General features: G+C 48.3%; 6 protein-coding genes, 2 long non-coding RNA genes, 3 other non-coding genes and 1 pseudogene across 26 annotated transcripts; 6 read left to right on the forward strand and 6 right to left on the reverse strand.

Moving 5' to 3' along the window:
• Positions 1 to 13,546: 13,546 nt before the first annotated feature.
• Positions 13,547 to 20,743, reverse strand: LOC146402427 (uncharacterized; annotated as a pseudogene).
• Positions 14,355 to 19,686, reverse strand: LOC146402428 (uncharacterized). Its single transcript, XR_014806620.1, has 3 exons — positions 19,546 to 19,686; positions 16,767 to 16,833; positions 14,355 to 14,495 (listed from the first exon to the last, which is right to left on the reverse strand). It is a non-coding gene; the product is annotated as an uncharacterized LOC146402428 (long non-coding RNA).
• MIR99B (microRNA mir-99b) lies at positions 20,236 to 20,305 on the forward strand. The gene has a single exon (NR_038512.1). It is a non-coding gene; the product is annotated as a microRNA mir-99b (primary transcript).
• Positions 20,395 to 20,474, forward strand: MIRLET7E (microRNA let-7e). The gene has a single exon (NR_038521.1). It is a non-coding gene; the product is annotated as a microRNA let-7e (primary transcript).
• A 127-nt stretch (positions 20,744 to 20,870) lies between the features above and the next one.
• MIR125A (microRNA mir-125a) lies at positions 20,871 to 20,950 on the forward strand. The gene has a single exon (NR_038541.1). It is a non-coding gene; the product is annotated as a microRNA mir-125a (primary transcript).
• A 46-nt stretch (positions 20,951 to 20,996) lies between these two features.
• On the forward strand, positions 20,997 to 73,372 carry LOC110261042 (sperm acrosome membrane-associated protein 6). Of its 3 annotated transcripts, XM_084961822.1 has the most exons (23): positions 20,997 to 21,355; positions 21,514 to 21,591; positions 27,969 to 28,037; positions 28,750 to 28,773; positions 29,140 to 29,217; positions 29,327 to 29,433; positions 29,868 to 30,024; positions 30,112 to 30,322; positions 30,575 to 30,613; positions 34,895 to 34,984; positions 39,198 to 40,299; positions 43,106 to 43,334; positions 46,368 to 46,515; positions 52,094 to 52,323; positions 53,750 to 53,849; positions 54,211 to 54,351; positions 56,567 to 56,672; positions 57,352 to 57,467; positions 64,956 to 65,086; positions 66,213 to 66,275; positions 69,377 to 69,580; positions 71,457 to 71,614; positions 73,098 to 73,372. In XM_084961822.1, the coding sequence occupies exons 1-9, from the start codon at positions 21,142 to 21,144 to the stop codon at positions 30,606 to 30,608; spliced, it is 972 nt and encodes a 323-aa protein (XP_084817948.1). In that variant the 5' UTR covers positions 20,997 to 21,141; the 3' UTR covers positions 30,609 to 30,613; positions 34,895 to 34,984; positions 39,198 to 40,299; positions 43,106 to 43,334; positions 46,368 to 46,515; positions 52,094 to 52,323; positions 53,750 to 53,849; positions 54,211 to 54,351; positions 56,567 to 56,672; positions 57,352 to 57,467; positions 64,956 to 65,086; positions 66,213 to 66,275; positions 69,377 to 69,580; positions 71,457 to 71,614; positions 73,098 to 73,372. The 3 variants fall into 3 exon arrangements, 1 of the variants encoding a protein (XP_084817948.1); XR_014806592.1 differs by lacking the exons at positions 20,997 to 21,355; positions 21,514 to 21,591; positions 27,969 to 28,037; ... (9 more) ...; positions 46,368 to 46,515; positions 66,213 to 66,275 and adding exons at positions 58,721 to 58,873; positions 59,016 to 59,206 and having other exon boundaries at positions 51,064 to 52,323; XR_014806593.1 differs by lacking the exons at positions 20,997 to 21,355; positions 21,514 to 21,591; positions 27,969 to 28,037; ... (10 more) ...; positions 52,094 to 52,323; positions 66,213 to 66,275 and having other exon boundaries at positions 53,640 to 53,849.
• LOC146402429 (uncharacterized) lies at positions 35,324 to 37,060 on the forward strand. Its single transcript, XR_014806632.1, has 2 exons — positions 35,324 to 35,977; positions 36,353 to 37,060. It is a non-coding gene; the product is annotated as an uncharacterized LOC146402429 (long non-coding RNA).
• Positions 39,034 to 49,319, reverse strand: HAS1 (hyaluronan synthase 1). 2 transcript variants are annotated; one of them, XM_084958112.1, is made up of 5 exons: positions 49,240 to 49,319; positions 44,711 to 45,409; positions 43,102 to 43,327; positions 42,402 to 42,534; positions 39,034 to 40,070 (listed from the first exon to the last, which is right to left on the reverse strand). In XM_084958112.1, the coding sequence occupies exons 1-5, from the start codon at positions 49,246 to 49,248 to the stop codon at positions 39,395 to 39,397; spliced, it is 1,743 nt and encodes a 580-aa protein (XP_084814238.1). In that variant the 5' UTR covers positions 49,249 to 49,319; the 3' UTR covers positions 39,034 to 39,394.
• Positions 69,371 to 75,925, reverse strand: LOC110255260 (uncharacterized). The gene is given in 6 exon segments (XM_021094935.2): positions 69,371 to 69,600; positions 69,603 to 71,483; positions 71,486 to 71,509; positions 72,686 to 72,781; positions 73,067 to 73,193; positions 75,776 to 75,925. Coding segments are annotated over 6 exon segments (2,373 nt in total). The 5' UTR covers positions 75,791 to 75,925.
• A 3,566-nt stretch (positions 75,926 to 79,491) lies between these two features.
• LOC100625598 (uncharacterized) lies at positions 79,492 to 115,166 on the forward strand. Of its 13 annotated transcripts, XR_014806604.1 has the most exons (7): positions 79,707 to 79,993; positions 88,820 to 90,049; positions 92,943 to 93,000; positions 99,885 to 99,963; positions 100,549 to 100,654; positions 100,739 to 100,770; positions 104,070 to 106,479. XR_014806604.1 is itself a non-coding variant. In XM_013995279.3 (4 exons), the coding sequence occupies exons 1-4, from the start codon at positions 79,625 to 79,627 to the stop codon at positions 104,097 to 104,099; spliced, it is 489 nt and encodes a 162-aa protein (XP_013850733.2). In that variant the 5' UTR covers positions 79,492 to 79,624; the 3' UTR covers positions 104,100 to 106,947. The 13 variants fall into 13 exon arrangements, 1 of the variants encoding a protein (XP_013850733.2); XR_014806606.1 differs by lacking the exon at positions 88,820 to 90,049 and having other exon boundaries at positions 104,070 to 106,947; XR_014806595.1 differs by lacking the exons at positions 88,820 to 90,049; positions 99,885 to 99,963; positions 100,549 to 100,654; positions 104,070 to 106,479 and adding exons at positions 112,995 to 113,252; positions 114,085 to 115,166 and having other exon boundaries at positions 79,500 to 79,993.
• On the reverse strand, positions 88,925 to 90,369 carry LOC146402430 (uncharacterized). Its single transcript, XM_084961754.1, has one exon. It carries the CDS (start codon positions 90,230 to 90,232, stop codon positions 88,925 to 88,927), a length of 1,308 nt encoding a protein of 435 aa, XP_084817880.1. The 5' UTR covers positions 90,233 to 90,369.
• ZNF577 (zinc finger protein 577) lies at positions 98,814 to 110,174 on the reverse strand. The gene is given in 6 exon segments (XM_013995217.3): positions 98,814 to 99,013; positions 99,016 to 100,322; positions 104,784 to 104,879; positions 105,593 to 105,719; positions 107,940 to 108,084; positions 109,993 to 110,174. Coding segments are annotated over 5 exon segments (1,587 nt in total). The 5' UTR covers positions 107,955 to 108,084; positions 109,993 to 110,174; the 3' UTR covers positions 98,814 to 98,971.
• Positions 115,167 to 119,579: the final 4,413 nt, after the last annotated feature.

The following is a 119,579-nucleotide window of genomic DNA, read 5'->3' on the forward strand; positions in this document are numbered from 1 at the left end:
CAACCTACACCACAGCTCACGGCAATGCCGGATTGTTAACCCACTGAGCAAGGGCAGGGACCGAACCCACAACCCCATGGTTCCTAGTCGGATTCGTTAACCACTGTGCCACGACGGGAACTCCGGGAACTGGTAGTTTTTATCCAGCCAGAGGCCCTTTGAGTTTATGTCCTTGGAGAGGGCACAACCACCATCACTCATGTTTTGGTGGAGACTGAAAAGCAGGCAGAGGTGTGGGAAAGATTCACAGAGAAGAGAAGGCCACAGGTGTGCCCTGCTTGGGGGCTGCTGGCTTGGGGAAGCTGGAGGTAGGCAGGGAAGAAGTGGGGCATCCTATGTGATTAGTTGGTGTGTATGTTTGGCTTCTTCTGATTGGTCCTAACTTGGGAACAGGGCCAAAAACTAGGGAAGCTGTGAGTTCTTAATCAAGTCCTGTCCTTTGAGGGCTGACTGATACGGAGTTATTGTTTAACTCCCCAAACAGGTTGCCAGAGAGATGGTCTGACCTCCTGCAAGTCTCAGTTGTCAATAATAGGTTGGCATCCTGGGCTTGTGGCTGCAGATTGTGGGTTAAAGTTCTATTTTTAAATACGGTCTGAGATCATCTATTTGCATATTGCCTTTCATGGTGTCGTAGAATAATCTCCATATTCAAGAAGAGCTACAAAAATTGTCTCAGGAGAAGACCTATACACTTATCTTTCAAAGTAAATCAGTTACCTTCTTGAATGTCTGAACAGAACAAGGAGTTCCCCTTGTGGAACAACGGAAACAAATCCAACTAGCATCCATGAGGACCTGGGTTTGATCCCTGGCCTCGCTCAGTGAGTTAAGGATCCAGTGTTGCCATGAGCTGTGGTGTAGGTCGCAGGTGCAGCTTGGATCTGGCGTTGCCGTGGCTGTGGTGTAGGCCAGCAGCTGCAGCTCTGATTTGACCCCTAGCCTGGGAACTTCCATGTGGCATGGGTTTGGCAGTAAAAGGAAAAACAAAAAACAAAAAAACAAAACAAAAACAACAAATAAGCAGAAGACCCAGGACTAGTGTAGAGGTTGAACTAAAGGATAGTCTAAAATTTCTGATTCAAATGAACATTATTTTTTTTTGACTGCACCTGTGGCATGCAGAAGTTCCCAGGCTAGAGACTGAACCCATGCCACAGCAGGGACCAGAGTCACTGTAGTGACAATCAGATCCTTAACCCACTGAGCCACCAGGGAACTCCTACCAGTGAATTTATTTACAAAATGGAAACAGACTCACAGACTTACAAAACACCCTCCCATGGTGGGTCAGCAGGTTAAGAACCGGACAGTGTCTGTGAGGTTGTGGGTTTGATCCCTGGCCTTGCTCAGTGGGTTAAGGATCCAGCATTGCCACAAGCTTCAGCATAGCTTGCAAATGCAGCACAGATCCCGAGTTGCTGTGGCTGTGGTGTAGGCCAGCTCTGATTTGACCCGTAGCTCAGGAAGTTCCATATGACACACGGGTGGCCTTAAAAGAGAGGAAACAAACCTGTGGTTACCAAAGGGGACAGGTAGCGGTGGGGAAGGGTTAAATTTAGGAGTTTGGGTTAACAGATACACACTACTATGTATAAAGTAGATAAACAACAAGCACAGGGAATTCCACTCAATATTTGGTAATAACCTACATGGGAAAAGAATTGGGAAAATTTTTTATATATATATATATATACTGAATCACTTTGCTGTCACCTGAAACTAACACAACATTGTAAATCAACTCTACTCCTCTATAAAATAAAAATTAGTTTAAAAAAGAAAAAGAAGGAGTTCCCACTTGGCTCAGTGGTAATGAACCCAACTAGTATCCCTGAGGATGCAGATTCAATCCCTGGCCTCACTCAATGGGTTAAGGATCCAGTGTTGTCATGAGCTGTGTAGGTCGCAGACATGGCTCATATCCCGTGCTGCTGCGGCGTGGAACGGCAGTTACAGCTCTGATTGGACCCCTAACCTGGGACTTCCGTATGCTATGGATGGGGCCATAAAAAGACAAAAAAAAAGAAAGGAAGGAAAGAAAGAATAGGCTAAAATTTCTGTGCATAATACAATCATGCAAATCCTAAGGTTGTGGCTTAGGGAAAAAAGACGGGACAATGCTGCAGCACGGTAACAGGAGACACACAGCTGGTGTCAAGAGTTCCCATTGTGGCTCAGTGGTTAATGAATCCGACTAGGAACCGTGAGGTTGCAGGTTCGATCCCTGGCCTTGCTCAGTGGGTTAACGATCTGGCGTTGCCGGGAGCTGTGATGTAGGTCGAAGAATCGGCTCAGATCTGTTGCTGTGGCCGTGGTGTATTAGACCCTAGTGTGGGAACACTCCACATGCCATGGGTGCAATTCTAGAAAAGACAAAAAAAACCAACACACAAACACACCTGCTGTGAGGTTCCATGGAGTAGAGCTGGACAACAAGGATTAATATCCCTTTTCAGTTGCTCCTTTTTTTTGCGGTGGTCCTTTCCCTCTCCTGTCCCCAAACTTTTACCAAGTTACACTTAATCCCACTGGACTCACAGTCCCGGAGAACGCAAGAAAGAAGTTTTATTCCCACGTTGGGAGGAAGGACATGAGGGCATATGACCGTGTGGAGAATGGCATCATGGGTAAAAATCCTCCCAGAGAGAAGGCAGGCGTGGCAGTTTTGCATTTCCTGTACTTGTCCGGCGTGGGAACGTCAGGGATCGTCTCCAGAGAGCAAAATCCCCGAAGGCCACAGCATTCGAGGAACCTTGTTTTCTACCAAGCGTTGTGCGAACATACCTGAAGATATCAATCAGTACCGGACAATTGGGACATGATTGAAGGTAGACAGAAGGGGAGGAGAATAAAGGCATAAAACCACTGACAGAGGCTGTGATATGAGGTCGTGAAATTGAAGCGTGGGAGGAAGTTATGCAGGGCTCTGTCTAGCGTGGGTGTCAGGAAAGATAGTGTCGGCGCTTGACCAGCAGAGTCTCCAGGGCTGGGAAAAAACAAGGCACCTGTGAAGATCTGGCTCTCCCTTGATTTGGTTTCTAGCGAGCAGGCCAGGTCCAGGGCCGATTTGTGTTTTGTTTGGCTGAAACACTTTAGAAATATTTTATTTTATTTTGTCTTTTTGCCATGTCTTGGGCTGCACCCGAGGCATATGGAGGTTCCCGGGCTAAGGGTCTATTCAGAGCTGTAGCTGCCGGCCTACACCAGAGCCATAGCAATGCAGGATCTGAGCCACGTCTGCGACCTACACCGCAGCTCACGGCAACGCCAGATCCTTAACCCACTGAGCGAGGCCAGGGATCGAACCCGCAACCTCATGGTTCCTAGTCGGATTCATTAACCACTGAGCCACGACGGGAACTCCTTTGGAAATATTTTAAATGATAAACTTACAATATTGAAGCATGGGAAAATATCTTGCAATAACACGAAAGCCTTGTTGAAAAGACTGGCAGGTCTAGTATTCTCACAGGGTAGCAGCCAGCTGAGGCTGCACAAGAGCTGACTCCTTTGGCTTTGCCATACTCCCCACCATGTACTGTTGTCTGCCCACCGCTAACACAGAATCCAGGTACCATTTGCTCAAAAGCTTGCCCAGCTGTCTGCCTTGTACTAGTCCACTCTCCTCATGTACCATAACTGCCTTGTCCATGTAGAAATTTGATCTGGGAGGCCTTGAAACTACCAAACAAAAATCCTGCAAGCTGGAGTCTCTCTGTGTCTAGACAGAGCAGAGGTCTGCGAACCTTGACAAAGGGGATGAAACAAGGTCAAGGACTCCCCCTGCTGGATTTGGTGAACTTAGCTTTTTTTTTTTTTTTTGGTCTTTTTGTCTTTTTAGGGCCGCACTTGGGGCATATGGAGGTTCCCAGGCTAGGGGTCCAATCAGAGCTACAGCTGCTGGCCTACACCAGAGCCACAGCAACGTGGGATCCGAGCCGCATCTGTGACCTACACCACAACTCACGGCAACTCTGGATCCTTAACCCCCTGAGTGGGGCCAGGGATCGAATCTGCGTCCTCATGGATACTAGTCAGGTTCGTTAACCACTGAACCACGATGGAACTCCAACTTCGCATCTTAAACGTACTTCGGAGGTTAGGCTTAGGGAAACCAAATTCCCAATGTGCAGTGTGTAAGGCCCAGCCTCGAACAAAATTAAGTCAAAATAATATAGCAAGAGGCTTCATGCAAATTCCTTGCACGTTGTCACTCTCATTCTTTTTTTTTCCCCGTCTTTTTGCTATTTCTTTGGGCCACTCCCGCGGCATATGGAGCTTCCCAGGCTAGGGGTCGAATCAGAGCTGTAGCCACCAGCCTACGCCAGAGCCACAGCAACACAGGAGCCGAGCCGTGTCTGCAATCTACACCACAGCTCATGGCAACGCCAGATCCTCAACCCACTGAGCAAGGCCAGGGATCGAACCCACAACCTCATGGTTCCTAGTCGGATTCGTTAACCACTGCGCCACGACGGGAACTCCATCACTCTCATTCTTACAACAAGAAAAAGCGGAACAAACTGAGAGTCAATGCCTTTTCTTAGATTCATGAGAGAATTGGCATCACAGAGCCAGTCACCACCGCAAAATCTAGAGAGCCTGGCAAATCCAGACAGTTACAACTTATATCTCTGCACTTTCTGCCTAATTTTGCTGAGAACCTAGAAATGCCCTTTGAAAAATTGTCTATTAAAACAACAACAACAACACTATTATTACAGCCTGAAGAGACGGACCAAGCATCAGAACAAGACTTGGGGAGTTCCTGTTGTGGCTCAGTGGGTTAGGAACTCCATGCTGACTCTCTGAGGATGCAGGTTCAATCCCTGGCCTTGCTCAGTGGGCTCCGGATGCGATGTTGCCACAAGTTATGGCATAGGTCACACACGTGGCTCAGATCCCATGTTGCTATGGCTGTGGCACAGGCCTAGGGCTGAAGCTCAGATTTGACCCCTAGCCTGGGAACGTCCATATGTTGCAGGTGTAGCCATCAAAAGAAAAAGAAAAAGACTCGGATATGACACAGATGTTGCAATTCTGACACAGGGAATTTAAAATAGCCATGATTATGATGCTAAATGTTCCAAGAGAAAAAGTAGATGACATGCAAAAACAGATTGTAATGTACCAGGGAGCTGGAAGCTCTAAGGTAGAATCAAAATGAAATACCAGAAATCAACAACACTGCCACAGAAATGAAGAACACCTGGTCTGTTTGACTGACAGCAAACTAACTCCTTCTCTGCAACACAGAGATGGGTCCAGGAGACAAAAGCCCTCGGCACCTAGGAAGTCCTGATTTTTTATTCTTATTTTTCAAATTTTTTATTTATTTGGTCTTTTTTTTTTTGCCTTTTCTAGGGCCGCACCCGAGGCATATGGAGGTTCCCAGGCTAGGGGTCTAATCCGAGCTGTAGCCACTGGCCTATGCCACAGCCACAGCAATGTGGGATCCAAGCCGAGTCTGTGACCTACACCACAGCTCACAGCAATGCTGGATCCTTAACCCACTGAGCGAGGCCAGGGATGGAACCTGCAACCTCATGGTTCCTAGTCGGATTCTTTAACTACTGAGCCACGACGGGAACTCTCTGACTTTTTAAAAAATATTGAACGTTTTAATTCATGAGCGTGATATATCTCTTATTGAGGGTTTCTTTAATTTTTCTCAGCAATATTTTCCAGTTTTCAGTGTGGAGGTCTTGCAACTATTTTGATAGTTTTACTTTTAGAAATATTGGGAGGTTTGATGCTTTCTGAAAGATATTGTGGGAGTTCCCATTGTTGGTCAGCAGAAATGAACCTGACTAGTATCCATGAGGATGTGGGTTTGATCCTTGGCCCCGATCAGCGGGTTAAAAGATCCAGCTTTGCCGTAAGCTGTGGCGTAAGCAGATACAGTGCAAATCTGGTGTTGCTGTGTCTGTGGCGTAGGCCAGCAGCTGCATCTCCAATTCACCTCCTAGCCTGGGAACCTCACAGGTCACGAGAACAGTCCTAAAAAGCAACACCCCCCCATATTGTGGCCTTTGCACTGTGGCAGAGTAGATGAAAAATCTGACAGCAGCAGCTCAGGTCTCTGTAGAGGTACAGGTTCGATCTTCAGTCCCCATGCAATGGGCTAAAGGATCTGCTGTTGCCGCAGCTGTGGTGTAAGTCACAGCTGCAGCTCGGATTCAATCCCAGGAACTCCCATATGCCTCAGGTATGGCCACACACACACACACACACACACACAAAGATACTGTATTTTTAATTTAATTTTCTAAAGTTGCTAATGGATATAGATGTTATAGCTGTATGTTGATTTTGGTTTTTTGTCTGTTTATGGCTGCACCTTCAGCATATGGAAGTTCCCAGGCTAGGGGTCAAATCAGAGCTGCACCTACAGGCCTACATCAAATCCACAGCAACCAAAAAAAAATTGATAGGTAAGAAGTGGATTGATTCAAAGGGACAGACAGAATGTGGGCCATCTCAAAAAGCAAGAGGACCTTAAAAAAGCCTTTTTTTTTTTCTTGGCTGTGGTTTGCAGCAGCTTGATATGGGATATCAGTTCCCAGAACCCAGGCCACAGCAGTGAAAGCACTGAGTCCTAAGCATTAGACCACCAGGGAACTCCCCATTAAAAAAAAATATTTTTTCTTTAGGGCCGCACGTGCAGCATGTGGAAGTTCCCAGGCTGGGGGTCAAAATGGAGCTACCGCTGCCAGCCTACACTGCAGCCAGAGCAACACCAGATCCGAGCTGCATCTGCAACCTACACCACAGCTCACGGCAACGCCAGATCCTTAACCGACTGAGCAAGGCCGGGGATGGAACCCACATCCTCATGGATACTAGTCGGGTTTGTTACTGATGAGAAACTATGGGAACACCCCTAAAAATATTTTTAATTCTTCGGTTACAGTTTAACATATGGAAATATCTTGCAACAATCTGAATAGCTAACTTTTGAAAATTTTGGACATCTGGCATTCCCATGTGACAAGAATCAGCTGGGGCTGGGCAGGGGTGGCCCAGCTTTATTTTGCCACATTCTCCCACTAAGTGCTATGGTCTCCGATGCACTCAGGCCAAAGCTTGGGTACCATTTATCAGTATACTTGCCCCATTTTTTTTTCTTACCCAGGCCTCGTACTCATTTTTATACCTGTTTTACTCCTGTGGGGGCTTAATTTTATATTTCCTGGGAAAAGAGATGCCTTGACCCATCAAACAAAAATTCCTCCCCCTAGAGACTTACTCTCTGACTTAATTTCTCAAGAGAGGGATTTGCTCAATCTGAGGCTGGAAGACAGTCAAAGCCCAAGACCGCCCCCTGCTGGACAAGGTGCGCCTAGCAAGCTTGGCTGCTAAATCAAAGAGAGACCAAGTCTCCAATTGCTTCCAACACTCTTTTGACATAATATTTTTTTTTTTTAAATAATAAACTAGGAGTTCCCGTCGTGGCACAGTGGTTAACGAATCCGACTAGGAACCATGAGGTGGCGGGTTCAGTCCCTGGCCTTGCTCAGTGGGTTAAGGATCTGGTGTTGCCGTTGAGCTGTGGTGTAGGTTGCAGACGCGGCTCGGATCCTGCGTTGCTGTGGCTCTGGCATAGGCTGGCGGCTACAGCTCAGATTAGATCCCTAGTCTGGGAACCTCCGTATGCCGCTGAAGTGGCCCCAGAAAAGGCAAAAAGACAAAATAATAATAATAATAATAATAATAATAATAATAAACTAGGAGTTCCCATTGTGACTCAGTGGTTAACGAACCCGACTAGCATCCATGAGGACATGGGTTCAATCCCTGGCCTCGCTCAGTGGGTTAAGGATCTGGCGTTGCTGTGAGCCATGGTGTGGGTTGCAGATGTGGCTTGGATCCTGTGTTGCTGTGGCTGTGGTTTGGACCAGCAACTGTAGCTCCAATTCAACCCCTAGCCTGGAAGTCTCCATATGCCACAGGTGCAGCCTTAAAAGACAAAATAATAATAATAATAATAAACTAGAAAAGGAATATCGGAGCTTCCATTGTGGCTCAGTGGCTTAAGAACCCGTCTAGTCTCTGTGAGGATGCAGGTTCAATCCCCGGCCTCGCTCAGTGGATTAAGAATCCCTCATTGCCTCAAGCTGTGGCTCAGGTCACAGATGCGGCTCAGATCTGGTGTTGCTGTGGCTGTGGTGTAGGCCAGCAGCTGCAGTTCCCATTAGACCCCTAGCCAGGGACCTTCCATATGCCGCAGGTGTGGCCCTGAAAAAAAGAGAAAAGAAGAGGAATATAGCACGAAAAATTATGAAGAGTATTTTAAATGATTGACCGTATCAAATGAAAAATGATAGACTGTAGCAGCTTCCCACTTACTGGAAATTAAAGAAAATTTTCTTTTTAGAAATAAGCAATGATAGGAGTTCCCATCGTGGCTCAGTGGTTAACGAATCCGACTAGGAACCATGAGATTGCGGGTTTGATCCCTGGCCTTGCTCAGTGAAGGATCGGGCCTTGCCATGAGCTGTGGTGTAGGTCACAGATGCGGCTCGGATCCCGCGTTGCTGTGGCTGTGGTGTAGCTCCGATTCGACCCCTAGCCTGGGAACCTCCATATGTTGCGGGTTTGGGCCTAAAAAGACAAAGAACAAAAAAATCCCATAACACTGTGTACGCATATGTGTCTCCAGAACTCTGCCTCTCTGCCCTCCCTCCCCCCCCTTCCCCTCCTGATCCATAGAGCCGGGTGTGGCAGAGGACGACGGATGCCTGGGCAGAGAGGTGACCTGCAGTGGGATGTCTCAAACGGGGTGAGGAGAGTGTCCACCCAAGGACGTCAGGAACGAATGTCAGACCCTCCATGGGGGGGGCATCCCCGCAGGGGAGGGGGGACCAAGCCCCGTGAGGCCCACCACACTGGGGAGGAGTGGTGGCTGAGATGCAGAACCAATTACACTGAGAGGAGCGAATCCAATCAGTCATCACATCATAGATGCCAGGGACCAGGTTCCCCTTTCTCGGTGAAAGGATTTGCACTTGCCGGAAGGCAGAAAATCAGGATGTCCCAGGTGGTCCTGGCTTGGAGCTGGAGGGGAAGGAGCGAACTCAGGAAGGTCCATATGTGGCTTAGGAACGAATTGAGAGACTCTTTTCCAACTAAGTCAGGAAGGAGACAATGGCTTTCACAATTATCATTTAGCATTCTAACAGTGGGGTTCCTGGTTGCGAAGGAAACCAATGTGGGTTAACTTAAGCAAAAAAAAAAAAAAGGAATTTATTCAGAGGACTTTGGGCAGCTGACAGATTGGATGAGCAAGCTAAAGTTCTAAGTGCAGAAAATGGGTCAGAACCCAGGGAAACAATGAAAGGAGATGCCTCGCCAAGTTTGCTGAGGGGACAGCCTGGTTCTGTGCCAAGGCCATCAAAGGGAGCACTGGACTCTTCCTGATGTCTTTATAAAGTCTCAGTGTGAGTTCAGGCTGACACCTGCACACTAGCCACGAGGTTTCGGGGAAGGCAAGCATGTAAATTTTAGGTCCTTGGCGGTCGGAAGTGGAACCTCACTGGATAGAATTCCCAGAAAAATATTAACAGTTCAGCTACTCAGTGCAAACATGGTTCTGAGAGTGCTAGGTAACTGCAATTATGAAACAGAACTAAATAAGAGATATAAATATCATTATTTGCGATTCCTGTGATTATATACCTGGGACCTTCAAAAAGTAACTGGAAATAGGGAGTTCTCATTGTGGATCGGCAGAAATGAATCTGACTAGCATCCATGAGGACACAGGTTCGATCCCTGGCCTTGCTCAGTGGGTTAAGAATCTGGCGTTGCCGTGAGCTGTGGTGTAGGTTGTCGAGGTGGCTCAGATCTGGTGTTGCCGTGGCTCTGGTGTAGACCTGGCAGCTGTAGCTCTGATTCAACCCCTAGCCTGGGAACCTCCATATGCCGAGAGTGTGGCCCTAAAACGACCAAAAAAAAAAAAAAAAAAGTCACTGGAAATCTGTTAGAGGGAATAGGATAACTCATTAAGGTGTTGAGTTATAGCACAGTTTTTCAACTTGAACACTATTGTCATTTGAACGATCCTTTGTTGTGGACGGAGAGGGAAGACGTCCTGGAGATGTTTTGCAGGATTTCTGTCCGCCCCTCACTAGGTACCAGTAGCACCCTTCTCCCCAACTCTGTTGGGAGAAACAAAAATGTCTCCAGACCTTCCAAATGTCCCCTGGAGGGAGAACAAAATCGCTCCCACTTGCATCAGATTTAATTAATTTATAAAAATCAATAACCATAAAAAATCAAAATCAATAACTTCCATTTAAAAAGGTCCAGTTGAAAATGACAATGGGAGTTCCCATTGTGGCTCTGCAGTAACGATGGCAGCTAGGATCCGTGAGGACTCGGGTTTGATCCCTGGCCTCACTCAGTTGGTTAAGGATCTGGCATTGCCATGAACTGTGGTGTAGGTCAGAGATGCTGCTGGGATCTGGCACCGCTTTGGCTGCGGCATAGGCCGGCAACTGTAGCTCTGATTCGACCTCTAGCCTTGGAACCTCCATATGCCTCGGGTGTGGCCCTAAAAAGACAAAAAAGAAAAAGGAAAGAAAAGAAAAGAAAATTATAATGGAAAATTACTTGTGTTCCAGCAGGAATGACATTGCATGGGGTGTGTGACAAGGATCTGATTGTACTTGTTCATTCTTTATCAGATCTTGATTATTGTATATAGGTTATATTTTGCCAAGTCAAAGAACTTGATAATGAGTTCTGTTTTTTGGTAAATTCCCTTGGGTTTTCTAGGTAGGAGATCCTGTCAGGGCAAAAGATGGCAGTCCTGTCTTTGCATTTCATATTTATACTGCTTGTTTCAGTTTCCTAACTACCTTTCTTAGCACCTCAAGAGCAGTTATAATTGTGTTAATAGCGTGACTCTGCCCCTATGTTCATAGCAACACTAGTTACACTAGCCAAGACATGGAAGCAACCTAAGTGGGCTTTTTGGTTTTTTTTTGTTTTTTTTGTTTTTTTTTTTTTTGTCTTTTTGCCTTATCTAGGGCCTCTCCCGCTGCATATGGAGGTTCCCAGGCTAGGGGTCTAATTGGAACTGTAGCCACCGGCCTACACCACAGCCACAGCAATGTGGGATCTGAGCCGTATCTTCGACCTACACCACAGCTCACAGCAACGCTGGATCCTTCACCCACTAAGCAAGGCCAGGGATCGAACCCACAAACTTATGGTTCCTAGTCGGATTCGTTAACCACTGAGCCACGACACGAACTCCAACTTAAGTGTTGTTATACATACATATATATACATGTGCATGTGTGTGTGATACATACATATGTATGTATAATGAAATATTACTCAGCCTTAAAAAAAATGAAATAATGCTATTTGCAGTAACAATGATGGACTTAGAAATTATCACAGTAAGTGAAATAAGCCAGTCAGAGAAAGACAAATATCATATGATGTCAATTATATGTGGAATTAAAAAAAAAAAAGATACAGGAGTTCCCGTCCTGGCACAGTGGAAACGAATCCAACTAGGAACCATGAGGTTGTGGGTTCATTCCCTGCCCTTTTTGGTAAATTCCCTTGGGTTAAGGATCCAGCATTGCTGTGAGCTGTGGTGTAGGTCACAGACGCAGCTCTGATCTGGTGTTGCTGTGGCTGTGGTGTAGGCTGGCAGCTGTAGCTCTGATTCGACCCCTAGCCTGGGAACCTCCATATGCCGCGGGTGTGGCCCTAAAGTGACAAAAGACCAAGAAAAAAAAGATACAAATGAATTTATTTATAAAACAAAAATAGACCCACAGACAGAAAATAAAAATAAGTGATCTGTGGCCTCTCTCAGTGGGTTAAAGATCTGGTGTTGTCATGAGTTGTGGTGTAGGTCGCAGATGTGGCTCGGATCTGGTGTTGCTGTGGCTGTGGCGGGCAGCTGTAGCTCGGATTCGACCCCTAGCCTGGGAACTTCCATATGCCATGGGGGTGGCCCTAAAAAGACAAAAAAAAAAAAAAGAATAAAATAAAATAAAATAAAATAGATAACCAACAAGGACATACTATATAGCACAGGGAATTATAGTCAATATTTCATAATAATCTTTAAGGGAAGCGATAGATAGATAGATAGATAGATAGACAGATATAAATAGATGGATGGATGGTTTGTAGATACATAACCGAATCACTGTGCTGCATACCTGAAACTAACTTGTCAGTGTAAATCAACTTATACTTCCAAAATATTTAAAGAATAAAAATATGTAAAATAGATCTGGCGTTGTTGTGTGCAGTGGTGTAGGTCACAGATGTGGCTCGGATCTGATGCTGCTGTGGCTGTGGTGTAGGCTGGCTGCTGTAGCTCCAACTGGACCCCTAGCCTGGGAACCTCCTTATGTCATAGGTGCGGCCCTAAAAAACAAAAAAGAAAGAAAGAAAGAAAGTTATTTGGAGTTCCTGTAGTGCCACAGCAATAATGAATCCAACTAGGAACCATGAGGTTGCAGGTTTGATCCCTGGCCTTGCTCAGTGGGTTAAGGATCTGGCGTTGCTATGAGCTGTGGTGTAGGTAGCAGACGTGGCTCGGATCCTGCATTGCTGTGGCTGTGGTGTAGGCTGGCAGCTGTAGCTCTGATTAGACCCCTAGCCTGGGAACCTCCATATGCTATGGGTGCGGCCCTAAAAAGCAAAATAATATATATATGTAGAATAAAATCTTAGATTCTAATCAGCTCTGTTGAGGGATGATGCATGAATGAGTGAATGATCGATTGGCCTGTTTTGGGTCACATGCCCAGGCGACATGCTTTGGGGGGTAGGGAAGAAGGGCGATTTGCCAAGACATTTTTTTTTTTTTTTTTGCCAAGGCCATGGCATGTGGCAGTTCCCCAGCCAGGGATTGAACCTGGGCCACTGGATCCTTAACCCACTGCATCACGAGGGAACTCCAAGACATTCTTGCTAAAGTCACGTGGGTTCCTCACAGGGAAGACCAGAATGGGAAGTGGGTGGCAGCTGACAGGCTTGAAAAAAAAAGAGACCTACTCCCACTCCAGTCTCCTGGAACCTGAGAATGACCTGCCCTCTCTTTTGCTGAGATTAGAAGAGCAGAGCAGTTAAGGCCCTTCCGTGTTCAGATGGCTGGAAAGCACGGCCCTAAGGGGAAGGGACAGGCTGTGGAGAAACAATCTCTCCAAAATCACACCAGCGTTCCCGCTGTGGCGCAGCAGGTTAAGGATCCAGAAGTGTCTCTGCAGCAGCTCAGGTCACTACCAAGGCACGGGTTCCATCTTTGGCCCTGCGCAGTGGGTCAGGGATCCCCAGTGTGGCCGCAGCTGTGGCCAAGGTCTGAGGTGTGGCTCAAATTTGATGCCTGCCTGGGAACTTCCAAATGCCATGGGTGTGGCCAAAAAAAAAAAAAAAAAAAAAAAATCACACCAGGAAAGGCTTCATAGTGCGAGTAAGGTTTGTCACCTTCTTCCCACCCACACCCACCATACACACAGAAAAGGTTCCTCCACCCCCAATCCCTACAAGTCCACCAGGGGCACAATGCCACTTTGGATTATTTAATGGCTCAGTGGGAACACCTGCTGCAGCTGGATCATCTGGTATTTTGGGGGCTCAGCCAGTCTGAGGATTATCACACCTGTGGGGATTAAGTGATGATGTAGGACAGTCTTGAATTTGGAGTTTAACCCCCACATGGACACATTCTCTGATGGTGCGATGGGATTATCTCAGGTTTGGGGTTGATCCTGCCCATGCAAGGAGTCTCTGCAACTTGGATGTTTTTCCTAACTGTGCCCCCTTTTCTACAGCGTTAACAAGCAAGTCCTCAAGTCAGACCAACTTCAGGGCAGGTGGAGTGTCTTCCTGGCTCACAGCTCCTGTTCCAGGAACATGGGGATGGCCTTGCGAAGGGCGGGGTTTCAATTTTCCATTGGCACCACCGCTGCTCCAAGGGATAATGAGAAAGGCGGAGTTTTTCTTTCTTTCTTTCTTTCTTTTTTTTTACTTTTTAGGGTCTCACCCGTGGCACATGGAGATTCCCAGGCTAGAGGTTCAATCAGAGCTGCAGCTGATGGCCTACACCACAGTCCCGCAACGCCAGATCAGAGCTACGTCTGCGATCTACACGGCAGTAATGGGTCTTAGCCCACTGAGTGGAGACAGGGATCAAACCCACATCCTCATGGATACTAGTTGGGCTCTTAACCCCTGGAGCCACTGCAGGAACTTCCAGAAAGGTGGAACTTGATAATAAGAAAGGTGTCGCAGGTCTGACAAGAACGGTGGTCCTTGTATGCCAGCGTCTGATGGGAGTGATGGATCCAGCATCTCAGGTCATGGGAATGGTGGACCCTGAGTCTCAGGGGCCGATGGAAAGGGATGGCGGGGATCCTGAGTCCCGGGGGCCGATGAGAGTGGTGGAGCCTGAGTCTCAGGGATTTGTGGAAATCGCAATAGCTAAGTTGTAGGTGCCAAGGGATTTTTCAACCCTGTATATCAAAAAATGATGGAAACAGTGGTTCCCGTGAGTCACTAAATGGAAGTCTTAACGTTTCAGGAACTAACAAGAATTGTTCTTTTATCCCAGAGGCAAGGCCCAGCCCAGCCCATAAACCGTTTGTTATTCATCCGTCCCTCCATTCATTCATTTGTCTCCCTGAGCCCTGGCTCTGGGCCACACCCTATGCTGAGTGATACTGAGGACCTAGAGGTGACTCAGACCCGGATGGTGCCCTTGGTGAATTCCCAGAGACAGACCCAGACATGGAGACTCACAACACGGAGAGATCAGGGCCAGGACGAAGAGGCAGCAGGGTGGTGTGCTTACCACCCCGCCCTGACAGCAGGGCATCTGCGGTGAGTGTAGCCTGAACCAAGTCAAGGTGCAGGGCCTGACAAAAAGTCCTTAATCAAATTCGACTCTGCACACATGTCAAGTCTACCCCGGGGCCGCAGAGTATCCCAGGGAGGTTGCATATTTCCTCAGTGGCAGCCCATCTTCAAAGACAGGGCATGGATCTTGGCGCCAGAGAGGCCTGGGTTTAAATCCTGGCTTTGCCATTCACTCTGTGAACTTAGGCAACTCACTATTGAGTTCCCTGATCCTGACATGGAGATAAAAGAGTTCCAGAAAATAAAACTGCTGTGTGGATTGAATGGGGAGTAACAAATACCCAGCCCAGAGCCTGTCCCTAAGTAGATATTCCATAAAGGGTATGATTCATCATTATTCCTGTCATTAGTAACTAATGACAACATTTAAAGGAGCTAGAAGAGGAGTTCCTATTGTGGCTCAGCGGTAACAAACACAACTGGTATCCATGAGGATTCGGAGGAATCCCTGGCCTTGCTCAGTGGGTTAGGATCTGGCGTCTCCATGAGCTGTGGTGTAGGTCGGCAGCTACAGCTCCAATTCAACCCCTACCCCGGGAACTTCCATATGCTGCAGGTGCGGCCCTAAAAAAAAAAACAAAAAGAGTTCCCCGGTGGTGCAGCAGGTTAAGAATCTGGTGTTGTCACTGCTGTGGCTCATGTGGCTGCTACAGCATGGGTTCAATCCCTGGCCTGGGAACTTCCACATGTTTTGGGCAAAGCCAAAACCAACAAGAACCACAACAGTTATTTTCATATTCTTAAGCATTAGCTTCTTTATGTAAAAAAAAAAAAACCACCCTCCCAATTGATTGATTGATAGATGAACACATATCTACAATGGAAAACTATACAGCCACTAAAGGGAATGAGGTAGCTCTCTAAGTGTGGCTATAGGAGGATCTTCAGGATACAGTGTTAAAAAAGCAACATGTAGAATAATTTGATTCCACCTGGGAACAACAACCAAAAAAAGGTGGTAGGTATAATATCTGTGCATAAATGTATAGAATTCCTCTGGAAAGATACCCAAGAAATGGGAAAGCAGAAGCTGTGCCCAGAGAAAAGTGGGCAACCAGGGCCATGGGGAGACAAAACTGCATGTTCCGCTGTTGGAGCCCCAGGACCCTATATTCACGGCTACCTGAATGTCTTCCCTAATTGTCCCCACGCCCCTAAGGGCCACTAGTCCCAAGCGGCCCAGAGCATCTTCCCTCTCCTGTTCCCCCTTCTTCCTCCTGGTTCCCCAGCGGGAACGACTCGTGTCCCCTGTTTCGGGGTCAGGGTTCTGGCTGTTGTACCTTCCCCTCTGCCATCGCCGGCACCCCCCTCGCATCCCCGGCCCCACCCCCTCCTCTCTGGTCCCAGGGTCCTAGCCTCCTGCTCCAGCATCCTCCTCCCCAGCCCCCAGCAGCCTCTCCCGGCTCAACTCTCCCCCCACGGGCCCCAGAGGGATCTTTCTGACACCCAGATCTGACCCTGCCCCTCGCCCCGCGCGCGACCCTTGGGTGAAAGTTCCCAGCCCGGCCTTCCCCGCGCGGGGGGACCTGGCCCCGCCCACCGCCTCGGCTGCTGCTTCCAGGCTCCTTGGCTCGCGTCCTCCTGGGCTCTCGTCGGCCTTGGCTGCTGGGCTCTTCTCCCAGAATCGACCCTCGCCCCTGCTTTCCTGCCTTTGAGCCTCAGCTTAGGCTGTGCGCTCTGCCCGGAACGCCGTTACTGCTGTCTGTCTGCCTGTCTGTCTCTCAACGATTCAGATCTAACGTCTCCCGGGTCTTGGAGGTCACGCCACAACCACCGCCTTCTCCGGAGGTCCTTTCGGCTGTCTCCAGCAGAAAGGATTCCTTCCACCCCCGGGCTCCCACGGCCGCTGGTCTCTCCCTCTGTCATACCCCGGTCGCCCCGGATTGGAACTGTCTGCATCTGGGGCCGTCTCCTCCATCAGACCGAGAGCTCCGTCTGCAAGGGCAGATACGGGTCTGATTCACCTTTCAGTCCCCGGTGGGTGGGTGGGTGGAGAGACCCAAGCGGAGGGAGGAGAAGGAGGCTGGGAGAGCTGAAAAGGGGGGGGGGGGCGAGGAGCAGACCCTGATGGGGGTGGGAGCGATGTAAGGAGAAGGAGAGAGGCGCGCAGCCCGAGTCGGAGAGCGAGGCGAACGTCCGGGGCCAGGAGGAGGCAGGCGGGCAGAGAGAAGGCAAGGGAGGCGAGGTGGAGGGGACGAGAGAAAGCAGAGAGAAGAGGGAGAGACGCGGCCCCGGCCCCGGGAGGAGGAGGGGGGGAGGGAGGGAGGAGTGGGAGCGCCGCCCGGCCCTGCCGCCTCCCGGCCCCTTTTGTCCCTTCCCTCCTCCCTGCGTCACGCTCCCCGGCCCGGCCTCCCCTCCCGGCTCCCTCCCCCGCCCCGCTCCTCCTCCCCGGGGCTGGATGGAATTTTTTCCCCTGGACCGGGGCCAGCTCCGGGGCAGGGGTGGGGGGGAAGCCAGGCCGGACTGGGCCGGGCGGTGGGGAGGGGCCGGAGCGGGGGCCCCCTGGGGAGGGGGCTGGTCCGGCGGGGTCCCGGGCGGGGAAGCCGGGCCCGCGGACCCGCGAGGAGGCGCAGGCCGGAGGGAGTCGGGGTGGAGGGAAGGAGGATGGCGGGGACGCCGGGAGGAAGGGGAGAGGCCGTCGGGCGGCGGAGGCGGGGAGAGGATGGAGAGCTGGCGGCGGTGGCAGCGGCGGCGGCGGGGCCCGGCTCAGCCCGGCCCGGGGGGCTGCCCACCGAGACCCCTTCCCCTCGACGCGGGAGCGGCGGAGCCGTGAGTCTGCGGAGAGGGAGCGGGATGGGACCCGGGGCCCGGACTCCGGGGTCCCTAGGGGAGGAGGCAGCCCGGGCCCTGGATTGCTGGGTTCTCGGAGGAGGGGGTTGGGAACCCAGACTCCAGAATCCTGGGAGGAGGGGACTGTGGGCCTGGATTCCGGGGTCCAGGAGGAGGAGCGGGCAGGGAACACCTCCTGGGTTCCACTGGGAGGAGAGAGGTGGGGCTGGGGTAGCTCGGTTCGGAGCTGGCGACTAAGGCTAGATGCCCTCCTGCGCCCTCAGGGAAGGTGGAGGGAGAGAGTCTGGCTTTGGAGGTGCCGCTGGCGGCGGAAGGGTTAATGTCTGGCTAGAGGGGAGGGGGAGGGGCAGGGAAGGGGCTGCGGGGCTTTGAGGGGTCAAGGGTGAGCCGTGCAAGTGGGAGGGGGCCGCAGAGGAGGGGGGAGGTTGTCTGGGCTGCCAGACAGGCCAGGGTCAGCGGCGGGGGCAGGGGATGTCTGGCGGAGGAGAGGCCCAGCATCCAGGCTCCCTTGGGGACCCGGGATTCCAGGCCCCTGCGCCCCTCCTCCCTTAGACCTGGGAGTCCGCAACCCAGCCCCCTCCCCCAGAATTCCAGAATCTGAACCCCTAGCCCTCTAAGGTCTAGGACCCAGGAGTCCCGGCCCCCAGCCTCGTCTGCCCTCAGACCTGGGGGACTACATTCTGGCCCCCCACTCTCCACGAAACCCCGGAGTTCGGGCCCTTAGCCCCTTCCTTCCCCGAACCCAGGAGTCCCCACCTCCTCTTTAGCCCCAGCTGGAGTCTAACCCTCTGGGGGTTAAGGGGGCGGGGCCAGCTGGTTGCCATGGTGCCAGACTGTTTGGGTCTGCTCTCTGACCCTTGGGGGCTCCCCAGGGTCTGCAGTGAGGGGGAGGGGGCCCCAGACCTGGGGGAAGTCCAGCGCCAACCTTGTCCCCAAATCGGGCCTATGGGCCTATGGGTGTCTCCACCCAAGGCCTTGTCCAGTGACCTTGAACAAGTCCTGACCCTTCTCCCTGGGCCTCAGTTTCCCCGAAGAGAAATTTGCTGGCCGACTGGGGAGATGCTCAGGTCCTGCAAATCTTTGAGATTCTCCGCTTCCCCTCTCCTCTCACCCCCCTCCTCAGGCCCCAGGCAGCCCCGGGGCATGCTGGGAACCCAGCCTGGGCTCTGGGCCAGGTTGTTGGGGGGGCGGGGGCAGCCTCCTCCCTTCCCCTTCCTCCCCACCTTGGCCTGACTCTCGCCCCCGCCTGAGGGTCTGGGAGGTTGGGAAGGAGGGAAGGCGGATGAGAGCTGGGACCGTAGACCCGTCTCTGGCCCCCTCCCCCCCATTCAACCCCCCACCCCACCCCGCGCGCGCCTCCTCCGCCCCCTTCCCGCCTCTCCTCCCCCTCCTCAGCAGGTCGCTACCCCAGCCGTGGGCCCCTTCTCGAACCACCCCCACCCCACCCCCAGCTCCAGACCTGGCTCCGAGCTGCTGCGAGGGGAGGGAGAGAGGGAAGGAGAAAAAGGGAAGGGGGGGGAGGAGAGAGACCTGGGAGGGAGGGAAGGAGAGAGAAGGAGAAAAAAGGAGAGAGATCGAGAGATGGGGGGGAGAGGGAGAGCGACAGAAAAAAAAGGGCGAGTGGAGAGGGAGACGGGGAAATTGAGGGAGAGAGAGGAAAGGGACAAAGACGGAGGGAGGGGGGAGGAGAAGGCGAGGGTGCAAGACGGAAGGGAGAGGAAAAGAAGGAGAGAAGAGAGAGGAGAGGAAACCAGGAGATGGGGGAGAGGAGAGAGGGGTGGACTGGGAAAGGCAGCGCTCAGGAGGAGGCCGAGCGGAGGGCGCCGATGGGCAGGGCAGAGCCGGGGACCGGCTCACCGAGGCTGGAGGAGCTTGGAGCGGCCGCAGGAAGAGACAGCAGGCCGGGCAGAGAAGCAGAAAGATGGAGCTGGAGCGCTGGACTGAGGCGGAGGCTCTCAGGTGCATCGACCCAGCCCCGGGTGGGGTAGGGGACCGGCTGCCGCTCTGCAGGCCCGGCCCCTCCCACTCCGCGGCTGCCCCGGGGGGCTCAGCCTTCCTAGCTGCAAAATGGGGGTGCTAGCGGCCCCTGGCGCTCCTGCCTGCGAGATGCCAGAGGCCTGGGATGGGATGGTAGCCATCAGGGCTGCCACTGGTGAGAGGCCGAAAGAAGGGCGGAGAAGGAAGGGGTCATGACCCAGGAAGGCTCTAAAGGTTTTGTCTCCCCTGGGCGGCCTCCACCCAGGTCCTGGATTTCCGAACCTGACAGGTAGGTAGGGAGCCAAACTCCCAAACAAGTGAGGTTCCCTCTGACCCAGAGCCGGGGAAGCCAGGCTGGGCCTTCCCCAGGGAGGCAGGCCTGGCTGGACTCCCGGCTCTGAGGGAGGGGGCTGAGGGCTCGGCCTCCCCGGTCCCCTGTGGACCTGGACTTCTGAGTCTGAGGCAGGACGGGGCCTGGATCCCCGGGCCCCTTGGGGGAGGAAGGGCCGAGGGCCTGATTCCTGGGTTCCCTGGGGAGGAGGGGGCCGGGGGCCCGGATTCCTGGGTCCTGGCACCCACCCGTAGAACCGACCTTGCGGGGCCTTCGCCGCACACAAGCTCGTGTCTGTGGGTCCGTGTCGGGGGCTCTCCATCGCGGCTGGGGCCTCCCCGGCCCTCCCCGCCCGCCCTGGCCCCCTGTCTGTCCGTCTGTCTGTCCACCTGCCGCGCGCCCCGGGCTGAGGTAGGAGGTTGTATAGTTGAGGAGGACACCCACGGAGATCACTATACGGCCTCCTAGCTTTCCCCAGGCTGCGCCCTGCACGGGACGGCCCGGCGGGGACTCCTGGCCCCTGTCACCGCCCCACCCCGCCGGGCTCAGGGGGCTGCTGGGAAGAGAAGCCGGGCTGTCCCTCCTGGCCTCGTCCCTGCCTACCTTCTTTCCTCCCCTTCCCTCAAAAAGTTTCTCTCCCAGCTAGAAATCTGGCTTTTTTCCTGTTCTTCTCTCTGTCTCTCCATCTCTGTCCCCGCTGAGTCTCTGCACAGCGGCCGCTCAGCCCCTGACTCCACCTGACTCCATCCGTCTCTTATGATGCCTTCTGGGTCTCTGGCTCAGTTGCTGTCTTTTGGGCCCTCGCAGGGTCTCTGTCCCTTTGTGCCGCAGCCCCCCAGGACCTGGCGGGGGGTCCCCCCCACACCACACTGCCGGCCTCTGAGTCCCTGAGACCCTTTAACCTGTGAGGACATCCAGGGTCACAGGTGAGGTTCTTGGGAGCCTGGCGTCCGGCCCAACCACCAGCCTGGGGACTGCCGGCCCGATGACCCCACACACCCTTCCTCCCCTGAAAACCCTAGAGCCTGACATTTGACGGGGGACACTGAAACCTGACCTCTGACCTCTGTCTCATGGGCCCCTCCCCCTCCCCACGGTGACCTCACAAAAGTCACTAGCTTCTCTCCAGGCTGAGAGCCTCCGTGATGGCCCTGCTGGCCCCAGCGAGCACCGTCCCGTCCGCCCTGGTGGCCCTCTCTGTCTTCGGGGCCTCCGCCTGGGCCTGTCTCCTCTGCTTCACGTCATACAATGAGCGCCTCCAGATCTGCCAGATCTTCCCCGGCCTGGAGAGCCCGGCCCTGGGGAAGTGTGAGGAGGCCTTCACGGAGGCCTTTAAGGGCCTCCTGGACACTGAGATCCGTGAGGAGACCCCCCCATCCTCCAGCATCCCCCCCCCGGGGGGGCTGTGTGGAGGGAGGGACAAGAGAGGCCTGGAGAGACGGGGTCAGAGACTCAGGACACTGGGGACGTGGTGCTGGGGGGAACCGCATCCCCCAGCTCCTGCCTCCCACCCCCAGACTACGATGAGAGAAGCCACCTGCACGATGCCTTCACCCAGATGACCCACTCCCTCCAGGAGGTGGCCGCCGCCCAGGGTGAGTGGCGCGGGGTCGGCAGCACTGGGAGGCGGGGGTGCGGAGTCCCCAGGAGATGGATGCTGGTGAGGGGAAGGCTCTGAACTTGACAGTGATCTTGGAGGAGGTGATCTGGGGAGCCACGTGAGCGGGGTGACCTTGTCAGGCAGAAGAGTCGGGCAGAGGCTGGTGCGGAGGTGAAGGTAGCGTAGAAATAACTGGGAGTCTGCAGCCAGCTGGGGTCAGGGCGATGGGGCTTCTGGCCGTGGTCGTGGCCCCTACCCTGGGCCTCAGCTGACCCAGCCTGAGCGATGGGACGGCCGCCTTGCCTCGCAGGATGGGCTTGGAGCTCAGGGCGAGGGAGCCTCCCTGCCCCAGTGAGACCGGCCTCAGGAGGAGAGCTTCCTCCCGGGTAAAACGCACGTGTTCCCTGTCGATCAAGTGATGCCGCGTTTTTGCCACACGAGGCTGTGGGAGGCAGGAAGACAGGAGCAGGGAGAGGGCATCATTCAGGTGACCAGCATGGGCAAGGTGGGCCCGCGTGACAGCCTTGGGGTGGGGAGGGCACACGCTGAAGACACACAGGCACGTGACAGCGTGGAGGGGCGTCAGGGCTGGGGTGACCCTCACGGCCGAGGGGGCAGCCTGAGCAGTAGTCACGCCATGACACAGGACACCGCCCCTGCCCCCCCATGCGCTGGAGGCTGGAATTGGGAGGGAGGCCTGAGCGCTCCCTCTTTTGCGGCCTAACCTCCACCGTCCAGGGGCTCAGGCGTCATTTCTGCACCTTCGTTCTGTTACTTCTGCTCCCGGCTGTTGCCCACCGAGCTTTTTGACAAAGAGCCCCAAAGATGAGGAGTTCCCATCCATCCAGGGGACCAGCGTGGGGAAGACGTAGCTGGGGGGCCTCCCCAGAGGGAGAGGAAGTCAGCTGGTTGGGGCGGAGAAGGGGGGGCAGCTCCTGACCTCAGGAGACGCCCCTTCTTCCCCACGTAGGCCACCCTGCCACAGAAGGCTTTGAAAAGATGAGAAACAAGTCCAGCTCTGGGTGTAGGCGACCCTTGAGGGCTGTCTGTGAGACGGGGGAGGGGGAGGCTGGGAGGCCTGGGTGGAGGCTGTGGTGAAGGAGGCCTGAGCTGGGGCGGCGGGGATTAGAAAGGTGGAGAAGGGAGCTCCCCGTCGTGGCTCAGTGGTTAACGACCCCGACTAGGATCTATGAGGACATGGGTTCGATCCCTGCCCTCACTCAGTGGTTTAGGAATCTGGCATTGCCGTGAGCTGTGGTGTAGGTCACAGACGCGGCTTGGATCCCACGTTGCTGTGGCTGTGGTGTAGGCCGGCGGCTGCAGCTCTGATTGGACCCCTAGCCTGGGAACCTCCATATGCTGTGGGTGTGGCCCTAAGAAAACAAAAAAAACAAAAAAAAGGAAAGAAGGAAGAAAAGTAGAGAAGAGGGGACCGGGTGGAGAGAGTCAAGGGCAGGAGGGCCTTGGGTTGGATAAGCTGTTCAGGGAGAAGGAAGAGGGTTGGGGACAGCGTTCAGGGTCTGGGTCCAGGCCTGCGTGGGCAGTGGCTCGTCCTGAGATGGGGATCTGAGAAGGAGGAGTAGGCGTGGGGGGGGCAGATGGCCAGCTGGCCTCCGAAATGGTGACTGCAAGGGGCCCGGGAATATCCAGGGGGCAGCCCGAGCCACAGGTCCAGGGCTCAGCTGGTCTGTCCCGAAGGAGCAGGGCTGTGAGCCGGGGAAGGGCAGGGTCAGCTCTCGGTGTGGGAAGCGCCTCTGGGGCCGTAAGGAGGCCGGCCAGGAGGGAGAGGCTGGAAGCTGGGAGAAGCTGGTGCAATGCATTCCGTGGATATTTATTGAATGTGGCAAATTCAGGGAAACCTGTCCCAAACATGGAAGATACTCGGTCTGCAGAGAGCTGTTTATGTTCATTATCTGTCTGAAAGATATCTTTATACCAAACGCCAAGCTATCTGCCCTCAGATTGCTTCTCCGGGGGTGGGGGAGGACAGACAATAGACAAATCAGCGAAATGCTGGAGTGTGTCAGTTGGTGAGCCCCGCTGTGGAGGGAAACGGAAGGAGAAGGGAACGGGGCAGCCAGTGGGGCGATCATTTTAAATAGGTTGATCAGGGGAGGCGCAAATGAGAAGCTCCGATGGAGCAAAGACCTGAACCAGGGGAGAGTGAGAGCCTTGCAGATAATCCAGGGAGAGCCCTTCCAGGCAGAGGGAAGAGCCAGTGCAAAGGCCCTGGGGCCAGTGGGGCTGGAGTGGACCTGGTAGGCCAGTGCTTCTCCAGCCCCACAGTGTATGTCAGAATCTGCTGGGAGCCTATGAAAATGCAGACCCCTGGGCCCCACTCTCCGTTCCTGACCAGTAAGTCTGAGGTGGGGCCCAGCACCTGACACTTCCAGGTTCCCAGGGGCCAGGGCTGCTGTTGCAGGAACATACTTTTGAACCCCTGTGGGGGGCCCTCAGACCATCTTTAGCCATGGTGCCCCCTCTTTCCAGCTTCTACCCAGGGATCATCGCTTCGGCCAGTCTCTTTGGCTTTTGCCCGTGATATGGGGAAGCCATTGGAGGATTTTAAAGGAAGGGGGTGGTCGTGGATCTTACTAAGGCCTTATGGGTTAAGGGCAGAAGCAGAGAGACCAACAAGGAGGTATCAGTGGTGGCTGGGACCAGTGGCAGTGGTTCAAGTGAGCCAAGATGAACCTGTCCCAAACATGGAAGATGCTCGGTCTGCAGAGAGCTGTTTATGTTCATTATCTGCCTGAAAGATATCTTTATACCAACCCTATAAAATGTGTGTGTGTGGCGGGGGGGGGGTGGTGGTGGTTATAGCCCCATTTTCCAGATGGGCAAGTTGGGACTCAGCTGGACAGGGAGAACAGGCCAGGAGATAATCTGGATCAGATGTATGTGGCGTGAGGATGCCTGGGTCCCTCCTGATTGGAGAACCCAAGAAATGGACATGCTGACTCAGAGCAGCTCTCGGTGGTGGCAGCAGATACTGTGAGTGTATCTTAACCATGGAGTGGATGGTGTGGTTTACAGGGAAGTGTGTGTACCACAGGTGGTGATCTCTCGTGGAGGCTCTGGAGTTTGGCCGCCTGGGTTCAAGTCTAGCTGTTTGACCTCGGGCCACCTTCTTACACTTGCGGATGGTTAACGCTCGTAGTTGACCCTTTTGTAACCCTGTGTGCCAGGCACTGTTCAAAGGCATTACCCCAGCGATCGCTAAGTGGTACCCGGCGCACAGTTTAGGAGGGGATGCTTTTCTGTCGTATGACAGTAAATCCTCCCTCTTATCCCCGCGAGGCAGACCCTGATATTGTTCCCATTTTATGAATGAGGAAACTGAGGATCAGGAAGGTGAAATACGTGGCCTGGGTCCCATGGGGAGGAGGACGTGGGATGGCTGGCTCAGGTATGTGCTCAGAGCTGGAAGAGCCAGAGCTGAAACCCAGCTGATCAGAAACAGTTCAAAGTCCTAATGGAGCATGTTTGGGGGGAGACTTTATAACATCCGCCCGCGCCCCCTTGTGGTTCACTTGATATAACCCCTGCCCCTTGGCCTCGCTGGACGTTTCACTCCATCCCTATTCCACTCTGTGGTTTCCTAGTTATGTGACATTCTCCCCCTGCCCCGTGGCTGACTTGGTATATCCCACAGCCACCGTCTCCTCCATGAGTCGTTTGGTTTGGCCCATGGATATCCCTTGGATACCTCTTCCAACATCCTGGTCCTTCATTTGAGCATCCCACTCTGACCACATCCTCCTGACCCATCCTGCCATCTCCAGACCACATGCCTGCCTTGTGGCCAGGGAGATGCCTCTAAGTCCTTGACCCCTCATTTTGAACCCACTTCCTGGCTTCAGTGTCCCCTCTCTCCAGCGTCTACCCAGTGATCATCACTTTAGCCAGCCTCTTCGATGCCCTCCTGTTTTGTATGGTTTTAAATTGCAGAGGAACCTACCATGGCTTAAGCAAGCTAGGAGTTAGAAGTTAATTTCATCCATATCAAATAAGGCTAGTATGGCAGCTCCGTTTTCCTGGGGGCCCAAGCCCCTTCCAGCTTTCTGCCTTACCATCCCAGGGTAACCTCCTTATCCTCATGGCCCTATATAACTGCTAGAGCACCAGCCATCAAATCTAAGTTTCAAGCAATAGGATGTAAGAAGGGGAAAGGGATCAATAAATGGCACCATTTCTCTTGTGAGGCTACTTTCTGTAGCTCACACATGACCCTTGTGCTTACATCTCCTTGATCAGAAATTGGTCGTATGAGCAGAGCCAGCTGCAAAGGAGGCTGGGAAATGTAGTCTTTTAGTTGGGGCGGGGCGGGGGGCTATTGCTTTTCCAGCTGAAATGCAGGGTTATGTTACTAAAGAGAAAAGAGATTATTTTGAGGCAACTAGAAATCCTTGTGTATGTTTGCTAGGACTGCTGTAACAAAATACCATAGACCGGGTTGCTTAAATAACAGCAATTTCTTTGTTCACAATTCTGGAGGCTGGAAGTCCGAGATGAAGGTGTCACTGTTTGCAGGGCTGGTTTCTTTTGAGGCCTCTCTCCTTGGCTGTTGACCATCTTCCCTCTGTGTGTGCCTCTGTCTAAATTTTCTCCTCTTGTGAGGAAGTCAGTTATGTTCGATTTAGGCCCACCCTAATGACCTCATTTTAACTTAACTACCACCTTGACACTCTATGTCCAGGGAGTTCCCCTTGCAGCTCAGTGGTTAATGAATCCGACTAGGAACATGAGGTTGCAGGTTCGATCCCTGGCCTCGCTCAGTGGGTTAAGGATCTGGCGTTGCCGTGAGCTGTGGTGTAGGTTGCAGACACAACTCGGATCCCGCGTTGCAGTGGCTGTGGTGTAGGCCAGTGGCTACAGCTCCGATTCAACCCCTAGCCTGGGAACCTCCATGTGCCGCAGGAGCAGCCCTAGAAAAGGCAAAAGGACAAAAAAAAAAAAAAAAAAAAGACTCTATATCCAAGTACAGTTATTTTCGGAAGGACTAGGGGTTAGGACTTCAACATATGAACTTGGGAAGGACGCAGTTCAGCCCATCGCACCCTGCCACATTCCTGCTTTCCAAAACCAACTCTACCTGTAAATCATTCGAGCCACCCGCTTTGAAAAGGCCACAAAACCTTATAGTTTGGAGGCCATTACAATGGTCAAAACTCAAACATCCATAAGGACAGAGAACATCAAAACAATGAAAGGGGGATAGAAATGAAGAGGCTGGAGACTGGAAAATTTGTGGGTGTGTGCCCTGTCTAAAAGGAACTGTGGAGTTCCCTGGTGGCTCAGTGGGTTGAGGATCCAGTGTTGTCACTGCTCTGGCACAGGTTCAGTTCCTGGCCTGGGAACCTCCACATGCCGCGGGTGCTGCCAAAAAATAAAAAAATATGAATAGGTAGACAGCTAAATGAAAGGGGTGGCTGCTATTCAGCTCCAGCTAATTGCTGCCTTGTGGACATACAGTCTCTGTAAGTTTCTTAAAGGGATGCCAAACATTTTATGTGATTTTCCCCAGTTTTACATGGTGGCAACTGATTCCTTTTTCAAAATACTTTCCAGGCCAAATGTAACACATTCAAAGGACGTGAACTGGGGCCACAGGCCTCCAGTTGTGATCTGCATTCCAGCTGGATCCTGGAATTCATTCTACACATACTTACTGAGCACTTTCTAAGACTCAGAGCCCTACCGCTAAAGCAAGACATGTTTGCTTACTTAAGAGGCAGCCGTAAATGATGACGACGTATATTTAAATTATGTAATTGCAGACTGGCGAGAGCTATGAATGGGCTGAATGGGGCACAGATTAGAGACAAACATGGACTGGATTAAATTAGATTTGCGGTCAGAGAAAAACCTCTAAGGAGGTGGCTCGAACTATGACGTGAAGGATGAGTAGGATTAGGGGGAAAGATGAACTTGAGACAGAAACCAGCATGTGCAAAGGCCCTGAGATGCTAGCGAATATGGTTCTTTTCCTGTTGGGGGAAGTGAAAGGTGGGTAACAGGGATGGAAGAGAGAGGAAGAGGAAACTAGGCCAGACCGCGTAGGGGCCTCGAGGGCCTTGGGAGAAATTTGGTCTTTATCCTCCCCTTCCCCCTCAACAAGATAACACAGATGATGCCGAGGGGTTCTATCAGAGACAGGCCAGAGGCAGTGGAAGGAAGGAGACTTGGGGTTGTGTCAACCTTGGGGTGGACAGGGTAGGAGGAGGTGAGAAGCTGGGGTGGGTAGTATATACCAGGGACATGGGGGTGGAGAGGGGCTGGGGAAGGGGCGCAGACACGTGGCGGCGAGTCCTGCCAGGCTCCGCCCACCTTGGGGAAGGGTCTTTACTCCAAGAACTGCCTCCACTCTAGGGTCCTTTCGGGTTGCCTTCCCTCTTGCCGCCAGGAAAATGCGCAAGGTTATATCGCAGCTTAAAGAAGGTAAAACAGACCGTCTCCTTCCCTGGGGCCCAGACGGAAAAACGCCACTCCTGAGACCCCCTTCCGCTCCCTGCAGCTCAATCCCCTGGCCAGATCTCTGAGCGGAGCTTCCCTAGGTGGGTCGCTCCTGACCCAAACTCTTAACTGTTCCCACCACTCTCCCGCGCCTCGGACGGAAGGTTTCTTCTAGCTAGGACCGCCGCTTAGCACGGTCCTGACCCAGATGAGCCTGGGCCTCTTCCTGGATCTCTGTGTCTAGCCTTGCGCCCTCTGTTCCTGCTTTCCAGCCGGGACCCCTTAGTGGGCTACTTCTCCCTGACAACACCTCTACCTGGGCTTCCCAATTAGGCCCTGTCTTCTCCGAGGATCGCCCGATCTAGGCCACCAGAGCTGGCTCGGTCTCCTGCTCTTGCGAGCCGCGGGCCTGCCGCCCTTCCCCACCACCCGCCTTAGATGCTAGCTGCAGACCTGTGGCTGACCTCTTAAAGGAATGCTGCAGGCCTGGCTGGGTCCCCAGGTGGAAGCAGGCAAGCCTGGCCCCGCCTACAGGTGGAATGCTGCGGGCTTGGCCCCGCCTCCTAGGTGGGCTGCGGCGGCGGGACGCCGTCCCCTCGAAGGAATGCATCCGGGGCAGTAGCAGTTCCTCGAAGGGAGCTTCAGGTGGGCGCCTGCCGCGACTTACAGGGTAGTAACGCTTCCTCTCTCTCCACAGTCCCGGCCTGCGTCCCTCCCTGCGGTAAGCACTTTATTCAAAGCTCAGAATTGCGGGGGAAGGGAGGTGGTGGGGCCGAAACCTGGGACTTGGAGTAGGAGAGCAGGAGTGAGCCTCTGATCGGAGGGGGCCAAGAAGAGCCCGGGGGAAAAGTAAGTACATCAGGTATTATTCACACACCTGATAAAAGGCGGGTCCGAAAATCAATGCAAGCCAATGGGAATCCTAGAGGCCTGGAGAGTGGTGAGAGCCAGCCAATGAACGCAGGGAAGGCGGGACCCAGATTTTGTCTGGATGTTAGAACTCAGCTTAAACAGACCTTCAGATGACCGAAGGGTTGCGGACAGGGGGAAACGGATGGAGCCCAGGTCCAGCATTCCCGTCCCATAGGACTCCAGGAGGTCGCCCGGCGTTTCCACTGTCGCGGGTGCTACTCCACCGTCTGCGACCTCCCGCTGGACTGCCCAGGTGAGGGGCGTGGCCTTGAAGGGCTTGAAACCTGAAATACGAGTTGACCGACGAGGGGGCGGGGCCGGACGTGTGCGGGCCCAGGTGGTAAGGTGGACCTGTCTTTTAGTTCAGGACGTGACGGTGACTCGGGGTCATCAGGCTATGTTCTCCTGTACTGTGAACTTCCAGCTGCCCAAGGAAGAGATCACCTATTCCTGGAAGTTCGCTGGAGGTGTGAGTCGGGGCGGAGCCAGCGTGAAGGGTCTGGGAGGCGGCTTTTGCTTCTCTAGAGGATGCGGAGTCGGGACGCAGAAAGTGGGACTCGGGGAGCTCGGTCTAGATTCTTGATTCACAAAGCAAGGGGAGGGTCCAGGTATTTAGGGGAAAGGGTCAAAACACTGCAGGGCCAGAGCTCAGGGGCTGGTTAACCCGTAGGCGTTTTGGGCGGGAGAACAAACGCTAGGCCCACGGGGCGGAGTCAAGACTTAGGAGGCGGGGCTATAGGTGGAGGATCGGCGAATAAGGGCTAAGGGTGGGGCCAGGCTCGAGAAGGCGTGGTCTAGCTCGGGGGTGGGGCTTGCACTCGGAGGTTGGGCGAGTCAGGCGGAGAGTCTGACTTGGGCAAGGGCGAGGCCCCCTCCTGCCGCTTCAGTCCGGGCGTCCCGCAGCTCCGGACTCAGGACGTGTCCTACTTCCGAGACATTCCGCGGGCCGAAGGATACCTGGCGCGCATCCGGCCGGTGCAGCCCAAGCACCGCGGGACCTTCTCCTGCGTGATCACACACGACCAGCGCCCCCTGGCGCGGCTCTACTTCTTTCTTAACGGTGCGGGAGGGGCTGGGCTGCGCGACGGGAGGGCGGGGCTACGTGAGGGGTGGGGCTCACGCCTGGCCAACGTGCGCGCCCCCACAGTGACGGGTCCGCCGCCGCGCGGGGAGACTGAGCTCCAGCTCACTTTTCGGGAAGTCTTGCGCTGGGCGCCGCGGGAGGCGGAGGTGATTGAACCCTGGAGCCCGAGCCTGGGCGAGTTGCTGGCCAGCCCCGAGGCTCTGACGTCGGGCAATCAGTGCCTGCTCGCGGCCCTTGTGGCCTTAGCATCAGCCTGTGTGACCGTGCTGGCGTGGTGAGTCCCCGGGACCCAGAGTCCCAGCGTCCGTCTTTCCCCTTCCCCAGATCCGCGATTCTGAATTCCCAGACTGTCCTCCCTCAGACCCAGAAGTCTGGGTCCCCCGCCTCCTATTCAGAAGTCCAGCCCCTACTCCCTCGGGTCCAAGAATCCAAGCCTTATCACCCACCTGTGGGACCCAGGCTCCAGGATCCAGATTCCTGGTCCCTAGCCTCCCCTACCCCCCAAACACCTCCTTGTTTTCCCCAGGATGTTCTTTCGATGGTACTTCAGCGGCAGCTAACAAAGGTATCTTTTCCTTCCTTATCCTACTTACATCCCTAAAATAAAGAATATATTCCAGGAGTTCCCATTGTGGCGCAGTGGTCAACAGATCCGACTAGGAACCATGAGGTTTCGGGTTCGATCCCTGGCCTTGCTCAGTGGGTTAAGGATCTGGCGTTGCCATGAGCTGTGGTGTAGGTTGCAGATGCCGCTCGGATCCCGTGTTGCTGTGGCTCTGGCGTAGGCCTGTGGCTACAGCTCCGATTTGACCCGTAGCCTGGATATCTCCATGTGCCACAGGAGCAGGCCTAGAAAAGGCAGAAAGACCAAAAAAAAAAATGCATTTCAGCTCTCTAGATTCCTTCATCTTTGAAGATGGTCACTAGTAATTTAAGTAAGAGGAAGAGCAGCATATGCCCAGGTGAGCAGGCCCCCATAAGGACGGTAGTAGACACAGCTGCTGTGCTGAGGGCTTTAGGTGCAAGCCCAGACCCCTCCCCAGATACCTGGCAGCATCCTGAACATTTACAACTGCAGATGTCACCCTGAAAGAGTCCTTGGTATCATTCTGTCAGCCTGTTCCTCCCTGACACTTTCCTGCTGTCATAAGGGGCACCACGATCCATCCAGCTGCTCAACCAGAAACCTAAGTTGCTTTTAATTCCTCCTCCATGTCCAGTCTATTTCCAGGGCTCCGCCCTTGCAGTTCCTAAATCTCTCACGGAGTTGCTCCATCTGTGGTCCAACACCGTCTCTTGCCTGGGTCACTGCAGCAGTGTCCGCACGGGCCTCCCTGGCTCCCCTCAGCCTTGTCCCACTGCAGTCCCTTCTTCCCAAAGCAGCCAGAGTGATGTTTTGAAACGTGTCAGATCTGATCACTTCTCTGCTCACAATCCTTCAGTGGCTCCCCAGTGGCATTAGAATAAAATCCAGTTCTCTGTCAAGGCCTCCAAAGCACCCCCCTCCCCCGGCCCTTCAAAGTTCCCACCCCATGCTTACCCGAGCTTTTCCTGCCCTGCAGTTTCTCTGGTCTTTGCTCATGCCTTGTATTCATCTTGATCCTTATTCTCTCCAAGACCTGGGTACATGCTGTTTTCTGCCTTGAAGAGTATTTGTCCCTTTTTTGTTGTTTGTTTTTGTTTAGTTATTATTTGTTTTTTTAATAATATATTTTTTTATTACACAAATGAATTGATTACATCTGTAGTTGTATAATGATCATCACAATCCAATTTCACAGGATTTCCATCCCATAACCCAAGCACATCTCCCCAAACTGTCTCCTCCGGAGGCCATAAGTTTGTCAATGTCTGTGAGCCTTTTTTTTTTTTTTTTGTCTAGCTAACTCAGTCATGGTTTCCCCGGAACAGCCTTTGCATGCATCGACTCTCCACAACTCTGTGAGAGCTGGCACTGTATTTGTGTGGCTGACTCCACTTCCCTTTCCTCCCCCTGTTTACTCTCTAGTCCCACGAGCCTTTTTTTTTTTTTTTTTTTTTTTTGGCTGTGGCATGCAGAGCTGCTGGGGACAGAGATGCAGAGATAGAACCTGTGCCATAGCAGTGACAACAGCAGATCCTTAACCCACTGAGCCACCAGGGAACTCCAGGCCTCTTTTTGTCGCTCTGAACATGCAAAGCTCAGTTCTGTCTCCGGGCCTTCGCACCTGCTATTCCTACTTGAAGTGACTTTACCTTGAACCTCACGAAGCCACCTCCCTCTCAATGCACAGGTCCCAGCTCAGATGTCACCTTCTCTGCCTACATCCCTCCTCCCACGTACATCCCCCCGTATTAGCTTGTGCATAACACTCATTCAGACCTAATGTAAACTTATTTTTTAAAGCATGGTGTTGTGTCTTCCCCACGTAACAAGTAATCTTCTTCACATTCTTGTTCACTGATTTGACCCCTTCGCTGGCTCATTCAATTGGCAAATATTTACTGAGCACTTACTATGTGCCAGGCATTTTCTCTCTTTTTTGGGGGGGCGTGTGTGTGTGTGTGTGTGTGTGTGTGTGTGTCTTTTCCAGGGCCGCACCTGCAGCATATGGAAGTTCCCAGGCTAGGGGTCGAATCGGAGCTGTAGCCGCCCACCTACACCACAGCCACAGCAATGTGCGGTTCGAGCTGCATCTGTGACCTACACCACAGCTCATGGCAATACCGGATCCTTAACCCACTGAGCGAGGCCAGGAATCCCACCTGCAACCTCATGGTTCCTAGTCGGATTTGTTAACCACTGCGCCACGATGGGAACTCCTGTGCCAGGAATTTTCAAGGCACCGTAGAAATAATAATGGAGGCATTCCTGACGTGGCTCAGCGGAAACAAATCTGACTAGCATCCATGAGGATGCAGGTTTTTTTTGTTTTGTTTTGTTTTTGTTTTTGTTTTGTCTTTTTGCCTTTTCTAGGGCCGCTCCCACGGCATATGGAGGTTCCCAGGCTAGGGGTCCAATGGAGCCGTAGCGACCGACCTACACCAGGGCCACAGCAACAACGCAGGATGTGAGCCGAGTCTGCAACCTACACCCCAGCTCACGGCAACACCGGATCCTTAACCCACTGAGCAAGGCCAGGGATCGAACTCGCAACCTCATGGTTCCTAGTCAGATTCATTAACCACTGGGCCACGATGGGAACTCCCCATAGTAACTTTAAGTGGAGTATAGTCTATGAAAATATTGAATCCCTGTGTTGTACACCTAGATATATGATACTGTACGTTGACTGTGCTTCAGTTGAAAAAAAAATCTGCACCCTCATGGAGTTTGATTCCTGTCAAACAATGAACAAGAAAATTAAGTGAAAATAGGCACCAAGTCGTATGATAATACATGTGGTAGAGAAAACAAAACAGAGAAACGGGTGGGGTTGCCGAGGGGAGAGGGGAAGCAATAGGATCTTTGGTGATGGCGACACTGAAGTAAGACTTGGAGGGGAGAGTTCCCATCGTGGCTTAGTGGTAACAAACTTAACTAGTGCCCATGAGGACTCAGGTTCGATTCCTGGCCTCCTTCAGTGGGTTAGGGATCCAGCATTGCTGTGAGCTGTGGTGTAGGTCACAGAGACGGCTCAGATCCTCCGTTGCTGTGGCTGTGGTGTAGGCTGGCAGCTAAGGCTCCAAATGAGCCCCTAGCCTGGGAACATCCATATGCCACAGGTGTGGCCCTAAAAAGAGTTGAAGGGGATGAATTATGAGCCAGGTGGATATTTCTGCTGTGGTGTTGGCGCAGGTTGCAACTGCGGTGGCGTGGGTTCCATCCCTGGCCTGGGGCGTGTCCACATGCTGCAGGTCCAGCCCCAAACAAGTACAAAAGAGACAGCAGGGGCCAAGGCCCAGAGGCAGGACTGTGCCTGGTGCGTGGAGAACAGCCAGGATGTCAGTACACCCAGAGCAAGGTTTTAGGAAAGGAGCCTGCGGCCAGGCGAGGTCACAGAGAACCCAGGGACCATTTCATGCAGGACCTTGGCCACCATGAGGTCTTGATTTTCCTTTGTTTGAGATCATGGCGCAACTTGAGCCAAGGAAGGTCATGATCTGACTTGACTGGCACAGCTCCTGCCTTAATCGCGGACTGTATCGAGGGAGGGGTGGGAGCAGGCATCACTGCGAGGTGCTGCAGTAATCTGGGCATGAAATAGCAGCTTTTTTTTTTTTTTTTTTTTTTGGTCTTTTTAGGGCCACACCGCAACATATGGAGGTTCCCAGGCTAGGGGTCCAATCGAAGCTACAGCTGCAGGCCCGCACCACAGCCACAGCAACTCGGGATCCAAGCCGCATCTGCGACCTACCCCACAGCTCATGGCAGTACCAGATCCTTAACCCACTGAGCGAGGCCAGGGCTCGAACCTGTGTCCTCAGGAATACTAGTCAGATTTTGTTTCCACTGAGCCACGACGGGAACTCAGAGCAACCTGAATCAAGGAAAGACGTGCAGCTCAGGGACAAAGTGGTGATAGCAACAGTGTGGAGGGGGGTCCGAGATCGGACGTGAAGGTAGAACCAAAGGCATTTGCAGACTGTTGGGTAAGGAAGAAAAGAGAAGAGTCAGGGATCAGTAGTCAGGACAGAGGCAGTGGCTTGTGCCCTCTGCCTTAATGGAAGTGTTCTAGATCTGCCCTGTCCAATATGGAAGCCACCAGCCTTACATGGCCATGAAGCACGTGGAATGTGGCCAGAGCAATGAGGAACTGACCTTAATCTTATGTAGCTGTAATGACTTAAATCTGTATCGTCCTACCTCTGTGACAACAGAAGTCATGGAGACGTATGTCTGGGTGTCCTTAACTGTGGGTTGCAGGCTCTTTGCTCAATTGGAGCCCCTGGAAGGCAGACTCTGCCTCAATTGTTTGCAAACCTGGCAAAGCGTGTGGAATTCAGCAAGAACTTGGTAAGTGCTTTTGTGACTGATTGACTAAATCAAAAAATGAATGCAATGCAAAAAAAAAAGAAGTAGTCCTATGTGGTAATGGCTACTGTTGTTGGTAAAGCTACTGTTGTTGATATATACACATAACTGAGTCTCTTTGCAGTTGATAAAGCTGCTCTGGCTTTTTTTTTTTTTTTTTTTTTTGGCTGTGCCTGTGGCATATAGTAGTTGCCAGGCCAGGGATTGGACCCACACCACAGCAGTAACCAGAGCCACAGGAGTGACAACACCAGATCCTTTACCCACTGAGCCACCAGGGAACTCCCTGCTCTAGGATTTTTGGACCTGAGCAGGTGGAAGGATGGAGTTATGTTTAATGAGATAAAGGAGGCAGTTGGAGGAGCAGAATTCACGGGGGTTAAAGAGGAGGAAAGGGAGGGCATGTTCGGAGTTGGGTCTAGTTATTCGGTATCCAGGTGGAAACTTTTTGGAGGCAGTTGGGTATGGAAGTCTGGAATATAGGGAGAAGGTCTGATCTGAAGATAAGAGCTTTCAAGCCTTCTTCCAAAAGCCAAGTGAAGAAAGCATTTCAAGGAGAGGGGGGTTAACTGTCCCAGATGCTGTCAATTCATGGAATAGGCCTGAGAATTGGCCATTGGTTTTGTCAATGTGAATACCACTGGTGAACTTGACATGAGCAAGTTCTGTGGAGTAGTGGAGATGACCATCTGAGTGGCCCATTGACCAATGGGAGTCATTGGTCATTAGAAAAATGCAAATCAAAACCACAGTGAGATGCAACCTCACAGCCACTAACTAGGATGGCTGTAGTCAAAAAGTCAATAACAGGCAGTTCCTGTTTCAGTGCAGTGGAAACAAATCTAGCTAGTGTCCATGAGAATTCAGGTTCGATCCCCAGCCTCACTCTGTGGGTCAGGGATCCAGCGTTGCTGTGAACTGTGGTGTAGGTCTAAGAGTCGGCTTGGGTCCTGCATTGCTGTGGCTGTGGCGTAGGCCGGCAGCTGTAGCTCCGATTCAACCCCTAGCCTGGGAACTTTTCTATATGTCATGAGAGCGGCCCTAAAAAGCAAAAAAATAAATAAATAAATAATAAGTCAACAGGTACACACTACTGTGTATAAAATAGATAACAAAGATGTACTGGATAGCACAGGGAACTATATTCAATATCTTGTAATAATCCTTTAATTGAAAAGAATCTGGGAGTTCCCGTTGTGGCTCAGTGGTTAATGAATCCGACTAGAAACCATGAGGTTGCAGGTTCGGTCCTTGGCCTTGCTCAGTGGGTTAAGGATCCGGCGTTGCTATGAGCTGTGGTGTAGGTCGCTGACACGGCTCGGATCCCGCGTTGCTGTGGCTCTGGCGTAGGCTGGTGGCTACAGCTCGGATTCGACCCCTAGCCTGGGAACCTCCATATGCCTCGGGAGTGGCCCCAGAAATGGCAAAAGAAGAAAAAAAGAAAAGAATCTGAAAAAGCATACATATATGTATATACATGTATGCATATATACATAGCTGAATATATACACGTAACTGAGTCACTTTGCTGTACACCTGAAAGGTTGTAAATGAACTATACTTCCATTTTAAAAATGTTTCTGAGCAATAACAAATGTTGGTGAGGATGTAGAGAGTTCAGAACCCTCCTGCTTTGCTGGTGGGAATGGAAAATGATGCAGCCACTGTGGAAAACCATCAGGCAGTTCTCAATAAATTAAAGATACAATTGCCATATGACCCAGCAGTTCCACTCCTAGAGAATTCCACCCCAGGGAACTAAGCCTACATCCACACAAAAATTTGTATGTGAGCAGTCACAGCACTATTCACAATAGTCAAAAAATAAGAACGGGAGTTCCTGTCCTGGCTCAGCAGAAAAGGAACTGACTAGCATCCATAAAGACACAGGTTTGATCCCTGGCCTTGCCCAGTGGGTTAAGGATCTGGCATTGCTGTGAGCTGTGGTGTAGGTCACAGATGTGGCTCGGATCCTGCATTGCTGGGGCTATGAGCTCCAATTTGACCCCTAGCCTGAGAACTTCCATATGCCACAGGTGTGGCCCTAAAAAGATAAAATAATAATACTGATAAAATAAAAACATCCCAAATGTCCATTAACTATGATAAATGGATAAAATGTGCCACATCCCTAAAATGGTATATTACTTGGCAATGAAAAGGAGCCCATGGTACATGGATGAACCTTGAAAATATGCCAAATGAAAGAAATCAGTCAGGAAAAAGGCACATACCACATGAATCCATTTAGGTGAAATGTCCAGAATAGGCAAATCTATGGAGACAAAAAGTAGGTCATGGTTGCCGTGGGGGTGGGGGGAGGGGTGAGGAATGAGAGTGACTGCCAATGGGTATGGGAGTGGTGGGGGTGAAAGTGTTCTAAAATTAGATTATGGTGATGGCTGCAGAGATCTATAAACTTGCTAAAGATTATGAAGCTACACACATTAAATGGGTGAACTTTTGGGGAGAGAAACTGGAGACAAATATAGACAGCTCTCAGGGAGTTTTGCTGTTAGAAATGGGACAGCCGCTCAGGGAGAAACTGAGGCTAAGACAGGGCATTTTAAAAATCAAAGAAGGGGAGTTCTCTCTGTGGCTCAGCAGTTAATGAACCCCACTAGGATCCACGAGGATATGGGTTCGATCCCTGGCCTCACTCAGTGGATTGAGGATCTGGGCTTGCTGTGGCTATGGTGTAGGCTGGTGGCTACAGCTCCGATTGGACCCCTAGCCTGGGAATTTGCATATGCCTCGGGTGCAGCCCAAAAATAGCAAAATAAAATACCAAAGAAGGGCTTTTGGAAGAAGGCTTGAAAGCTCTATCTTCAGATCAGACTTTGTTCCTAAATTCTAGGCTTCTGTACCCAAGCGCCTCCGAGAAGTTTCCACCTGGATACCTAATAACTAGACCCAGTTACCAACCTGCCCTCCCTTTCCTCCTCCTGTTCCTGTCGTGGCTCAGCGAAAACAACTTGACTAGCATCCATGAGGATGTGGGTCTCCATCCCTGGCCCCGCTCAGTGGGTTGGGGATTTGGCGTGGCTGTGGCTGTGGGGCTGGCAGCTGCAGCTCTGATTTGACCCCTAGTCTGGGAACCTCCATAGGCCATGGGTGTGGCCTTAAAGAAAAAAAAAAAAAAAAGGCAAAGGACCATATATATACGTTTGGAGGCTGATGGGAAAGACCCCACTGGGAGGGAAGACTTGATGGAGGAGCCGGTGGGAAGAACCTCAGGAGTGGGGTCTTGGAGACCAGAGGACTTGAAGTCTGGTGCCAAGTGGAAGGGGTTGGCATTGGCTGGGAGCACAGGCAGTTCCCCTGCAGTGATGGGGGAAGGTGACCGTATGGGGACCGCTGCAGGGGAGTGGGAAGGGGGGAGGGGCTCTGAGTTTTCTTAGCACTTCTGTTTTCTCAGTGAGATGGAGGGCAAGCTCAGGGGGAGGTGCTGGGGGCTTAAGGAGAGAGCCTCTATGTTACTTTTCTTCAGGAATAGACCAGTGGGCGGATCAGGAAAACTCCCTCCACACTGCCCAACGTGCCCCCATGTAGCAGGTGCTCCATAAGGCTCTGAATGAGGAGGTGAGAAATTCCACCCTCACGACAGCCCTGACCCATGGGATTCATAGACCTGTTTCCCAAAGAGGGAATCAATGGGAGTTCCCTTTGTGGCTCAGTGGTTAACAACCCTGACTAGCATCCATGAGGATGTGGGTTCAATCCCTCAACCCTCAGTGAGTTGAGGGTCCAGCGTTGCGGTGAACTGTGGTGTAGGTTGCACAGGGGCTCGGATCTGGCATTGCTGTGGCGTGGTGTAGGCCAGGGGCTACAGCTCCGATTGGACCTCCAAGGGCCTGGGAACTTCCATATGCCACTGGTGCGGCCCTAAAAAGCAAAAAAAAAGGGGGGGGGGAATTAAGGATCCGAGGAAGGAGGTTATCTTGACTAGTTTCAGACAGCTGGCATCCAGCACTAAGTCCCCAGTTCCCAACCATGAAGCCCCCTTAGTTCTCAAAAAAATGGGGGGAGGCTCAGAAGAAAATAAATAAAATTCTTTATTATATCCTAATCACACAGTACAAATGGAGATTAAATAAGAACAGGGAGAAATCGGGGGCCCCAGGACAGCATGTGGGGGCCCCTTTCACCTCTGACCCCAAAATCCAGACCCTGATCAATAAATACCCCTTCCCAGAGAGAAGTCCCAGCTATGCCCCCCTCCAAAGAGTCCTGGCTGAAGAGTCTTGAGTTGACCCCCTCGCTTCACAGAGGAGGGCAACCAAGGCCCAGAGCAATCCAGCAAGTTCGTGGCTCCGGGGACCCCCCCTCCCACGGTAGGTCTCCTCTGGCGGCTCCCAGAGCCCCCCGAGCGGGCAGTCCGCGCGCCCGGACTCACACTTGGACGCGGTAGCCCCCCGCCCGCCGCCGGCAGAGCCTCCGCACGCCCACCCAGTAGAGGGTCAGCATGATCGCCCAGTAGCCCAGGTAGGCGCCGGCCCCCACGGCCAGGTGACGGGCCTCTGCAGCCCGGGAGGGGCCGCTCCAGTCGGCCCGGGCCTCGTGGACCACGCTGCGGACCAGACCCCCGAGCAGCAGCAGCGCCCAGAGGGCCAGTGGCAGCACCGGGACGTAGTTGGCGGCCAGCTGGCGGCGGCCCGACGTGCCCCAGCCGCTCTGGTTCATGGTGGCGAGTGCCAGGAACTTGGCCGGCAGGAGGCCGCCCATGTAGAGGGGCGCGTAGAGCGAGAGCAGCAGCATCCACAGGCAGCCCCGCAGCCAGGCCGCGAAGGCCGCCTTGGCCAGCGCCACGCCCTGCACGCACAGCAGCACCCAGAGCAGCGCCCACGGGCGGCCCGCGTAGAAGAGCCGCAGCACGGTGGCCGCCACGAAGAATGGGAAGAGGCCCGAGACCACCGCCTCGTAGGTCATCCACGCGTGGTGCCGGTGCCACCACAGCGCGTTGTACAGCCACTCGCGGAAGTACGACTTGGACCAGCGCGTCTGCTGGCTCAGCCAGCGCAGGAAGGACGAGGGCGTCTCCGAGTAGCAGCGGGACCGCGAGGTGTACCTGGCCGGGTGGGAGGAGACAGAGCCATCAGGATGCACGGGAATCGGGAGCCAGGAATGGCCACCGGGGGAAAGTTTTCTCAACTTCTCTGGCCCTCGGGGTTCTTGATAGGGACCCAGGTCGCCGGACTTTTTAAGCAACAGAAAGTGAAGAAGCCAGACAAGAAGTTCAGGCAAGGCTTTAAGCGGTCCTCCTGCAAGTAACAGGCTCCCTGGCGCGCTCTCTGAAGGTGGGTGAGCTGGTTCCTTAAATGGAGCGAGGGCAGGGGGTCCCGATCGGTGGGCGGGCTGGAGGCGTGGCTTAGGCAGCCTGCCCCACCCCCTTGGTTTTGCTCCCAGCACCTCCGAAGTGGCCGCTGCCTTTGGGCCTTTTTGTATCTTATTTATAATTTGCCCCAACGGCAGGCGCGCAGTTATTTTTAGTCCCTTATAGTTGCTGTGTATTCTGTCGCTGGGGGAGACATTTGTCCAGGTGCCAACACTGCAGTAAAAGGTCCCGAGTCCCCGCCTGTCTCATTCTCCTACATAAAATGGGGTCGATACTGGTTCCTACCTAATAGATGAAGATTGAATGAGGATTAAACGCCAAGCGCTGAGGACCAGTGTATAGAACTTGCTCAACAGATGGGAGCTGCTACTGCTATCTTTGCTATGACTAATGCAACTAGTGGCATTACTAATATTATTGCCCTGAGTGACGCTATTACTAATACTATCAGAACTCTATTACGAATACGATTGCACTTACTCATTGGCAGGCCCGGTGGGGAGGAGTAAGCTGGGCATGCTTCTTACCTAGGGTAGCCCATGTGTTAGAGCTTCTCAAGGGAACCATTAAGCGCCCTTCCCAGAGCCCTAGCAGACATTACTAATCCATCCCTCCCCGACTGGCCGGAATCCCTCGTGTGGAAGGTCATTAGGTGGCCTCCCGCAGTTAATCTGAAACTGTTCTATTGCCACGGGCATTACTTGACAGTGTCCGGCCTCCTTCCCCTGTGTCATGTGGCCTCCTCCATGACTTCCCTGTTAATCCTCTTCCTCCCGGAGTCTGTACCCAAAAGAGCTGGGAGGGATCCTGTTACAATGACATGCCACCCCTCTGCTAACCCCCCCTCCACACACACCATGGCTCCTTCATCTTAGTTCACATTCTCGCTGTGGCCCACACAACTTTCATGCGTGGACCCTGATTCACTCTGTCGTTTCCTGACACTCTCTCCCTTGGTACTGGTCCAGCTGTACTGTTTTCAGCCGCCATCCCTCTTGGCCTCAGGCATCCTAATTTGACATTTCACTCCCTACCTGGAAGCTTCCTATCCTTCCCGGCCTTGCTTATCTCCTTGGCCTCTATCATTCCCTAACATGTGATATGTTCTGCTCACCTACCTTTTATCATCTGTCTCCCCAATCAATGTAAGCATGAATTTGCATCTCTTGCTTGCTTCTGCATCCCCAGAGCTTAAAAACACCAGAGGCACTTGGAGAATATTCCTCAAGTGAATGAATGCATGGGTTCCCTTGATAACTTTGTTTTTTGTTTTTGTTTTTGTTTTTCCACGGTATATGGAGGTTCCCAGGCTAGGGGTCTAATCGGAGGTGTAGCCGCCAGCCTACACCAGAGTCACAGCAACACAGGATCCGAGCCGCATCTGGACCCACACCACAGCTCACGGCAACGCCAGATCCTTAACCCACTGATTGAGGCCAGGGATGGAACCTGCAACCTCATGGTTCCTAGTTGGATTCATTAACCACTAAGCCACGACGGGAACTCCTCCCTTGATAACTCTGTAGAAATCCCTTTCCCCTGAACTTCAGCTGGTCTAGCCCATGCCCTTCCATGACATCCTTTCTTCCGAAAGCACTTACTAGAGTTTTCGTGCTCTCCTCTCCTCCCACGTGAACCTTCTCACTCACCCTCTGACTAGTTAGACCTCAATCTATTTCTCTCTTTCTCTCCCCACCTCACTTGGAGTAGTCTGTGCTCCCTGTGTTAGAGCCATCTCACCCCATCTCATGCTGGAATTACCCCCCTCATCTTGCCCTGCTTGGTAGAGTCCATTGAGTCATGTGGTTCAATGCAAATACCCCCCCCCCCGTGCCTATGGTATCTTCCGCTTTCCTTTAACTTCTCACTTGGTATAGCCCATTGATTCAATGCAAATCCTCCTTTTGTTTCTTTAGGCCCATTGCCCTATAATTTACTTTAGGTTTGGAGAATTCCCCAAACACACACACACACACACACACACACACACACACACACACACACACTCGCTGGGATCCTCACTGGCCTCTGCACACCCCCAAGCCCTTGGTCCCTTCCACTTACTTGGTGGCATAGCCCATGCTGAGCATGCGGTTGGTGAGGTGGCGGTCATCCCCAAAGGTACAGTGGGTGCCCAGGAACTTCTGATTGTACCAGGCCTCAAGGAATTGCTGCAGGAGGTTGTTCCTGTACAGACCTAGGTGGGGGGAGGGCGTACAGGACCAATAGCCTCTGCTTTTGTCAACACCATCCCCAATCCTACTTCCAACCCAACTCATCTCCAATCTCCAAATCCAACCCCATCTTTAACCATCTCAGGCCCATTCTCAGCTCTGTCTCCAATGACAACTCCAGCCCCGATCCTGTTCTCAACCTCAAATCTTTCCTCAACTCCACACCCATCCCACATCTGCCCCAGTCCTGTTTCTGACCCATATCCACCTGGACTGCAAACCCGTCCCCAATCTCACATCCATTCTCAGCCCCATCCCCTACCCGTCCTCATCCAAAAACCCATCTCCAACCCTGACCTTGACTCCAAATCCATCTCATCCTCTTTCCCAAGCCCTCCCCTATCCCCAGTCCCGATCCCCACACCAAACACTATCCCCACCTCCAACTGCCAGTCTTATCCCTGTTTCCAATTCCTGTCCCAGCCCCACGTTTGTCTCCACTTCCAATCACATCTTCAGCCAACTCTGGCTCCCTTCTCCCTTCCCTCTCTGCCCCGTCCATCACCCTCCTAAGCCCTACCCCTGCTCACCTAGGGGACCACTGATGCAGGACACGCAGTGGAAGTAGCTCTGACAAGCCCGCTCCACGTTGAAGGCCACCCAGTACCGCAGGCTGCTGAGGAAGCTGACCCAAGAGTCCAGAGGGTTAAGGATCCGCACGTCGCCCCCCACAGCCCCTACCCGGGGGTCCTCGTCCAGTACCCGCACCAGCTCCAGCAGCGCCAAAGGGTCCAGCCGTGTGTCTGAGTCACAGACCTGTCAGGTGGGTGGAAGGGGCAGGTGAGATCGCTGGTAATCCAGGGGAGGGCACCAAGGGGTGGGGGGAAGAGCTGGGCCAGTCTGCAGCCAATGCGAACATAACTTTGAATTGTTTAGTCATTTTCAATATCTAATCACATTTTAAGATGACCTTCCCCCCAACATCCATGCTCTCTTCTGGGGTGTGGGCAAGAGCCATAATTTGCTTCCTATCAACAGAACATGGAAAAAGTGGTGACATATAACTCCCATGATGTATTATCTTATATGGCAATCTGAAGGAGTTCTGCAATATAATTAAGGTCCCTAGTCTGTTGGTTTTAAGGTAAACACAGACGGATTATCCTGGGTGGGCCAGACCTAATCAGGTGAGCCCTTTCAAAGAAGGTCTAGAAGTCAGAGACCTTCTCCTGAAGAGGCAAGCTGCCATGAGTTCTCTGCCTGCAAAGAAACAAATTCTGCTTGGAAGAGGCCCTTGAGCCTTAGATAAGCCCCAGCTCCAGCTGACAGCATGACTACAACCTCATGAGACCCTGAACAGAGGATCCAGTTAAGCTTTGTCCAGACTCCTGACCAATGGAAACTATGAGATAATAACTGTGTTTGCTTCAAGCTGCCAAATGTGTGGAAATTTGTTATGCAGAATAGACAGCTAATGCAATGCGTGAATGAATGAATCACTATGTCGAATGGATGAATGGATGACTAAATGCAGACATAGACCTCTGTACTGATGAGATCAGTAAGTGGACGAATAAATGAGCAAGAAAATCCAATGCATGACAACAGGAAGGACCGGAAAGACCCAATCTCTACATTTAAGGAGTAAGTGAATAAAGGAATGCGTGGTCTCCATATTGGATGATAGATGGATGCATGAATGAATGAATGATGGAAAGAGATTCTACACTGGATGAAAAAGGGATGGAGTCTCTACACTGAATGGATGAATAAAAGGAAGGAATGATTTCTATTGGATGAAGAGATGGCTGCATGTGGAAAAGACTACAAGGAGAGAAAGAAGGGAAGGAGAGAGAAATTCTACACTGAAGGGATGAATAAATCCCTTTATTCATAGGGATAGATGGAAGGATGAGTGAACGAGTTCGTTAAGGACACAGCTTCCGTAGCAACTGGATGCATGACTGAAGAAAGGACGAAATCCCTACCCTGCACAGATAAATGAAGGAGTAAAGTGAGTGCGCGACCTCCATCGTGGAGAGGTGGACGGATGGGGGTACGAATGACTGAGGGAAGGAAAGACTCTCTCCGTGAGATGGACGAGTGAATACAGGAAGAAAAGAAGTTCCTCCCCATCTCCAGACTGTCAAGGCTCCGAAGGAAGGACGGTTCCGGGGGGCGGGGGCGCCTTGCGCTCACCTGCACGTAGTCCACCGAGTCGCCGAGCGCCTTGAAGGCGGTGTACATGACCTCGCGCTTACCGCCCCAGCGCTGCGCCACGCACACGCACCGGCGCGTCCGCACCAGCGTCTCCACCGCCAGCCGCCCGGGGTCCTCGGCCTCCACCTCCCGGTAGGCGCCCGCCGCGCCCGCCGCCGCGGGTTCCCAGGGCTGGTGGTAGTTGCCGTCCCACACGTAGGTGGCGGGGTCCTCGTCGGCGAAGACCTCGCGGAACATGTCCACCATGTAGAGGTCCTCGGCGCGGTTGCCGTCCACCACCATGACGACGCGCAGCCGCGCGCGCGGGTACAGCAGGGCGCGGGCGGACACCAGGCACTGGCGCAGGTACGCGGGGTCCTCCTGATACGCGGAGATGGTCAGCGCCACGCTGCGCGCCGTGGCCGCGTCTGGGGGGCCCCGCGCCGCCGCCCGCCGCGCCGCCGCCGCCACCCGCCGGTGCTCCAGGTACGCGAAGAGGCTCTGCGCCACCAGGTGCGCAGAGAGGAAGGCCCCGTAGAGGCCGAAGGCCAGGAGGCCGAAGCGATCGGAGGCCAGGGGCACCCCGGCGGCGTAGGCCCAGGTCATGAGGCCCAGGATGAGCAGCGCGAAGGCGATGGTCAGCACCCGCCGGGCCAGGCTGGAGCAGTGGCGGGCTGCGGGGCTGGGCTTGGGCACGTCCTGCTGGAGCGGAGATAGGAAGGAAAAAAAAAGAGTCCCGAAAGGCTCCTCCGGGAAGGGAAGCCCTCCTGGGTTTCATTCCCAGGCCCATGCTAATATCCCCCTTTTGTACAGCAAATCCTCTGGGCGCTGCACAGTTATTTTCATGAATGAAAAGAAATGCGGCAAACAGGCATCAGGGCTGAATGCCTGCTTCTGTTGATGCTAATAGATTTTTTTTTCACGTTGTAACAGCTCTTAAATCCGTGAGGATTACACTCAGTGGAGTATCCCGGTTTAATTAAGAGGTTTCCCCGCCTCCTTTTTAATGGTACAAAAAAATAATGATTCATCTGACGGTCAAACATTCCTTAGTGTTGAGAATGATAATAACAATATACATCTAAAGAATGCAAGATGATATGTGTCAGGCACTGCTCGAAGCCTCTTAGAACTTATTTTTTTAGTTTATTGTATTGAGGTGTAGTTGATTTACAAATGCTGTGTTCATTCTACCGCACAGCAAAGTGATTCAGTTATATACATATTTTTTTTTCTCTTAATATTGTTTTACTAACTCCAAATAATAACATCATTTTGGTCGTTTTGATCTTTTTTATTCAAGCATAGTTGATTGAAAGCATTTCAGGTGTTCAGGAAGGTGATTCATTTTCAGATGTTTTATATATCTATTATATATACATAATAGATATAGTTCCCTGTGCCATACAGCAGGTCTTTTTATTATTCTTTTCCGTTACGGTTTCTCACAGGATACTGAAGATAGTTCCCTGTGCTCTATAGTGGGACCTTGCTGTTTGTCCTTCTCTATATAATAGTTGGCATCTGCTCATCCCCAGCTTCCAAGTCATCCGTCCCCCCACCCCCTACCCTTGGTACCCACAAGTCTAAGAACCTCTTTTAATCCTCACAACAGCCCTATGAATTAGGTACTTTTATCATCATCCCCATTTTACAGATGAGGGAACTGAGTCACACAGAGATGCCGCCACCTGCCCAAGGTCTGCCTGGAACGTGCAGAAGCCAAGATTTGAACCCTGAATATCCAGTCACTAAACCACAACGTTGTATCCCGGCTTGACTCCTCAGGAGCCCCTGGCGGACAGGTAATGTTTACTGCCCCCACCATAGAGATGGCAAAATCCAGGACTGATGAGCCAGGAGGAGTGGCTGGTAGGGCCTGATGATGCCCAGTACATGCTGCTGGAAAAGCTTGGAATCAGAGGGGAAAGGGTGGGTGCCTCTCTTTTCTCGTCTGCAAAGTGGGCGTTTAGCCCTTTCCATGTGCCAAGCGCTGGGGAGGTGGGTACTGTTACTCTCTCCTGTTAGAGATGGGGAAACTGAGGCACAGGGGGATATAGTCTCTCACTCAGGGTCACTCAAGCTCCATCATCCTCTGTGCTAAACTGTCTTCTCCATCACCAGTAAGCTTGGAAGAGGCTCTTGAGCCTTAGATAAGCCCCAGCTCCAGCTGGCAGCATGACTGCAACTTCATGAGACCCTGAACGGAGGATACAGTTAACCTTTGATGAGTAAAATGAACCACTAAGACACAGATTTGCACTACCCAGTACGGGAGCCACTGGCCACATGTGGCTAGAGAACACTTGAAATGCAGCCTTTATGACCGAAGAACTGACTTTTTAATTTCATTCAATGTAAATGTTTAATTTGGGGTTGTTTGTTTCTTTTTTGGCCATGCCAGAGGCCTGTGGACATTCCCGGGCCAGGGATTGAACCTGTGTGACAGCAGGGACCCTGAGCCGCTGCACTGACAATGCTGGATCCTTAACCCACTGAGCCACAAGAGAACTCCTCCATGTAAATGTTTAAATTTAGAAACTGGTCCTTGATTCAGTCATTGGAAGGCTTTTAAACATGTCTGGAACGAGTAGGATCTGTGAAGCTTCGACTATAAATTTTACGAACTCTAAAAATACAGGTCCAGTGTCTCTAATGAAAAGATATTGTCTGAGTGAGATGAGCTGCACATCTGGATTATGAAGCCTGAGTGCAGAAAAATGACAGAAAGATGTCTCCTTACTATCTTTGCATTGATCACATACTGAAATGATAATATTTTTGATAATAGAGCTGTGGGTTGGCATACACGGGCCCCTTGGGCTGAAGCCTGGCTCCTTTTTCACTATAGCCCCACAAGCTAAGATTCGTTTTTAGTTTTTATTTTTGGTCTTTTTAGGGCCGCATCCATGGCATATGGACGTTCCCAGGCGAGGGGTCAAATTGGAGCTGTAGCTGCCGGTCTACACCACAGCTCATGGCAACCCCGGATCCTCAACCCACTAAGCAAGGCCAGGGATCGAACCTGCATCCTCATGGATACGGGTCGGTTTTGTTAACCAGTGGGCCAGGACGGGAACTCCAGTTTTTTCGAAGTTTGAAAAAAAAAAAAATCAAAAGAAAACGACTATTTTGTGGCATATGAAAACTGGATGAAGTTCACATTTTTGCATTCCTACATCATTTTCTCGGCATCCACACTCATCTGGTTACATACTGACCACAGCTGATTTCACACTATGCCAAGGAGTAGAGACCATATGTCCCTCTAAACCCCTTTCTGGCCTTGTACAGAAAAAAACTGCTGACTCCCGACACACTGGGTTAAAGAAAATATTAATAAAGTTAATCACACCTGTTTCTCTTTCTGTAATGTGGCTACCAGAAATTAATTTTTAAAATTTCTAAATTTTTTTTAAATTAAAAAAAATTTTTTTGTGTGTTTTTTAGAGCTGCACCCTCAGCATATGGAAGTTCCCAGGCTAGCGGTCTAATCAGAGCTACAGCTGCCAGCCTACACCACAGCCACAGCAATGCGGGATCCAAGCTGTGTCTGTGACCTACACCATAGCTCATGGTAATGCCAGATCCCTGACCCACTGAAGGCCAGGGATTGAACCTGCAACCTCAGGGCTATCAGTCAGATTTGTTTCCACTGTGCTACAATGGGAACTCCTAGAAAAATTGAAATTATGTATGTGGCTCATGTTATGTTTCTTGAGGGCAGAGCTAAGGTACAGCTTTTAGCCTGGTGTGAGTACTTGCTCAAAATTAACAATTATTATTATTTCTTCTGGACTCTTCTTCTCTGTCCCTTTGCCCCAAACCTAGCCCTACCTGAGTTTTTGGGGGTGGCCCAATGCATGCTGGGGATCAGAGATGGCTGGGCATCCAGAGGGTTCTAATCCTGTCACTCAGGATCACATGTGTCGCCGTGGACACACAACCCAAGACAGCCGATCCCAGACACCTGCCCTTGGAATTCAGTGATCCTGGGGCACATGCCCCCCACCCCACCCCAATAGCCACTCAGGTGAACCTGGAGATAGTTCACCTTCAGCGGGAAGGAACACCACCACTGGCCGTGAACACACAGACACCCATCGCAGGGTCTGGAGCAACGGGACAGATGCAAGTTTCAGAAAAAAAAAAAACAAAAAACAGTTGAGATGGAACCATATGAAATTGCCGTTTTTACAGGTCAGAAGTGACCACAGAGTGGCGATTTCATTTGGTTCAACTTAATACTGACGACGTGAAAGTAGAAATTTAGACCCACAGGTCAAGCCACCACCCCCCCCAGGGCACACACGGATTTACAGCCAGGTCAACAAGGCCACAAGGTCATGTCACATCTCACATAGATACACACCCGATGGCACACACACTCACAAGGTCGCTGTCGCACACAGACGGTCGCCTGTCATGCACAGGAGTGTAGGTGACCACCCCAGCACTGGAGGTTCCCGCGCACACGTGGTCACACCTGGGCTGGCGGTCCCCCTACCCGGCCACAGTCATGCACACACCTGTCTCATCGCTGTGGGTCCGGCGGGCCTCGCTCCTCTCCTGCTCACTGCTCAGAGCCTCTCTGTGGCCCGAGAGCTGAGGAGGGTGATTTGAAGAGCAGCGCCAGGCGGGGGCGGGAGGAGGGGCTGACGTCAGGGCTGAGCTGGGCCAGGGGCTCTGAGGTCACGGCCGGCCGAGAGCCGGGCAGCCCCACCCGCTTCCCGCCATCACCCCCGCCTCCCCGCTCCAGACGGGCCTCCCTGCCCAGCTCCCCCTTTGCACCTGCCCCGCGTCCCTGCCGCCCTTCCTCCTCCCCCGAACCGCCCCCCATCGCAGCCCCTTCTTGCCCCGTCTCTCTCTCTCTCTACTTCTCCTCCTCTCCCGGCGCTCGCTGCGGCATGTCTGCACTTCGCTCCATCCCTTCTTTCTCCCCACCTCCCTCGGCCTCTCCTCACGTCTCCTTCCCCCTCTCTCCCCTCCCCTGCCCGCTTCTTTCTCTTCCTCCCATTCCCAAGTCTCCTCGCCCCCCTCTTCGGCCCCAGCCCTGTGTCCCCCGCATCCCGCCCCTCCCCTCCCCTTCTAGCCCCGGAATCCAGATGGGATTCCCTGGGGACCGGCCACTGGCAGATGGACTAAAGAGCGCACACGTGCGTGCGTGTGGGTGTGACTGTGTGTGCCCTGGCCCGGGAGGCCGGCTGTCTGGGAACAGGAGGGGACGTCTGTCGGCTCAGCGCCTAATTGCTTGGGGTCCACGTGCGTGTGCTTGCGTGTGCTTGCGTGTGTGTGTGTGTGTCTGGGTGCGCGCGCGCATGCGTCTGTGCCAGGACCGGGGAGGGGGCTGGAGCCCTGGGATTGGCCCCCCGGGGGGGTGAGCTCAGAGTTATTGGTCAGCCGCCCCCAAGGAGTCTGGGAAACTGAGTCAGCGCAAAGGCGGAAGTGGGCCGAAGAGATGGGGTCCTGGCGTGTCCGCCTCCTCAGCCCCTCAGGACCAGAAGACTCCGTGATAAAGGTCATTGTTTCCCTGCCATTTTTTTTTTTCTTTTTTTAATCTTTTGTCTTTTCTAGGGCCGCACCGAGGCATATAGAGGTTCCCAGACTGGGGGTCCAATCAGAGCTACAGGCGGCGGCCTACACCACAGCCACAGCAACGCAGAATCCCGAGCTGTGTCTGCAACCTACACCACAGGTCGTAGCCACGCCGGATCCTTAACCCACTGAGCAAGGCCAGGGGTCGAACCTGCAACCTCATGGTTCCTAGTCGGATTCGTTTCCGCTGCGCCAGGACGGGAACTCGGCCTTCCTTTTCTTGATTTCAAAGCCCCAAATCTCTCTCCACTGCTTTGTCTCTGCTCTTCTTATTGATTCTTACTCTGCATCTCTTTCCCTGACCCCTGCATCCTTTCTCTGTCTCGTGGTCCGTCTGTCCGTCTCTGGGTTTCTCTGACGATGTCTGTCTCCCAGTTTTTCTTTCTCTGCCTGTTTCTCCCTGTTCCCCTCGGTGGCTGCCTGTGCCTCCTTTCTCTGCTTCTGTCTGTTTGTCCTTGTCTCTCAATCTCTACCCTCTCTTGGTCTCTGCATCCCTGTGTATCTCCGAGGCTCTATCTCTGTGTGTGTTTCTCTCTCATTCTGTTACGCTCTGTTTTTCTAAGTCCTCATTTCCCGCTGCTGCTGCATCTCATCCAGCCAAATCTTTACCCCCTGGGTGTCCCCGGAGAAGCATCGTGTGTGGGGGGGGGGGGGGGCAATGCCAGGTTGCGCCTTTGCCAAAGCCTGGCTGTCAGGGAGAGGGGGCTAGTGCAAAGACCCATGTCAGGGCACCCCACCCACCTCACCAGGGCAGGGCTGGCCGTTTCTGAAACTCTGACGTGCTGTTGCCGAGAGCCTGGGCCGCCGCCTGGTGTCTGACTGTGTCAGGATGATGGCTCCTCCGGGGGGAGCCAAGCCCAGAGCAGGAGGGAAGGGTGATTCCTCTACCCCAGGGTGGGGGTGCTGGGCAGCCCGGGCTCCACTCAGAAGCGGGGCATTTGGCTGCCCAGCCCCCACCCCGCCCTGCCGGGTGGAGCAGCTGTATAAAACCAAATGTTGCTAAAACCAGAGTGTGGATGAGGAAGGAGGGATCAGGCCTTTAAACCCCAAGGATTTCTTCCCCCAGGACCCAGGAGTCTGGGCCCCCAGCCCTTCCTTCCCCAGACCCAGGATCCAGCCCCCAGCTCCTCCTTCCCCAGACCCAGGATCCAGGCCCCCAGCGCCCCCTCCCTCAGACCCAGGATCCAGCCCCCACCCCTCCTCCCTCAGACCCAGGATCCAGCCCCCAGCCCCTCCTTCCCCAGACCCAGGATCCAGGCCCCCAGCGCCCCCTCCCTCAGACCCAGGATCCAGCCCCCAGCCCTCCTCCCTCAGACCCAGGATCCAGCCCCCAGCCCCTCCTCTCTCAGACCCAGGGGTCCAAGGCCCCAGTCCTCTCCTCCCTCGGACCAGGAATCCAGGACCCTAAGCCCCCCTCCCTCAGACCCAGATGTCCAGTCTCCCAGAATTCCTTGCAGGGAGAGATGACCAAGGCTGGGAGCAGCCAAGACAGGAGCTGAAAGACAAGGGCAGACCAAGCCGGGCACTTCCCTAGGAGGCAGGAACTGGTCATGGTAGGACCACCTCCGGCTCCCCTCACTAATAGCCATCTGTCCCAGAATCCTCTGCTCTAGTAGTGCCCAGTCTTGGGTCCCACCCTGGGTCCAGAGTGACCCTCCCAAGATTTCCGTCATCATCGCAAAACCTCAAGGTGTGGTTTATGGAACACAGGACAGAAGGAGCAACAGTGGGGAGATCATAAGGCCAAAATGGAGAGAAGTCAGGAGAAAGAACATTTATTCACCCTAGGGATATCTCCTCTGCGCTGGCGGGCCGGGCTCACAGCTGGGTGCTGCCAGGCACACAGAAATGACTCAGACCGCAGCCCTGCCCTTGAGGAGATGCCAATCTGCTGGAGGAGACAGCTGGGTAAACAGAGGATGGACCACCGACCAGTGCGAGGATGCCTGAGCCTGGCAGGAGAGTCCCGGAGGGCTTCCTGGAGCAGGTGATATCCCGAAGGAGCTGAGTTCTGCATGGTGAGGAGTCAGGGTCGGGGAGGCAGGGCTGAGGGGTGAAAGGTGAAACTGAAAGGGCAGCCAAGGCAGGGAAGGGTGTCCTGACCCATCAGGAAAGTTCCGGGGAGTGGATGTTGTGGAAGCTTAAGGGGCAAAGCACAGGCGTGGCATGGGGTGCACAGCAGGGCCCACCCCAGGCAGGGTTTTGAATGCCAGATTCAGAGGCTGGGATTTTATCCTGGGCACAGGGAGGGCTGGGAGCAGGCGAGGGGCAGGGTCTGCCCCAGAGGTCTTATAGGGAGACCCTGGGGTCAGGGGGAGAGATGCAGGGGGTTCACATCAGGGTCTTTGCGGGGAGCAAGAGCGGACAGCGTGAGCCTGGAGGCAGATGGCAGCCGGGGACGGGAAGGGCGCTGGGGTCTGGGCACAGGCAGGCGGCGCAGGGCCTGTGAGGAGACCCTGGGTGTTGAGGGGCAGGAGGGGGACAGCAGACATGGGGGGACCCCTGAGGCTTGCCTGACCTGATCGCATATATTTACCTCCTCCCGGGTAGGTACCCACCTTCGTGAATGCTGGCTTCCTGGGGAACTAGGCCAGGTGAAGGGCCCTCCCGGGGAAGTCACTGGACGAAGCCTGCCTTTGGTTAAGGACTTGAGTCCAGATGAGTGATTTCTCTGCCCAGCATCCTGGGTAGGAGGGATGCGCTTTGGGAGTCTCGAGACACAGAGAGTCAGGGAAGGGAGAAAAGGAGGAAGAGGATGGGGTTCCCGTTGTGCCTCAGCATTTAGGAACCCGGCTAGTATCCATGAGGATGCAGGTTTGATCCCTGGCCTCACCTAGTGGGTTCAAGATCTGGCATTGCTGTGACTGTGGCCGCAGGTGCATGTGGAAAAAAAGAGAAAGTGGGGAAGGGGCAGGTAGGGAAGAGGGGTTGGAGGGGAGGAGGGAACAGAGGAGGAGGAGGGGTGGGAGCGGGAAGGATGGAGGAGGGGGGCGGAATAGGGCGGAAGATGGAGTTGGGAGGGAGAGAGGGAGCCGGAGCTGGGACCCCCCCCCCCCAGTCCTTCCCTGGAGCATGGGAGATTGGGGTGAGGGGTTCCCAGGGAGGTGGGACTCTCGGCGAGGCTTCCCAGGATCAGCTGAGATCTCACATCTGGAAGCAGATCGCCTCTGAACTTCTAGGAATTCCAGGAAGTTGGCTGCAGTTGGCTACACGGGACCATTCCCCCCCCCCACATGTTCCAGAAAACTCCTATGCCTCCAGATTCTGCCGAATCCTGGGGGGGTAGGGAGGCGATGACTGTATGGGCAACTTGTGCCTCGGGGAGGGGGCTGGGGGGCCTCTGAGGCCAGGAGGAGAGGACCAGCCGGTCTGGCCCTAAGCCCGAGGGAGGCAGAGCCAGAGCCAGGGAGAGACTTCCCCTTCAGCAGCTTTCTCCTCTCCCAGGGAAGCCAGAGAGAGGATCCCATTTCCAGAGAGGGAAACTGAGGCTGGAGAAGAGCTGTTTCCTGGCCAGAGTGATGCAGCACGGGGGCCCCAGGGGCAGGTAAGAAGGTCACTGTGGGAGGAGGGGGGAGGGGGCCTGGACCCCTGGGTCTGAGGGGGGAGGGGCTGGGGGCTGGATCCTGGGTCCTGGGGGAGGAGAAGCTGGGGCTGGATCCTGAGCCTGAGGGAGGAGGGGCTGGGGGCTGGATCCTGGGTCCGAGGGAAGAGGGGCTGGGGGCCTGGACTCCTGGTCTGAGGGAGGAGGCGTCTTTGATCTGCACCCTTGTGTGCTTAAGAGGAAGCCTGGCCCCTATAGACGCGGGTCCATCAGCTTCTCAGCTTTGACAGAAAAATGGTTCAAGACTAGGCTCCTCTTGCTTACGTGGCTCTGACTCCGTGCCTCTCCCACATCCTTCCCGAAGGTCTTGTCCACCTTGAGTCCTGGGTCTGCCTCCACCTCAGACCAGGGCCTGAAGAGCCTCTGAGGGAGGAAGACGACTCTGAGTCAGAAGACAGATGGATAAGAGGTTGACGGGGAGCCAGAGGGCCGGGCTGGGCCGCAGGTGGGAGCCAGTTGCTTGCGTGTTCTTGTTCCCTTGAGGCTGTTTCCTCATCTGGAAAATGGGACTGTCTCAAGGTGTCCCTCACAGGGTCACCCTGCAGATTAGGAGAGAGAGGCGTTCCCATTGTGGGTTGGCGGTAATGAACCTGACTAGCATCCCTGTGAAGATATGGGTTTGATCCCTGGCCTCTTTAGGGCCGCACCTACAGCATATGGAGGTTCTCAGGCTAGGGCTTGAATCAGAGCTGCAGCTGCCTGCCTACACCACAGCCACAGCCACACAGAATCTGAGCCGTATCTGTGACCTACACCACAGCTCACCGCATTGCCAGATCCTTAACCCACAGAGCAAGGCCAGGGACCAAACCCGTGTCCTCATGGATACGGGTCAGGTTCATTTATCCCTGAGCCACAACGGGAACTCCAAATGGGACTTGTTCAATTGTAACTTTTTATGATTTTTTAAAGGGGAGTATAGTTGATTTATGACGCTGTGTGAGTTTCTGCCGCACAACAAAGTGATTCAGTGACACGTCTACCCACATACCATTTTTCATATTCTTTTCCACTATGGTTTATTACAAGATACTGAATGTGTTCCCTGTGCTGTAAGGTAAGATCTTATGATCTGTTTTATTTATATATCTATTTATTTTTTAAAATTATAATCCAAACTTTGTTTATTTATTTACTTTGTCGTTTTGCCTTTTTCCGGGGCTGCTCCGTGGCATATGGAGGTTCCCAGGCTAGGGGTGAAATTGGAGCTGTAGCTGCTGGGCTACACCACAGCCACAGCCACGCCAGATCTGAGCCACATCTGCAACCTTCACCACAGGTCACGGCAACACCGGATCCTTCACCCACTGAGCAAGGCCAGGGATTGAACCCTCAACCTCATGGTTCCTAGTCGGATTCGTTAACCACTGTGCCACAACGGGAACTCCCTGTTTTATGTATAGTTGTTTCTATCTGTTAATCCAAGAAGACTCCTAATTTTTCACTCCCCCACCCCCTTTCCCCTTTGGTAACCATAAATCTGTTCGGTGTGGCTGTGAGTCTGTTTCTGTTTGTTAATAAGTTCATTTGTATCATTTTTTGGATGCCACGTATAAGTGATATCATATGGTATTTGTCTTTCCTATTTCCAAGATATAAGTCCCCCCACCCTGCCCCCTGACATGCAATTCTCAGACACCAGCTGAGTGTTCCCCACAGTTCACTTCTTTTTTTTTTTTTTTTTTTTTTGCTTTTTAGGGCCACACCCTTGGTGTATGGAAGTTCCCAGGCTAGGGGGCAAATTGGAGCTACAGCTGCAGCCACAGAAGTGCCGGATACCCACCCCACTGAGCGAGGCCAGGGATCGAACCTGCATCCTCGTGGACACTAGTTGTATTTGTTTCTGCTGCACCATAATGGGGACTCCCACAATTCACTTCTGACACTCTTTGCTCAGACACAGCCTCAGATCCCGAGGTTAAGGGCTCAGCCCCGTAAGACTCACCACCCTCTTCAGGTGTCAGTCTCCAGTCCAGGTCGTCACCTGTGCTTCTGACCAAGCGACTGTAAATCAAAGGTTCCCATGACATCCCCTCCTTGGGTTTGATTAACGTGCTAGAGTGGCTCACAAAACTCAGGAGACCCGTGTATTCACTGCATTACTGGGTTATTACAAAGGATATTGAGGATGTGAAGCAAAAGCCAGGGACGCACAGGGCGAGCCCCTGAACAAAGGCTCTTCTGTCCTGTTAGACAACCAAAATTCAACTGAGTAATTTAAAGATCAAATTGGCTTTATTGAACGATTCATGAGTCAGGCAACAGCTCATCCAGCAAATGGAGAAGAGCTTCAATGAGCTGCAGGAAAAGTTTCTAAAGGTGGAAGATGATGGGGGGGCGGGATTCTTAGGGAAGAATGCATTGTTTCCGCAAGGTCACCCCCCAAGGGGAACAAAAAGGGTCTGTCAGTGGATTACTTCCTGGTCCTGGGCAGAAAATTTTAGGCTGGCCGGTTAAGTGTCTTATATCCCTGTGTGTGGGGTGTGTATGTGTGTCTGTGTCTGTGTTGGGGGGGGGTATGACAGGTCGAAACTGCAGTTAGGTTAGGTGTTAAGTCTTGGTTTGCTGGCCTAAGTGACTCCATTTGGATAGCCCACTCTCTCCTTTTTCACAAACTCAAGTTCCTGTTTTCCTCAACTTCCATCCTCTACGGGACACAGAAGGTCAACCCTGTCAACATCAAGAGGGAAAGAATTTGAGTATCCAGGTCATCCGCGTCCCATTCTTGCCCAAGGAATTAGGACAAAGAAAGAGGTGACTGCGGAGGTGAGAAGAATCAGAGATAATAATGAAAGGCAGGCGTTCCCTTGCCGCTCAGTGGGTTAAGGGCCTGGCATTGTCGCTCCTGAGGCCCTGGTGATGCTGTGGCATGGGTTTGATCTCTGGCTTGGGTACTTCTGCATGAAAGAAAGGAAGGAAGGGAGGGAGGGAGGGAGGGAGGCAGAGATGGGGATGGGAGGGACAGGAATCACAAAGAGAGCGTGCTCCCAGAGCGGAGGTGGGGGAACAGCCAGTGGGACAAGACACTCCCCACCCAACCCTCCCCCCAAGATTAATTCCATCATCCTCTGCTCCTATGGAGGCTCACTAGTAGGCGTCTAGCCCAAAGAGGTGGCAGTCTTTCTGAAATTTCAAGAAATTTCAAGAAAGTATCATCCAAAGGTATCAGGGTGATATGGGGAATTATGGGACAACAGAGGCAGGAGTAAGGGCAGTCATCCTCAGAACACTATTCCCAAGGTCTTGCATCCGTTAGGGTGCCTTCAATGATGAGTCATTTGCAGTTTACAACGAAACCCAACCGTGGTTTAAACCAAAACAACATTGATGGTTTACTTTAGAAGAATTTTGGAGATGGGCAGTACTAGCTTAGGGTGTGTCAGAATAATACCATCAAAACCACATGTGTTTTAATCCTTCCTCTTTCTCATCCCCCATATGGCAGCTTTCTTCCTGGAGATGGTTACCTCTTGGCTGCCAAAGAACTGTCCTAGCTCCTGCCTTCGTACTAGAGATCCCAAGCTGAGAGGATGTGGACACAATGAGGAACCACTCTCAGAGGTGAGACGTTTTCAGATTTGTGTTTTGGAAAACTGCCTTTGGGGTCACCTATAGAAGACACCTTGTTAGAAGGCTCCTAAGAGAGGGAGGCTAACAAAGGTGGGGCAACCAAGAGTGGAAACCAAACCCTTTTGGGGAATTAAACTGAAGAGAATGGCAGCAGGCGCTACGATGCACAGAGGAGAAGGACCCAGATGCTGAGAACAAATAAGAGACCCAGAACCCCCCAGAGAGTAACTGCCAGACAAATTTCCAGATCTTTTCTTTGTGAAAGTGGGCTTCTTGTCATGCTCCTGCCTGTTTCCTACAAGCCCTCTATACTGAAGCTTAAACAGGGAGAAGGAGGAACGTCTCAAAGGGACTCCCGTCCTTTTTTTTTTTTTTTTTTGTCTTTTCGAGGGCTGCTCCCGTGGCACATGGAGGTTCCCAGGCTAGGGGTCCAATCGGAGCTGTAGATGCCAAGCCTATGCCAGAGCCACAGCAACACTGGATCTGAGCCGTGTCTGCGAGAACTAGACCACAGCTCACGGCAACGCCGGATCCTTAACCCACTGAGCAAGGCCAGGGATCGAACCCGCAACCTCGCAACCTCATGGTTCCTAGTCGGATTCGTTAACCACTGCGCCACGACTGGAACTCCAGGACTCCCATCCCTGAGTGGCCCTATTTTCTAGTTTGGACAAAGTCAGAGGGGAAGTGACATTGGAGTTGACCTGGGTAGAGCAGAGTCCTGCCTGTGCTGCAAAAATGCACCAGGGAAGCCAATTGAGTCCTGGGCTTTCTTTCTGAAAAGGTTCGATCTCATCAGTAGTTACTGGACTCTTCAGTTTCTCCGTTTTCTCTCCTGTCCGTTTTGGGGGACTGTGACTTTCCAGGATTTTAGCCATGTCATCAAAACTGGCAGATGAATTGGCATGAAACATATAACCACTGTGTGTATCCCTTGGTGAGGTTTCCTTCACACAATGATGACATAAGCTCTCTGAGGGCAGAGATTTTGATCTGCAGTCTTCACTGATGGATCCCTGGACCCTAGGTTGTAAAATAATAGCTGATGTGTGATAGACAGTCAATAAATGGCTATTGACTTAATGAATCAATGAACAATGGTATCACCTAGGTGTCAAGTGAGAACCTTTCATGTCTAGCTAAAACCATCTCTGACCCCTGTATCATGAATTAGGCCATGTCCAGCAAACACGCACCCCACGCCCACAAGTTTTACAAATTCTCCTGTGGTCTCCCTTTTTAAGAACACCTCTGGCTTTAAATCTTGGCTTCAAGTGAAGTACCCTGGGCGAACTTGTTGCCTGATGACGTTGTTTTGAAATAAATCCGTCTACAAAAGCCCTCAGCCTTTTCCCCTGCTTTCTGCAAACAAGCACTCACAGATGGCCCTTCATCAGGTAATATACATTCCTGCTCCTGCACTGGCAAAAAAAGAACGCAAAATGAATATGGCCTGGCCTTGTCATCAAGTCCTTCACCTGTTCCACTGTGCTTATTCAGTCCTCTTTTTTCTCCCTTTCCCCCGTGTCCCCCCTGAAGTCTTTGCAGTTCCACTGCGGAGACATTTATGTGTTGCGGTTGCGCCCTTGACGCCTAGAGGTGCTTTCTAGTTCCCAAGAAGTGTACACTCTTCGATGCCCAGCCAAGATGTGGCCATGGCCAATACGGGACAAGCAATGAAGGCAAAAGGGCAAGGCCAGGAGCTCTGAAGGACGGTGTCCGTCCTCTAGGTAGGAGAACCAGTGCTTCCGAGGTGACTGCCCGGGCAGGGAATTCTTCCTGTTCTGGTCACTGGCCTTGGTTGATTTCAGCAGAAGAGCACCTGCTCCATCCTGTCCAGTTTTCTGTTCTTCATGGAAAGTTTTTCTGCTTTTTTCTTTTCTTGTCTATTTAGGGCCGCACCTGTGGCATATGGAGGTTCCCAGGCTAGGGGTCGAATCGGAGCTGTGGCCACTGGCCTATGCCAGAGCCACAGCAACGGGGGATCCGAGCCATGTCTGCAGCCTACACCACAGCTCACAGCAAGGCCAGAACCTTAACCCACTGAGCAAGGCCGTGGATCGAACCCACAACCTCACGGCTTATAGTTGGATTCGTTTCCACTGCGCCATGACAGGAACTGCCATGGAAAGTTTTCGTTGTGGATGCCCTGCTAGCCTTGGTATCCACTGGTATAACCCATGGTATTCGAGTCTCTGAGGATTCTGAGTTTATGGAAGGGTCACCACAAGACCTACTTTGGGGCTGTCACCCTTGGGAAGGATGGGACTTCTTTCTTTCTTCATCCCTCCCTCCCTTCTTCTTGTTCTTGTTCTTTTGTTTTTGTTTTTGTTTTTAGGGCCACACTCACGGCATATGGAGGCTCCCAGGCTATGGGTGGAATCTTGAGCTGCAGCCGCCATCCTACACCACAACCACAGCAACGTGAGATCAGAGCCACATCTGCAACCTACACCGCAGATCATGGCAACGGCAGGATCCGTAACCCATTGACTGAGGCCAGGGGCCAAACCCACATCCTTGTGGATCCTAGTCCGATTGGTGAATGGCTGAGCTACGAAGGGAACGTCCCAGCTGCGTCTGTGACCTACACCACAGCTCCTGGCAACGCCTGATCCTAAACCCTCTGAGTGAGGCCAGGGATCGAACCCGCATCCTCATGGATACTGGTCAGGTTCACAACCCGCTGAGCCACCATGGGAACTCCCAGGATGGGACTACTTCTCTTTTGGGGAGGAGAGAGTACAGGATTGTTGAGGAGACAAAGGAACAGAAGGTGGTGGAGACTGCCAGCTTCCCACTCAATGTTCATGCCCCTCCTTCGTGGCCAGAAACGAGTGGAAATTCCGCTGTCTAAACAATCCTTTTCTCAACGCTCCTTCCAGCTAGATGAGAGCAAGCCCGGAGGTGCCACCGGTTGTATCACAGCAGCCCATCAGCAGGACGGGGGCGGTGCGGGGAGCTGAGGGGGCAACAAGCAGCAGCAGGGAACGGTACTGGCTTCACTGGCTTCAGGATCATTCCGTTGGGCGCAACCGCCGAGGAAAACGAACTCGTTGGGAATCGAGCTCCACCTCGCGGCTGCGAACGCGCACTGCAAGGAGGTGGGCGTCCTGCCTCGCTCTCCGCGGTGACGTCCCTGGGAGAACCGCTGGGAGAGCTTGAGTCGCTTCGTGCGAGCTTCCCCAGAGTGAATTGCTAAGTGCATCTGCACCAAGAACTTTTTTCCCCTTTTCCATCATGGTTTATTATAGGATATTGAATATAGTTCTCTGTGCGATACAACAGGACCTTGTTTATCTAGGGATTTTTTTTTTTTTAATCTTTTTAGGGCCGCACCTGTGGCATATGGAGGTTCCCAGGCTAGAGGTCGAATGGGAACTGTAACTGCCGGCCTACGCCACAGCCATAGCAACGCGGGATCTGAGCCGCGTCTGTAACCTACACCACAGCTCAGGGCAATGCCGGGTCCTCAACCCAGTGATCGAGGCCAGGGATTGAACCCGCAACCGCATGGTTCCTAGTCTGATTCGTTTCCACTGCACCACAGCGGGAACTCTGGAATTATTGTTATTATTTTAATCCAGGAAGTCCCCTTCATTCCAGACACTGCAGTCTGGAGATCTCTCCTGTATCCCATCCCACCCTAACACCTAGGAATTACCTCTGCTACCAGATAAAGAAAAGCCATGTAAATGTTTCATAACCTTGAGGCGCTGCGGAGGGGTCAACTGTGCTTTTTCCTCACATTCCCATATCGCATGCCTCTCCCAGCTCCAAATACCATCTAAGTTACTGTTTGCCAAATGCTGATCTACAGCTGAGGCTGTTCTTGCAGAATCACGTGGAGAGGTATTTTTCAAAATACAGGTTAGGGAGTTCCCGTCGTGGCGCAGTGGTTTACGAATCTGACTAGGAACCAGGAGGTTGCGGGTTCGGTCCCTGCCCTTGCTCAGTGGGTTAAGGATCCGGCGTTGCCGTGAGCTGGGGTGTAGGTTGCAGACATGGCTCGGATCCCACATTGCTGTGGCTCTGGTGTAGGCCGGTGGCTACAGCTCCGATTGGACCCCTAGCCTGGGAACCTCCATATGCTGCGGGAGCAGCCCAAGAAATAGCAAAAAAAAAAAAAAAAAAAAAAAAGACACACACATACACACAAAAATACAGGTTAGGTCGGAGTTCCCGTTGTGGCACACTGGAAATGAATCCGATTAGGAACCAGGAGGTTGCGGGTTGGATCCCTGGTCTCACTCAGTGGGTTAAGGATCCAGCGTTGCCATGAGCTCTGGTGTAGGTTGCAGACTTGGCTTGGATCCTATATTGCTGTGGCCTGGCTCTGGCATAGGCTGGCGGCTGTAGCTCCAATTGCACCCCTAGCCTGAGAACTTCCATATGCCTTGCGCCTGCAGCTCTAAAAATAAAATAAAGTATTGGTTAGGTCTCCGTAGCATCGAGGCATCTGATTAATAAAATCTGGTGCAGAATGCGGGTATCTGTATTTATTCACAAAAGCCCCTGGTGATTTTCATGTACAATCAGATTCTTCTGATTATTAGCAGTTGAATAAATGCTCTCTTAACCCTAGAATAGAGACTAATAGTAGATCTTGGAAACCCAGATATGTCTTTATAGCCCATGCCCGAGAACAAAAGCTCTTTTTCATATGGGATTCGGAGGGCAATGTGGGCAGAAGTTGGGTTAGCAAAATAAATCTTGACAGAAAGGCTATTGTCCCCATCTTGTTCAAGGCCCTTTGGAATTCCCTGGCCTTTTTGTTTTTTGTTTTTGTTTTTTCTTTTTTGGCCAACCCACAGCACATGAGCTGCAGCTGATCTTTAACCCACTGCCAGGCTGGGGATTGAACCTGCATCCCAGCGCTCCAGAGACGCTACTGATTCCCTTGCGCCACAGCGGGAGCTCAGCTCCTCTGGTCTTGAAGTGGCCGATGGGAGCAAGTTCAGCTGTCAGTATTCCATTCTTCATAAAGAAGAGGTTCTCAGAACAGTTTCCAGCATTACTAATTGATCAGAAGGGGAGTTGCCTTTGTGGCTCACTGGTAACGAATCCAACTAATATCCACGAGGATGTGGGTTCGATCCCTGGCCTTGCTCAGTGGGTTAGGGATCTGGTGTGAAGAAAAAAAAAAAAAAAGAGCCAAAAGCCAGTGAAAAGTCAAATCAGAACACAATTTCCACCTAGTGGTTGCTTAGCAGCTAAGACACAATTAACTTGCTTTGTTTCCTTGTTGGCTTCTCTAGAGTGAGTTTTCGGGGTCCCAGAATAAATAACCATCCAAGAAATCTGGGATAGCCTCATCCACTCAGAATATGTGTCCCAGAGGCTCGCCCTCACCTCACCCCTCAATTGCTACTAGGCAGCAAAAAATCGTTTTTATATTTGCTATGGTGATCTGTGATGTGATCTACTCTTGTCCGCTTGAGTTATGACTTGAAGTCTCAGGTGTTCGTTAGCATGTTTTAGTGAAAAAGCATGTTTTAGTGATTTAAAACATTGTGTTAGTTTCGAGTTCCTGTGGTGGCGCAGTGGAAACGCATCTCACTAGGAACCATGAGGTTGCAGGTCCGATCCCTGGCCTCGCTCAGTGGGTTAAGGATCTGGCGTTGCCATGAGCTGTGGTGTAGGTTGCAGATATGGCTCGGATCTGCTGTGGCTGTGGCGTAGGCCGGCAGCTGTAGCTCCAATTGGACCCTTAGCCTGGGAACCTCCATATGCCGCAGGTGTGGGCCTAAAAAGAAAAAAAAAAAAAAAAAGGCCCAAAAAACATTGTGCTAGTTTCAGTATACAACAAAATGATTCAATTATATTTATGTATTTTTTCAGGTTAGCAAAAAAGCATTTTTTTCAAAAAATTTTATGGCCGTATTTGCAGCACAGAAGTTCCTGGGCCAGGAATAGAACCCATGCCACAGCTGTGACCAGAGCCACAGCAGTGACAACACCAGATCCTTAACCTCCTTAAAAGTTTTGTTTTATTGAATTATAGTTGATTTTTTTTTCTTTTTGCCATTTCTTGGGCCACTCCCGAGGCATATGGTGGTTCCCAGGCTAGGGGTCGAAGTGGCTGGCCTACATACACCACAGCCACAGCAACTCGGTATCCGAGCCGTGTCTGCGACCTACACCAGAGCTCACAGCAATGCTGGACCCTCAACCCACTGAGCAAGGCCAGGGATCTAACCTGCAACCTCATGGTTCCTAGTCGGGTTCGTTAACCACTGAGCCACGACGGGAACTCCAGAATTATCGTTGATTTTCAATGTTGTGTTAATTTCTACTTCCAGCAAAGTGATTCAGTTATACATACATAGATATATTCTTTTTCATATTCTTTCCCATTGAATATAGTCTCCTGTGCTCTACAGTAGGAGCTTATTGTTTATGCATCTATAGATGTTTGTACCTGCTAATCCCAAACCCCCAATCCCTCCCCCACCTCCCCTTGCCCTTGGTAATCGCAAGGCTGCTCTATGTTGGTGAGTCTGTTTTCTGTTTTGTAGATAAGTTCATTTGTAGCACATTTTAGATTCTGCTTTTAAATGATATTGTATGGTATTTGTCTTTCTCTTCCTGACTTACTTTGCTTAGTAGAATCTCTAGGTCCATCCATGTTGGGGCAAATGGTATAATTTCTTCTTTTTTACGACTGAGTAGTATTCCATTGTGTATGTGCACCATGTCTTCTTTATCCATTCATCTGTTGATGGACACTTAGGTTGTTTCCATAAACATCCATTCTTAGCAACATCCAAAGTTATGCAATAACTTTATATTTCTTCATGAAAAGAGAAATACTTTTTGTGTGTGTGTTTTTGCCATTTCTAGGGCTGCTCCCATGGCATATGGAGGTTCCCAGGCTAGGGGTCGAATTGGAACTGTAGCTGCTGGCCCTACACCACAGCCACAGCAACTTGGGATCTGAGCCACGTCTGCAACCTACACCACAGCTCACGGCAACGCCGGATCCTTAACCCACTGAGCAAGGGCAGGGACTGAACCCACAACCTCATGGTTCCTAGTTGGATTCATTAACCACTGAGCCATGACGGGAACTCCCGAAAAGAGAACTACTTCAGAACACTTTAATTTGGGGATGCTTCTTGTGATTTATATGCAGCTGTTGTCATATTGTTCAATGCTATGTGATCTAAAAAAGTCAAAGCAACAGGAGTTCCCTTGTGGTGCAGCGGGTGAAGAATCCTGTGTTGTCACCGTAACAGCCCTGGCTGATGTTACAGTGTGGGTTCAATCCCTGGCCAGGGAACTTCCAAGAGGCATGGGCATGGCCAAAAAAACCCCCAAAAAACGGAAAACAAGAAACTCAACGTGATGATTTTTGCTTTGTGTAGTCAGTCATCTCTCAAACTTACACACTTGTTTACTAGTGTGATAGAGTAAATGAAGGTGAAAATAGAGTGTTAATTGATTAATTTCTGTGAATTACATATGGTCTTCCCACAGGCTTGGCCATGTGACTTTGTCAAGACAGGGAATGGCGAGGGCACGTGGAAAGCAGGCCTCCTCCTCCTCCTCAGCTTGCTCAACACGAAGGATGAAGACTTTTCGGACGATTCACTTCCACTTAATGAATCGTAAGTAGTCATCACGCCGTGTGGTTAATAAACTTAACTATAGTGCATGTGGGTCCTTGTATGAAAATCGAATAACTGTGTTTGAGGACGATATGAGATTGTGAGTGGTTTTTTGGTTTAAAACAAACCAAAAAACCACTAGGGCCACACCTGTGGCAGGTGGAAGTTCCCAGGCTGGGGGTTGCATCCGAGCTGCAGTTGCCAGCTTAGACCACAGCCACAGCCACACAGGGATCCGAGCCGAGTCTGTGACCTACCCCACAGCATATGGCAGTGCCAGATCCTGAGCCCACTGAGCGAGGCCGGGGATCAAACCCACATCCTGTTCAGGTTTGTTACCTTTGAGCCACAGTGGGAACTCCTATAGGAGACGTTTTTGTCCTCACCGTTATCATTGCCTCAGTATTCATCACGTGGCACGTCATGGGCAAGACTCAGATTGAAGCGGATGGCCTGTCTTTATATAGGCACTAGGCGAATGATGTTAATACAAAATTAATAATATCTTAGCTTTCTTTTTTTTGAATGTTAATTAGTCCGTAATCATTTTTTTTCTTTTTTAAATTTTCCCAATGCAGTTTTTTTTTCTTACTGTACAGCGTGGTGACCCAGTTACACACACATGTACACATTCTATTTTTGCACCTAATCATGCTCCATCGTAAGTGACTAGACAGAGTTCCCAGTGCTACACAGCAGGGTCTCATTGCTAATCCATTGCAAAGGCAAGAGTTTGCCTCTGTTAACCCCGAGCTCCCCATCCAGCCCACTCCCTCCCCCTCAGCAACCACAAGTCTAGTCTCCAAGTCCATGATTTTCTTTTCGGTGGAAAGGTTCCTTTGTGCTGTTTATTAGATTCCAGATATAAGTGATATCATATGGGACTTGTCTTTCTCTTTCTGACTTACTTCACTCAGCATGAGAGCTTTCTTAGTGTTTTAGAGCTTCACTTTCAAAGAATTACATTACTGTACGATATGCCTCTCTCATAATTGGAGAATGCGTGTATCAGCCTATCATCACAGGTAAGTGCTTCTTAAAAATATGTAACAATATTTCCAATACTGTCTTATGAATATGACTGTAGCACTGTATGCCATAATTTTTTTTTTTTTTGTCTTTTTAGGGCTGCACCCATGGCATATGGCTTAGCAGTTAATGAACCCGACCAGCATCCATGAGGACACAGGTTTGATCCCTGGCCTCGCTCATTGGGTTAAGGATCCGGCATTGCCATGAGCTGTGGTGTATGTCATGAATGCGGCTCGGATCTGGCGTTGCTGTGGCTGTGGCGTAGACCAGTGGCTACAGCTCTGATTGGACCCCTAGCCTGGGAAACTCCATATGCCGCGGGAGCGGCCCTAGGAAAGACAAATAAAATGGTACAGGGTCAACTGTACTAGGAGTTTTGGATAAATTATGTATCCCCTCCAAAAATCAGGTATGTTCAAATCCTAACCTCTAGTACATCAGAAGGCGAATGTATTTGGAAATAAAAGTAGTTGCAGAGGGAGTTAGTTGAGAAAAGAGCACACTGGAGTAGGGTGGGCCCCAAACCAATGATTCTTCTTCTTCTTTTTTTTTTGCTTTTTAGGGCCACACTCGTGGCATGTGAAGTTTCCCAGGCTAGGGGTCCAATTGGAGCTCCAGCTGCTGGCCTACAGCACAGCCACAGCAGTGCAGGATCTGAGCTGCATCTGTGGCCTATACCACAGCTCATGGCAACGCTGGATCCTTACCCCACTGAGCAAGGCCAGGGATTAACCTCATGGTTCCTAGTCAGATTTGTTTCTGCTGTGCCATGACGGGAACTCCACCAGTGACTATTCTTTTTTTTTTTTTTTTTTTGTCTTTTGTTGTTGTTGTTGTTGCTATTTCTTGGGCCGCTCCCTCGGCATATGGAGGTTCCCAGGCTAGGGGTTGAATCGGAGCTGTAGCCACCGGCCTACGCCAGAGCCACAGCAACACGGGATCCGAGCCGCGTCTGCAACCTACACCACAGCTCACGGCAACGCCGGATCCTTAACCCACTGAGCAAGGGCAGGGACCGAACCCGCGACCTCATGGTTCCTGGTCGGATTCATTAACCACTGCGCCACGACGGGAACTCCACCAGTGACTATTCTTAAAAGAGGGCCATATGGGATTTCCCGTTGTGGCTCAGCAGTAATGAACCTGACTGGTATCCATGACGATGAGGGTTTGGTCCCTGGACATGCTCAGTGTGTTAGAGATGCCTCGTGGTGAGCTGTGGTGTCAGTTGCAGACTAGTTTGGGAGCTTCCATATGCGGCCCTAAAAAAAAAAAAAAAGAGAAAAGATGGCCATGTGGAGGGAGTTCTCATTGTGTCTCAGTGGGTTAAGAACCTGACACAGTGTCTGTGAGGGTGTGGGTTCCATCCCTGGCCTTGCTGTGGTGTAAGTTGCACATGCAGCTCAGATCCTGCATTGCTGTGGCTGTGGCATAGGCTGGTAGCTGCAGCTCTGATTCGACCCCTAGCCTGGGAACCTCCATACGCTGCACATGTGGCCGTAAAAAGAAAGAAAGAAAAAAAAAGATTGTCATATGCAGACACAGGGGCACAAAGGGAGTATGCTCTGAGATGACAGAGATTGGAGTCATGCAGCTGCAGGTTAAAGAAAGTCAAAAGCTGTCTTCAGATCACCAGAAGCTAGAAAGAGGCAGACAGGGATTCTTCAACAGGGTTCAGAGGGCACATGGCCTTGATGATACCTTGACTTTGGACTTCTGGTCTCCAGAACTGAGTCAATAATAAATTGCTGTTGTTTTAAGCCAGTCAGTTTATAGTACTTGTTAAAGCAGCCCTGGGAAACTCATAAACTAGGTTTTATGGAGCAGAGCAGTGGGAAGCATATCTGGCTCTAAGTCTCTGTCACATTTATTTCCCATTTGAGCAGCGCCACCAGGAAAAGTGACATTTTAGTCTTCATTTCTTTGGCAAGTAGCAGCTGCTTCCAGTTTTTCAGAACTCATCTGGGGCAGAAGAGTTATGACTGCTTATCACTCTTAAACCTCAATATTTGTCATGGGTGTTTTTTCTCAGTGACAACCAGAAGGCAATTTGTTGTAAAAAAAATAAAATGTGTCATTCCAAAGGGCTGAAGATTAGTACCAGATTCATTTATAATACAGTAAACAGAAACCAAAACCAAAGAGGTGTAAATGGTGTACAGTCTTTTAAATCTTAAGTTAAAAGTTTAAACTTTTTTTTTTTTTTTGTCTTTTTAGGGCATAAGGAGGTTCCCAGGCTGGGGGTCAAATCAGAGCTGTAGCTGCTGGCCTACACCACAGCCACAGCAACGCCAGATCCAAGCCAAGTCTGTGACCTACACCACAGCTCACAGCAATGCCAGATTCTTAACCCACTGAGTGAGGCCAGAGATCAAATCTGCATCCTCATGGATGCTAGTCAGATTGGTTTCCACTGAGCCACAATGGGAACTCCTAAAGTTTAATCCTAAACTGAATGACTTCGTGATTTGTGTATTTCACAATTTGGATATTTTTTGGTAGATACTACATATACCTATTGGATTAAGAATTTCATGGTACACAACTTTATGTTGTGAAATTTGAAAATCCTTACATACACGCGCTTCAGAAATACTCAGACTCGAAGCAAATACATAAATCTGGGAACTTTTTTTGATTTATAGCTTTGACTGTACAATATATTCAAACAGGAAACAAAGTGCCCTTTGGCACGCTCAAGTTATCTGCTCTTCATAACTAGCTACTTTGCATTACATTCTTTATAAATATATGCTAATGTGACACGATCAGAATTCTTACCATAAAGTTGTTTATATGGAAACAACTTTTCCCTCTCTCATTACACTATACTAATTCTCCTTATTAAATATTATCTGATGCACGACAAATTCAGACTTCATACCAGAGGCATCCCTTGTGACAACTCTTCAGTCATCTGTATTCTTTGGTATGAAAACTCATTTGTTTGAAAAGCATTCAAGAATTCACAGCACTTGTGAGATATTTTTCCTTGGTGAAAACTGACCACTTTATGATGATCTACCCAAAACATTTGTTGTACTCAAAGGTTTCATTTCTGTGTGATGTATAATGGGATTTATCTTCTCAAGAAAAGATTTCAACTCATTCATATGGCCTTTTTGAAATATGAGGCTACATTGGTAGCAGATAATTTTCCTGTATCCACTGCATGTACAAGATTTCTCATCTGGATAAGTTTCCTGAAACTTACAAAGGCCAAAATGAATGTAAAATGTCCTTTCTCTACATTCACAGGGTGACTCTTGTGTGAATTCTCTTGCATTTGGTGAGATCTGGCGTTTCACTACAGTCCTCCCAGCTCTCACTGTGTTCTGGAGATTTCTTTCAAGCATGAATTTCCTCATGAGAAGTGAGCGAGAATTTGACAGAGAACATTTTCCCACATGCATTACATGGATAAGATTTCTGGCCTGCATGACTTCTCTGATGGACACTGAGGTATGATTTCTCAAAAAAGCTTTCTCACATTGAGTGCACTGATATGGTTTCTCTCCCATGTGACGTCTTTGATGTCTAATGAGCTCTGATTTCTGGTTGAAGATCTGTCCACATGGAATACACCCATATGGTTTCTCTCCAGTATGGCATCGTTGATGGATAATAAGATGACTTTTTTGGCGGAAAGCTTTCCCACATTCATTGCATCCATGGGATTTCTCTCCTGTATGAATCAACTGATGTCTGCTGAGCATTGCCATACTGCTAAAGGCTTTTTGGCATTCAAGACATGCAAAGGGTTTCTCTCCTGTATGTGTCCTCTGATGGACAATGAGCATTGCCTTTCGTATGAAAGCTTTTCCACACTCACTGCATTCATAGGGTCTCTCTCCTGTATGAGTTCTCTGATGGACAAGGAGATGTGACTTGTCTATAAAAGCTTTTCCACATTCACTGCATGCATAAGGTTTTTCTCCTGTATGGATCCTCTGATGTGTTATGAGGGATGACTTTTTATTAAAGGCTTTTCCACATTCCTTGCATTCATAAGGTTTCTCTCCTGTATGAGTTCTTCTGTGAACAATTAGCTGTGACTTATCTATAAAAGCTTTCCCACATTCACTGCATTTGTAAGGCTTCTCTCCTGTATGAATCCTCTGATGGGTTATGAAATGTGACTTTTTATTAAAGGCTTTCCCACATTCCTTGCATTCATAAGGTTTCTCTCCTGTATGAGTTCTTCCATGAACACTAAGCTGTGACTTGTCTATGAAAGCTTTCCCACATTCACTGCATTCATAAGGCTTCTCTCCCATATGAATCCTCTGATGGGTAATGAAGTGTGACTTTTTATTAAAGGCTTTCCCACATCCTTTGCATTCATGAGGTTTTCTTTCTGTATGATTTCCCTGATGTAGAATGAGCTGTGATGTGTGTACAAAAGCTTTTTCACATTCACTGCACTCATAAGGTTTCTCTGTTATATGAATTTTCTCATGTGTTAGGAGGTGCGGGTTTTTTTTGAAGGCTTTCCCACATTGCCCGTACTCGTAGGATTTTTCTCCTGTATGGATTCGCTGGTGAACAACAAGTTGAGACTTACTATAGAAGGCCTTCCCACATTCTTTACATTCAAAGGGTTTCTCTCCTGTATGGATTCTTTGATGGATAATCAGGTTTGACTTCTGCATAAAACCCTTCCCACAATCACTACACTTGAAAGGTCTCTCTCCTGTATGTGTTCTGTAATGTAATCTGAGCTTTGTCTTTTCCCTGAGGGCTTTTCCACATTCTTTACATTCATAGGGTTTCTCTCCTGTATGAGTCCTATGGTGTAGAATGAGATGATATTTTGTTCTAAAGGATTTCTGACACTCAGTGCATTCATACGGTTTCTCTCCTGTATGAGTTTGCTGGTGCAGAGTCAGGTGACATTTTGTACTGAAACCTTTCTGACATTCATTGCATCTGTATGGCTTCTCTCCTGTATGAGTCCTCTGGTGTATTATGAGCTTGGACTTATACCTGAAGGATCTGGGACATTCACTGCATTCATAAGGTTTCCCTACTGTGTGAATTCTATGATAGCTTTTAAGATTTGTTACCGTGCTGAAAGACCTCACACTTAAATTATGTTCATAGTACTTCGCTAGAGTGAGGCAGGATTCATGCAGAGTATGGCTAAGTGACATCCCATGACCATTTATCTCAACAGAGTTCATTTCTGCAGTTCTACTCTGAAAACTTGAATCTGGATTGTCTTTCAAACTTATTCTTCTTGAGACACACTTATGGGGTCCTTCTATAAATGGAACAACGTTTTTGCTCAAAGAAAATATTTTTGCCAATGCATTATATTCATGATCTCTCTCCACAGGTCCATCCTTCCCATTATCTTCCGAAGCCAGTCATAAACTCGCCACATTACATCTAGAAAAAAAATCAATAAATATGACCACTGTCATGAAAAGGAGAAGGATGAAATCTCAAGTTAATATCCAAAGAGATGGAGAAGTAATACAACAGGCGCACAGTGTAAGTCTGAGGTATTCAGTAAAAGAAACAATACTAAGCAATGAACTGAAAGACATGGGTGTCATCAAACATTGGAACAAATCTATGAATATTTGAAAGCATTTAATAGAAGAGGTATATGAATATGGTTAAAAGGTAAAGGAGGCTGATTGTGTCTAACAAGCTATGATAGAAAAACAACTTAGCAAAAAAGGAAGGACCAAATGAAAAAGGCAAAGATCTGGCAGTTCCCATTGTGGCTCAGCAGTAACCAACCCGACTAGTTTCCATGAGGATGTGGGTTCCACTCCTGGCATCGTTCAGTGGATTAAGGATCTAGCATTGCCATGAGCTGTGGTGTAGGTTGCACATGCAGCTCAGATCTGGTGTTGCTGTGGCTGTGGCATAGGCCAGCAGCTACAGCTCTGATTTAGCCCATAGCCTGGGAACTTCCATATGCAGCAGGTATGGTCCTAAAAAGACAAAAAAACCCAAAAAGCCCATAAACCACAAGGACCTATTAGACAGCATAGAGACCTAAATTCAGTGTCTTGCGGTAACAATGGAAAAGAATCTGAAAAAGAATACCTGCACACATATACAACTGCATCACTTTGCTGTATACCTGAAACTAATTAACACTGTAAATGAACTATACTTCAATTTAAAAATATACTAAAATAGGAGTTCCCGTCGTGGCGCAGTGGTTAACGAATCCGACTAGGAACCATGAGGTTGCGGGTTCGGTCCCTGCCCTTGCTCAGTGGGTTAACGATCCGGCGTTGCCGTGAGCTGTGGTGTAGGTCACAGACGTGGCTCGGATCCCGAGTTGCTGTGGCTCTGGCGTAGGCCAGTGGCTAGAGCTCCGATTCAACCCCTAGCCTGGGAACCTCCATATGCCGCGGGAGCGGCCCAAGAAATAGCAACAACAACAACAACAACAACAAAAGACAAAAAGACAAAAGACTAAAAAAAAAAAAATATATATATATATATATATATATATATATACTAAAATAGCAAAGGTCTCAATCCAACAGTACCAACAGTTACGCTGCTTCTATGAACTCCTCCTGCATTGGTTTCACTCACCTGGACTACACTGATTTGAAAATTCCCTCTCGACTGTTCCTTGTTGCTTTCCTTTCTCCAAGTGCACCACTGCTTCTGGCTTGGTCGCTTGATGACCTGTCAGGGGTAATCAAAGAGAACCAGAGCAGTATTAGGGCTTGTGAGGGAAAGTTCTATGTCAGGGAACGTATGGCTTAACTCTCAGAACAATAGAAGCTTTTTAATTGGAAAATGAAATTAAGTACAGTCCCTGTAAGATAATAAAATCAGCTCTGTCACCTACCAATACTAGTCCAAGTTCAAAATCATTGAGGGCATCCAAGTACCCATAGATTGTTGCAATGGAAAAAAGACAGGCAATTAATGGGCATATGCTGCGGTTATTAGGAAAGTTGTCTTTACCCAGGGACATAAGGTTGCTGTAATTTTCCAGCATCACATCCCGGTAGAGGTCCTTCTGAACGGTGTCTAGAAGCTGCCACTCTTCCCAGGTGAAATCCACAGCCACGTCACTGAATGACAATAAGCCCTGTTGCAACATAATCCTTTTTAATATGGAGTTAATATAATAGAGCAAAATAGTAGAGATCTATAGGATATTATTCTGATTATTTTTTACTATAAAAATGTATAAACACTTTTTTCTGTATCTAGTTTTGATTTACATTTTGTGGTCTACATTCATTAAAGCTATCCTTTCTTCGCAAATTCTTTTTTTTTATTTAGCGGCACCTGCAGCATGTGAAAGTTCTCAGATCAGGGACTGAACCTGTGCCACAGCAGTGACAATGCTGGATCCTTAACCACAGAGCCACCAGAGAACTCCTTTTTTGCTTGTTTGGCTGTGCCCGTGGCATATGAAAGTTCTCTGGCCAGGTATTGAATCTGTGTCACTGCATCGACCAGAGCCTCTGCAGTGACAACGCCAGATCCTTAACCTCCTGAGCCATAGGGAACTTCCTGTGCATTTTTTTCTCTCTCTCTTTTTTTTTAGGGCCACACTGTGGCACATGGAAGTTTCTAGGCTAAGGGTTAAGTCAGAGTTGTAGCTCCTGGCCTATCCACAGCCACAGCAATGCAGGATCAGAGCCATTTCTGCTAACTGCACTGAAGCTTGTGGCAATGCAGGATCCTTCACCCACTAAGCAAGGCCAAGAACTGAACCTGTGTCCTCATGGATACTAATCGGGTTCATTACCACTGAGCAACAGTGGGAATTCCCTGTGCATTCTTCATTCACTTCTTCACTCATTCATTTACCCAATGGAAAATATCAGTTAAACTTTAAACTATCTAGGAGTTTCTTTGTGGTGCAGCAGGTTAAGGATCCAGCGTTGTCACTGCAGCAGTTTGTGTTGTAGCTGCGGCGTGGGTTTGATCCCTCGCCCAGAAACTTTCACACACCAAGCGCTCAGCTGGAAAAAAAAAAAAAAAAAGGACTGCTTATTAGAAGCTGGACTACATATTAAATCATGATATTCAAAAAAGCCAACACAGAACTCTCCCTATGTGCCACGTATCATTGTAAACATCTTACATACAGTAACACCATGATTTGTACAATAACCCTTATGTAAGTGAACTGTTATCTTCTTATAGATCAGAGATTTTTTTTTTTTTTTTTTTTTTGTCTTTTTCCTTTGCTGGGGCCGCTCCGGCGGCATATGGAGATTCCCAGGCTAGGGGTCTAATCAGAGCTGTAGCCACCAGCCTACGCCAGAGCCACAGCGATGGGGATCCGAGCCGCATCTGCAACCTACACCACAGCTCATGGCAACGCCGGATCCTTAACCCACTGAGCAAGGCCAGGGATCGAACCCACGACCTCATGGTTTCTAGTCAGGTTTGTTAACCACTGTGCCACGACGGGAACTCCTAGATCAGAGATTTTTTAAGTTTTGAGCTGTGCCTGTTCTATTTCCCACATTTCCTGAGGAAGATGACTCTTCACTGGGTCCACTATCTGGAGGACCCACACACTTAATGGCTAGGAAATATTTGCTGATCTTAAGGAATTTATGTTGCTTCCTCCTTATATACAAAGTAGATCTTAAAACATGTCTTTAGGAGTTCCCGTCGTGGCACAATGGAAGTGAATCCGACTAGGAATCACAAGGTTGCAAGTTCAATCCCTGGCCTCGCTCAGTGAATTAAGGATCCGGTGTTGCCATGAGCTGTGGGGTAGGTCACAGAAGCACCTCGGACATGGTGTTGCTGGGGCTCTGGCATAGGCTGGCGGCAGGAGCTCTTATTAGACCCCTAGCCTGGGAACCTCCATATGCCACAGGTGCAGCCCTAAAATGACAAAAGACAAACAAACAAAAAAACCATGTCTTTATTCTTTTGTGATAGCTTCCAGTATTACCAGTGAAATGTATGCAATTCATTTCAGGTTCATGCTGCTTATGTGCCAATGTTCTAATTATCTGTACCTTGCAGGATCCTATGGCAGGCAGATAATTCCGATTAGCTATTCTGGATCAATTATTCTGTCCCCAAGTCTAAGCTCATCCCTCTCAGCCCCAATGTGTCTATATATATTGTTCTCTTTGATTGTACGCATAAAAAAAATAGTTCTTATTTATTTAATTTTTTTTTTTTTTTTTTGGCTGCACCTTAAGGATACAAAAATCCCCTAGGCAGGGACTGAACCTGCACCACAGCAGTGACCCAAGCTTCTGCAGTCACAATGCTGGATCCTGAACCAGCTGAATCACCAGAGAACTCCAAGTTATAAGTGTGTGTATGTATATATATATATATATATATATATATATATATATATATTTTTTTTTTTTTTTTTTTTTTGTCTTTTTGCCTTTTCTAGGGCCGCTCTTGCAGCATATGGAGATTCCCAGGCTAGGGGTCTAATCGGAGCTGTAGCCACCGGCCTACGCCTGAGCCACAGCAACGCTGGATCCGAGCCACATGTGCAACCTACACCATAGCTCACGGCAACGCCGGATCCTTAACCCACTGAGCAAGGCCAGAGATCGAACCTGCAACCTCATGGTTCCTAGTCGGATTCGTTACAGGTTGTATATATTTTTAGAAACTTCCGGAAATCTAAGATGGAAAACAAGCTGGGAAAAGAACAGACAAACAGCTCACCTGGGACTGGGTCATCTTTTCACAGCTTTTAGGAAATGGCCACCACTTTTAGGATCTATCCTGAAATCCTGGTAACAGTGTATCAAGTAGTATCCTCAGCAAGGACGAATTTCTGGGCTTGAGACTGAAGTTTTTTCCTTTATAGGAGTGGTCTCATTCTAGGAAGGCAGCATCTATGGAGCCAAGAAAAGATTTGTTTGGCATGGAAATAATGAATAAGGCACTATACACTCAAGGAACTGTTTCAAGCATGTTCTTTTCTCACTTAACCCTCACAACAACCCTATAAGGTACAGATGATAATTATTCCATTTTATTTATTTATTTATTTTATTTTGTCTTTTTGCCTTTTCTAGGGCTGCCTCGGCATATGGAGGTTCCCAAGCTAGGGGTCTAATCGGAGCTATAGCCACCAGCCTACACCAGAGCCACAGCAACTCGGGATCCGAGCCGCATCTGCAACCTACACCATAGCTCACGGCATCGCTGGATCCTTAACCCACTGAGCAAGGCCAGGGATTGAACCTGAAACTTCATGGTTCCTAGTCGGATTCGTTAACCACTGTGCCAGGACGGGAACTCCAATAATTATTCCATTTTAGAGAAGCCCAAGAGCTAGTCACAGGCGGAGAAAGGACTAAAACACAACCCCACAGAATCAATAAATCCCCTGATTCTAAGGAGAATGAGCAGAGTTATCCCTTCATCTTAAGCAACCCAGGAAGAACATCTAGAACAACTCTTTTAAGTCAGAGAAAAAGGAGAACAAGCAAGATGAGAACTTTGTGTGCTACCACCTGGACTTTCCAGGCCAGAGCATGGGGAGAAGGGACCCCAAAATAGTCCACGAGTCTTGCTGAGTTAATGATACAGAATTCAAAGTCTGAGGAAGCAAAGGTGGCCAGAGTTTGCCAGGCAATACACCAGAAAAAAGGGGGAAAAACTCATTCTGTAGATGTGCGGAGGGCTCCTTTAAAAAAAAATTGTTGGAGTTCCCGTCGTGGCGCAGTGGTTAACGAATCCGACTAGGAACCATGAGGTTGCGGGTTCGGTCCCTGCCCTTGCTCAGTGGGTTAACGATCCGGCGTTGCCGTGAGCTGTGGTGTAGGTTGCAGACGCGGCTCGGATCCAGCGTTGCTGTGGCTCTGGCGTAGGCCGGTGGCTACAGCTCCGATTCGACCCCTAGCCTGGGAACCTCCATATGCCGCGGGAGCGGCCCAAAGAAATAGCAAAAAAAAAAAAAAGACAAAAAAAAATTGTTTTAATGAAGTATAGGTGATTTACAGTGTTGTATTAATTTCCATTGTCCAGCAAAGTGACTCAGTTACGCATATATATTTTTTCATATTCATTTCCATGATGGTTATCACAGGATACTGAGTATAGTTCCCTGTTGTATAAGGTAGAAATTGGTTGTTCATCCATCCTATATATAACAGTTGGCATCTGCTGATCGCAAACTCCCAATCTTTCCCCCAGTCCCCCACCTCCTCCTTGACCCAGCCACAAATCTGTTCTCTAGGCCCGTGAGTCTGTTTCTGCTGCATAAGGGAAGCATCATGTTTTAGATTCCACATAGAAGTGATAGCCTATGGTATTTGCCTTTCTCTTTTTTTTTTTTTTTTTTTTTTTGGTGTTTTTGCCATTTCTAGGGCCGCTCCTGTGGCATATGGAGGTTCCCAGGCTAGGGGTCCAATGGAGCCGTAGCCACCGGCCTACACCAGGGCCACAGCAACGCGGGATCCGAGCTGCATCTGCAACCTACACCACAGCTCATGGCAATGCCGGATCCTTAACCCACAGAGCAAGGCCACGGATCAAACCCGCAACATCATGGTTCCTAGTCGGATTCGTTAACCGCTGAGCTACAATGGGAACTCCTGCCTTTCTCTTTTTGACTTACTTCTCGTAGGATGAGAATCTCTAGTTGCATCCATGTTGCCAGAGGGCTTCTTTGAGTGTCTGGCTAAGGACTGAGATGAACTGGGAGGAAACTATCCCGGCCACTAGAAAGAAGGATGTGGAACAATTCCTGGAGCTCACGCAAGATCAGGAATCGTGTTAAAAAACCTTCTGATACGCAGGGACTTCAATTGGGGTCCTCAGAAGATACTGCCTCAGTTACAGGGACAAAGAAATTGTAGACAAAAGACTGTTTTGGCCCCACCAACGTTTAAAAGAAAGCCTCCACGGAGATCTCGTTGTGGCTCAGTGGAAACGAATCCGACTAGTATCCATGAGGACGCAGGTTCGATCCCTGGCCTCACTCAGTGGGTTAAGGATCCGGCGTTGCCATGAGCTGTTGTGTAGGTCACAGACGAGGCTCAGATCTGGTGCTGCTGTGGCTGTGATGTAGGCCAGTGGCTACAGCTCCGATTCGACCCCTAGCCTGAGAACCTCCATATGCCGAGGGTGCTCCCCCCAAAAAAAAGAAAGCCTCCAAAGAATCCAACCTTTTCTAACTTGACTACATCCCACCAGAGCAAACCTCAAAAGTAGTTAAAGGAATACAAGAAAATCTTTTATCGGTTTTTGGTTTTGCCTCACGTACAGCAGCTTGATGTGGGATCTCAGTTCCCAGACCAGGGACTGAACCACATGCCTTCAGCATGCTGTAGACAGGCACAAAAAAAAAAAAAATATATATATATATATATATATATATATATATATATATATATATATATATTATCCTAAATAAGAGGTGAGAAAACCACATTCACTAATAGGAAGAAAACTGAATATAAGAAAACCAAATATAGGAAGAATTTTACAATGCACAGATGACTTTATTCCAGGAATTCATGAATGGTGTAGTAGAACTATTTAATGATCTCAACAGCTGAAGAAAGACATGTAATAAGATATAGGGCATGAAGACAGAGTCCTCCCGTGATGTAGAAATCACTATGTTTGCCTGGGAAAACTGAGATTAACAGAACTTGGTACCTTACCCAAAGTCACACAAAGAATTGGCAAACTGACATAAAAAGCTGGAATTAACCTGATTTCAAGCGTATACAAACACATGGACACTGGCTCTCTCTCACACACACACATACTAACTCTACGTATTTATGGCACGATTTTAACACGCCACGGATCTCGGTGGCAGGTACATAGCAGAACATTTTACTATTCTTTCGATTTTTCTGTATGGTTGAAAAATTTCAGATGAAACCTTGGGAAATATAATACTCCAATGCTTAGCACAGACCCAAATGTCTATCGACCTGAGGCCCCTGTATATACCAACCCCCTCAACCTCTCCCAAGGAGTCCCACACAGCCCCCCACCCTGCCCTTCGCTGTCGCGCCCATTCGCAGTTCCCCAGACACCTATTTTCACCCGGACCACAGGCCCTTCCGACGCTCAGATTCCGACCACAGGAATCCCAGATGGCTAAACCCCAGCCCTAGCCTCACCAACCGTATCCAGATGAGTCCCTTAGTCATGGGCTCTTCCAACGCCTCCCTCCACCCCCCGGCGGGCGATCCGGAGCCAACCTGTCACTGTCAACACCAATGGTTTCTTCCTACGGCCACTCCTCAACATTGATGGAGGTCCAAGCCACCCACAAGGCCCCCCAAACTCGGAAGCTGCCGTAAACAACAATCCACCACGAGTACCCACCACAAACCACATCTTAAGTCCTGGAATTCCCACCACGCGGGATTCTTAAAGCCGCTCGCGGAAATCTGACGGAACCTCAAAAGCCAATATTGTGACCGCGAGTCCGGGGAAGCCAAGCTTCCTACGCCACTTCCGCTGACGTCGGGGACGGGCCACCTCCACACCCGACGTCAAGGCCCCTTGGGAAGTGAGCATTAGATTCAGGTGCCTGGCAGAATGATTGCCGTACAACATGGCCGCGCCAACGTCGTTTCCTTATGTTGGGAGCGGCCATCTTGGACCTTGCGCCGCCGTTTTGGATCGTGCGCCGCTGGGAGAGTGAGGTGGCCATTCCGACTGACGAAGCCGAAAAGGTGTGGATTCAATGGCTTCTTTCTCTTCAAGATTTTTCTTCTCCGGCTCTTCCATCTCCTCAGCTGCTGCCAGCACCGTCGCGCCTGCTCAGGAGCATTTCAGCGCTCTAGCCCCCAGCCTTCCGACCTGACTGGGGAGCGAAACCCACCAGAGAGCTGGCCTGAGCGGAGGCCGGCCGCGCCGTCTCGTCGCCTCTGGATGTGCTTCGCGAGGAGAGACGGCGGCGAGCGGGTAAGGGGCTCACATTTATTGTACCAGGGGCCCGGCGAGCGCTGCCAGGCAGCGGTCCCGTTTCTCCAGGGGGCGGCGTCGCGGTGGTCCCCGCAGTGGCAGCCTGGGGGCCGCGCCCCGGAGGCCAGCCTGAGCATCCTGAGGGCCGCCTGGGTCCCCGGGTGATGACATCTGGGCGGGGGTCTGGGGATGTGGCCCCGAGGGCGCTGCCCCCTGAGATCTGCCCCTCCGGCCGGACTTGGGCACTGGAGCCGGACCCTGGCGGGGTGCTGGACGGTTACGATCAGCGCTGCGGGGCAGCTGGAGATGCTGAAAGAGGGGCGGCGAATGACAAAACACACAAGACTCTTTAACAGAAAGAAAGTGGGGGACCAGGAGGCCCTCCGTTCCACAGAACAGAGGCGCCTAGGCTTTAGTCCTCATGACTTGTATTAGGGAAGGTGACGTAGGTTCCTGAGCAATTTCAGGTGCAGGCAATGACAAAGCCATCTCTAAGTGAATTAACAGAGGGAACGACTAGCAACTAGTGACAGGTGCATCCCTCCAGGGCGTCGTGCAGCTGCTCCTGGTTCACGTATGACTCCCTTATCTTGCCTTTGAAGGAGACCCTGTACCTGAGAACTCTGCGTCCGCAGTCCTTAGCTTGCTGTGCTTTTGCACGTGCGCCAAGTTTGCCTTCTGCAGAGTTCGGCAGTTCAGTGTCTCCAGCACTGGACCAGTTCCCATCAGGGTGACCGGCCAGCTCAGGGGCACCCTCCTCCTAGTCAAGGCCTGGACCTCTGAGGGTGAAAGCTGATGCTTGTGGCCTTTGAGAATATTACACCTTCGGAGTTCTCGTCGTGGCGCAGTGGTTAACGAATCCGACTAGGAACCATGAGGTTGCGGGTTCGGTCCCTGCCCTTGCTCAGTGGGTTAACGATCCGGCGTTGCCATGAGCTGTGGTGTAGGTTGCAGACGCGGCTCGGATCCCGCGTTGCTGTGGCTCTGGCGTAGGCTAGTGGCTACAGCTCCGATTCGACCCCTAGCCTGGGAACCTCCATATGCCGCGGGAGCGGCCCAAGAAATAGCAAAAAGACCAAAAAAAAATAAATAAATAAAAGAATATTACACCTTGAACAAGGAACGGCGGGGTAACGATGTCACTTCGCTTATGGGGTTTGTTGCGTTAAAAATGGGAAGGAGGGAGTTCCCTTGTGGCACAGTGGGTTAAGGACCTGGTGTTGTCACTGTGGTGGCTCCTGTCGCTGCTATGGTGCTATTTCAGTCCCTGGCCCAGGAACTTCTGCATGCTGTGGGCAGGGCTTAAAAAAAAAAAAAAAAAAAAAAAAAAAAAAGAAGAATACAAGGAGGCAATGGGGAGAGAATTGAATACCTCCCCTCCCCTTTCTTGTGTAATTCTCAAGGCTGTTAACCTTTAAGAATATTACTCCTTGAAGTAAAAAGCAGCAGGACAGAGAATAATATTTGTTTTGATGGAGGGTTACAGGAACATTGTGACCTGACCTACCAGCACAGCTGCAAGAACAAAGGATGTGACCAAGAAGTTTGCAACAACTGATCACGCCTCTCCCTCACCTTTCCTATAAAAGGGCTTTGCTAAAAGCCTGACAGAAGTTCAGGGTATTTAAGACATGAACCACCTTTCTCCTTGCATGGCCCTGCAATAAACCAAACTCCGGCATTTAGACGTCTCGGCTTCGCTGTGCTTCGGATATGTTTTATGGAGGAGACACTGGCAACCACATCCACACCAAAAGACTCTCACTTGTATCTCACAAGACAAGATAAATTGAGATACAGTGAAGAAGGATCTTCTGCATCCTGAATAGTCACAGACTCCCATTTGTTTTTGCGAATTTTGTGATACAGGAGTCACCTTTTTTTCTCTCCGTATAATTATCCCAACAGCTTTATTTATTTATTTATTTAGCCTTTTAGGGCCACACCCGCGGCATATGGAGGTTCCCAGGCTAGGGATTGAGTCAGAACTACAGCTGCTGGCCTACACGACAGCCACAGCAATGCCAGATCTGAGACCTACATCACAGCTCACGGCAATGCTGGATCTTTAATACACTGAGCGAGGCCAGGGATCAAACCCGAAACCTCATGATTCCTAGTCGAATTCATATCTGCTGCACCATGATGGGAACTCCTAGGTTGTTGGTCTTTTCCTTCTGTTGTCTGTCGCTGGGCCAGTACTGTTCTGTTTTAGCTATGGGATCTTTCCTAAAGTCTCAGGAAATAAAATTCATACTTTATGGCAAAACAAAAATTTAAACAGTAACTTTTCTCTGCCTTTTGGCCGCCTCTACCTCCCACCACAACCATCACTGTGCATTACGGATCTGTGTTAGATATGGACCAAACCTTCCCCATCGGCAGAAATACCTGCTCAGCCACTGAAGAGCAGTATTCTTCTAGCATCAATAGGACGAGTCCTTAAAGATGACATTCCTTCTTGTTCTCATAAGGGGTCACATAGCACTTAGATGTGGATTATGTAAACTGTCATTAATGCATCATTTAATGCGTAGCTCTCTGTCTCAAAACTAATGTAACTGTGTTTTGACTTCTAATGGGTGGAACAGTTCTCAGAGCTTTCTAAGCTGCATTTCCTGGGTTATAGTCCTCAAATTTAGCTTGAATAAAATTTTCCATTTCTGCGAGTTCTCACTGTGGCACAATGGGTTAATAATCCACCTGCAGTGGATCAGGTCAATTTAGAGGTCGGTTCAGTCCCTGGCCCAGTGGCGTGGGTTAAGGATCTGGCATTGCAGATGTGGCGTAAGGTCATAGCTGTGGCTCAGATTCAATCCCTGGCTAGAGAACTTTCATATGGCTGCAGGTTCAGCCATTAAAAAAAAAAAATTCCTTCATTCTTTGATTGACTGATTAATTTTTCCTCAACAGTCTTATGATCTGATAAAGTAAGGTCACAAATCCCATTCTTTTTTTATTTATTTTTTATTTTTTATTTTTATTTTTTTGTCTTTTGTTGCTGTTGTTGCTATTTCTTGGGCCGCTCCCGCGGCATATGGAGGTTCCCAGGCTAGGGGTCTAATCAGAGCCGTAGCTGCCAGCCTACACCATAGTCACAGCAACGCAGGATCCGAGCCACGTCTGCGACCCACACCACAGCTCACGGCAATGCCGGATCGTTAACCCACTGAACAAGGGCAGGGATCAAACCCGCAACCTCATGGTTCCTAGTCAGATTCGTTAACCACTGCACCATGACGGGAACTCCCGAGTTAACTGTTGACACAAGCTGTGGTGTAGGTCGCAGGCACGGCTTGGATCCTGAGTTGCTGCAGCTCGCATTGGACCCCTATGAACTAACATGCCACAGGGTTGGCCCTAAAAAAAGCAAAAAAAAAAAAAAAAAAATCCCATGTGGCACAGCAGGTTAAGGATTTGTTGCCATAGCTGTGGGTGCAGGCTGCAGCTGTGATGTGGGTTCAGTCCCAGGCTGCAAGCAAAGCCAAAAAAAAAAAAAAAAAAAAAAAAAGAGAGAGAGAGATATTTACATCTGTTTTGCTAAGCAGGTTTTTTTCATAAGTAACTTGTTTTTAACCTTCATTTTTAGTGCCAGGATCCTTGCAATGTCATTCTTTTAAAATATACTTTATTGATGTAAAAATTCACAAAATACAGGGAGTTCCCATCATGGCTCAGCAGTAACGGACCCGACTACTATCCATAAGGATGTGGGTTCGATCCCTGGCCTCCCTCAGTGCGTTAAGGATCCAACGTTGCTGTGAGCTGTGGCATGGGCTGGCAGCTGCAGCTCTGATTTGACCCCTAGCCTGGGGACTTCAATATGCTGTGGGTATATCCCTAAAAAGAAAAAAAAAAAAAAGAGTGGAATCCCTGGTTCATATGGCAATTCTGCAAGTTTAACTTTTAGAGGGATCACCAATTTTTTTCCATTGCAGTGGAACCATCTTACATTCCAAAAATGTTCAAGAGTTCCAATTTCTGCAGTATTACTCTTAATATTGTGAAATCCCAGGATTTTAGGAAATGCTAAGATTAGAGGAAATGTTTGTCGTGCCCAAGGACATGTTATAATGATTACAAAGTTCCTGCTTGACACAGAACTATGAACATTTGCATGTGAACTAACTGCATGTAACCCCATCATTTGCTCTTCTTCATCTCATGTGCTGCTTGTTTTTTAGTATTTTATGGAGATCTTTTCATCATCTTTAGACATTTCAAAAATAAGGCTCTAGAAAAATGTAAGCTTTAAGAAGTGATGTAACATCACAGTTGGCAGAATTACTACAAAAGACAGTAAAAATAAGGACCAAAGATGTGGTGTCATTCTTTAGACTTCTTAATGAGTCAGTTACACATTAGAATTTTTTAAAATGATTTTTATTTTTTCCATTCTAGTTGGTTTACAGTGCTCAGTCAATTTTCTACTGCACAGCAAAGTGACCTAGTCACACATACATATATACGTTCTTTTTTTTTTTTTTTTTTGTCTTTTGTCTTTTGTCTTTTTTAGGGCTGCACCCACGGCATATGGAGGTTCCCAGGCTAGGGATCTAATCGGAGCTACAGCTGCCGGCCTACACCACAGCCATAGCAATGAAGGATCTGAGCTTCATCTGCGCCCTCACCACAGCTCACAGCAATGCTGGATCCTCAACCCACTGATTGAGGCCAGGGATCGAACCTGAAACCTCATAGTTCCTAGTCGGATTCGTTTCCACTGCGCCACGACGGGAACTCCCCCATGTATACATTTTTTTTCTCACAGTATCATGCTCCATCATAAGTGACTACATACATTTCCCGGTGCTATACAGCAGGATCTCATTGCTTATCCATTCCAAAGGCAATAGTTTGCATCTGTTAACCCCAAACTCCCATCCCACACCCTCCTGCTCCCCCTTGGTAACCACAAGTCTGTTCTCCAAGTCCAGGAGTTTCTTTTCTGTGGAAAGGTTTATTTGTGCCATCCATTAGGTTTCAGATATAAGTGATATCATATGGTATTTGTCTTTCTCTTTCTGACTTACATCACTTAGTATGAGAGTCTCTAGCTCCATTCACGTTGCTGCAAATGGCATTATTTTGTTCTTTTTTAATGGCTGAGTAGTATTCCATTGTGTATATGGACCACATCTTCCTAATCCATTCATCTGTCGATGGACATTTAGGTTGTTTCCATGTCTTGGCTATCGTGAATAGTGGTGCAGTGCACTTAGGGGTGCATGTATCTTTTTCAAGAAAAGTTTTGTCTGGATATATGCCCAAGAGTGGGATTGCTGGGTCATATGATAGTTCTATACTTAGTTTTCTGAGGTACCTCCAAACTGTTTTCCATAGCGGTTGTACCAATTTACATTCCCACCAACAGTGCAGGAGGGTTCCCTTTTCTCCACACCCTCCAGCATTTTTTTTTTTTTTGACTTGTTAATGATGGCCATTCTGACTGGTGTGAGGTGGTACCTCACAGTAGTTTTGACTTGCATTTTTCCAATAATCAGTGATGTTGAGCATTTTCTCATGTGCCTGTTGGCCATCTGTTTGTCTTCTTTGGAGAAATATCTATTCAGGTCTTTTGCCCATTTTTTGGTTGGGTTGTTGGGTTTTTTTTTGCTGTTGAGTTGTATAAATTGTTCGTATATTTTAGAAATTAAGCCTTGTCAGCTTCATCATTTGAAACTATTTTCTTCCCATTCTGTAGGTTGTCTTTTTTTTTATTGTTTCCTTTGCTGTGCAAAAGCTTGTCAATTTGATGAGGACCATTGACATATAGAAGAATTTTGATAAGGGAATAGAACATTTCTATCAGATTATATTACTCAATATTCCATGCCTATGCTTAGAATTGATTAAACCCTAAAAATTATATTCCTTCATGTAATTTCAAAAATAAAAAATAAAATTAAATACATAAAGTCCATATTATGTGGTATAGTTCACACCGTAACCCCTACAAACCTTGGCTGATATTCAACTGATCTTTTTATGTTCTGATTTTTTAATATATTCAAAGAGCATTATATTTATAGTGAAAATGTCTAATATTTGTAGTAGAATATTCCCTGGAAACCTGTCTAAAACAATTTTGTTAATCCCTTATAATATTTTAAAATAGTTATTTATTTATGTTTTCTGCTGTACAGCATGGGGACCAAGTTACACATACATGTATACATACTTTTTCTTCCCATTGTTGTGTTGCAATGTAAGTATCTAGACCTAAGTTCTCATTGCTACACAGCAGGATCTCATTGTAAATCCATTCCAAGAGCAATAGTTTGCTTCAGTTAACTCCAAGCTCCCGATCCCTCCCGCTCCCTCCCTCTTCCCCCTGGGCAGCCACAAGCCTGTTCTCCAAGTCTGTGATTTTCTTTTCTGTGGAAAAGTTCATTTGTGCTGTATGTTAGATTCCAGATATAAGTGATATCATATGGGATTTGTCTTTCTCTTTCTGACTTACTTCACTCAGTATGAGAGTCTCTAGTTCCATCCATGTTGCGGCAAATGGCATTGTTTTGTTCTTTTTTATGGCTGAGTAGTATTCCATTGTGTATATATACACCACATCTTCCTAATCCAGTCATCTCTCAGTGGACATTTGGGTTGTTTCCAGCTCTTGGCTATTGTGAATAGAGCTGCAATGAACATGAGGGTGCATGTGTCTTTTTTAAGGAAAGTTTTATCTGGATATATGCCCAAGAGTGAGACTGCTGGATGATATTGGTAGTTCCATGTATAGATTTCTGAGGTACCTCCATACTGTTCTCCGTAGTGGCTGTACCAGCTTACATTCCCACCAACAGTGCAGGAGGGCTCCCTTTCTCCACACCCGCTCCAGCACTTGTTATTTGTGGACTTCTTAATGATGGCCATTCTGACTGGTGTGAGGTGGTATGTTGTGGTAGTTTTGATTTGCATTTCTCTAATAATCAGGGATGTCGAGCATTTTCTCATGTGCTTGTTGGCCGTCTGTATCTCTTCCTTGGACAAATGTCTATTCAGGTCTTTTGCCCATTTTTCTTTTTTTTTTTGTGGCTTCTTTTATTCTTTCTTTTTAATTAATTAATTTTTTATTACTCAAATGAATTTATCACATCTGTAGTTGTATAATTATCATCACAATCCAATTTCACAGGATTTCCATCCCATAACCCAAGCACATCCCCCCACCCCCCAAACTGTCTCCTCTGGAGACCATAAGGTTTTCAATGTCTGTGAGTCAGCATTTGTTCTGCAAAGAAGTTCAGTCATTGGCAAGCATAATGTCCTCACAAATATCTTCTAAACTTTGGAGTTGTTTCTTTTTTACTTCTACTTCTTCTTTCAGCTCTGTGATTCTACTTGTATTCTGTGCAAATTTGTTTATCTTTTGTTAATCTTTAAAAGTAACATCGACAACTTCCACAGCCGCCTTCTGCATCGTGGCTGCCACCCTGGGACTCCAGATTTCTATTTGGAAGAGTCTATGGTGCTTAATGATATCCAGTCGTCCACAGAAGGCATTTTCAGTGACTTAAAATCACAGTATTTCTGTAACATATGAGTTTACTGGAATAAACGAGAGATATGACTCCTTAAGGATTCCATACCTTCATAGAATCTAGAAAAAAAAAAATAGAAGCTCTGATTCAACCTCCATGTGCTGCGGGTGTGGTCCTAAAAAGCAAAAAAAAAAAAAAGGCTTTCCACATGCCCTGTTTTAAAAAGACTTACTATACGAATTCGTGGATGATCAGTGAGCTCTGACATCCAGATGAAGGATGTGCTACACCCACTATGTTAACTGGGCTTCCCTCCTCCCGTGTGGGCTTGTCGGTGTAAGGGAGCTCTGTATCAACGGGGACGACTTTACCTCGTTCATCACATTTACAGAATCTCTCTCCGAGACGAGATGTTTTGACTTTCTAGAGAATGCTATCATTATCACCACATCCCTGAACTTCTATTTTTAATGTATAATAAGATGTAGCTTTCCTTAGCTTTCCCGCATTCACTGCCACTGGTGGGTCCCTCTCCTGAATGGATACCCTCACATATAACAAACATGACTTGAAAAAGAATAATTACCCCCTTTCCCTGCATCCACAGGTTGCCACCTCCTAAATGCATAGCCTGTAATGTTCAGATAAAGTCTTTTTCCTTTTCTTTTCTTTCTTCCTTCCTCCCCTCCTCTTTTGCCTTTAAGGCTATACCAGTGGCACATGGAGGTTCCCAGGCTAGGGGTGGAATTGGAGCTGTAGCCACCGGCCTACACCACAGCCACAGCAATGCAGGATCCAAGCCACATCTGTGATCTACACCATAGCTCACGGCAAACCAGATCCGCAATCCACTGATGGAGACCAGGGATCAAACCGGCATCCTCATGGATACTAGTCAGATTCATTTCTGCTGCGCCACAATGGGAACTCCCAGATAAAGTCTTTTGACAATTGCTGCATTTATGTTTTTTTCTTTTTCTTTTTTCTTTTTTGTCTTTTTGCCATTTCTTGGGCCGCTTGCACGGCATATGGAGATTCCCAGGCTAGGGGTCTAATCGGAGCTGTAGCCACTGGCCTACGCCACAACCACAGCAATGCAGGATCTGAGCCGTGTCTGTGACCTACACCGCAGCTCACGGCAGCACCGGATCCTTAACCCACTGAGCATGGCCAGGGATCGAACCCGAAACCTCATGGTTCCTAGTCGGATTTGTTAACCACTGAGCCACAATGGGAACTGCTATGTTTCTTTTTTGTTGAGATCCCAAAGGTATAACGAGGGAATGTCTTCAGATGGAAGATGTACAACTTTCCTTCCACATATAAGATTTCTTTCCTCTAGGTGTTCCAGAAGGGTCTGTATCATCAACCTTCATGGCATTTCTCTCCTGTGTGAGTTCTCCGAGTAGGTTAGATCAATCACAAGAGCTCTCTCACGTTCCCACTGTCATCGTGTGGCAGATTTTCCTCTCTGCCGAGTTTGCTTGTGATTAACAAGAGCGGCCTTCTGAAAGAAGACTTTGTGACACTCATTGCATCCGTAGGGCCTCTCCCCCGAGGGAGTCCTCCGGTGACCAACGAGAGCTGACAGCGCAGCAAGTGCTTTCTTACGGTTGCAGCGTGCAAGTGGTTTCTCTTTTGCATGAATTCTCTGATGTACAGAGATAGGATTTAGCTGTGAAGCCTTTACCATATTGCATTTGAACGGCCTCTCACCTCTCTGGGTCCTCTGATGAATAATGCGAGTTGACTTACAGGACAGAACCTTCCCACACTCACCACATCCATACAATTTCCCTCTGGCGTGACAACTTTGCAGATGGTTTGTGAGACCTGACTTTGGGATGAAAGCTTGTTGACATTCATGACATCCCCAAGGCCTCTCTCCTGTGTGAATTGGCTGGTGAATCACAAGGTGTGCCTTCGTGGAGAAAGCTCTCTCACAATCTGAGCAGCCATATGGTCTCTCTCCTGTGTGAATTCTCTCCCGTACAATGAGATGGGCCTTGGATGTGAAGGCTTTATCACCGGCACTGCATGTGAAGGGCTTCTCACCTGTGCGGGGGCTTCTCTGATGTACAAGGAGAGTTGACTTACAGGACAAAAGCTTCCCACATTCACTGCATTGGTGGGATTTCCCTGCTGCATGATGAGTTTTCTTACGACTCCTGAGATCTGACTTCTGGCTAAAGGTTTGCAGACACTCATTGCATCCATATGGTCTGTCTCCTGTGTGAGTTCGCTGGTGAATCAGGAGCTGGGCCTTTTTTGAGAAGGCTTTCTCACAGTCTGAGCATTTGTAAGGCTTCTCTCCTGTGTGAGTTCTCTGATGCACAGTGAGATGTGTCCTAACCCTGAAGGCTTTATCACATACCCTGCATCTGAAAGGTCTCTCTCCTGAGTGAGTCCGTTGATATAAAGTGAGTTTTGACTTCCAGGGAAAAGCTTTCCCACATTTGCTGCATCCATAGGATTTCCCTTCTCTGCAATGGGTTTTCTGATGATACGTGAAAGCTGACTTTGTAACAAAGGCTTTCTGGCATTGATGGCATCCAAGTGGTTTCTCTCCCATGTGAGTTTCCTGATGAGTAATTAGCTTTAACTTCATGGGAAAGGTTTTCTTAAAATCACAGCATTCATGGGCTTTCTTTCCCGCGTGAGTTCTCCGAGGCATGGTCACGAGTGGTTTACAAGAACTCACTGCACTATCATTGCTTCCGTTTGGTTTCTTGCCTAAAGAAGCTGCGTGAGTCATAATTAGCAAGCTCTGACTTCCAGATTAAAGCCAGAGTCCCCACGACAGAAAGAGCAAGATGACAAGAGGAGGTCTAGAAAAGGGTCTTCAGTTTCATGTACTATAAAAATATTAGTAAGACAATCAGTAAAATTTGAGTAAGCTCTGTAGACTGGATAATAGTTCCGTATGAATATCAATATTCTGATGTTGATAAGTTATTGCATTTGTTTGAAAAATGACCTTGTTTCTAGAGAATACACACAAGTATTTAGGGGTTAAGAGTTCAGGAAAACAGTATGTATCGGCGTGTGTGTGTGTGTGTGTGTGTGTGTGTGTGTGTAATGGCAGATAGACTATGATAAAGAAAATGTGGTAAAATATTACCACTTAAGGAAATCTGCAAAACAATGTACATGAAATTTGTGTACAACTTTGGGATTTCACACTAAGTCTAAACTATTTAGAAATAAATATTTTCAAAAGGAAAAAAAATCTGAAAATAAAGGACATTTACATGACGCTACATAGGAGCATTACCCATAATTGCCATTTTATATTCACACAGCAGCATCCTGCATAATACGCTGGTATTCTTGATCTAGAGAGCGGTTACACAGTGGGCTGAATGTGAAAATTACCTCAGCTGTATCCTTACGTGCGTATACTTTTCTATGTTATCCTTCAAATGGTTTTACCCAAAGAAGTAAACAAAAATGTAGGCAGGAGTCAGGAACCGCTCACATGTAAGAGGATCTTGGGAGGAATGTGGATGTTATCCTGATAATAATGGGATGCATTCAAGGTAATAGTAGGAGAGAGATGACGTGTCCTAATTTTCACTCTAAAAATGTCAGTTTTGTGTATCAGTTATCACACTGACAAAGTCTTTTTTTTTATTACTCAATGAATTTACTACATTTGTAGTTGTACAATGATCATCACAATCCAATTTTATAGGATTTCCATCCCACAACCCCAGCACATCCCCCCACCCCCCGAACTGTCTCCTTTGGAGACCATACGTTTTTCAAAGTCTATGAGTCTGTATCTGTTCTGCAAAGAAGTTCATTGTGTCCTTTTTTCAGATTCCACGTGTCAGTGAAAGCATTTGATGTTGGTGTCTCATTGTATGGCTGACTTCACTTAGTATGATAATTTCTAGGTCCATCCATGTTGCTAAAAATCCTGGTATTTTGTCCCTTTTAATGGCTGAGTAATATTCCATTGTGTATATGTACCACATCTTCTTGATCCACTCCTCTGTCCAAAGTCTTAACTATTGTGACATAAATACTATTTTTATTTATTTATTTATTTTTATTTTTTGTCTTTTCGGGGCTGCACCAGCGGCATGTGGAAGTTCCCAGGCTAGGGGTTGAGTAGGAGCTATAGCTGCCAGCCTACAGCCACAGCAATGCAAGATCTGAGCCGTGTCTGCAACCTACACCACAGCTCACAGTAACCCCAGATCCTTAACCCACTGAGTGAGGCCAGGGATCAAACCCGCATCCTCATGGATACTAGTCAGGTTTGTTTCTGCTGAGCCATGATGGGGAACTCCCAGTGCTATTTTTAAGCCTGTGGATTGTAGTTGTGAAAATTTGTAGTGGTCTGTTCTGTCATATAGCATTTTTCTTATACTTAGATCTTTCCTTCTACCTTCCCCTGATGCAGAAGATTGTCCTTTCTATATGGTGGTTTATCTTCTATACCCCATCTTTCCCACCCAGCTAACTGTCAAAACCTTGTATCTTTAGAAATCCAGATGTTTCTGAAGCTTATTTTTATGTTCATGACCTTTGGGGGGTTAGGAGCTGGAAACACTGACTTTCCCTACTTACTTTTTACAAATAAATAAAAATAGTAAAATAAAAAAATCATCTAGCTGTTATGTGGAGACTAGAGAGAATCAAGGTTAAAGAAGTGAGATTATTTTCAAGAAAACTATAATACTTTTGGCAAAAAATAATGGACATTGAAGCATGAGTGAAAACAATAGTTACAGAAAAGAGCGGAGGCTGTTGGGATATAGTGAGAGTAAGACTAGTCTTGCTAATGGGTTGAATTTGTGGCATGAGTGAAAAGAGGGACCAAAATTGACGTGAAGTTTGGCTATTACATCTTCAAGTGCAGAAACAAAATGTCCAGGAGACTCTATGAGGATAAGGGAAGCTTTGCCCTGTAGATAGAAATTTGGGGGTCATCATATTTTCTTCCATCATGGTCTATCCCAGGAGACTGGATGTAGTTCCCTGTGCTATACAGGTACATTTACACATCGGAATACTACTCAGCCATGAAAAGGAACAAAATAATACCATTTGCAGCAACACAGATGCAACTGGAGATTCTCATACTAAGGGATGTCAGAAAGAGAAGGCCTATTATTTTTTAAAATATTATTTTCCATCATGATCTGTTCCAGGAGATTGGATATAATTCCCTGTGCTCTACAGTAGGACCTTGTTGTCTATCCATTCTAAATGTTATTCTTTGCATCTATTAACCCCAAACTCCCAGTCCATCTCCCTCCCCCCACCTTGGCAACCCCAAGTCTGTTCTCCACGTCTGTGAGTCTGTTTCTGTTTTGCATATTTTAGATTTCACATATAAGTGATATTATATGGTATCTGTCTTTCTTATTTCATTTAGTAAGATAATCTCTAGCTGCATCCACATTTTAAAATTGTTTTTGCTTCTTAATTTTTTCTTTTTTTTGTTTTTCCAGGTCTCTATCAACTGTCCTTGTTTATGGATCCTGTTTTCCTGCTTCTCTGCACATCTGGGTAGGTGCTGATTAGATACCAGATGTCATGAATTTTATTTATTTTTAAGGCCACACCTGCAGCATATGGAAGTTCCTGGGCTAACGGTTGCATTGGAGCTGCAGCTGCTGGCCTACACCACAGCCACAGCAACACCAGATCTGAGCTGCATCAGCAACCTACAACCACAGCTCACAGCAACACGGGATCCTTAGCCCACTGAGCGAGGCCAGTGATCAAACCCACATCCTCATGGGCACTGTTTCGGGTCCTTAACCTGCTGTGCCACAACGGGAACTCCAGATGTCATGAATTTTACATTACCAGTTTCCTATTCCTTTGACTAGTACTGGGCTGTTTTGGGAAGCAGTTACATTACTTAGAAACAGTTTGGCTTTTTAGGTGTTTGCCTTTATGCTCTGGTATGAGAGTTCAGAGGAGCCTTTAGTCTTGATCCAATTAGAGCCTCCCCCACCCCCACTCCCCGAGGCAATGCTCTTCTCAGGTTCCACTGTGATTCTCCAAACGTGAGGACGTGTTGCCATTCCAGTGGGTGGAAGCCCAGGTTATTCCTGACTTTGCGAAAGCTCCAAGGATGGTTCTGCGTGTCCATTTCCACTGGTTCTTTCTCCAGCCTAGGGAGCTTCCTCACATAAAGGTGCTGATCACAACTTTAAAACTTGTGGGGGAACTCTACAGAATTCTAGAACTTTCTCTTACTGAATGCAGCTCTCCTGTAATCTGCCCCCTGGATTTGAGCCAAGCTGCATTCTCCGAACTCTAAACTCCATCTCAATTCAGGGAGACTGGTGTTCCCGTTGTGGCTCAGGGGTTAACAAACCTGACTAGTATCCATGAGGCCTCGGGTTCAATCCCTGGCCTTGCTTGGTGGGTTAAGGATCCAGCGTTGCCATGAGCTGCGCTGTAGGTCTGAGGCGGCTGGTATCTGCCATTGTTGTGGCTGTGGCACAGGCTGGCAGCTGCAGGTCCGATTCAATCCCTAGCCTGGGAACCTCCATATGCCGCGGGAGTGGCCCAAGAAATGGCAAAAAGACAAAAAAAAAAAAAAAAGAAACAGTCCATTCACATGTTTTCTCTGGTTTTTTTAGTTATTTAAGGTGAGAAGATATGTATATTATTCTGTTGAAGGAAAAGGAATTGTTGGAATTGGCTATAAAAAATATTGGTCAGTATTTAAGTGCAGTATGATATTCATGGATATATTAATTTATATAATCAGAATAGATACAAACTTATGTTTGGCAGCATTTCCAGTAGCATAAATCTCACATTCCTTTAGGACATTTGAGCTCTTTTCCAAGGCTGATAATTTGATTTTTACGTTTCAAGAGCATTCCATGGAATTCATATCTAAAAATCAGTGTAGGATTTTCTTACTAAAGAAAAAAGTATTGGAGTTCCTGTCGTGGAGCAGTGGAAATGAATCTGACTAGGAACCATTAGGTTGCAGGTTCAATCCCTGGCCTTGCTTAGTGGGTTAAGGATCTGGCGTTGCTGTGAGCTGTAGTGTAGGTCACAGACTTGGCTCGGTTCCTGTGTTGCTGTGTCTGTGGTGTAGGCTGGCAGCTGTAGCTCCGATTCAGCCTCTAGCCTGGGAACTCCATATGCTGCCAGTGCGGCCCTAAAAAAAAAAAAAAAAGACACACACACACACAAAAGAAAAAAGTATTGATGTACTTGGATAATTACTTTAGATAATTACTTCTCTGGGAATATGCTTTTCCAAGTTTATTTAAGGGCTAGGTAGGAATTTATTGAAGTTCTCTGAAATTAATGTTTTTATGGTAGGCAAAATAATGGCAAATCCCAAAGAGTTTTATGTCCGGTTCCCCCGAATCTGTAAATGCGTCACACTGCATGGTAAAGGGGAATTAAGATAGAAGATGGAATTAAGTATTTTAGGACCACAGAAATTGTTTCTAGAGTTTAAAAGGTTCATAGAGAGAAATGTGCCTCAAGATGGATTATACCCAGAGCCTCACTAGATGGATCGATTGATCGATTATTTGATTGATTTATCTTTTTTTTAAAAATCATTTAGGCATTTATTCTTACAATTGTCTAAGCAGATTTAATTTTTAATTTTACAGTAAAATAGCTGGTTAGGCAGTAATGCTGGAATTTAAAACTTGGCCATTGAATCCCACACTCCACTTACTAACAGCTTTGCTCTACTTCCCAAATTTAAAAATGGAATACTTTTGATCATATTCCAAATATATTTTAATTATAGGTATTCTAAAAATGTAGTACTTGACATCTGGCAAATCATGAAGACTCGCTGGATCTTAGTTGCTCCATCTTTAAAATAGTGATGGTTGGGAGTTCCCTGGTGGCCTAGTGGTTAAGGACTTGGCATTGTCACTGCTGTGGTTTGTAGTCACTGCTGTGGTTTGTTGTCACTGCTGTGACTGGGGTTTGACCGGTGACCTGGGAATTTCCCCATGTGGTTGTTATGGCCAGAAGTAATAAAACATAAAATAAAATGGTGATTATTTTATTTTCCTGTGATATCACACATTTGTATGTTATCTCTTGCCATCACAATCAGCTCTAATATAGTCTCACTGTGCCCAGTTAGTATTTCGCAGCTTATTCCAACTTCTTTATTACTTTGTCTCTGGTGCAAGTTGCTTAACTTCTGTGCCTTACTTTCCTGTCTATAAACTGGCGGCAACAGCAGAAATTGCATATTAGAGTTAAAGGAATGAAATGAGTTAATTCATCTAAAGCTATGCCTGACTCATGTTAAATGTTAGCTATTACTCTTGTTGTTTTAATTGTTATTAAAACTACTTTCACATACATACATGTTCCTGCTTGATCTTCCCAGTGTTGCTGAGGGTATAGACAGGGTAGATTTCATTAAACCCCTTTTATATTAGAGAGGATCAAGAATTCGAGAGGTAAGGGACTTACCCAAGGTCACGGGAGCTCTCATGTGGCCGAAGAGAACAGGAACAGTAGGTCTGTTTAACCCCATCTTTTATGCACATATATGAGAGAAATGACCAGGTCTGTCAGTCATCAGAAAACCCAATTCTAGATTTAACAAATACAGTAGAAAATAAATTCAGCTGCAGATAATTTATAGAATGCTTCCTCCCCAAGTGAAAATTTCACTGTAAGATTTTCCTAAATAATAAATTCCCCCTAAATAGTTAAAACAAGATCCAACTTAGAAGAAAACTATTTCCCTGCAGGGCATATTTATACTAACTTTTCCCACCTGAGCTTTGTGCCAAAGCAGCATGGGAGGACATTAGCTGTTCAACAGGCATAGCTGCAGTGGGAAGGAGCCTGGGTCTAGAGTCAGGAACCAGGAGACACCGACTCCCCACATCAGTGGTCCTGAGAGTCATCTGGTCACAGTGCTATGTGGCTTTAGAGTTTATAAAATGCTTCCACATTGTGAGATTCAACTGAGGGAAGAGTTTGGACCTGACCATCTCTTCAGTATCTATTTCTAAACGGTAATTCTCCAAAAAGTTGTAGAAGAAGTTTCTTATATATCAGTGTTGTAGATCTAAAAAAGGTAGAAAGAACTAAGCTTGGCAACCATGGCGTTGTGCAAAAAATAAAAACAAAAATGCATGTCATCTCCGGGCTGGGCTACTTTCTGTCGGGCAGTTTATTGCCTTGTTTTTAGCCTGGCTAATTATAGATTTTCTAAATACCATGCGGATTAACATGCTCTATGTTTACAAGTACATAAAGTGTACACTGAGCAAAACAGTGGACTTCCAAAGTGGGCGGGGAATGCACCTCAGGGCTTCTGGCAGGACTGTCATTAGAATCTCTGTCTGTCACAGACACTGGGGCATTAGGCATGTGGGACAAGTCCCCTCATCTAGGTTTTAGAGGGCTAGTTTTGACAGGAGGGCATGTAGCAGCCTGACAAGGTCTCATCCACACCTTTGTTTGAGAGAAGGAGGGATTATGGGGGATGGAAGGGTAAGAGCAGCTCCTACGTGTGTGGTTGGTTTCCTCAGCAAATGTAAATATTGAATGCTTGCTACGTGTTAGGCTGGGCGCTGTGCTGGGTTAAGGGGAAAACAAAGATGGATTATACCCAGAGCCTCACCAATACTAGACTGATTGATCTGACTATTTGATTGATTTATCTTTTTAGGACTGCACCTGCAGCATATGGAAGTTCCCAGGCTAGGAGCTGCATCAGAACTGTAGCTGCTGGCCTGCACCACAGCCACAGCCGTGCAGAATCAGAGCCTCATCTGGAACCTACACCACAGCTCATGGCAATGCTGGATCGGTAACCCACTGAGTGAGGCTAGGGATTGAACCCACATCCTCATGGTTACTAGTCAGATTCTGAGCCACAGCGGAACTCCCATATTAGACTTAGATGATGAGATTTGACACTCCTGAGCTGATGAGTTTTAGGTAAGGTTTTTTTTTTGGGGGGGGGGGTTATTTGTTTTTGTTTGGCTGCATCAGCAGCATGCAAAAATCCCCAGGCCAGGGATCAAACCTTCACCATAGTAGTGACCCAAGTCACACCAGTGACAATGCCAGATCCGTAACTGCCAAGCAACCAGGAAACTCCTAGGTGAGATTTGAGACTTTGAGTTGGTGCTGTAATGGGTTGAGACATTTGGAGATGTCAGAATAGGATGAATGCATTTTGGTTTGGGATGGACATGACTCACTGGGTGCCAAAGGGTTGTCTCTGGTAGGCAGAATAATGGCTTCCCAAAGATGTCTCCATCCTAATCTCCAGGACCTCTGAATATATTTTATTATAAGGCAAAGGGGACATCAGGTGGTAAATACAGTTTAAGTGGCTAATTATCTTATTTTAAGATAGGAGATTATCCTGGACTATCTGGGTGGGCCCAATATAATCACATGGAAGGAAGAGGTGGGAAAATGAGTGTTAGAGTGAATGAAAGAGAGGACCAGCCATTGCTGGCTTTTAGAAAGGAAAAGGGGCTGCAAGCCATGGAATTTGGGCAGCTTCTAGAAGTTGGAAAAGCAAAGAGACAGATTCTCCTCTAGAGCCTCCAAAAAGAAATGCAACCTTGCCAACAAGCTTATTTTTAGTCCAGAGAGATGCATTTTGGGCTTCAGGCTTGCAGAATAATAAATTGTGTTGTGGAAACTGGTGACAGCAGCCATAAGAAACTAATACAGCTGTACTTCTATATTCACTATATTCTTAGGTTTTCACTGCATAATGTAATTTCTGGTGTCCAAGGTTTCCCTTTTTTTCTTTTTTCTTTTTTGTCTTTCAGGACCATACCCACACCATATGTTTAAGTTCCCAGGCTAGGGGTCGAATCAGAGCTATAGCTGCCAGCCTACATCACAGCCACAGCCGAGCTGCGTGTTTGACCTATACCTCAGCTCATGGCAACACCGGGTCCTTAACCCACTGAGTGAGGCCAGGGATTGAACCCGCATCCTCAGGGATAATAGTTAGGTGTTACCACTGAGCCATGACAGGAACTTCCAAGAAGGTTAACTTTATTAGAGAAGTCTTTCCCACTCTCCCAAGGTAAAATTGTGATATATGAGTTAGGCTGGTGATAGAATTTCCATTTTTTAAAAAAATTGCTTTCAGGGGTTCTTCTTTCCTATGGGTTCTTCCATATCTACTAAACATGGTTTCCACATTCAGTGCCTCTAGGGGTGTCTTTCCATGCTTCTCTGACAAGTCATAAGGTACAATTATCATTGAAAAACCATCACATTCTTTCCCAAGGTTTTGGCCCTGTGGGAACTCTTTGCTATCAAGTACATTATCACCTCTAGGAAAAGGCTTCCCCAAGAGCTGCATTTCTGGTCTAATATGATTTCACTGATATTTACTAACTTCTCATGGCCATGTCCTCCACAATCACTACATCCATAGCATTTCTGTCCTAAGTGGGCTCTGACACATAATGAAGGTGGGGAGGACTCTGGCTAAAGACTTTTCCCCATCTCTGGTATCAGAGGATTTTTTTTCCTACACAATGTCTGTAACATATAAGACATAATTACTGGAGGGGTTGTCACATCCACTGCATTTGCAAGGCTTATTCCCTGTGTAAGTTCCCGATTATCTAATGAAGCTTGGCTTTTCAGAAAAGGCTGGTCCACAGTCATTACGTTTCTGCCGCCGAGGAGCTCGCTGGTGTTTAATAAGGGCTGGGTTTCTGAAGATGTTTCCACAGGCACTGTGTTCACAGGGTTCTGCTCTGGTATGAATTCATTCAGGCATAATGAGCTATGACTCCCTGAGGAAGGTTTCTCCAGCTTCAGTGAATCTACAGCTTTCTCCGTCGTGTGAGTTTTCTTATGTTTAATAAGGACTGACATGTGGGCAAAGGCTTTGCCGCATTCACTGCAGGCATATGGTCTCTCGCCAGTGTGAGTCCGCTGATGCTGGATGAGCTTGGACTTGCTTCTGAAGGCTTTTTCACAATCGCTGCATTCATATGGCTTCTCTCCTGTATGAATTCTCTGATGTTTGGTCAGGTCTGACTTAAAAAAGAAGGTCCTTCCACATTCGCTGCATTCGTAAGGCTTCTCTCCTGTGTGCAGTCTTTGGTGTGCAATGAGATAAGCCTTCTGGGAAAAGGCTTTCCCACACACGCTGCATCCATAGAGCTTCTCTCCAGTGTGAGATTGCTGATGCCTATTGAGCCGGCACTTCCGGCTGAAGGCTTTTCCACATTCGCTGCATCTATAAGGTTTCTCTCCTGTATGTGTCCTCTGATGGACCATGAGCTGTGACTTTCTGGAAAAGGCTTTCCCACATTCATTGCATTCATGGGGTTTCTCTCCTGTATGAGTTCTCTGGTGTTCCGTGAGCTGAATCTTCCTCATGAATGTTTTTCCGCATTCACTGCATCCATGGGGTTTCTCTCCTCTTTCAGTTCTCTGATGTCGAATGAGCTGTGCCTTCATGGAGAAGGTTTTCCCACACTCACTGCATTCATGTGGTTTCTTTCCTGGGTAAGTTTTCTGATGGTCATTGAGCTGTGATTTAGTGCTACTGGGTTTAACACAACCATGGTATTTAATTCCCATAAGAGTGTTATCATGGTGGAGACAGAGAGATGATTTCCCACATCTACCAAACTCATCAGAATCCTTTACTGTATGTCTTCTATTCTCAATAACAAAACCTAAAGGTGATTTCAAACTTTTATAATGTGAGCCAAACTTACTGGGTCTTTGTGTTAAAGGAACAAGGCTTTTGCATAAATCGAAATTATTTCCAAGTGCATAGCTTTGCTGACAGCTTTCCAAAGTTTTAATCCTGTTTTGCTTTTCTGAGTGCCATTGCATAGGGTCAAGCTCCCATATTTCGTCTAGGAAAAAGAACAATGAAAACATCCATGATCATTTTAGGGGGAAAAAGAGGGGTACAAAATGGGATCTTATAAGATCCAGTTCTAAGAGAAATGTACCCTATGGAAATACAGCCTATGCTCTGTGAGAAAAATGAACATTATAAAATGGCAAAAGGAAAAACAGCTACTTTAGAATCAATGATGAATAGTCTCCAATGAATGTGGACATCTTCTTTCCAAATAGGACCTTGCAAAATGGGGACAGAAGTAGGAATAGAACCACACTGTGATTGGAATACAACAAAAGAAGATGAAAGAGATGTATCCATTCATCCAACAAACACTGAATGGTTGGTGTTTGGGAATATATTAGAATAGTAGAATTAGTATGTCACTACAGTGTGATTAATATATCCTGTCTCTCTGTATTCTAGGAACAGGAGGGGAAGAGAGCAAGAATCAAGAGGTAAGCAAAGAAGTAAGAAAATTACAGGACATGAAAAATGGTATGGAGGAAGTGATGGAGTAGCAGTAAGTCAATCTTAAAGTAGTCATCCACAAGGGAAAACAGAGGATAAGAATGAGCAATGTTATGCAAATAACTAGATGGAGACTATTGCAAGAAGAGGGAACAGCAAATGCAAAACCCAGAAAACTGATCAAGAAACATAAGGGAGGTTGGCATAACTGAACTCTCCTGAGTTTGAGTGAAATAGAAACAGCTAAGTTTGGAAAGGTAGGTAGAATCAAGAGCATAAAGATCTTTTAGACTTTCTTAAAGACTGGATTTTCTGCTAAGAACAATGGCAGTAAGCAACCAAAAATTTGGGGGGCAGAAATACAACATGTTTGAATTGATATTTTCAAATGGTCACATGACTCATACAGAGAATGAATTGGAGAAATAAACTGTTGAGGCAATGGAAGAGTTTAGGCAAGAGATAACAATAACTTCAGCATGAATGACTGACTACCATGGAGACGGAAAAATGTACAAACACAAAGTACGTAGTATGGAAGAGGAAAAGGCAGGTATAGAAGAGAGAAGATAAGCCCTACCATCAGAAAGAATGCTGAAGGCATAAAAGGGAAGAATCAAGGATAGTTCTTCAATATGCGGCTTAAGCATGTATGTAGGAGCTCATGCCATTTAATAAGATGTGGAAGAATAAGGACGTGGGTTCAGCATTTGTGGTGAATCAAGTGCTCCATTTTGAGGTATACAACGGGTGTGAAATGATAAATACATATTCAAGAGAGAATAGGAGGTATCCAGTTATGTCTGTGAGTATGGAGAAAGTCCTAGACTTAAGGTAACAATTTTAAGTCATGAGTATATAAATGATTGAGTAGAGAAAGAGGAGGGCCCAGGACAAAGGGATTCTAAGTTTTAGAGTTTGGGGACAGGGATATGCAGAGAACATGAAAAGCCCATCCAAAGACATCACACCATATCTACACTGATCAAACAAGGGAGCAACATGGATTTTAGTAACAAAGGGTTAGAACTGGGAAATCAGAATGTAGGATTCATAGCATCTGATTCCAAGATTACCAAGTAAAAATTCAATAATCACCCACTAAATTTTTCTCCTCTCATTCCAACTACACACCAAAATTAAGCTCTCCTAAAACACCAATCACCTATTTAATACTGTAGTTAATACTCTCCTTTCTATGTAGGTGTGATAAAACCTCACATGATCCAGTATATCCAAGAGAATTTTTAAAATTCATCCCTGGGCCATCTACCCATATGCCATGTACTGATTGGGAGAAATATCCCCTTCTTTGGTCATAGTGTAACTGTACTGAGAGCTGCCCCATCAGGCTTTCGGCAGTGATGGAAATGTTCTACACTGGGTTTTCCAACGTGGTGGCCACTAACCATGTACGTCTGCTGAGCACTTGAACATGGCTAGAAGGACTGCAGAAATAAATTTGTAATTTTCCTTAATGTTAATTACATTTAAATTTAAGTAGCCCCCATGTGGCCAGTGGCCAACACACAGGTATAGCCCATATCCTATAACTGCCATTATAATGTATTTAATAAACTCATCTCCAAATGTTCTACTTTCCACTAATGCCAGAGTTTTCCTTAAACTCTGTTCCTACATCATCTCTGGCACCCATCTGAGAAGAGATTCTGAAAAATCATTCCCTATCCAGGACTAAAACATTCATCTGCCTTATCTTCCATTTATTCTAGAACTCCAAGGTATATTTTCCTATCATTATAATGTTACCACACAGCTATCAAGCAAAACTCTCCAGAACTAGCCAAGAAAGACAAGACAAAACCAAATCCACACTTTCTGAGCCAACGGTTAACGTAAGATCCAATGTAATCAGCCATTTTCTTAGACAGTTTCCTACAGGCCGATCTATTAACAGTCTCCCACTTTGCTTTCCTCATTTCCATCTTCAGAATCTTCTTTTTATATTATTGTTGACCAACAAGGCCTTCTATCATTTTTATTTAAAACTCAGCTCTCTTGGAATTCCCTTGGTGGCTCAGTGGGTTAAGGATCTAGTGTTGTCACTGCAGCGGCTTGGGTTACTGGTGTGGCACAGGTTTGATCCCTGGCCTGGGAACTTCCACATGCTGATAGCACAGCCAAAAACAAAACAAAACAAAACAAACAAACAAAAACACCCCAGCTCTCTTTCTTGCAGAAATTACTTTATTATGCTCTCAAAAAAAAAAAAAATTTAAAAACCCTACAACTTTATCCTCTCTGTAACACTTTATCAAAGCTCAGTTTTCTCTGATTTTGTAAAGGTCTTTGTCTCTACCTCATAACCAAATGTTAAAAATTTCAGAATATTATGCACCTATGTCAACCCTTCCCAACAGAGACTTGTACCCTTGGAAGGTGTTTCCATATTACATTACATCTGAATCTCACTTGGGGCATATGAGAGTGGTGGTCCTTCAACTGCAGGGGTCAAAGCAGCATAGCCTGGCAAGCCTTTCAAAAACTTCATGGGCCCGAGGTCACTCCCCACACGTGGCAAATCAGAAGCTGAATCTCAAGAGACAAAGCCTAGAGTTGGAAAAGGCTCCCACATAGTTTACACATGTCCCTGATGAAAAAACAAAATTGAAACCCTAATGAGGAGTTCCCGTTATGGCTCAGTGGTTAACAAACCTGATTAGCATTCATGAGGATGTGGGTTTGATCCCTGGCCTCACTCAGTGGGTTAAGAATCTGGGGTTGCTGTGAGATGTGGTGTAGGTTGAAGACATGGCTCGGATCTGGTGTTGCTGTGGCTGTGGTGTATACAGGCTGGTGGCTACAGCTCTGATTGGACCCCTGGCCTGGGAACCTCCATATGCTGCAAGTGCCGCCCTAAAAAGCCAAAAAAAAAAAAAAAAAAAAAAGAATAAGATTCAGATCCTTTTCTCTTTATGGAGAAAGCCTCATACCAACCAGGAAAACAATAAAATATATGGTCATGACTGAGTTAATGCATGTAGATACAAAAGAGATAGGAAGTCAGGAAACAGGGAGTTCTGAGTGTGCCCTGGAATTTCTTGGACAGGAAGGGAAAGTGTAAAAAAGTGAAAGAAGACAGTATCTGAATGTAAAAAAATGCAACGCAATCAAATGCCCAGATGCCCTCAGGTTGTTAGACACCATCTGTTGCATTCAGTAAAACAGATCACTTCCTCCTTGGAATGATTCTGTCACTTATTTCTGGGACATCTTCTGACCCTTTTCCTACCATAACCCTGATACTTCTTTTTATATTTGGCAGGGTTCTTATCTTCTCAACCTCAAAAAATAAATGTGCAGAGTTCCCTTGTGGTGCAGTAGGTTAAGAACCTGGCGTTGTCACTGCAGTGGCTCGGGATCGCTGCTGCGGCTTGGGATCAGTCCCTGGCCCAGGAACTTTCACATGCCACAGGTGTGGTGAGAGAAAAACAAAAACAGAATCTGAAAGGTGGGGACACAGAGGGTGACTCAGTATATGGGGTGCCCTGCGAGACGAGGTGTGTGTGGTTTTCAGATGAACGAAGGTGAGCTGGGCTGCCAGGGAGGGCTACTGGCCTTTCAAAGGGGGCAGGGACATTCCAGAGGTAAGGAGAGCGTGAAGTGCAAAGCGCACTGTGTATCTAGTGAGGGCATCTCACAGCAGGTAAGGTGGAGAACAGGAAGTGAGACCCCTGCAGAAGGAGACATGGGGAAGGCGTGACTGAACACGCGGGAGGAATGGAACCGGGTTAAGACATCAAGGTCCTGGATGAGACCAACTGCAATCAGAGCCAGAAAATTCAAAAAAGAAAGACATCTAATGGCAGGCAAAGAAGAACAGCCCTAATGAAGAGCACCAAGAAAGGTGTTCGGTTGCTGGTCACCAACTGGTATAAGGAAAGTTCTCGAGACAACGTTTCAAAAGTGTCAACCTTTCACTGACCAGCTGGAATTTTTAGGTCATTTCTCCCCATTTTCTTGGTTTTCACTCACTCACCTGGGCAGGTGGGACTCTGGGCTGCTCCCTCCCTTCTCCAAGGGGGTTCTCCTTGCTCCAACCGGAAGAGTGCATCTGGTTTGGGAGCTTCGTAACCTGCAAATGGAAAATGACGGAATGCTTAGCACCAAGTATTGGAGCCTGAGGAATCTACCAAAACTAGAGAAAGCTTTATTTCAGGGACCACATCACGTATACTTTGGTAAAGTGAGGACCTTCAACTCGGCAGGGGAGCACGTACGCGCTAAGACGACCTGTGATGCTGTGGGCCAAACCGGGAAGTGCTCCAGGAACCCTACAGAGGCCACCAAATGAGAAAGGGGAGGCAGCTGACTGTGATGCTGTTTGCCGGGCTGTGCCCCACAGGCCTGCAAGCCCTGTACTTGCCCAGCCTCAAGACTGAGGAAAGAGCCTGCAGGCAGCAACCGAGACATCAGTGGCTTGACAACTGCTTCTCCATGTCTGAAGCAGAGCCCTAGAGGGACAGCCCACCATGTGCACAGACGGCAGGCAGGACATGGAGGCAGCCTTTGCTCCCAGAGGGGTCCGGGGAGGGTACCAGTTATGGGGGAAAATGGACATGAGGTTGGAACCCAGCAGAGAGGCACCCCCCTCCTTGCCCCTTTGAGAAGCTCTCACAGTGGAGATGTCCTGTGTCACCAGGGTATCACCAGCTGGGCCTAGGGCAAGCCTGTGGCAAGGTCAGTCACGTGAGTAGGTGCAGGTGAGGCAGGCACTGGCCGAGCAGAGGGTGTACAGAGAACAAGAGAACAGCCATCTCGAGGGGCCTGACCGTACACCATCCTTACCTACTGACACTAGGCTGTGGCAGATCTCCAACGTGACCTCCCTATACAGGTCCTTCTGAAATGGATCCAGTAGCCGCCACTCCTCCAGGGTGAAACCCACAGCCACGTCCTCGAAGGACAAAGGTCTCTGTAATAACAAATTCCAGTGCCATGCTCAGTGGAATACATGATGTGGGAAGGGGGGCAGGAGGTAAATTACACGGCTGGGACTGGTTCACATCCTGTGGCCCACGTATCTTAGTCCACTGGGGGGCTGGAACGAAATACCACGGGCCAGGGAGCTTATATCAACAAATATATTTCTCGCAGTTGTGGAGGCTGGGAAGTCTGAGATCGGGGTGCCAGCAGGGCCGTATTCTGGCGAGGGCCTGCTTTCTGGTTCAAAGAGCACACCGTCTCACGGTGCTCTCACAGAGAAGGGCGGGGGATCTCGGTGCAGCTGCTTTTAGAAGAACACGAATTCCATTCGTAAAGCCCTCACCCTTATAACCTACACCCCTCCCAGAGCCCCACCTCCTAATACCATCGTCTCTGGGGTTAGGATTTCAACATACGAATTTTGGGGGCACACAAACATTCAAACTGCAGCCCTGTGGAATTCTACCAGTTAGTCCTTCCCAGCCTAAAAAAAAAAAAGTACCAAAATAATATTTGCATAGATATAAAAAACATTGTATAGTAAGAATGTCTTTGTTTATAAGAGTGAAAAATCTATCAGTAATTGAACTTTTTTTTGGCTGCACCCACGGCATGCAGAAGTTCCCTGGCCAGGGATCAGACTCATGCCACAGCAGTAACTTGAGCCATGGCAGCAACAATGCCAGATCCTTAACTGCTAAGCCACTAGGGAACTCCTGAAAATCTATCAATAATTTAAATGTCCAAAAGAGAGGAAAGGAGGGTGTGCCACACCTCCGAGCTATGAAAAGCTATACAGACATTAAAATCCATGAGGCAGATATCAGTGATCTTCAAGGCATTCTCTCAAATGAAAAAAATCAAGCTCCCAAATAGCATATATATGGTATGACCCTAGGCATGTGAAAAATCAACTATACAATGCATAGGAGTTCCCGTCGTAGCCCAGCGGAAACGAATCCCATCACGAACCATGAGGTTGTGGGTTCGATCCCTGGCCTCACTCAGTGGGTTAAGGATCTGGTGTTGCCGTGAGCTGTGGTGTAGGCCGGCAGCTGTAGCTCCGAATAAACCCCTAGCCTGGGAACCTCTGTGTGCTGCAAGTGCAGCCCTTAAAAAAAAAAAAAAAGAAGAATGCATATCTATACATAGAGGAGTGTATATATAAAATATATACGTAAGTTATATAAATATAAATATAGATACATTTTACCACATGTCACTTGTAGAAGGAGACCCAAACCATTAACATTTGTTACCCTTTGAGTTGGGGGTTGGGCAGGAAAAAGGTAACGGGATTGTTTCTTTTGGTACAAATACTTCTGTTTGCCTGACTCTCTTGCATGCAGATGTAGCTGTGTATCATTTGAGTTCCCAGAGTTTCTGCTCTGGCACAACGGGTTAAGAATCCAACTGCATTGGGTCAGGTTGCTGTGGAGGTGTGGGTTTGATCCCTGGCGCACTGCAGTGGGTTAAAGGATCCAGTGTTGCTGCAGCTTTAGCTAGGTTGCAGCTACAGCTCAGATTCAATCCCTGGCCCAGGAACTTCCATACGCCATGGGTGTGGCTATAAAAACAAACAAACAAAAATCACACAAGGACCAAACCAAGAATGATTGGCTCATTTTTTTTTTTTTCTTTTTGTCTTTTGTTGTTGTTGTTGTTGTTGCTATTTCTTGGGCCGCTCCCGAGGCATATGGAGGTTCCGAGGCTAGGGGTTGAATCGGAGCTGTAGCCACAGGCCTACGCCAGAGCCACAGCAACGCGGGATCCGAGCCGCGTCTGCAACCTACACCACAGCTCACGGCAACGCCGGATCGTTAACCCACTGAGCAAGGGCAGGGACCGAACCCGCAACCTCATGGTTCCTAGTCGGATTCGTTAACCACTGTGCCACGACGGGAACTCCTTTTTTGTTTTATTTACTTATTTCATCTTTTTAGGGCTGTACCTGCGGCATATGGAAGTTCCCAGGGTGGGGGTTCAATCAGAGCTACCGCTGCTGGCCTACACCACAGCCACAGCCACGCCAGATCCAAGCCTCGCTTGTGACCTACACCACAGCTCATGGCAATGCCGGATCAAACCCCTGTCCTCAGGATACTAGTCAGGCTCATTACTGCTGAGCCACAACAGGAACTCCTGTTTTTTCAAAGCTTCCACAAATCCACTGGGAAACAAAGGATAAAAGAGATTAAAAAAACCTCACCTGGCCCTTGATCATCTCCAGTTCTAAGGGCAGGCTTGTACCTCTAGGGCAGGCTCTGTCTTCTGTCTCTCTGGGCCTGACTTAGAACCATGAGATTGCGGGTTTGATCTCTGGCCTCGCTCAGTGGGTTAAGGATCTGGCATTGCTGTGAAAAAAAAAAAAAAGAAAAGAAAAAGAGGAGTTCCCATCATGGCTCAGTGGTTAACGAATCCAACTAGGAACGATGTGGTTGCGAGTTTGATCCCTGTCCTTGCTCAGTGGGTTAAAAGATCCAGCGTTGCCATGAGCTGTGGTGTTGGTCGCAGATGCAGCTCAGGTGCCGTGTTGCTGTGGCCCTGGCATAGGCTGGTGGCTACAGCTCCAATTAGATCCCTAGCCTGGGAACCTCCATATGCCACAAGTGTGGCCCTAGAAAAAAAGACAAAAGACCAAAAAAAAAAAAAACAAAAGAGAGAGAAAGAAAGAAAATTTTAAAGAGAGAGAAATTATAAATGAAAATAAAATTAAAAAGCCTTTGAGGAAGTTCCCATTGTGGCTCAGTGGGTTAAGAACCCCACTAGAATCTGTGAGGATGGAGGTTTGATCCCTGGCCTCTGGGGGTTAAGGATCCAGCGTTGCAATGAGCTGTGGTGTAAATCTTGGATGGGGCTCAGATCTTGTGTGGCTGTGGCTGTGGTGTAGGCCAGCATCTGCAGCTCTGATTTGACCCTTAGCCTGGGAACTTCCATATGCCACAAGTGCAGCCCTAACAACAACAACAACACAAAGCCTTTGAGGGGAGAAAGGGAGGGATAAACTAGGAGTTTGGGATTAAAATATACACACTATCTTATTTAAAATAGATTACCAGCAAGGACCTATTGTATAGCACAGGGAACTATACTTGTATCTTGTAATAACCTATAATGGGAGAGAATAAAAAAAAATAATATGGGAGTTCCCATCATGGCTCAGTGGAAACGAATCCGACTAGGATCCATGAGGACCCAGGTTCGATCCCTGGCCTTGCTCAGTGGGTTAAGGATCCAGTGTTGCTGTGAGCTGTGGTGTAGATTGCTCAGATCTGGCGTGGCTGTGGTGTAGAATGGCGGCTACAGCTCTGATTCAGCACCTAGCCTGGGAATCTCCATATGCCTTGGCTGCAACCCTAAAAAACAAAACAAAATTTTTTTTGCTCTTGGCATTTCGTAAAATTAGACTAAACAAAGAAAGAGGGAGTGGGATCATGGAGGGGGGACACCATTTCAGTCACAACAAAAATGTAAACTACTTACAAATAAACATAAAAGACACAACGAAAATACACAAATACATTACAGCTGATTTAAGAACAAAAAGAAACAAAACACAGAAAACAAAACAAAACTTGAGTTAGAGGAAATCCATCACACGTTCCTGAAAGTGTAGTACTTAAACATATATATGTTAGTTCTACACAAATTAAAACAACCACTGGTTGGAACATAAGTGTAACAGTTTTTTTAAAAAGAAAAGAAGAAAACTTCCGAAGAGTTTCTAATGTCAAAATGATTATGACAGGATGTTGGATTAAAAATGTAAAAAGTTATGCCAATACCGACACACCTGATTCCAATACTGAAAATGAAATACACTAAATTTTAAAGAGAACTGTTTTCTGGAGGAGTATAGGATGTCATTATTTGGGTCAGGCTGTGTTTTCAGTTGGAATATGCAGTAAACACCGACGCAAGAGGACCAGAAACCCCATCTCTAAAATTAGACCCGCGGTAAGCTCCCCCAAAGCTGGCTCGGATGGGGACACGACGCCCAGTTCCCCCAACCGAAAACATTCCAAAGCCTACTCGGCAAGGGGACCTCCCAAGTTCTGGTCGCAACACAGAACCGCGTGAGCTCCCCTCCACGGGGAACTCTCAGCACGGAGCCCCCGACTGATCCACTAACACAGAACACCCCAGAGAGGATTACCGCTCGCTTCCCCACAACACGGACCCCCTGCTTGGTCCGGAACAACAAAAAACAGCCCCAACGCGCTCTCCCCGGCTCGGAAACACGCCCAGAACCTGACACTGACCTGATGGACGATCTCCGTCTCCACTGCCGGTGGCAAAGCATCGGACCACTGTTTGAAAACTTTACCCCACAATCGGTAGTCCAGCGACCAACCCCGGCAGCTAACAAGACCCCCAAAAGCTGCAAGAATGGAGGCCAACTTGGACCACCAACCGGGGTTCCGGAGACCCGGAGTCTGCCTCCTGGCGGCCCCTCTGTGACGTAATATTTCCGCGCCCCCCTCGGGCCTCTTTTCCGCCAGCCGCCGCCGCCGTTTTCCCCGGTATGGACGAACAGCGGGCGAGGTCTTTTATGCCTTTCGCGGGAAGGTCAACAAACGGTGAGAAGCTATCGAAAACGACCTGTTTTACCACATTTCCAGGCCACTTGACCCACGGGGACCTGACTTTGCAACATTCGTCGGGGGCGCTGCAAAAAGCTTAGCTTCTCGGAAACTCAGGCCTGCCTGTGTCTCTCAAGGATGGACAGAGGTGGTTGTGGACTTACAGACCCTTTGATGTAAGGGATAGAGAGAAGCTAAGTGAGCGCACCCATCTCTGAGCATTTCAACCGCGAGGGAATCCGAGCAAAGTAACAATAAGATACAACTAATATCCTAGGAATGCTGGTAAGAGGGGCGCGAAACTGGCCCTCTGTCCACCAGTGTCGAAACTCGGAGACAGTTTTGGGTGAAGAAGAAAAAAAATAGCTTTTTATTACTTTGCCAGGCAAAGGAGGTCCCAGCAGGCTAATACCTTGGAGACTGTGCCCTCCCCTGGAGAAGAATTGCAGGGAGTTTTTATAGTCTAAAAGGAGAAAAAAAGGTTTCAGACAAGATCAGGGCTGGGTAATAAAGAAAAAGCATCAGGGTTGGGGCAAACATGCATTCTTTTTTGTTTTGGGGACTCGTAGTTATCGAAGCTGGTGTCAGGAGATCTCAGCGTGATCCTGGTGGTGGTCTTCTGAGTCATCACATCTTGACTTCCTAGAATAACAAGACCTGCGAAAAGGGCATGTTGATCAGAGATTAGAGCAAACTAGGGAAGGTCTTGAAAAACATCAGGTGTTTATAATCTCTAACTCACACGTGCTTGTGTTCAGGGTTCCTAATCAAGTGAGGGAGAAGCCCAAGGAAAGGGCTCCAAGCTATTGGATTTTACGCTGTCCATTTGCAGAAGGAGCATAAGGAATATAATCTTTTAGGTGTATGAGATGCCTATATCATTGTGTGTGTCCCTTGAGAGGGAATCAGGACACTGCCCCAAGGCTGCATTATTATTGCTTGACTATTCCTCCCTGGTCTCTGCACCCCCATCCTTCCCTGATCATGTCTGAACCTGCCTCCCCCCTCCACCTTAGAACTCAGGGAAGGCCATTTCCTAAAAATAAGAATTGCCAGACACAGAAAGGCTTTTGTGCCTGGGATCCCTTCAGGGACCTGCTCAGTTTGAGGGGGCATTGAAGAAGCTGCGTTTGAGGCCATTGTAGGCTGTAGAGAACCTCTGAGGAAGGCATTGTTCTGAGAGTAAAACAGAGGGATTATACAGCTCTTGTTATGATGTGTGGCAGAAAATGGGGAACATGGTTGATTAAGGGCCAGTAAAAGGGGCAGAGCCAGTGGAGAGGCATGGTTCACCCTTCTACCATGGGAGGAGCCAAAAGCGGGGCTCGCTTTTCCTGCCACAAAGATGAGAAATACTTTGATTCAAAAGCTCTAGGACTTCCCTGGTGGCCTTGTGGTTAAAGATCCGGCATTGTCATTGCTGCAGCTCCAGTCACTGCTGTGGTGTGGGTTCACTATCTGGCCCAGGAACTTACACATGCCATGGACGCAGCCAAGGGGGAAAAAAAACTCTGAGAAAGGGAGGTGGTTCTATTTAATGTTGTGTCCCAGTTGATAAAACCTTATTTCCAGTAATTATGCAACCTGACTCAGCCTTCAAACTAAAGGGGTTAATCATTCATTTGTTGACCCAGCAGATGTTTTTAAAATGCCTACTATGTGGCAAATACAGAACCGGGTGCTGGAAATACAAAAATTACCCTTAGTTCCTGTCATGGCTCAGCGGTAACAAACCTAACTGGCATTCTATGAGGACTTGGGTTTGATCCCTGGCCTCGATTAATGGGTTAAGGAGCCCACGTTGCTGTGTCTGTGGTGTTGGCTGTCACCTGTAGCTCCAATTACACCCCTAGCTTGGGACTTTCCATATGCCGTGGTGTGGCCCTAAAAATACAAAAACAAACAAAAAAACACCCAAGCCCTTTTTTATGGAGGTATACATTCTACTGTTATCAATCAGGGTTCTTGGATTTTTTAATCAATAGAAATTGATAAGAGGCCAGGAGAGAAATTCAGGCAAGGCTTTATTGGGTCTTGGGCTGCAGTGCAAGGGATTGAAAACAAGTAACAGGTTCCCTTGCTCGCTCTCTGAAGTGGGGTGAGTTGGTCCCTGACATGGGGTGAGGGTAGGAGTTGGTCCAGGAGTCAGCTGGAGGGTGGCTTGGGTGGTCTGCCCATCCTCTTGGTAGTGCTGTGTGTCGGGCTCATGTGCTTTTGCTCCTGATACCGCAGAAATGGCAGGTGAGTTTCAAGTCTTTTTCTATCTTGTTGTTCATAACTTGCCCCAACCACACGTGCATGCAGTTATTTTTAATCCCTTATAGTTTCCTTGTATTTTGTTGCTAGAGGAGATGTTTGTCCAGATGCAAGCGCTGCAGCAAAGAGTCCTAGATCCCAGGTCCCAGCCTGTCTCTCTGCTGGTGCGCAGAGTGTAAAAGCAAGCATTGCTGCTTTGATATCTTCATGACAGCAAGAGTGTTATGATTCCAACCTACAGTGTGACCCATGATGCCTGGAGGACAGAGCAGTGACCCCAAGATGATAGTCTCAAGCCCTAAGATCTAAAGGAATTTGTTTCTCTAGGTTTTGGATTTGTTTAGGACCTGTCGCCCTTTTTTTCTTTATATTTGTCTCTTAGAATGGGAATGTCTATCCCACCCCGTCCCACTTTTGTATTTTAGCTGGTTTCACGGAGCCAAAGCTGGAGAGGAGTTTGCCTGAGGATGAATTGTGCCGCAGCTCTTACCCATATCTGACTCGGATGACAATCTTGAGGCTGTTGGGATGGAATGTGTGCATTTTGCATGCAAGAAGGATGTAAATCGGGAGGATGGAGCCAGTGGTGGATTATCATGGACCGATTATTATTATCACCTCCGAGTCACATGTTGAAGCCCTAGAACCCAGTGTGGCTCTATTTAGAGATAGGGGCTCCTAAGGCAAGTAATTAAGGTTACATGAGGTTGTAGAGTTGGGGCTCTGATCCATTAAGTTTAGTGTCCTTATAAGAAGAGAAACAAGAAGGAAGTATCTCAGGAAAAAAAAAAAAAAAAAGGAGTTCCCATCATGGCTCAGCAGTAACCAACCCTACTGGTATCCAGGAAGATGCAGGTTCAGTCCCTGGCCTTGATCTGGCATTGTGGTGAGCTGTGGTGTAGGTTGCAGACACGGCTCAGATCCCACATTGCTGTGTCTGTGGTGTAGGCTGGCAGCTACAGCTCTGATTCCACCCCTAGGCTCGGGAACCTCCATATGCCGCAGGCTTGGCCCTAAAAAGACCAAAAAACAACAACAAGATGCCCCCCCAAAAAAAAAACAATATCTCACCAGCAGTTGTATCTTCTGGAAACTTGATCTTCAAATTCTAGCCTCAAGAACTATGAGAGAATTCTGTTGTTTAAATAGCAACTCTGGGGTATTTTGTTATGGCTACCAGAGCAGTCTACTACAGTGGTGAATTACATTTTTATAAAATTAAACAAATTTTAACTGACTTTGCATTCTTTGGATAAACCCAGTGTAGTCATGAAGAATTTAGCTTTTTAATATATTGCTTTTGTGTTTGGTAGGAAGCTGGGAAACATTCGTGGGATTGTGGTAGAAGGAATATGATTTTGGTTGAAGCAAATTCAGTGTGGGCTTACTATGAGTTGGTTCTGCTTTTCATGTGTGAGCTCAGTTAGAGTGGCTCTAACAGTTTGGTTGGTTGACTGAAACCTGACTCAGAGGTGGGCTACACTAAAGTTTAAATGATTTTTTTTCCCATTATAGTTGGTTTACAGTGTTCTGTCAATTTTCTCCTCTACTGTCGGGAGCCATAAGGCTGCTCCAGTAAAGAAAGCAAAGCCACAGTCGGCACCTGCATGAGGCTTGTCTGGTTAGCAGAGCTACAGACAAGCTGAAGAAAGAAGAAGGATTGCGGATGCGTGAGGCTTGTCTGGTTAGCAGAGCTACAGACAAGCTGAAGAAAGAAGAAGGATTGCAGAGCAATCCCTTGAAAGACATCGGCTCCAGGAAAATAAAAATGATATCCCCTAAAAAATATGTTAATCTATTTTTCTGTGTTTATCCTTCCTTTTCTATCTCTATTCACAGCTTTCTTACTGCTAAAGATTTGCCCTGGGTACGTAAAACACTTGAACCAAAACAGAATGAAGTTATTTAAACAATGTAATGGAAAAAGCCTTTGTTTTGGAGTAACAATTTATGGCACCTATTTTGTGAGAGTATACAGGGGAAACTTATGATTTCAGTCCCTTTACTTAAAAAGAAGTTTGGGGCTGGGAAAAATGTTGTTTGGCCTATAAATTGCTATAATAGATATATTTTTTATCAAATAACAGTGTCACCTGTAACTTTCATCCCTTGTGGGGGCATTTGTTAATTTTGGGGTATAATACTCCTTTCTATTGAAATTGGTGGTTTGGAACTTACGTAAATCAGCACAATAGGTTAAATGCTTAGCTTGCTGGCGCCAAATAAATCGTGGTTTTAAGAATGTCATGAGCCCAAGGCTTTCATGCGTTTTGTTAACTACATACACCTTTAGTTAAAGAATGTTAGGTATCATAGTTTATTACTTATTAAAGCTTTGTTCTTAATATAGAATAGAATAGCTACTGTTGTTGACCTTTTAAGAAAAATACAGTGTGAAACTTTAAGTTTGTAATCTTGAAGGAAAATCTAAAGTTGAAAGGAACATGTTTTAACTAACCTTTTTTTGTATCTCGGGTGGAGGGAACAAAAGGGCTTTAAATCAAATGTTAATGTCAAATCTTACACGAAACCTGATTGTGATAGGGTATAAAAACTGATGCTTTTCATTTAATAAATTGGGTCATCTGCAGCATGCAGCTGAGGAGTTGGCTCCAATTCTTTCCGCGCCATTTGTAGCCCATCCTCTCCTTCGGCACTCCCTGGCTGCTGGGGCTGGACCTCGGTACTGTACAGCAAAGTGACCCAGTCACACATACACATATACATTCTTTTTCCTGAATTATCCTCCATCATGCTTCATCACAAGTGACTAGATATAGTTCCTGGTGCTATACAGCAGGATCTCATTGCCCATCCATTCCAAAGGCAATAGTGTGCATCTATTAACCCCAGATTCCCAGTCCATTCCACTCTCTCCCCACCTCCCCTTGGCAACCACAAGTCTGTTCTCCAAATCCATGAGTTTCTTTTCTTACATTAAAGTTTAAATGCCAGGTATTCCTTGTTCCATATATTGTAAAATATTCAAAAGGACATGGAGTTAGGAATGCTAATGTGGGTTTATCATGTAAAACCAACTTACCTATCCCCTAAATATATATCCCAGGAGCGTCCAGCAGACAGTCTCTTCAGTGAAGCTGATCTGGCCACAGAAAATGGAAGGATAATATAAGATTCTTTTATTATTATTTTTTTGTATTTTTGCCATTTCTTGGGCCGCTTCCGTGGCATATGGAGGTTCCCAGGCTAGGGGTCGAATCGGAGCTGTAGCCACCGGCCTATGCCAGAGCCATAGCAACGCAGGATCCAAGCTGCGTCTGCAACCTGCACCACAGCTCACAGCAATGCTGGATCCTTAATCCACTGAGCAAGGCCAGGGATTGAACCTGCAACCTCATGGTTCCTAGTCGGATTCATTAACCACTGAGCCACAACGGGAACTCCAGGATAATATAAGATTCTGTTGCTATACACAAAGAAGTATATAATAATACCTGGACTTATAAGTTAATGATAAATGCTGTAAACTCTAAAGGAACCAGTTAAATAATAGAATTATGGGAGTTCCCATCATGGCTCAGTGGTAACGAACCCGACTAGTATCCATGAGGACACAGGTTTGATCCCTGGCCCCACTCAGTGGGTTAAGGATCTGGCATTGCCAGGAGCTGTGGTGTAGATCACAGACATGGCTTAGAGCCGGCATGACTGTGACTGTGGCACAGGCCAGCATCTGCAGCTCAGATTCACCCCCTAGGCTGGGAACTTATATATGCCACAGGTGTGGCCCTAAAAAGACCAAAAAAAAAAAAAAAAAAAAAAAAAGACAAAAAAACAAAAAAGAAAGGAAGAAAGAATTATGGCTAATAAGGCAACAAAGGTGATAAAGATAAAACATAATCAGTTACTCCAAAAGATAGGAAAAAAGGAGGAAAGGGGGAGCACATAACAGTTGGGATGAATAGTAAATTGCCTCTTTTCAGTCTGAACCTAACCATGTTCTCACATTAAATATAAGTGATATAAACACTCCGATAAAAAGACATGTTGTCGACTCTAAAAAAGCAAGGCCTATCTGCTGCCTACTAGAAAACCACTTTAAATATTAAGTGATAAATAGGTTAAAAGTAAACCATGTTAAACAGAGATATGAAAGATGAAAAAAGTAAGGCCCAGAGTTCCCATCAAGGTTCAGCAATTAACCAACCTGACTAGTATCCATGAGGACCCTGGTTCAATTCCTGGCCTCACTCATTGGGTTAAGGATCCGTTGCTGTGAGCTGCGCTGTAGGTTGCAGACGTGGCTCAGATCTGGCGTTGCTGTGGCTGTGGTCGATCAGCTACAGCTCTGATTCGGCCCCTAGTCTGTGAACCTCTATATGCCTCAGGTGCAGCCCCCCCAAAAAAAAAGACCAAAAAAAAAAAAAAAAAAAAGTAAGGCCCACATCAGATTTCTAGAAATTAAATATTACAATGAGATAAAACATCCACTGGATGGAATTAATGGCAATTAGATATTGCATAAGAGAAAATTAGTTAACTTGAAGACACAACAATAGAAACTATCCAAAATGAAAAATAAGGGTGGAGTGGGGGGTGTGTCTTAAAAAGTATGAACAGTTTTTTATCCTATTTTGGTATGCAAGTGAAAAGGTGAAGGTTGATGAAAAGGCCAAAGAAACTCAGGTACAACGAGAACAAAGCTAATCAGAGCTCTTATTAAAAAGAGAAGGAAGTTCCCATCATGGCACAGTGGTAACGAACCCAACTAGTATCCATGAGGACTCGGGTTCAATCCCTGGCCCCTCTCAGTGGGTTAAGGATCCAGTGTTGCCACAAGTTGTGGTGCAGGTTGCAGGGGTGGCTTGGATCCAGCATTGCTGTGACTGTGGTGTAGCTGGCAGCTGCAGCTCTGATTTAGGGACCCCTAGCCTGGGAACCTCCATGTGTCGAGGGTGCAGCCCTAAAAGGACAAAAAAAAAAAAAAAAAAAGAGAAGCTCCCCACCCCACCCTTCAAAAAAAAAGAAAGAAAAAAGAAAAGAAAGAAAAAAGAAAGAAAGAAATTAAAAAGAGAAAAGCCTTGGATTTTTAGCCAGTGGAATAAATTATTGTGAGGAATGCCAAGTGCAAATCTTTTAAACTGCCCTCCATTGATCATGATAGAGAATGTAAAACAATATTATGGGAGGATTTATAAAATGTGAAAAGACAAAATGTATGACATATCTTATAAACCCCATAACATTATTATCATTAACATGCTAATCATGTCTGTACCTTTTGGTCCAATGGAATACAGTTATAATTGTTTGTACAGTTATCATAATGTCCTTGTTTGCTCAATCTGGCATCACTGAACAAAGTCACTTGATTGATTTTTCTCCTCATTGGTTGGTTGGATGACAAACATTGTCAGTTATATGTGTTTGCACTCCTATAAATAGTTCTTTTTTTTTTTTTTTTTTTTTGGCTTTTTAGGGCCGCACCCATGGCATGTGGAGGTTCCCAATCTAGGAGTCAAATTAGAGCTGTAGCCACCAGCCTGTGCCACAGCCACAGCAACTTGGGAACCGAGCTGTGTCTGTGACCTACACCACAGCTCACGGCAATGCTAGACCCTTAACCCACTGAGTAAGGCCAGGGGTTGAACCTGCAAACTCATGGTTACCAGTCAGATTTGTTTCCACTGCGCCACAATGGGAACTCCTGCACTCCTATAAATATTCTTTTTTTTTTTTTTAATATTCTTGATATTTGTTTTGAGATACATTAACGTTACCTAGACAGTTTGGTCTTTTCTGATCCTGCTTTAAGTCTCAGTTTAGCAAGACCCAGTTGTTTATTGGATGAGATTCAGCCAGTTAACAAGGAGTGCGTACTCTGTCAGGCATTCCAGACATCTGGTTTATAGGGGTCAACAGAAGGTCCCTTAACAGCAGAAGTACTTTTTACTTCTTTGTGGAGCTCACAGTCTAACTTTTACAGACTATAACTTACATTCAAGACCTTATATTTGGGAGTTCCCGTTGTGGCTCAGCAGTAACGAACCCTACTGGGATCCATGAGGATGCGGGTTTGATCTCTGGCCCCCCTCACTGTAAGGATCTGGCGTTGCCTTGAGCTGTAGTGTAGGTCACAGACACAGCTCAGATCCTGTGTTGCTGTGGTGTAGGCCGGCTGCCGTAGCTCCAATTTGACCCCTAGCCTGGTGGCTTCCATATGCTGTGGGTGCAGCCCTAAACAAAAAAAAACAAAACCCTTATATTTGAGCACAAACTCAGGAAATTGGTAGTTATAATGTGCTTTGTATTGAAACTGATACAGTAATGTTTATACATGACCCAAGATTTTCATCTATTCCATATATTATAAAATCCTTAAGGAGTTCTCTGGTGGCCTTGTGGTTAAGGATCTGGCATTGTCACTGCTGTGACTCCAGTGACTGGTGGCACAGGTTTGATCTCTGGCTCAGAGATCAAACCTCTGTATGCATGGGTGTGGCAAAAAAAAAAAAAAAAAAAAAAAAAATCCTTAGCAATTTGAGGCTTTCTCTGCAAGTGATTCTGTTGGTTTTTACATCGTGTGTTGGTTTTTAAAAGTCATCTACAATGTCATTAAGATACTTCATCTATTTACATGCTTCCACCCTTACCTCCTCCCTAAGGAACCTGACCTTGTGCCCTTCCTCAAAACCCAGTTTTCCATTAGTAGACTCGGTCTGAACCTTATGCTCTATTAGTTTTATGCCAGTCCCTACTGACATTACTCCTGGCTACAGCTCAATAATTATACAGATTCTGAAAACATTTGCCAGATTAAAGTCTGTTAGTATTCCAGTCTAGACCTAGATTCAGCCCACTCTTCCAGAGCTCTTTGACCTATTCCCAATTTGATTCAGTCTCTCCAGGCCTGTGTACTATGAGATACAAGGACAAAGCTGATTCTGTGAAAAAATTTTTTCTTCCTCAAGTGACACCTAAACATGTAAGACTAAAGAGTGCCTCTGAGCTGAGCAGAAGTGGAACCACCCCACCATTCTTCCTGGCAT

The sequence above is a fragment of the Sus scrofa genome, chromosome 6, assembly GCF_054392235.1.
Source record: "Sus scrofa isolate SSC_HxYL_T2T_F1_AM1 chromosome 6, Sscrofa_HxYL_maternal_Yorkshire_Landrace_v2.0, whole genome shotgun sequence".
NCBI lineage: Eukaryota > Metazoa > Chordata > Mammalia > Artiodactyla > Suidae > Sus > Sus scrofa.

Excerpts from the sequence above, each read along its gene's own strand:
- LOC146402430 (XM_084961754.1), bottom strand. The coding sequence starts at position 90,232 with ATGACTCACGCAGCTTCTTTAGGCAAGAAACCAAACGGAAGCAATGAT.
- HAS1 (XM_084958112.1), bottom strand. Across the intron at positions 43,328-44,710 it reads ACTCGGTGGACTACGTGCAG|GTCTGTGACTCAGACACACG; the intron begins GTGAGCGCAAGG and ends CCCACCTGACAG. Across the intron at positions 42,535-43,101 it reads CTGCATCAGTGGTCCCCTAG|GTCTGTACAGGAACAACCTC; the intron begins GTGAGCAGGGGT and ends CCCCCCACCTAG.
- LOC110261042 (XM_084961822.1), top strand. The coding sequence starts at position 21,142 with ATGGCCCTGCTGGCCCCAGCGAGCACCGTCCCGTCCGCCCTGGTGGCC. Across the intron at positions 21,592-27,968 it reads GGAGGTGGCCGCCGCCCAGG|GGTCCTTTCGGGTTGCCTTC; the intron begins GTGAGTGGCGCG and ends CCTCCACTCTAG. Across the intron at positions 29,434-29,867 it reads CCTGGAAGTTCGCTGGAGGT|CTCCGGACTCAGGACGTGTC; the intron begins GTGAGTCGGGGC and ends GGCGTCCCGCAG.
- LOC100625598 (XM_013995279.3), top strand. The coding sequence starts at position 79,625 with ATGATTGCCGTACAACATGGCCGCGCCAACGTCGTTTCCTTATGTTGG. Across the intron at positions 79,994-92,942 it reads GGAGAGACGGCGGCGAGCGG|GTCTCTATCAACTGTCCTTG; the intron begins GTAAGGGGCTCA and ends TTGTTTTTCCAG. Across the intron at positions 100,771-104,069 it reads AAGAGAGCAAGAATCAAGAG|GGTTCTTATCTTCTCAACCT; the intron begins GTAAGCAAAGAA and ends TATATTTGGCAG.